Raw genomic sequence first — 120,220 nt, 5'->3', positions numbered from 1 at the left:
TTTCTTTCTCTAATAGATACTAATTTGTATTTTCATAATTCTTTTTATGTAACGCACTAGTTCATATCTGCATTTCCATAATTCCTTGTATGTAACCCACTGGTTTATAGTTGCATTTCCATAAAACCTTTTACGTAACACATTGATTAATGTTTGTATCTTCTTCATATTTATTTGTTATAAGGACATGTGACAATTCACTTGTCAAATAAGTTATAAAGAAAAATTACATCAATACATAGACAGTTAGTGCATGAAACAAGAGCTATCGATGTGTGGGCATGTGAAACAAAGATTGCTAACACCCTAAGTAGCTTTGATACCATATTAAAAGAAGAGAAAATTGATCTATCAAATTTGAAACTTTGAGACTATATTATAAGAAAATAAAATCTTAATTTATCGAACCTAAAACTTTGCTATCATGTTACCAAAAAATATTTATCTATCAAATCTGAAACTCTGATACCATATTATAAGAATAAAAATCTTATATTATAAAAAATTATATATATTATAAACAAATTTAAATTATATATGTTACAAATATATATATGTATATATAAGAACACGCATCGACCAAGCCTTATGATTTTACCTTAATAAATATGAGAGCTTTTTTCCATTTTCAAAGTAATACTACTCACTTTCAAATAACACTCCCCTACAATAACTTCATACACCATGACTCACTCAATCAACTTTATTTTTATGCTCCTTTTTCTAATCTTGTTATTCATAGTTTTAGCTTATCTTTATTGCAATAATATCACTGAGATACTTTATCCATGTTCTAGTTACTAGTCACACACCACAAACACCTCACATTTGGAATGTTGCAATGCTGAGGTAAATATCAGTCAAACTGATAATAAACATTAACTTTATATATGTAGTAGCTTTTCTTTTGTATTAATAAAAATAAGTTGTTATCATATTGTAAACCGATTGGCTCAAACTGTCACCAAATATGGTGATAATAATTATCAGATATACATTTCCATATCTGGGGTAGTATCAAAACAAATTGTTCAAAGTATTAATTTCTTCTTTAATTTTTATTTATTTTTTATTTATATTTATTTTATTCTTAAACGTCATTAATTTAAGGGTTTTTTTCTGATAGGGCTATTGACAATGACCATACTTGATTTTTGAGAGTTTGTAACAGTAACTTTGTGTTTAGGTAACAAGAGGGCTAATATTATTATTTAGTTTGATATTTAATAATTTTTTTAGAATTTTGTGGTATTAATTTATAATAAGATCAATAAGAGCTGCCTATGTGTGAGGCATATAAAATAATACACGGAGCATATGAAACAAGGATTGTCAACACCCTAAATGGCTATGATACCATTTAAAAAAAGAGAAAATTTTGATCTATTACTCTAAAACTTTGATACTATATTACAAAAAAAGAAATTCTTAATCTATCAAATCTAAAACTCTGATATCATGTTATGAAAAAATATTTATCTATTAAACTCGAAACTCTAATACCATGTTACAAGAAAAGTAAATCTTGATTCATTAAACCTAAAACTTTGATACCTGTCGTAACGTGCGGGTCCGGGAACCCGACCGCCAGACGTGAAATGTGAAAACTCACTAAAAAATTAAACTAGGAGTCGCCACCAATCCTTTTTTTTTTACTAGGTGCGATTGGCCACCTATTGACTCGATTCTAATCGATGCGAACTTAAATTCATTTTAAGCCCACCGAAAAGAACCTTAAACCGGTCTACAATTTTCTGGATCTAGGTTCGGGAGTACGGTTACGCCCGGGGAAGGATTAGCACCCCTCGGACGCCCGTTCCATGAACGGTACCATTTTTAGATTATCCTATTGGGCTTTAATTTTTAATTTCACTAGATTTCCTTAATTATTATTTTTATTTTATCTCCTATTTAACCTAAAACAGAATGCAAATGAGTGGCGAGATGAAATGCATGGCGTGAGATAAAAATGCCGGACAAATAACCTTTTATCGAGGATACTTTCCGAATCCGCCCATCATACTGGTGGGACTCGGGATATTCTCTCACCTAGAGAATTATTCGAAAAACTCGCCTTCGCAAATTCGACGAATAATTCCCATCTTCGGGGTCATCGTACATTTTCTTTCTAAAATAATATTTTGTGCATAATGGACCTAATTCGGGTAAAAGCCTTTTATTAAAGATGGTTCTCGAGCCCTCCCATCATACTGGTGGGACCCGAGGACATCTTTTCACCTAAGAAACTTTTCGAGAAATACCCGCCTTCGCAGGATCCCCGAAAGATCCCATCATCGGGGCTTAAACTCGAAAACAAAAAATATTAATATGCAATGATATGTATGATGCGATATGTATATGCTATGCTAATACAATTATTTAATTTTTATTATCATTAATATTTTTTATTATCATATTTATTTCTTATTATTACTATTTTTTTTATCTTTATTTTTACATTTTTTTGTTCTAAGTTCTTATGTTTTCCATTTATACTTAGACAAATTGCTTATAATTCTATATTATTTTAGTAAGCAAAAATTATATATTTTTATTATACTATTTTTTATTTTATATATATTTTTTTACATTTTTATTATTTACACATTTTCATAAGCAATCTTTTATTCAAACCTAATGCCTAAGATCTTACTTCATATGTATACTATTATTATTTTATTTTTTTTATCTTTATCTTCACATTTTTTAGTTTATGCCACTTAATACTCAATACTTAATTTTAGATTAGTTATTTTTATTATTTATTTATTTATTTAATGTCATGTATATTATATTTCCGTAAATTAATTATTTATCATATGTTTGAATTGTTATTACTTTATTATTATTTATTACTTATTATTTATTTTTATCAAGTAATTTTATCAAGTAATTTTTTGTATAATCAAGCTCTTTATTTACTAAGGATTTCGGAATCTTGAAATCGAGGCCCTCCCATCATACTGGTGGAGCCTTGATTCGGATCCCGAGCCTAGGGAACATAAACTCGGGATTGCGACTTCTCGCATCTCGATCGATTATCCCATCATCGGCTATTATTTTATTAATCATATATATTTTCAAAAGAGTTAACTTTCTAATATTGATTCTCATACCTATTTTATTATTTTAATGCTTAATCTAATAATTTTTAATTTCTTAATTTAATCTTTTAGCCTACCATTTGTTTCATTCGTTTATATTTATATTTTATTATTGTTGTTTTGTTATTTACCTATTTTTTATACATATTTTTTATTTTAATGATTCTAATTTTTTTACTCATTATTATTTTTATATTTTTAATTTATATTATCATATTATTATACTATGTCCCCATTATTTTACTAACAAAAGACTACATTAAGAAAATCATCATAACTAACACCAACAAAAGCCCAATATTTAAAACTTACCCAAGATTCAAGCCCGACTTAGCCCAATACGCATCAGTCCGGCAGAAAGCCCGTGAGCATGCCCCAAGTATTCAGCCTTCCTGAGCCAAAACGCAGTCGTTTTGAATGTCTTTGAGCTGCCCAATCGTATTCCCCAAAACGACACCGTTTAGCTTTAAACTCTAATTATAAAAGCACTTTTTCTTTCTTTTCTTCCCATTTCTTCCCTTCACTTTCTCTCTCTACCCACAAACTCTCTAACTTCTCTCTACACTCTTCCACCGCTGGATTTCTCTTTCTCCCGCCGGCGAACTCCCCTTGGCCGCCGATCAGGTGCTGCTGCTCTCCTTCCTGTGCCGTGTACGGTGGAGCGACGGTCAAGCTTCCTCGACCGCCGATCTGTTGGAGGACCCACGCCGACGAACTCTTCCTGCCGGCGAACCCCCTTGGCGTCGATCGGGTACTGCTGCTCTCCTTCCTGTGCCGTGTACGGTGGAGCGACGGTCAAGCTTCCTCTACCGCCGATCTGTTGGAGAACCCCCGCCGACGAACTCTTCCTTAGCTCCGCTCTATCCGATTTCCAGATCTCCGCCGGCCAACCCAACAGTCAACGCTTTCCCGAATCGGCAACGTCTCTCCTACGCCGGTCGGTTGTCTCCTCCTAAGCACCGCTCCATCCGATCTCCAGATCTCCTATCACCGGTGGTCAAGATCTCTCATGCGCCGGTCGGTGATTGGTGAACCCAAAAGCCTCAGCTCCCACTAAATCGGATCTCTCTCTCTTTCCTTTTTTCTGCTTTTTGTTTTCACCGGCGGTGGGCCTAAAATCCCAGGCTTCCTCTCATTTCTTCTGCATATGTGTGGTCTTTTTTGTGTTTTTTTGCTAGAGAACTTAGGGATTCTCTTGTTGTGATTTCTTGGCTGCCAGGATTTTTTGTTGCAGGTTCCTCCCCCTCGAAATGCTACAGTGCCCCCTCTCCTTTTATACTCGATTCTCGGGTTCTGGAGGGGGCACGCCCCATTGCCTTGTCCCTGGGCACCCAGGGGCAAGTTCCACTAACCTGCCAGACGCGAATTCTTCGCGTCTGGCAGGTGAGAGAGGTGCCTGGCAGGGTGCGTCCGCACCCTGCCAGTCGTACCTCTCTCCTTTCTTTTTTCATCATTTTTCATTTATTCATTTCATCATTTTTTTTTGTTCATTATATTTTTAATTTTTACTTGTTTATAATTTAGTGTCTACAATACCATGTGCCCATTTAACCCGACTTATTTTTAGCTTATTTATTGCTTAAAAGCAGAAGCTGAGTCAAATAGGATTTTGTGAAAAGCTCTTAAAAAATAACTTGTTTTTAAAAAATAAAATATAAAAAAAAGAGCTTCAAAAAAGTTCCAATTAGGAGCTTTCTTTTTAAAAGAAAAAAAAAAACACGTCAATTTATTACGAGAGCTATTTTTTCCCAAAAAGATCCTCTCTCAAAAAAATACTATCTCTCCCTATCGATCTCCCTCTCCTTCCTCCCTTTCTGCAAATCATCATTTTAGATTTTTTTTGTTCTTACAAAAATTAAGAAAAAAGAAGATCCAAAATTCAAAATTGCATTCAGGTGTTATTTCTTCTTTTTCTTTCTATTTTGTTTTTTGTTTTATTTTCTATCATTTTTTTGGACTTTAAAAACTCTCTTTATTAGTTGATATTTCTCAATTTATTGTTTGATATGACAATTATATGATGTTTATTTATTCTTAACTTCTTTATGATGTATATAATATTTGATTATTATGATTGAAATAATTAATCAAATAGGTCAATAGTTGTGAGATAAATTGGATGAAAATTGAGATAATATTTGCTAATTATGGTTGTTAAGATAATATTGTTCATGGAGGTGAACTTTGTTGGTAAGGATATGAATAGCTAAACGTAATTTTCCTAAATTATTGCTTCCACTTTATACTTCTCTTCTTCTTTTTTGGGATCTCCTTTATTGTTAGGGTTAAGGGTTCTAGTACTCGACTCCTTACTTTCTTTCATCTCTTTGTTTATGATTTATTATTAATTATAAACTTTATGTTATATAAAATTTTTTTATATTTTCAAAAATTTATTTTAAATAGATAAAAAATAAAGTTAATTTTTTTATTTTTAATAAAGAAATTAGTGATTAATAAAAAATTATTTATTAAATACCCTTTATGATAATTTTAATTAAAATTAGAGTTTATATAAATTGTTTTGCCAAACAATTTATTTATAAAACAGAGCTTATAAAAAGTAAATTTACTAAACAACTTTAGCTTAATTTTAAAAGCTATTATTTTTCATAAGAGTTTTATAATAACTTTTAAGTTAAAAAAAAAAAAGGCCAAACATGCTCCATGTAATAAGAAGAGAAATCTTGTATTATGAAAAATTATATATATATATATATATATATATATATTATAAACAAATCTAAATTGTATATGTTACAAATATATATATATGTTAACTTTAAAATAATTATAGTTTTGATTATGAAAAAATTATTATAATTTGCTTGAATTTTATTTGAGTAATTATTGAAAAGATTTAAGTCTTATACGTTTGTTCTTACATATTTATAAGCTTGTCTATCTTAGTTGTGTGAATTCTTGAAAGTATTAAACTCTTTTACATATTTATTTCATTAATATCTATAAGCTTGCATAACTTAATTGTATGAATGCTTATGATTCTTCTAATACTTATTCTTAAGATGTTAAAGTTGCAAGATAGGTTCACAAGTAATAGAGTTTATTCAAAATAATTAGTGCCTGTTTAGCTTAATTTATTTTTAGCTTACTACTTTTTAAAAGTAGAAGTTGAGTGAAACATTATTTTGTAAGAAGTTCTTAAAAAAAATAACTTTTTTTTAAAAATTAATTTTTTAAAAAAAAAAAGAGCTTAAAAAAAAACTCCAAATAAGAACTTTCTCTTTTTTTTAAAAAAACAAAAAAACACGTCAACCTTTTAGAAGAGTTATTTTTTCCAAAAAGATCCTCTCTCAAAAAATACCTCCTCCCTCTCTTCTTATTGATCTCCCTATTCTCTTCCTTTTTCTACAAATCATCCTTTTCAGTTTTTTTTTATTTTATAAAAATTAAGAGAAAAGAAAACCCAAAATTGAAAACTGTATTCAGATATTATTTCTTTTTTTTTTCTTTTTATTTTGTTTTTAATTTTATTTTTTATCTTTTTTTTATTTGAAAACTCTTTTTACTGTTTGATATTTCTTAATTTATTACTGATAATTATGTGATGTTTATTTGTTCTTAGTTTCTTTCTGGTAATATAATATTTGTTGATTATGATTGAAATAATTAGTCAAATAGGTCAATGGTTGTTGAGATAAATTAGATGAAAATTAAAAAGTTAATATTTGTACACATTTGTGGTAACTCAGTTTTAAAGAAAATTTTCTTTTAGGTATAACAATATGCTGCACTACAAGAAAATTGAATTAGACTTTAATTCCCTTGGCAACAAAGAATTGCAGAATCTCTTAACTTCTTAGCAGTGAATGCCACATTTGAGCTAATAGTGCCCAACATATGATGGGGTACTCCTTGACAAAATAAATAACCCACTAAAAATGGAAAAAAAAAATATAAAAACCAAAACCTTTTTGTTCATAAAAGGGAACACCACCTTGGGTTCTCTTCTTTGTATGCAACATCAATTTTGTTCAACTCTAAAGGTCATAAATTTCAAGCCAAAATAACAACAAATATTTTTTTATATTCTTCTTTTATCTTTCAACAATTCATAATATTATAGAAGAAATTATATTTTTTTTCACACTCATCTTTTTTTATTTAATTTAATTTTTTCTCTAGATTTATTAAATACCCTTTATAGTAATTTTAATTAAAATTAAAGTTTATATAAGTTGTTTTGCTAAACAGTTTATCTGTAAAGAGAGGTTATAAAAAATAAATTTACCAAACAGCTTTAACTTAAATTTAAAATCTATTACTTTTATAAGAGCTTTATAATAACTTTTAAGTTAAAAGACAAGCCAGGCCAAACATGCTCTTAATCTACATAACACCAAACTTGTTTCAAATCAAGAAATTAAATCATCATTCAATACTTGATCACAAGGAAGATATGGTCGAAGCTACATGATAAAATCATAAGAAATTTTGAAAAAATAAACAATTATATATATTGTAAACAAATCTAAATTGTTGGCTAATCTTGTGAGTGACATTGATAATGTTATGTTATGTGCAGTTCCAACATTAGAAGAGGTTAAAGAAGCTGTGTTTGCTATAGATAAAAATAGCGTAGTTGGACTTGATGGCTTTTCATCCTTTTTTTACCAACATTGTTGGCACATCATCGAGGAAGATCTTCTATTAACAATGGTGGAATTTTTTCAGGGAGCAAAATTGCCAAGGGTGCTAACTTTTACTGCAATAATTCTACTACCTAAGAATCCTAGTGCTTCCCAATGGAATGAATTCAAACCAATAAGTTTATGTATTATTCTTAACAAGATAGTTATTAAATTGTTGGCTAAATGTGTTGCTACAATTCTGCCTTCTATTATTACTGAGAATCAAAGTGGGTTTGTTGGTAGCCGACTTATCAATGACAATATTTTACTAGCATGGGAATTAATTAGAAAAATCAATCAAAAACCAAGATGAGGTAATGTAGTGCTTAAACTCGATATGATGAAAGCATATGATCGTTTGAATTGGGATTTTTTGTTTCTCATGATGCGACAATTTGGTTTTAGTGATCAATGGATAAATATGATTCAGAGGTGCATTTTTGCTTGCTAGTTTTCCTTATTGATAAATGGCATATCTATGAGGTATTTTAAATCGAAAAAAGGATTAAGGTAGGGTGAATCGATTTCTCCCCTTTTATTTATTTTAGCAGCAAAATATTTATCAAGAGGTTTAAATATCTTGTTCTCTAAATTTCCATCATTACACTATTATTCTGGTTGTTCAGTGAATGTTAGCCACTTAGCATTTGCAAACGATGTGCTAATATGTCACGACCCGGAACTCTCATCGAGCTCGTGACAACCGTCGCGACGTCCCGATAGGCACTCATTACCTCGAATGATGATCGAAACCCCGTAAGGCTTAGCATCAGCTTCTGCATCTCCTCAGTGAGCGACAGTTATTAAATCTCACATTTTCAAAAAATCATAAGTTATTTCCAAATCAAAACAATAAAATATTACTTTCTGGCTCATAGGGGCATTTTCGTCATTTTTCTTCGAAAATATTGAAACTCGCCAAAAACATGGTGTAAAAGCTAAATATATTCATACATACTTTAAATCAAATAACTGAAAAATAAAATTACTTTTATAGTAACACGTGGGCCCCCAACTGACCAAGAAGATGTAGGGCTACGAACCCTTATTTTCTAGAATGCAACTTCGAGATTAATTCTCGTCTTAATCAACTATCAACAAATTGTCCTCAGCCTGAAAAATGAATAGGAAGAGGGGTGAGATTATGATTACATAATCCCAGTGAGTAAACAATTACCATCAAAAGCATCTAAAGCCGAGTAGATGGAGACAATATAAAAATGTTATATCTCAATAATGTTCATAACACAAAATTCGTTTCAATCTATACCAAACAATTTCTTTTCATCAAAATTTTCTGTCTTATGAATTCTTAAACTTGGCCCCTGCCAGAATCATTCTCGCGAGTATCTTTGTCAAGGTATCCCACTGAGACCGCCAAGGCTGTTCAATGACCCATACCCATAAACATGTTTTCACATTTGACATACAGTCGTTCCTTGGCGTTGGCTGAGTCTCACTCTCACGTGGTGGCCTGAACGTGAGGTGCACTCAAATCATACCTCAAGAGATACTTCACCCAACATCTCCCCCCGAAGGTAAGTATATAATTGAGTTACCGTGCTCCTCTCATAGGCAGTCCACGGAAACCTCCACCACTGCAGTGATCGTGAGGTGCATTCAAATCTTACCTCAAGAGATACTTCATCCAACATCTCTCCCCGGAGGTAAATATATAATTGGGTTACCGTGCCCCTCTCATAGGCAGTCCACGGAAACCCCCACCACTGCAGTGACCGTTTAATATACCACCAGACCCATAAAATTTCCAGTAGCATAATATGGCGAATAAAATTTAATCCAGTCTACCGAGACCAATCCAAAACTATTCATATATTTCATGCCAACCCCAAAAATTTAGCCATCATGCTACCATAGTGTCATAAGCCACAATTTTAATAACATATAAAATCATAAATTTCAACACATTCTCCATATACTCAATTTTCTCAAAACAATATTTGATTTCAAAATCAATATAAATCTCATTTTTATTAAAAAACATTTTAATTGGAAAACATAATATTTTATAATTTAAACTCACCATTCAATAAAAGCATCAAACAAGTATAATTACTCTAGATATTTAAAACGATAAATTGTCCACTCACAGTTCTAGGAGTCGATATACTCCTAACCCCAATCTTCAAGCACAATCTCTGTACTTTTACCAGTGTAATTTGCTCACCACCTATGCACAATGTACAATACATAATTCACCACATTAATGCTTGACCATTATAAAATCAATTCAGGCTCGGTGTATATGCATGATATGACATGTAACTTATCCGACTACAGCTTAAATGCGGTGTTGACCTAATTCGACCTATTATCTCCAATTTAACTCCAAATCAATTCTTCTCACTTTCTACACTCCAATTATACTTAAATTACCTTAGTGACTGTGAATGAGATTCAATTTATCAGTCCCGATAGTAAATTACGAAAATACCCCTAATGGGTAAAAATTCTTATTTTTGCTCCGAAAATTTTCATTATTTTTCTAGGCTCATAATTCATCATTATTCATCATAATTCCTCAAATAAACATCAAGATCATCAGCTAATATTTCCTTAGAAATTCGGCCAATAATGGTACACTAACTCCGTGATTTTTCCTACTTAATTTTCTCTCCATAATTCATTAATTTCTACACCAAAAACTATTATTTCTTAATCAAATCACCTAGAATAACATCCCATTCTTCCTCTTTATTCACTTAGAGAATTCGGCTATTGATGGGTTCCAAACCTTTGGTGGTTTTCTTCACTTGTTTTCATGCTACACATCATTAATTACCTAAAAACACTAACATACCTAAAAATCAAACCAATCCAAGATCATTCCCTCTCCATACCCATTTTGACCAGCCATGAATTCATCATGAAAACATGTAATTTAACCATGGAAATTAAGGGAAAATGCATGGGTAAGGTAAATCACTAGCAAAATCAAAGAAATTTTACCTTTGCTTGATCAAATCCTTGAATTCCAACACTTTCTCTTTGATTTTTTCCACCTAGGGTTTGTTTTGTCTTGGTTTCTCTTCTCTTCTGGTTTGGCTGATCACTATGGGAGAAATGGGCTGATTTTTTACCTTTTTATAAATAAATAATAAAATAATAAAAACATGACACATGGCATTTCCTTATTGGTTCAAATTTTAAATATTTAACTTTTAATTCTTTAATTCTCCACCACACATTTCTCATGTTTATCCATTTCCATGATGAATAAAATCCCTTAGTCTGGACAAATGTCGAGGTGAAAATTTACCGATTTGGCCTCGGAGTGGCAAAATTACCATTTCGCCCCTATACTCAAAATTATACCGAAATTAAAATTTTTCACTTCTAAACTTCAAATCATACTCCAATAAGTCAAATGGGATAAAAAAAAAATCTTTTCTAAAAATTTTCATTTTGTGCCCAAGTGACAAATGATCATTTTCCCCTTTGATAGTGAAAATTTCGGTTTGACTTCAAATTGATTCTCGAACTCCGAATTACCATTTTGAGTCATCCCTGAACTGTGACACTCTTAATTTCACCTTAAAATTCCTATTTGAACTAGTTGAGGCTTAATTGACTTAATGGTACCATTAGGGGCAATATCGTCTTTTAACGAGTCCTCGAACTTTCTAAATATGCAAACATTCTATTGAGCATGTAAATGACGTCGTAATTATTTTATAGAACAGGGTTTGACATAATATTTACTAATGGTAGTAAATTGGCCCTATAGAGAATTCTTCAATTTTTACAAGAGTATGAAATAGCGTTAGGGCAACGAGTTAAACACCATAAGAGTTGTTTTATCACGCATCGTAGAATTGCAAACACTAGAAGGCAGATAATCACTTAAGCTATAAACTTCACACATTCATGCCTTTTGATTACTTACTTGGGAGCTCTATTGTGTAAAGGGCATAAAAAGGTATTATTGTTTGATACTCTTGTTACAAAGATACGTGATAAAATCGCAGGTTGGGAGAATAAAGTATTATCTTCAAGGGGTCGGATAACTCTCTTAAAAAGTGTTTTTTCTTCTTCAAGTACTAAAGCCACCGGTGTGTGTAATTAAGAAACTTGAAAGGCTGTTTAATAAGTTTTTATAGGGAAGATCAACGGATGCTAAACGAGTTCATTGTGCATCATGGCAAAAAGTCACGTTTCCTTGCATGGAATGAGGTTTCGACATCCGACGATTGATGGATGTGGTTGAGGCTTTTTCTTTAAAGTTGTGTAGATTTAAAACTTGTAATAGCCTTTGGTCAAAGTTTATGAAGGCTAAATATTGTGCCAAATTCCTATACTTGTGTAGCCAAATATTTATGATTCTCAAGCTTGGAAAAGAATGCTAAGTGGTTGCCATGTTGTGGAACAGAACATAAGGTGGCGAACCAGAAAATGTGACATTTTCTTCTGGCATGACTATTGGGTGGGTGATCACTTTCTGGTAACATTCTTCCCTTCTTATATTAATTCAATGAAGTAAATGAATTCTATGTTAATGATGGGTGGAATGTTGAGGAATTAAAGAATGTGTTACCAGAGGATTTGGTGCAAGATATTTTGGAAATCCCTTTTGATGCTTGTGAAAAGGATATTGCGTATTAGGCTTCTACACCAAACGGTGAATTCTCTACAAAAACTGCATGCGAATTAAATCGACAATAGCATTCATATAATCCTCTTAGTAAGTTTATATGACACAAATATATTCCTCTCTTTATTTCATTTTTCTTGTGGAAAATGCTAAATAATTGAATACCAGTGGAGTTAATGATGAAAAATAAAGGTATTCAATTAACTGCTAAATGCATTTGCTGTAATTCAGAGGAATCTCTCATGCATGTGCTCTAGGATAATCCAATGGCTAAACAGGTTTGGAATTATTTTACAAAATTATTTTAAATCTACATTATTCATCCTTAAAATATTATTCAAATTATCTAGGCATGGGTCTATTTAGGGGATTATGTTAAACAAGGCCACATTTGGGTTTTACTACTATTATTTATTTGTTGGTTTTTGTGAGTGGAACATAATGATGCAAAACATAGAGGCCTTAGTATGTAGCCTAATAAAATAATTTGGAAAATTATGAAACTTTTGTTCCAGTTATTTCAACGTAAGCTTTTGGAGAGATGGCAGTGGAAGGTTGATGATATTCAAATAGCTAATATAGTGGGAATAAAGTTTCAACATGAGCATTCTGTGGTTCCAAAAATAATTTATTGGCATAAACCATTGATAGGTGAGTTCAAATTAAATGTTGATAGTAATTTAAAGAATAACTCTCATAATGCAGATGGTGGGGGTGTATTAAGAGATAATACAGGTATGCTTATTTTTTTGTTTTTCTGAAAACCTTAGTGCCAATAGTTCCTTAAAAGTGAAAATCGACCTTACATAAGGGCCTAATCTTATGTCAACTATCTAATATTACTAAAGTTTGGATTGAGATGGATGCATTGGTAGTGATACAAATTATTCAAGAAGGATGTAAGAGGTCTCATGATATACACTACTTATTAGCATCTATTAAACAATGTTTGTAGCAATTATCTTAAAGAATTACGCATATTCATCGTGAAGGTAATCAGGTTGAAGATTATTTATCTAATCGCGGCTACTCACATGCAAATTTGCAAGTTTTAACTCAAGCACAGGGTAAATTACAAGGTATGTTACGATTAGATAAACTTAATTTACCATATGTTCAGTTCAAATGAATGTAAGGGAGTATCACTCCTAATTTATTATTATTGTTTTTTTATAGATTTTTGTAAACCATTGCTATTACTCATTCTTTGCATGTATGAAAATGCATGGCAAGTAATACCTTGGGTAAGGTTTATTCTTGATATTTCTTGCAAAACTGGAGGTAAGGTGTTACATCTCCCTTCTTATGTAATTTATTTTATTAATTGATAAAATTTTGACAAGGTAGTTGGGCTCTACGAGAATTTTTAGTATAAAAAAAATCTAAATTATATATATTACAAATATATATTTATACACAAGTCACTATCAGTTAGGAACACTTTTCAACCAAGCCTTTTCATTTTATCTCTATAAATATAAAAACTTTTTTTTTTCATTTTCAAAGCAATACTATTTATTTTCAAAAAACACTCCTTTGCAATAATTTCATCCACCATGATTAACTCAATCAACTTTCTCTCTATACTCCTTATAATCTTTGTTACTCATGGCTTTAACTTATTTTGATTGCGGTGATATCATCGTAATAATTTACACATGTTCTGGCTACCTATAGAGCACCACAGATACTCCACTTTTGAAGTGTTTTAATGTTGCAGTAAATATCAACCAAACTAATAAAGAAGATGAAGTTTATATATGTAGCTTTCTTCTGTATTAACAAAATGGGACAATATCATACTACAAATCGATTAGCTCAAACTGCTACCAAATGTGGTTATAATAATTGTGAAATATGCATTCATATTTTTAGGAGCAATATTGAGACAAATTGTTTAAGGTGTTAGTCTTTTCTTTAATTTCTTTTTATTTTCAATTATAAATATATTAATATTAAAAGTCATTAATTTGATTTTTTTTTTCTAATAAAGTTGTTAACAACTGTTTTATTTTATTTTTTGGAGTTGGTGTAATGGTAACTTTATATTTTGGCACTGGGGGAGCTGATATTATCTTGTAATTTGATTTTTAATGTTTCTTTTAAATACTTGTGATACTATTTTATGGGATTGACAGGAGTTGTCGTTGTGTGGGATATGTGAAACAACACATGGGCTAGTGAAATAAGAATTGCAAACACATTGGATGGCTCTCATATAATATTAGTAAAATAGAGTTTTGATTTATCAAATCTGAAACTCTAATACCATATTACAAGAAAATAAAATCTTAATCTACTAAACTTTAAGCTTTAATATTTATGTTACGAAAAAATATTGATTTGTCAAAACTGAAACTCTGATACTTTATTAAAAAAAAAAAATCTTGATCCATCGAACTTGAAACTCTTATATCATTTTATAAGAAGAGAAATCTTGTATTATAAAAAATTATTTATATTATAAACAAATCTAAATTATAAATATTATATATATATATATATATATATATATATATATATATATATATATATATATGTAAGCTACCATCAGTTAAGAACACATATCAACCAAGCCTTTTCATTTTAACTTTATAACTATAAGAACTTTTTTTTCATTTTCAAAACAATACTACTCACCTTCAAATAATACTACTTTACAATAACTTCATACATCATGATGTACTCAATCAAATTTCTCTTTGTGCTCATTCTTTTAATTTTGTTACCCATGGCTTTGGTATATTTTGATTGCAATAATGTTATTGAGATGCTTTACTCGTGTTTTGGTTATTTGTGACGCACCACAAATACTTTACTTTTAGAGTGTTGTAATATTGCGTTAAATATCAAACAAACTGACAAAGAAAATCAAGTTTATATATGTAACTGATTTTCTTCTGTATTAACAAAAATGGGTCGTTCTAATGCCGTAAACCAATTGGCACAAACTACTACCAAATGTGGTGATAAAATTGTTAGATATGCATTTCCATCTTTAGAGGTAGTATTTAGACTAATTGCTTAAGTTCTTAGTTTCTTCTCTACATTTTTTTACTTTTCATTTATGTCTATTTTAATATTAAAAGTCATTAATTTAAGGTTTTTTTTATAAGACTGTTAATAACTGTTATTCTTTCTTTTTTTTGAGTTGGTGCTACGGTAACTTTGTGTTTGGATAGTAAATGAGTTGATATTATTATGTAGTTTAATATTTAATATTTCTTTTGGGTATTTATAGTGTTATTTTATGGGATTGAAAAGAGCTATCTATGTGTAAAGCATATGAAACAAACATGAGCATGTGAAATAAGGATTGCCAACACCTTAGATGTTATGATCCCATATTAGAAAAAAATAAAATTTTGATCCATAAAATTAGAAACTCTAATATCATATTACAAGAAAAGAAAATTTTAATCCATTGAACCTTAGGCTCTGATATTATGTTACGAAAAAATACTGATCTATGAAACCCGAAACTCTGATATTATGTTACAAGAAGAGAAAATCTTGATCCATCAAAGTTGAATTCCTAATACCATGTCATAAGAAAATAAATTTTGTATTGTGAAAAATTATATATATTATAAAAAAATATAAATTGTGTATGTTACAAATATATATATATATATATATATATATATATGTGTGTGTGTGTGTGTGTGTGTGTGTTAGCTTTAAAATGATTATAGTTTTGATTATGACAAAACAATCATAATTTGCTTGAATATTATTTGGGTAATTCTTGCAATGATTTAACTCTCATACATTTGTTCTTATATATTTACAAGCTTGTCTACTTTAGTTGTGTGAATTCTTGAAGTCATTAAACTCTTTCACACATTCACTTCATTAGTATATACAAGTTTGCATAACTTAGTTATATGAGTATTTATTATCCCTCTGAGAATTATCCTTAAGATGTTGAAGTTGCAAAATAGGTTAACAAGTGGTAGAGTTTATTCAAAATGATTGATTCACACAGCACCAAGCTTGTTTTAAGTTAAGAACCTTAGTCACCACTTGATATTTGATCACAAGAAAGATATGATTGAAGCTAAATGATTAAATCACAAGAAATTTTGATGAAACAAAGCTCCAACTGATATTAGAGCAAAGCAAGTCGATCTTATAGCAGAATGGGCGACAAAACTTGAAAAGACATAGCCATAGTCGATCCCATAAAGGCTATAGTCGAACTTAAGGTAGTGAGCAAGTGAAATCTGATTTTTGAGGAGCCATAGTCAATCCTCAAAGAAAAGTAGTCGATCCTCAACGCCAAAACTTCAAAGTTACGCACTCTCAGTAAGTGGTTCGGGTAGAAGACATATGTATTCGACTATAGAAGCTCTAATTTGAATATTTAAAGAAACATAGTCGATCCCAAGAGCCTTGTAGTCGATCCTAAAGTTTCTGCAATGGCTAGATTTGTTGTAAATTTGTGTCTTATAATTAAATTCTGGTTTAACTCATCTCCAATGACTACATGACCTCTTCAATTATGTAAAAGACACTTTAAGAGCATTTAAAAGTATGGAAGAAAAAAAAAAAGCCAAACTCTTGAAAATCAAAGTCTTGAAAAGAAAAAAGAGAAACAAAAAGCAAACCATGCATTTCTTGAGTTGAATTTTTGCTTTCACTCCTATCATTGTACCCATTGTTTTAGACATTCTTCCTTTATTGAACCCACTCAACAAAATCTATTTTTTAAAGGCATTCTTGTTATTTTTTGTAAAGATTCTAACTTAGTCTTGAAAGTTAATGCAAAGTTTATACTTGCTTCAATCAAAAGGCAAATTATGGGTTGTGCTTGCTCTTATTTAAAAGATAATTTTTGGTTCTGCTTGATCTAGATAAAAAGCATTTGTAAGGGTCGTGGTTGCTTCCATAAAAAGCTATATAATGATTTAATGCTTAATCCTATTAAAAAACACATGTCCTTTAGTGGACATTCTTGTGACTTACTTATGGAGCTAACACACTCCTAACAATATATATACAAGCCACTATTAGTTAGGAACACGTATCAGCCAAACCTTTTCATTTTACCTTTATAAATATGAAAGTTTGTTTTTATTTTTAAAGCAATACTACTTATCTTCAAATAACACTCTTATTAAATAACTTCATACAGCATGATTGGCTCAATCAACTTTCTGTTTGTGTTTTTTCTAATCCTGTTACTAATGCCTTTAGCTTATCTTGACTACGATGATGTCACTAAGATGCTTTACTCGTGTTTTGGCTACCTATCGCGCACTACAAACACTCCACCTTTGGAGTGTTGTAATGCCACAGTAAATATCAATCAAATTGACAAAGAAAATCAAGGTTATATGTGTAGCTGTTTTTTTTTGTATTGACAAAAATAGGCCATTATCATGCTATAAACCGATTAGGTCAAACTGCCATCAAATATGGTTATAATAATTGTGAGATATGTATTCTCATTTTTATAAGTAATATTAAGACAAATTATTCAAGGAATTAGTTTCTTCTCTAATTTATTTTTATTTTTCATTTACTTATATTTTAATCATAAAAGTCATTTATTTGAGACTTTTTTTTTTTCAAAAAAAGCTATTGACAACTATCACACTTGATTTTTGGGCGTTGGTGCAAAGGTAGCTTAGTGTTTGGGCAGCAGGAAAGCTGAAAATATTATGTAGTTTGATGTTTAAGGTTTGTTTTGGGTTTTTGTGGTGTTATTTTATGAAATCGACAGGAATTGTCAATGTGTGGGACATGTGAAATAATACATAAGCTTGTGACACAAGGATTGCTAACATCCTAGATGGCTTTGATACCATATTTGAAAAAGAGAAAATTTTAATCTATCAAATTCCAAACTCTAGTATTATATTAGAAAAGAAAAAAACCTTAACTTATAGAACCTAAAGCTCAGATATCATGTTACGAAAAATATTTGACCTATCAAACTCGAAACTTTGATACCATGTTAAAAGAAGAAAAAATTTTGATCCATCAAACCTAGAACTCTAATACCATGTTATAAGAAAAGAAACCTTGTATTATGAAAAATTATTTATATTATAAACAAATCTAAACTTGTATGTTACAAATATGTACATATATACAAGCCACCATCGATTAAGAACATGTATCAACCAAGCCTTTTCATTTTACACTACAAAAAAAAAACTTTTTTCAATACAATTTTTCATTGGAAAAAGTTAAAATTTCATTGAAAATGTCATTTTCTAACAAATTTCCAACAAAAAAATTTATTGAAAATTTCGTCGATAAAAGTATTGTTGGAAATACTTTCCATTGAAAATCTATCAAAAATTTTCAACAGAAAATTTCATCAGAAAAAATGCATAATTCGTCGACTATACCGTGACAATTTCATTGGAAATTTCTAATGAAAATTCCTTTACTAATTTTTGATGGAATATTCTGTCGGTAATACCTTTTCAACCAAAATTACCAATTAAAATTTCGATAATTAATTATCAATTGGCATCCATAATTGGCATTCAAAATTTATAAGAGAAACACGCTTTAAAAACTAAATTTAAAGTCAAGTTCATATAATTAAAAATCGTTATAAATACACAATATATAAAAATGTCAAACACATATGAATATAAAGCTAAATGTGCTATTATATGCACATACTAAAAAGTATCCAAGTCTAACAACGAAAAAGAGATATCATATCATGAAATGTTGCATTCTTACTTGTCAAGATTTGAGCTTAAAGTACTTACATTTTCTTGTTTCAAAAGCGTATTACTCACGATAATTGTTTCCATATGTACAATATATTCACTCGTGCTTTTCGTTATTACATTCTTAATTTCTTTATGTATTTTCCCATGTATTTCTTCATGTATTTTCCCATGTATTTCTTCATGTATCTTACTCAAGTTTTTGGATAGATTTTTCACTTTTTCTTTAAATGCAATTGTGAGACTTGCAGCATTTGAGTTGATAGGGTCACGCATTGACTCAGATGTTGTGGCATTACTGTGTATGTCACTAAGTAGAGTTGTAATAGGCACTCGAGTACCAAACCTATACACGTGAGTGTGTGTAGTCTTCAGCCCTCCAATTACTTCAGTCGAAGCATGCGAATCGAATTCTAGCTGTCAAATTACAAGAAGTCTCAACCAAGGTTGTCAATGTGGTCATGATGAATGCTTTAGTTTCCCTATTGAAATAGTGCACTTTATACTAATTGAAAGCATCATTGAAAAAAAAAGTTAAGAACAGAAAACAAGGAACCTAGTCATGTTTTTCCTTTTCCAAAGTTTGATACACAAAGCATATCTTCAAACTATACATGCCTTTTTTATGCAATATAATTCTGCAGCCTCTTTAAGCTTATTTATAGTTACAAAATTATTTACAAAATGTAAAATAAAAATAAAAATACTAAAAAAAATGTTAATTGTCCATCAATGAACATTGATTAATATAATTAATTACTAGTATAACTTTTATTTTTGGCTTTATTAATAAATAACATAAGACCAATCAAATATAGGATTATACCCCACAAGATGAAATCAAATATACAAGTGGCAGAAAAAGTAAAAAAGTATGATCAAAACAAAGATATCTTTTTAATGTCTTTTGGTAAATGAGGCAATTCTAACATTCCACAATACAAATAAGGCACAATCTGTCTGCAACCATCTTCCTAATTTTTCCCAATTATTCACCTTACATATAAACCATTATAAACTTATATTGCAAAGCTCCAAGCAAAAACTATAATTTGCCCGGAACTAATGTTTTCTAGATGAGATGATCATTCGTCCTATGATCCTGACTCCCAAAGAAATAAAAGTGACAAAGACAAATAAAACATTAGAATAAATAATTGAAGCATTGTATACAAACAAACACATAAGTCTAGCTGTTTAGCTGCATTACATCATTAAATATTACAAATAACAGTTACAATCCCATAACATCAAAGTAAGACTATGAAATCTGAAGCAAACAAAATAAAAAGCTCACAAGTTAATTAAAATCACAAACATATCACACATACACAATAGTAGCGTGAAATGATAAGGCCAAAGTGACATCTGCTTTCCAACTCATTAGCATCGTGCTATCAGTCATGTTAATTGTCTTTTTAATATTTTATCCTATCCATTATTAATTTGGTAGTTTCCGGACAGATTGTTGAAGTAAGATACTTTATGGTTTGTTCATTACTATATATTATCTGATTAAATGGTATATTGTTTATCTATTTCCTAGTGCAACAAGGATACATATGTAGTTAGTTCTAAAGTAAGATACTATGATTAAATTTGATTATATTCTGTAAGATTTGGATCCACAAATTGTTAATCTGTTGAGTCAAATGCAGCGCACTTCTAGCATCTTTTTTATTTTTGAAAGTTGAAATAGTTCATTCATATAAGTAATTTTTACTTAGAAAATGACAGCAGTAGAGACTTACATAATTGTAGCTAGCTACTGTCATACCCTCGCTTTACAAAAAAATAGCAATAAGCCACCTCTTGTGCACTATACAACTACATAAACTACAGCCTTACCTACAGACTTAAAACATCTATTAATCTTAGAAAAAATTAAGGGACAAGGTAGCAGAAATCGTCCAAACATCACCACAATCTTAGATGAAGTAAGAATAACAACCATGCATCATTTATTAAACTCAAATAGATCAAACCTTGAACATGATAAAAGAAAAGCCTAAGCAAATTACTCCAACCTTCATTGGCCACTGACTTTTAATTTTTAAGTCTTTGAAAGTAATACTTTGACCATTCACCAAATCTTTCACAAAGAATCCTAAGAAATCAGGCAGCAAAGGAACAAAAATAAAAAGAGAAAAAGAAAAAGTAAAAACCTTAGTTTCAACCGGCATAAGAAGTAAAAGGAACTACAAAGCTTCAGCCGACACAATTGTCTGTCTTAGTTTCAACCTTTATCTGGTCATATCACGAGAAGGGGCAACAAGTGGTAAAGGTTTGACTAATTTGAGCAAAAGAGGAAAATTTTGGTAAAGTGATTGATAAGCCACACACATGAGTTAGGAGTTAGGGATTAGTGTTTAAGTTTTATTTTGATTTACTTTTTGATTATATTGGTAACTATTAAAAATAATTTTAACATGTGGTAGACTTGGTAAAAGTCTTGGGTATTTTTCATCCACACACAAGTTTGAGTCTCTATAGTCTCTATATCAACAAAAATTTAAATAATTTGTATTTTATTAATAAATAAATAATTATTATTAATAAATAAACTTTAATATATTTATATTAAACTTATTATGTAATGAATAATTAATAATAATAATAATAATAATAATAGTATCTTTAGATATTCATAAAATATTAGACATTAATGTATAATGTAACTTATTTATTATTATTAAATTATAAACAAAACTAATATTTTGTTATTTATTTATAATATACTATTTATTAATTATTAACTAAATTTATCATTTTCTAAAATATTAATTACTTACTTATAATAAGTATAAGTAATTTTTTTGGAAAAGTATGCAATTTTATTGCTTGATACGTACCAAACTCAAAATAACTTTGGATTTTATGAATTACATATAAAAATAAAAACACGAAATAGCCCCAAAGCACTAAAAAGAAATCCAATTTAAGGATATTGGGTATCTAATAATAACTCCCCATCCTAGAATACAATTAAAAGATTATAAAACCATCTTTGATTTACAATCACCAATTATCACTAATGCAGCTAGACCATAGCAACTTTCAATCCACGATTTTTGTCTATTACCAGAAGTTAACCATTGACACCCCATAGCCATTTAAAGTATTTCCCTATTACCTGTATCCAATTCAATCATAAACATCAATGATCCACTCGACCTAAGACTATTTTCTAATTAAACCAAAGAGTCCTAATCAGGACTTTACTCAAGATAATTAAACTCAACCCAAAATTTAATATGTACAGTCTTTATTCATCACTAATCACAAATATGTTAATTTAATATAATATATATTTATATGCATTACTTTGTTATATATATATGTTATAAAAACCAAAATGTTATAAAAACTATGGTAATAATTACTAATAAAGTTATTAAAATGAAATTATATAAATGTAATCATATAAATAAAGTTAATAAAATTACTAATAAAGGTAATAATTAGTATTTGTGTTGGTTGATATCTATATTGTCATAATTCTTTTTGTATCACTCGGGTTCATATATGTGTTTCCTTCTTATTTATGCATTGTTTAAAACTTTTTTTATACTTGATTTTAAGTCAACTAATGTTTTCATGCTTAATTCATCTACAATGAAATATAGAGTAAAAAGTTAGGTAAATCTCACGAAATAGCTCAAATTTAATCACATGGTTTTTTTTAAATAAATCACATGGCAAAAGCATGGCTTAATGTCTATTATCGTATAAGTTTGACTGTCATCGTTCACAAGTTTTTTTTATATATTACATAATTTATATATATAATCAGATTTAGGGTATAGCACTATTTATATAATTGAGTTTAGATATCATATATCTAAAGGGTGATACTCATACTTTACTCAAACTCAATATAGGTAATAAAATTCCCACCGGAACCTATCTCAGATCTAAATATAAAATATATGAACTCTATATAATTGAATTGAGTACTTTTGAATATTCAGATAAAGCATACCCATTGACATCCCTATCCCACAAACAATTATTGTTTAGAATAGGCTAGTTTGTATTTCCTTCCCTTAAAGGCATTAATATGTATTTTCATAATTTATTCTGTAACACACTAGCACGCATTTGTATTTTCATAATTCCTTTTGTAACGTATTGATTTATATTAGTATTTTCTTAATTCCTTTTGTAGCACAGCAGTTTATATTTGTATTTCCTTCTTATTTACATATTGTCTACATTTTTTGTACTTGATTTTAGGTCTATTCGTGTTTCCGTGCATAATTCATATATAATGAAATAGAGAATAAAAAGTTAAGCAAATCACATTCATTAATAGCTCAATTTTCATCACATGTTAATTTCTTTTTTCTTTTGAAATAAATCACGTGGTAAATATTTGACTTAAAAAAGGATTTTTTTTTACTGTGATTATTAATAGGTCATGATAATTTAATGAAACAAGTAAATGACATTTTAAAGGTAAAAATAAAAAATTGAATCTTCTGCATTTATTGTAGGAGATTTTAGTCACGCGAGGGAAATCCACAGTAGAAAAGGAGGAGCCTTTTTTTCCAGTCAAAACAGTGAGAATAATTTCAAAAATTGTACAAAACATGATTAATTAAATAATTATTAATTAATTAAAAAATAATTAATTAAGATACGCAGGTAAGGAAGGAAGCTAAATTAATGGGCAGAGGGGAAATTGTTTGTGCGCGAACAAAGGGACAGTGGAGAGGAGCTGTAGGGATTTCACGGGCACGCGCTGGATCACGGCTTCCTCTTTTCTCTCGATTTCCCCGTTTGTTTAAAATAATTTGTAGAAAATAAATAAATAAAAAATAATTTATTTATATTTATGTGAGGGAGTGTTTGCTTTCGGACATATATCAAGAGAGAGAAAGGAAGAAGGAAAAAAACAAAAACAAAAGGAAAAACCTAGAGAGAGAGTGTGTGTGTGTGTGCGCGTGTAAGAAAAAGAACAGAAAAAGAGGCAGCCATAGCCAAAAGAGGTCGTGTCGGCTTCGACCAAACATTGACGCACACAAACTCATTGAACACTGTTCGCTGCTGCTTCTTCTTCTTTTTTAATAATTTCTTTGACGTATTTTTTTCGATCTGTTTTTGGTTTTTCAAAGCCCTAATTTTCCTTTCTTCGGATCCTTCAGATTGAACACAGGAGAGGAGACTCCAAGGGGGTAAAGCCTTTTTTTCTTCTCCCTTTGAATTAATATTTCTTTTTGGATGTTTGGTTGGTCAGAAAATGGAAGAAAAGAGGGGGGAAATGCTGATGTTCTATCGCACTTCATCACTGACTAGTGAGGACTATTAGTTTTGTTTAGTGTTCCCTTAAAAAAAAATTTAGACGATTTTTTGATGTTATATTTCTATCAGATCCCAATTCATTCTCATTTCTTTTAAATCTATTTTCATTCTATTCTCTCTTTGTCACGTATATGATAAGCATGTGCAAATATTGCAGAAGATTTCTGTTATTGCAGAATTGGGGGTTGGGGGTGGGGGAGGGGTTAATCCCATTTTCGGTTTTCAATTCTTATTGTTCTTTAGAGTTCAAAAAGTTGGGTTTCTTTTTATAGTAAAGAACAATCGGATCATCTCGTTCAAATTAACTGAAATTCATCCGTATCATTTTTGTTTTGGTTTGTGAGTTTTGAGACATTTTACTTTTTGGGCTTCATTTAAGGCGTAAAGCAGAGTAGACTGACACATAGGTAGTAATTAGTAATTAAGGCTTTTGATCAGCTTTTTTGAAAGATCAGAACAGACAATAAAGTAAGAGTTAATGCAATCTTAATTAATGGCTTTACTCTTTGCAGGTGTGGAAATTAATATTTCTTGATTTATTTATTTTATATACTCCATGTTGTCTCCTTTTGTTACAACCATTGTTCTATCACAGGGTTTCCATAGATTGATTGCTTTCTGCTGATTTCTTTTTGGTGGTGTTTCTATGGCTTTTGCGGCTCCATCTGCTGAACAACAAGCAGGTTTATGACTTTTTTTTTTTCCCTGAAACTTAATACAGAATTTGATCTGAGTGAATGTTTATGACATGGTATACATATTTTTACATGTCTCAAATATTGACAGAAAATTCAAAATGGTTGATGGTTAACCTTGATCGTAGTTTTTATATAAAAAATTTATGATAAGGAGGGATTGAGCTAATTTCAACTGTAATATTGATATTTGCATAAGATTGTACACATTACTTTAAGTTTAAAAGAGATTCTCCACTATGTTTCGAGCTGAACTTTTGTTCCACCAGCCTAGCTGATTTATTTCTTGGTATTACAGAACACAATGGTGGCTTAAATTTATTTTTCTTCTTTGTCATCTTTGTTTAGGTATCAAAGATGGTCCTCTGTACCGAGAATTATGGCATGCCTGTGCTGGACCTCTTGTCACACTTCCTCGTGAAGGGGAGCGTGTTTATTACTTCCCACAAGGTCACATGGAACAGGTATGTTTACAGTAAACTTGTGGATCTAGTAACTTTTTAAATTGGTTCTATTTCATAAGTTAAAAAGTTATCTGCTTTGACTTGTGCTTGATAAAACCTTGGTTGGATGGGTTCATAAATCCTTGCCATTTTTTATTATTTTGAATTGCCTGGTGTCAATATTGTTTTTTATGCCAGTTAGCATTTAGTACTCACAAGCATGATTCTAGGTTCTTGGTTATTTATGGAGAAGAAATTATCTGGTATGAATTTTTGAATTTTGGTTTGATTCTTTCTATTTTTGGTGAAGCACTAATAGTAAGATGTGCAAGGGAAGAAATGGATGAGCCTTATTAACTTGTACTGTCTAAACATCTTTCAGGATTGCCATCAATTTAATGTGAGCAATGAACTTCAAAAGTTTATAGACAGATACCTCGATGCATAGATTGTGGAATAATTTATTACTGTTATCTATGTATTTATACAAATGTTTGTATACCACGCAATTTGCTTGCAATATCTCCATTTGAATGTCAGTTGCCTGATGTTTACAGTCAAGTTGGTGTTCCTATACCTTTGGAATATTAATTAGAATGCATGTGGTCAATTGAGTTTTCTGATAAAACTCCATAGCATCTATTGAAGATTTCTGTTCCTAATTATTCATCAAGTTTTGTATGTAGGTCTATAATTTTACTTCACACTATGTTCCTTCTATTCTCTGGTAGTGCTTCTAATTTTTGTTTCTTTTTATTCTCTATTTACAGCTTGAGGCATCAATGCATCAGGGGTTAGAACACCAAATGCCATCGTTTAATTTGCCATCTAAAATACTTTGCAAAGTGGCTTCTGTTCAGCGTAAGGTAATTTATTCACACTTATTGGTTTTACTTTCTTCTGAGCTTTACTGCTTTGTTTCCTTGTGCTAAATGACTTTTACCTTCAAGAGCAGGCTGAACCTGATACGGATGAAGTTTATGCACAATTAACTCTGGTACCTGAAGTTGATGTGAGCTCTCTCCCTCTCCTTGTCTATCAATCTCTCACTCATTTCATCATAAACATGTCGCTGTGGAAAGCTACATTTAGTTTCTGCAATCTATTGTCAGAATTACTTTGAATGATTTGTATATGTATCTTTCTGTATGTTTGGGCTGCCCTCACTTCTTTTTGCTCTCCAATATGGTCCAGCAAAGTGAGGTTACGAGCTCAGATCCCCCACTTCCTGAACCTGAAAGGTGCATAGTCCATTCATTTTGCAAAACTCTTACTGCTTCTGACACTAGCACCCATGGTGGATTCTCGGTTTTGCGTCGGCATGCAGATGATTGTCTGCCCCCACTGGTTAGCTTTGACACATTGATTGCATTTTTTTCATCTTGAGATACTACAAATGTTAAGAGTTTTTCTGAAATTTTTATGCAATTCCTTCCTTTCCCAGGATATGACCCAGCAGCCACCTTGGCAGGAATTGGTTGCAACTGATCTGCATGGCAATGAGTGGCATTTTCGGCATATTTTTCGAGGTTATATAGCGTTACTTTTTTGGTTGATGTTTTACTAAGTTGCCTTATTGAGAGCTGGAAATTTTCAAGTATGTAGGCTGAAAGCTTAGTCAAAGTTGTTTTGTATTCTATGCCATCTGCTTACTGGACACCTCTCTTTTATGGTGCTCAGCACATGTAAATTTTTAATATTTGAATTTTGATAAACTTTTATGTATGCAGAGTTAAAGGCAAATATGTTCCAAGCATCTTATGACCTTGAATCAAGTAGCTTGAAAATTATATAGGTCTTAGTTTGTTGGAATTAGGGAAGAGCCTTTTAGGCACTTGTTGATTGCAGTGCAAGTGTCATGGAGTTGGAATCAGTAGCTGTGTGGGGACAATTGGCTCTTTCTGTGGGATAAACTTATTGGCTACTTTGGACTTTTAAGTTTTAAATAAAAAGAGAAACTTTAAGTATCTATCTGTTACAGTATCATGCTCCATCACATATTCTTTTCAAATGATTAAGTTAATATTAGTTTCATAATGAATTGTTATCTGTCAGGAATCATGAAATTGATGTTTGTAGAAACTGGAAGAATTGACTCATTTTTTTGGTATAATCCCTTTATAAAACTATGGGCTTTGAAAGGTGAATCATCATGCTTTCGAGGATCTAGCTTCTGTTTCTGTTCAGAATGTATTCACTGTTTTTGCACTGTTAACATCATTCAAAACTACCTGTTGCGTTCATTATACCTACGTTTGCAATGTCTCCTCTAATTTACTGGTACTCATTTAAAATTGAAAAAATTTATTATTGTTTTTAGTTTTATCTTTTAAGTCATCTAGACTTCTCTGATGTTGTACTAGTGGTGATTTGATAATAATATTGTTTCTTGCTTCTTGGTTCATTAGCATTTAAATTTATTTGCAGGGCAACCGAGGCGCCACTTACTCACTACTGGGTGGAGTGTCTTTGTTAGTTCCAAAAAATTAGTGGCCGGTGATGCATTTATATTCCTGAGGCAAGATCTATCTTTTTGACAAAATAGATATTCTCTTTTGTTAATTTTATATAATCTACTGACCTATCTATTCATAACTGCCTCTCTTTCCAGGGGGACAAATGGGGAGCTGCGTGTTGGTGTGAGGAGGCTTATGAGACAACAGACCAACATGCCATCTTCTGTTATATCTAGTCACAGCATGCATCTTGGGGTGCTTGCCACTGCATCCCATGCCATTGCTACAGGAAGTATGTTTTCTGTCTTCTACAAGCCAAGGTTTGTATTTCATCCTGCAGAGCCAGCCAACTGTAACCCTACATCATCATCTGTCTTTTTCAATGTCCTTAGCCATTTTTGTTGTTGTTATTATCATCATTATAGTAGTTATTTTATTTTATTTACTAATTAATTACAAATTAGAAATTGTATCTTGCAGTTTTTGAGTTGATGCATATGCTCACATTTATTTTTTTTGTTTCATGTTTGATCTTGAATTTAATTTTTTGTGGATTGAAGCTATATGCATCTTGATCTCTTCTGAGGTCATAATTTATTCTTCTGTTAGCTTGTATTAAGCATATTATCCTTAAGGGTGAGGTGCATTAGACTAAATATCTCCTCAGACACAAATGAAATAGAGGATTTGGTTAAACACTTTAGAAGGTGATATTGATAATTGTGATATTATATATACAATGGAGTAGAATATGGTATTATATGCCTGTACATTTGTTTCTTTTTCCTTTTTCTTCTTATTTTGTGGCATTTTCAGTGGAGTTCGATGCTTAAGATCTGTTTTTATTGCCCTGATCATATAAAGATGAGTAACGCTTGTGTTTTGTGTATATTTGTTCTAATGAGCATTATATTTATCAGAACAAGCCGGTCTGAGTTCATTGTGAGTGTAAACAAATATCTTGAAGCTCGTAGCCATAAGCTATCCGTTGGGATGAGGTTCAAAATGAGATTTGAGGGTGAAGAGGTTCCTGAAAGAAGGTATTCATCTGACTGCATTGTTTTTCTTTGGATTAAGAATTGGTAGTGCTTGTTAACCAGCCATCATTTGTGCCTGCAGGTTCAGTGGCACAATTATTGGTGTTGGGGATAATAAATCATCTGGATGGGCTGATTCTGAGTGGAGATCTCTAAAGGTTACCCAATTTCTCATGTCATGTCTTATTTGTTCTGCATTGAGACGAAACACATTTTGGGATATCTGCCTTGTGAAACTCTTATTACAATTTTGGCTATTTCCAGGTTCAATGGGATGAACCTTCATCAATCCTGCGCCCTGATAGGGTGTCTCCATGGGAGCTGGAGCCACTTGTTGTGACTAATACCTCTTCAAACTCACAACCTGCACAAAGGAACAAGCGGGCTCGACCACCTGTTCTACCTACACCATCTTCAGATCTTTCTTCACTTGGTACAATTGTTTACTTGTCAGTACCTGCATTAAATTCTTGCTTTGGATTTTAATTGAACACTCTATGTGATAGGTATGTGGAAATCACCAGTTGAATCTCCTGCTTTCTCATATTGTGATTCACAACGTGGACATTCATCACCTAAATTCTCCTCTACTGCAAAGCCTAACTCTGTGGGCTTTAGTGGGAATGGTTCAGTTGCTGCAGTTTCTAGCAACTCCATGTATTGGTCTAACAGAGTGGAGAGTGTTACAGAATCTTTTGCACCAGTTGTTAACAAAGAATCTTGTGAAAGAAAGCCGGGCCCTGGGAATGGCTGCAGGCTGTTTGGTATTCAACTTGACAATGTGAACATGGAAGAAAATTCCCCTGTGGCTACAGTTTCTGGGACTGTAGTGGATGACCGGCTTGTTCCATCAGTAGATGCTGACTCTGACCAGCTCTCTGATCCATCAAATCTTAATCGATCTGATCGTCCTTATGTAAGTTGTGATCCTGAGAAGTCATGCCTGAGATCTCCTCAGGAGTCACAGAGCAAGCAAATTCGGAGCTGCACTAAGGTCATCCAATCTCATTCCTTTGCTTTAATTTGCTGAGAAGAAAATACCTTTTTTAAGACTAGAATCCCCTGGAAAGATTGGAAGTTCTTTTGTTGTCTGATTTATGTAAAGCTGTAGCTTTTTGTCAAGATCTATTTGCATTTTAGTCTAAAATTTTGTCTTCATGCTGGAGAAACACTGTAGAGAACCTTCCAAAAAGGATTGATTTTACATTCTAGTAAACCTCTTTTGTGTATTTATGCAGCATTTAAATGTACAGAGGTACTTCAGTAGATATATTTTCTCTCTAACTTTCTATAAAAGGATACCGGGTGTCTGTTACAAACATATTATTGTTGTATTTAAGTGAGCTTGCCTTTTTCAGGTTCACATGCAAGGTATGGTGGTTGGAAGGGCCGTTGATTTGACACGATTTGACTGTTATGAGGACTTGCTAAGGAAGCTGGAGGAGTTGTTTGACATTAAAGGTCAGCTCTGTGGGTCTGCTAGGAATTGGCAGGTTGTCTATACTGATGATGAAGATGACATGATGATGGTTGGGGATGATCCTTGGAAGTAAGTTCAGCCTTCCTATTTCCCTTACTGGTTCTATATTCTTGGTGCAGGATATTACTAAATCCTATACTTACATTCTTGTTTGATTCGTAGGATCCATCTATTAAAATGTTTCATATAGGTCTACTGGTTAATTTGTTATTTTGATTATATGTACATTTTTGTCTTATTAAATGATGGGCGATATAAATGGAAAAAGGACTTAAATTACACCAAGGCTGAGAAAGGTATAATATGTTAAGAAATAAACTTCACTAACTTTTTTTTTTTAACAATTTATCAGAAAAAATTCTATTGTTTTTTTGATTAGTGAAATTAACTTCGTGGAAATTTTGAAAATATATAATTGAGATTTTATGGTACAGTGTGAATCTGAGCTCATTGGTGGTTCTGCTACTTATTCCATTTGTTTCTGTGAACTTCCATTGCAGTGAGTTTTGCAGCATGGTGAGGAAAATTTTTATCTATACATCAGAGGAAGTTAAAAAGCTATCACCCAAGATAAAACTTCCAGTCAATGATGATAGCAAACCAGCCAAGCCTGGTGTTGACACAGTTGTCAACACTGACGACCGGTCTTCAGTTGTTAGTCCTGGGTGCTAATGTACCCAGGCTTTTATGTGCTGCAGGAAAGCAACGATAGAAGAGGCTGAGAGAAAAGAATGTAGTGCTCAACATTGTCTATATCTGCATTACCTTAATGATATCGCCATTGATGGCAATGCCGAAATGGCTTGCTACAGCATCCGCATCTGCGAGTCTGCTGTTCTGGCAGCAAATTCATCTGGAAAGAGTGAGATGTGCCTCAATGATAGGGTTTAGATCTCATATAATTAGATTTTTCTGCACTTTAAAAAATTTTTGTGAAGCAAAATCTAATAGCGATTGTTCATTTGGTTTTTAAGCAGGCTTAAAAGTTTCTCTCCTCCCATTGCTCAATTGAAAGTTGCCCTTTTGCTTTTCCTTTTTTTTTTTTTTTTGCCTTCTGTCAATTTATTTTTGTTATATAATATACAACATGGCACACTTGTCCTTTGTACATAAATATATATAGCTTTGCAATCTTTTGGTACTTGCAGATTTGGATATGTTTCTTCTAGTTTTCTGTATATATATATTTTTTGGGTTATTCCCCATCAGTTTTAATTTCCAGGCTGCTCATGTTTCGTTTTTCTCACATGAAAGCATCATCTTGTTCGTAACTGCTTCAAGGTAAAGTTGGTTGTTTGTCATAGCTGGATCTATTCCATTGCTTAAACAGATTTGGTTTATTTTCATTTTGTTCTTGTTGGGTAAAACAGTTGGTTGTGGTTATTGGGAAAATGACCAGGACTTGGTTGTCAGTTGATTAGTGTGTATTTTTCTCACTTGCTTGTTAATATTATATGATTTAGTATTTCCACAGTGAAGCTATAATCAAACAGGATGAACTTTAATCACTTGGTTTGCTGGGCCAGTGTATGTTAAAGCTGGTGTCACGGTTTTCTCAGTCAGTGTATGTTAATACTCTCTTTGGACTTGATGGGGTGTGTAGCATCCATGTTTATAAGCTTTTCAAGATTTTCCAATCTCATGCCGTTCGTAGAAGCGTTTGGGGTGACATTGTTTCCCGCCTGATTTGATGCTTGCCTCCTTCTGGTGCTTGACGTCGGCAGGATCTAAGTTGGGTTTATTTTAGTTTGACACAAAATCATTATCTTGTTATAAGTTTTTCAAAATCAATTTATTTAGTCATTGAGAATGAAGTACCTTATTTCTTTTTACTCCATGTGGAATTGAAGTACTTATTTCTTTTGAATCTTGACAGGACACTGAGTGATTCTAGCAATGCTCATGTTGATATATTTGTGTCCTGTTTGTTCACATCCTTGACTTTGTGGTGGGTGAAGTGGCATTGTGGCAACGGCCATGAAATTTGAAACACTAGAAAAAAGTGTATAAGAATCCGCTGCTGGGAAGCGCTTTTTCCTTTTGAATCATGTACGACTATTTACATATATTCCCACATTTACCAACAAAAGCGGCTGAGCTAGCTCACTTCTCAGTCTCCATTAAACCATGAAAATGTCCAAAGCTCTGAAGAAGCTCAAGTTCTGGTCACGCAAGACGAGAAAAAGAAAGTCCCTCGGCCTTGAGCCGTCATATCCTGATTCCTCCCATTGTCATTGCTGTTACTCGTGCGCCTCAACGCAGCCATCAGCGCCACCGTTGCCATCATGGCTGCAAGCAGAGCTGACCCAAGATGCCATTCATACGGCGGATCATGCTGAGCCATTCCCAGTCCCAGAATTGTCATATCCAACTCTGTTTCAGTACCCGACACAAGAAGATACTGTATCAGAAACAGAAAGCCATCGTAGTCCCATTGGCCCAGCTCCATCCTATCAGCAATACTTGGTTCCGAATCCCGTCTATGGCCTGCCTGTGGTGCAGCAGGCAGGTAGAAGAGAGAGATCGGCTGGGTTTTTGGGGTGTGTTATTGATTTTGGCGTCGATCTAATCCGATGCTTCTGTCCATGTTTCCGCATCAGAGAAGAAGTTTGCAGACAATTGTGAAACCGTCAATCTAACAAGCGTTTGTATAGCCGAAGATGATATGTGTGCTTTGTAATCCCATCTTTGCTGCTTCATTTTCATACAATAAGATACATACTATTTTCTCTTTATTCATGAAATATAAATTACCAATTTTGAATTTAAAAAAATTTAAATAAGTTCTTATGAATGTGTATGCTCCAAGCAAATCATCATGCGGCGAAAACATCACAGATGTCTAGTAGGTGTCGGGTGGAGAGCGGGGATCTAATTTGAATTTAGATAAATTTGTAAAAGATAATCATGAAATTAAAAATATTTAACTATTCCTTAACGAGACAAAGAATAATTTTTCATTGGAAAACAAAAATCGATATTTCAATTAATTTTTTGAATCAAACATGAAATAGTCATTTCATTCAAAATCAATTCTAAAATATATTATGTGTTTTAGATTAAAAATATGAATTTGTTATATGTTTTTTAAATTAAAAATATGAGTTCATGATATACGAGATCCAATAATTTGAATATTTTAATTTGATTATTAGATTATTTTTAAAATTCGGGTTCAATTCGAATCGAAACTAAATTTCAAACTTATTTAGGGCAAGAGGAGAAAACTTTTATACTGTTTAAAAGAATTTAAATAAATTTTTATAAATATATATTTATCGAAATTCATCTTGTGGTGAAAGTTAAGCTAATAGCGTTGATCACCGGAGATGGAAAAGCAAACTATGATGGATGCCTAATAGGTGTTGGGTGGAAAGCGGCAATTTAACTTGAAATTCGATAAATTTATAAAGAATAATTAAGAAATTAAAAATTTATAAAAAAATAATTATTTTGTACGATAGATGTTTCGTTAAAAAATAATTATTTTTACAAAATGTTTTAAATTGTTAGTTCACATATTCAAAGAATAATTTTTCGTCAAAAATTATTATTTCAATTAATCTTTTGAATCTAAGATATTACGTCCTTTAAAATAAAAATGTGAACACGTTACATGATCTTTGCATTAGAAATGTAAGCCCCATTACACATGTGGCAGAATAACCCGAACCTTTCGACCCCGATCGGATAGGTTATTTACAAAATTCGGGTTCGGTTCGGGTTGGTGTGAAGTCTTAAAAGGGCGGGGAGAGGAAACCCGGGCCCAATTCGCGATCATCTTCTTTAACTAGACAAAAAGGCTGGCCTTTACTCAAATCCTTGTTCCTTCTCTCCCCTGAATCTGATTAAATAAAAAAAAAAAAATCCAGCGTTTCTTTACTTCTTTGGGTTCCTTCCTATTACTATCAACTGAACCCATAAATCCTTCCGGCCTCCTCTTCCTGCTTTGATTTGATAGCTTGTTGCAGCCATGGAAACTGGTAAAGAAGAAGAGACACACGTCTTTCTGGATCCTGCTTCTCGGCCAACAAAAGGGAAAAGGTTACAACTTCAACCTAAGATGAAATAGTATAATTTTGATTTAATTTTCTTATTTTTGTTATTTTTTGTTAAAATAAAAAAAAATTCTGGAAATATTTGAACGCTATTTGTTATTGCCAGGATGACAAAGTTGCTGGACGAGGAAGCTGAAGAAGACGAGTTGTTTTGGAATCAAGAGGCTTTCAAAGAGGTAAGCTTACACTTCTTTTTCTTCTTCATAAGCACTGGTACGAGTAAACATACTCATTATTTTCATAGATGATGGGTACATGACGTGTTGAAATTATGAGTGGATTCGTGTCCCTTAAGTTCCTGTAAAGCCCTAAACCCTAATTGTTTATTCTATTTCTAACACCAATTTTTGGAGTGACTAGGAATTAATATCAGTGCTTCTTGGAGTTTAGTTTTTATGGAGTTATAATTTTGGAAGATATGATATGTTACATACATTTACCGTTATTTCTGTTTGTGGGCCTCTTCTCTTCAGGAAGACAATGATGCCAATTACGAAGAAGAACTGGAGGTTGCTGATGTGTTTGATAGCGATTTTGATGAAGATGTGTGTATTGCTCTCATCTTTACTTTTGTTTTAATCCGTATTCAATTAAACCTCACTCATTTCCTCTGTTGAAATTTGACTCCCTTCTACGGACTATGGGTGCTAGGAACCTGAGCCAGATGATGAAGCAGAAAATGAAACGGAGGAAAGGTTTTGCTTCTTTTACCCCCCAACTCATTCATATTTACATCTCCATTTCATAGCAATTGTTATTTATATTAAATTTTGTTTTCAGGGTTCGTACGAAGAAGCGTTTAATTTTTCCTGGAAAGCCTTCTATGAAGAAAAAGAAGAAAAAGAAAGTCCTTTCGAAGTTAGATGGTGATCCCAAGGATGAAAAGTCGACTCAAAAGCCTACCTCTCCACAACATCATGATGCCCCTGATGATGCAGAAGGTGAGAGAATCATTAGGAAATCTACAAGAACTTCAGTCATTGTTAGGCAAGCTGAGCGAGATGCAATACGTGCTGCTTTGCAAGCAACAATGAAGGCAAGTTCGATTATTGTATCTGTATTCCTTGTTCTTTTCTAGGGACATATATCTAGCATACATTGGTAGTCATCTCAAAAACGTAAAAAGAAAATGGATCATTGTATTAGTCAGTGCATATATCTTTTCTAGCAGCTATATATTATGCTTTTCTTTATTTTGATGAGATTGGTTCAAACTAAAGCAAAATAATCTGACCCATGTTTTCTTATTGGACTGTTCTGGTATTATCCTTCTAATATTTGTTCTTGACACTACTCTTTTTCTGGAAGCTTTATTTAGTTGTGACTGATGAGAGAATTAGGATGATGTTGGAGAGGTGTGGGGCATGGTTGTCTCAAAGCCCCATAGTATTTCATACATTAGCCATGTATAATTGATGTCTTTGTACAAGTAAATGGCTTTCCTTCCCCAGTGTAGAGGACAAGATAAGTAAATGTACCCACTAATGTGATTTGATATCCTTAGCATTGAGAGTTCACACTAGATAACAGTTTATGTAGTAGATGTGATTTTTTTAACCAATATGGTGTTGATTTTGATTTCTTAGGGGTGAATTTAAGTTTAGATTAGTATATGCAGTAACGGTGTTATAGTTTAAATTTAGATTAGTATATGTAGAATTGCCTAATAAAGATTTCAAGGTCATAATATCATCCTATACTTTGTGCATGCATCTGAGTGCGGGCTCCGTCATTGAACATTGAGATGCATAAATGGTTACAGTCACTTGCTTTAACTTTTTTCATTGTGAAGTTTGCTATTTCTTTGAGACTATGATGTAGTTAGAAAGCAACAAGAACATCGTTACTATTATTTTCTAAAACTTGCATGGACCATTGGTTGAAACTCATGAATTATATATATATATATATATAACGTATTTTATAAATGCGTGATCAAATTCATTAAAAAAGGTCATGAGAGCATTCCATTAATAGTTGTCGGGGATGTCCTCATGATCCCCACTAACTTGTATGAATGAATTTGGCCATAATTACTGCGGTTGCTCCATGACTACTGCTTGATTCACTTTCAGCTTCTTAACACTATTATACATATCACGTGTTTTGTGATATAAATTTCATGTGATTATACAATATGGATACACACACACGCACATTATGTGATTATATAATTTGGAATTATGGAGTGAAATGCAGTTATCCAATGTGATTATGTTTTTAACATACCTTTTTATAATCAGCCAGTAAAAAGGAAAAAAGAAGGTGAAGAAAAGAGGATCACTCAAGAAGAGATGCTTCTGGAAGCAGCACAAACAGGTTAAGGATGGAAATTTCCCTCTGAGTTTAGATTTCTGAGCTTCTTCTTATTTGATTTTAACTTGAATTTAGGTATTTTAATTTTGCAGAAATTATGAACTTAAGGAATTTAGAGCGTGTGTTGGCAAGAGAGGAAGAAGTTAAGAAAAGAGCAATAATCCACAAGCCTGTATATAGCGGTCCACAGATTAAATATGTGTCAAAAGATGGCAAGAGTCCCTTAATAGCTATTGATTTTAGTTCTCAAATGCAAGAAAAATTGAATATATGATTGTTGATTATATGGGGTTTGTTAACTAAATTGATTTATGCTAATTTATGCAATCATTTTCAGGTTGTTCATATCTAGAATTTAGTAAAGGATCGTCATTTCAGTCAGAGCTCTCAACCACATTGCCCCCATGTAAGTTCCATGTGGTCATGAGTTAATGTTAACAAAATTGCTGATGTGGACTCTTCATTTTCTTTCTTATCATTCATATCTCTGAAGAATTTTTGGTGGGTTCTTGCCTCTGTTGGCTTTATTTTCCTCTGCTTTTTGGGTCTATTAATAATAAATCCCTCTGATGACTTAATTGCAGAAATCATGAGCCTCAGAAATCTGATTTTTGGTGCTAAAGAACTTTGCTGATCTAGATTTCAATTTCCCTCTGTTGGCTTTATTTCTTTTGGCTTTCTCTTATTTTATTTTTCCTGGCTGTTATTTTAACACAATCATTCAGTAATGCAACCTGTTGAAGTTGAAAAATCTTTAACCCCTGCATTTTCTGGAACTAGTTGTAGGTGCATTAGTTTAGATATCTACTGCTACTACAAGTTCAGCTATTTTTGCTTGTACTAGATCTAGGATCAATAGGGTTTGCATGGGGATTGAAATTAAGCATCTCTCTGTTTTAGTCTTCAGTTGCCATTCCACCATTTGAGGTAATCTAATGTTACTGCAAGGGGAAAATGAGGTGCTTTGGGATATCAGCTAATGGTTGTAGAATTTGTATTCTCATAATAAAAGTCTTTTCTATTAAATGCTATGGGTGGCTTTTGTTACCAAGGGGATTAATAACATTAAAGTTGGTTTGTCACTAAATTTTTGTAATGGTCCACAAATGCTATGTTAATTACAATTAAATTATCTAACACTCTCGGCTTATAGAAATGAACTTTTCAATAGATTTTCTTGATAAAGCAGAAGTGGAAATCCAAATTGATATTAATTAAAATACTTATCATGCTTTGAAGAACTAAAACTAATAGGGGCTTTACCTGGTCTTTTTGTTTAATGATAATTTTTTATTTGCTCCATGAATATGTTTTTGATTTATTTATTTTATTTATCTTTGTATCCAGACCCAGAAAAGGCCATTTGTGCTGTTACTGGATTGCCTGCCAAGTAAGAGCTTGTTTTCATAATGGTTATTTCTTGATCTTCCATTTTATAGTCTGGCTGCCGACTAAATTGTTATCTGCAGCATTTGGAACTAAATGATGATTTCTAAGCAGTTGTACTTGGAGCATATTAAAATTTTCTTTGAGCGAAGTGTTTTTCATAAATTTGTTTTTCTAAGTTTCTAAAGAATTAATTAGAGCTGGTGAAGTTCTTTTCACCTTAACTTTTATCTTTCTTTAGTCTGATGTTGACATTAGGCTCTTCCGTTTAAGATGCCATGCTAACAATCATTGATCAATCAGTTTTCAATAGCCCCTAAATGTATTGAACAAACGTCATGACGTTGGGAAATACAAAAGTTAATTCCATGAGTTAGAGATAGGCTTCTCTTGAGTTGGGATAATAAATCATGTTTTTAATTTGATACAAATGTTAGTTTAATGGTACTTCACATTTTAAGAGATATCAATTTGGCTAAGTCCATCCAACCTTATTTGTTTGAATTGTCGTTTGATATTTTAGGTACCGTGATCCAAAGACAGGGCTATCTTATGCAACCAAGGAAGCCTTTAAAATTATTCGAGAACGGTGTGGCTCACTTCAGTTTTATCAGTGTCAATTCCTTAAGTTTATCATGTATTTATATTTAGGTTCAATTCTCCCCTATCAAGCAGTTGTGTAATTCTTCAGCAATTTCAGATATGCTACCCCCCTCCCCCAGTTTCTGAACCAAAAAAAAAGAAAGAAAATAGAGAGGGGGCTAATCTTGATTTCTTTGCTGAGTTTTCTTTGGTTGCTTTTGTAGTTTTGAAAATGAACATAGAAGTGCCCCAAAGGAAATGGACATGGGGGTCTTGTTTGATTCCCTTTCTGGTAAAGGTTTAATGCCCAGGCAGAGGAGATCGCAAATTTCCAATAGAAGTCAAACATCACGGTTCCAATACTTGGGGCATTTCCATAGAACCCCAACTGATGACGATGAAGAATCTGATTAGTGGATATGGTAATTTCCTAAAATTTTCTCAGATAGAGATTGTGTTTGTTTCAGGAAGTGTGTCTTCGTAGGGCTTATCTATTATATCCATTGCAAAGCCTCCGTTTTGGATACCTTGCAAACTAGATCAGTTTCCCATTTTTCTTTATAAAGTGATAGAAGGAAAAGAAAAAGTATATTGATTGAATTCCTTGAACTGACTCCATAATTGTTTCCACCATCACAGAGCAACTATCTCTATGGTAGTAACTGCTAGCTACTGTGTGATTCATTTTATAACTGGGTGATGCGAAATCAAGGACAACGGGATATGTTCCTGGGAAGACTTTATGTTGTTACAGCCACTCGCAACAGCTAGCTACAGTGTGATTCGATTTAGACTTGGAGTTCTTCCATGGGAACATGGTTTCAAGGTTTGAGCTCTCTGTCTAAATGCTCACATTGATTGTTTTTGTGATACTTGTCCATTTCATTGTTACAAGGATTATTTTCCTATGCAGTAGGGATTATACATTTGGGCAGGTTTAGATCTTTGCAATGTGGCTGTTTAACTGTAAATGAGACCTATGGCTAAACTATAGATGCTGGAAAGTTTTTAAACTTTCCCTCTGGCATATAGAATAAGAATCATTGTTCAAACTGTATATATTATTTGCCATTGAAACATATTTCAAGCTGTATTGTTACTGTTGGAACAATCTACACAAGAGTGTTCCACAATTATGATCTATAGATTCTTTTTGAGCCATTTAAATGTGTGAATAGAAGCTCTATGAATATCAACACTGCAAAACTAAAACCAAAGAAATAGTTGACTACACAGCTCCTTACTCTCTCTTGCAACCACTCATTAAGATTATTGTGAATTGGATTTAGTGATCTGGAAGATCATTGGTGTATGAATGGAAGGAGTATTAGGTTAAAGAAGGAGAATAATCTCCAAAAAATAAGTCATTGAGAGTAATTGAGTTTCTAGGGAAACTTTGCTGATTGTGGAGTAGATCAACTGGCCCATGCCACAGTTACTCAAAGTGGGAAGTAATATGAGAAGAAAAGGAGGTTATAGTTAGAATCATGGCAGAACGGGTAAAGTTGATGAACCAAAAAGGGAAGAAGAAAGAGAAAAAAAAAATGCTTCAATTAGGAGAAGCTGCAAGAAGGGTTGTGCAAGCATAATGTAGATGGTCGGGTGCTGGAAACCAATAGCCGCAGGAATGCAGGATTGGAATATTAGGACAATAATGCTAAGTGGATGATTGAATTATTGAACAGCTTGGGCAATTGCAGTGTTTGACCTGGAGTGATGAGGTATGCATTTTGGCATCTTGATTAGGTGAGCAGCAGCAGAGTTGAAGTTGAATCCGACTTTGCTACAGCTATCCAGAAGGTGAGAAAATGACTGCAGAGATCCACTGTCATTACAACATAGTCATTTCCATAAGAGAATTACTTGGCAATGGATGAACTCGGAGACTGAAGCATTTGTAATATAGTCTGAAGAACTTTTGTGCAGATTGACTTGCCAATTGGAGCTTCCCCCAACCCAAACTCTAATCAATACAAACTAGAAGTGTAACACAAGCTTAAATTTAATAGTATAATTTCTTTTTATCCTTTAAATATTAATATGATTAAAATTAATCAGTATAACCCAAAGTATTACTCTATCAGTAACTTTCATATTTATCTTTTAAATACTAATTTTAAAATTTTTTAATTTTTATTTTTATATATTTTAATAGTGTGTAGATATTATACCTCCACGATACATTAGATAATCTAGAATGTATTAGTAATAAGGATGTAGAGTTCTAAAGATCGGCGCCTCTGCAATGGCACGTGAGGGCCCATCAGAAACGATCGTACTTTTAACGCCTCCTCCAGCGAATCACAATGAACGAAGTTCCATCAGAACGTGAAGCCATGCCTTCGTTCTGCGCTAATTTGCATGCATTTAATTACCATGTTCTTCGCTCGGTTTCTTTTCCTTTCCCCAATCTAATCTGACCAGTCTGCACGGAATCTAATTTGCATGAAACAAAGAAGCATGGGAAATGAAGGGGAAGACAACCCAAGAAAGCAAGTGCTTTCAATGCCCCATCGCAACCATTACAAGCTCAAGATGCTTGTGCTTGTCATTGTTACAAACCTTCTCTCTGTCTACATCTTCACTGGCCCTTTCAGCTTATCAACGCACTCCAACCACCTCCCTCATCTCCTCCTTCAGGACTCCACGTCTCTGTTACAAGAGGTCAACTCTACCAAGGCCCAACTCCTTGCCAGTTACTCTCTCATTGCTGAGTTACACCACAAGATCAACTCCACCAACTTGCTTGTGCAGGCCCTGCGTCGAGAAACCAAGTGAAGCTATGAAGTTCATTGATGATTTCGGCAGCATTGCTGCTATGTCTGATGAACTCAGGCTTGCGATTCTCCCTCAGAAGGTTCCATTAGGGTACCCCCCAAGGATGGGATCCGATTAGATCTATCCGCCTGTTGGAGCAGGCTGCTTGAGGTTTCTAGAGGAGCTGGCTCAATACATGACGTATGACTTCGGTGGGGAATGCCCGGTAGATGATGTTTTGCCTCAAAAGCTTATGGTCAAAGGGTGTGAACCACTCCCTCGCCGGTGATGCCATCCCAAATCCGCAGTTGGTTATGTGGAGCCAACACCATTTCCAGATAGCCTGTGGGCAATTCCGCCTGATTCCAGCATAATTTGGGATCCCTACACCTGCAAAAGCTACCAGTGCCTGATTAACCGCAACAAGTTTCCAGGGCACTTTGACTGCAAGGACTGCTTCGACTTGCAGGGCAGAGAAAAAAGAAGGTGGCTCTACGACAGAGGACTAGATTATTGAATCGATCAAGTTCTGCAAACAAAGCCTCCTCGGACTATCAGAATTGGGCTTGACATTGGAGGTGGGAGTGGCACTTTTGCTGCAAGGATGAGGGAGAGGAACATCACCATCATCACTAGCTCAATGAATCTTGATGGCCCCTTCAATAGTTTTATTGCGTCCAGGGGCTTGATCCCGATCCATGTTAGTGTTTCGCAGAGGCTTCCATTCTTTGACAACACACTGGATATTGTGCATTCAATGCATGTTTTGAGCAACTGGATCCCTGATGCCATGCTTGAGCTCACCTTGTATGACATTTACAGAGTGTTGAGGCCAGGGGGCCTCTTCTGGCTTGACCATTTCTTCTGCCAGGGCTCACAGCTGAACCAAACCTATGTTCCAATGCTAGGTCGAATTGGATTTAAGAAACTAAGGTGGAATTCGGGGAAGAAACTTGATCGTGGAGTCGACAAGAATGAGTGGTACTTCTCTGCTCTGTTGGAAAAACCAAAGACCTGAGAAAGCTTTTTCTTTCCTTTTCTTTCTTGCCAATCACACCAAGTTTCCAATGACTTTTTCCCTGGGGAAATTGGAACAATAAATTACGGACAATATCCAATAATATACGAAGGTTTCACTGGAAAATTGTGAAGTATCTCTGTAAAAACACAGTCCCAAATTCCCAATGCCCAAGTCCCAACATGCTTCGTATTTTTTTGATAGATTTCATCAATGGGAATTAGGCGATTGGCCAAATTTTTATAATAATATGCTAAAGCATTTAACACCTTTGCAATCAGTTCTTCTATTATCCTTTTCCATATGAAGAATTCATTCGATTTACAGTTTCTTCATAATATGCAACAACCAAGAAAAAAGATCTCTTTATATTTTTTATATGCCGACAGTAAATATATATTATTACAGTGTCTGATCATGTCATTATTTGGCTCAGGAAAATTGTCAGAAATCAGACCAGCTTGTGGAAAACCATTTGATTATCATAGCAATTTCGTGATGGCTTATTGTGGAGGATTTGATAATTTCCCAATTCCCACTCATTTCTTCAGTTTGATGCATTGCAGTCAAGCTTTTGTAGTAATTTCTTGAATGATCAGTTCTTAAGAAGAGGCTCCTTCTTGTCTTCCCATTCTGTCCAACTGCTTCCTTGCTGTCTCCGTCTGAAATTTTAGCAGTGTCATCAAGCTTCATGTACCTTTTATCAGTTCTATATATATATATAGATTTGAGGTTTTTCACCCAAACATAATCACAATTAATACAAAAAAATTAACCTTGCTTATACAAATTAGTATCCCATTACGATTTTTTGAAAATTAATAATCGTCCAAATGTTGTATCTTTATGTCTATGCTACCATGTCTGTTTGGAACTACAAGTTTTCACTCATTAATTATGAGCATGCTTTTGTTGTATCTTTATTTATGTTACAGAAGCTTGATAATGGCCTCTGCTATTTGAGTTTCTAGGTCCCCCATTTCATGTCAGATGTTCATTGAAGATACCAAATTTCTAAATTTTGTGGGTGCTAGGCTAGCTTGTACGTTTTCCATTTATTTGCATGGCCTTATCGGAAATTGACATGAGAAAGAACTAGTGCAACATCCGTACTAAATTCAAATGTCACGTATCTCACATTAATAACAGACGGAATAAATTTTGAGTTTATAAATAAGAATCTTTTGAATTAAAAATATGAGCTTATAACAAGAAATATCAAAGAAGGCCCAACTTTTCACTCACGGGAGACCTCTAATGTCAAATACCAAGTCATAGGTAAACTCAGACCAAGGCCTTGCACGACTAAATTGGCCTAACAAATAATAACATTCCTTCATCTAACATAATGTCTTTTGGTTGGAAACATGAATCCTTAACGCAAGGACCAACTTTCGCTCTTGCGTCTTGGTCTTTGCCTAGCTATTGCCTACAAGGAAAAATGACAGGTAGAAAATTTAAGGAATAAAAATGGCCTGGCCCCATTGTTGCGTCTTCACTCCAAAGCGAATGGACCGGTGAGAAGGATCTCAGGCTTTATCACATGCTTTTGTGCTTGTTGTTTTTGATCGAGAAATGATATATCTCAATCAAATTTTAGTGTCTCTATAAGTAAAGAGGCAGATGTGTCATGGCAATTTAAAGCAGCACTGCAAAGTGGAAGAAGTAGTTAACTATACTTTAAATGCAACAGTCCCACCTTCCTGGTGAACTATTTGTGTTTGAAGTTAGAATATTGTCCCAAGAGTATCAGGATTCCCACATGTAATTCATTTCCCAAGTCGAATGAACTAATTTTGCTTTCCTGCAAAACCATATTTAGAAAGTGATAGTCTGACTACCAAGCAGAGGGAAACTCCAATGTTATCAAAAGAATTTGCCATAAAGGAAGAATGGAAGGAAAAGGAGTAAGCTTTGCCTGTTCTTGCTCCTTTACTCCAAAGCTAATCAAGAAGCAGCAGCAGATATTTTTCTTGACAACTTCAAATCTTTGGGGCTCAAATCTTTTTGTTTTCCTTGTATAGAACTCATTGCATTCCTTGTTGGTTCTTCCTTCATGATTATTATTTATCATGTTATCTGAATTTAACATTAGAAATCTTTCAAAATCAATCCTTTTTCTCCCTTCTAATATCCAGCCTCAGTTAATGTGCAGTGTGACAACTTTTTGAGGCAAAGATTATCCACATCTGACAGGGCATGATGCAATTCTATAATCTTGCAAGGATTATTGTCTGGCCACTTGCAATCAAGCAACCTGAGCTGTTTTATTCCTTCCGTCTAGACACAGACTATAATTCACATAAATCTGGCACTAACCAAATACCACAAGTCCGGCCAATATGAGTTATACTGAATCTTTCAAGGCTCAAGTACACTTTAATTTATAAGCGCCACTGTGCATATATAATACATTATTGAAGTAATATTTAAGCCTTTCTTAGGAGTCTTGCCCTCCAAAGTCCAACTCAAACCTAACTTTCAATGATTCTGGTATAATTACTTTATATCATTTCCTAATGGTCTTGGTTTTTTTAGTATTTGTTTCCCTATTCTTGCAACCTCACAAGGAAAAAAGATTCTTAGGTGACCAAAGTAAACTTGTTCATTGATCAATCTCTTGCATGTAGAACAGGCTACACATATATGATTAAAAAGTTTGAATTGATAGGCCTGCTGGTCCCATGCCAGAAAGATCATTCATTTCTCATTAATTACTATTGAACTTAAAGGTGAGATCGATTGGCTTTTGTGGTCCCAATCCTCAGAAAAGAGAGACAGAACATGGAATAGCTGCTTTAACAAAGCCTTCAATCTCCATTCCTAACCCCCCCAAGGCTCTTCCCCCACTTTTCCTCACTTTCTATGTACAATTTGCAAAGAACCAATTCTCTAACAAGGACAACAAAGTGAAAGATGCAAACCGACAGTGTGAGGATAAGATCAAATTTTATTGTCCAACAAAGAAGAGAAAGCCCTTTGATTCTAGCTACTGTATAATCTTTCATCATATGGACTTACTCAAGGAATCCCCATCTCAATTCAGCATTGAAACTGGACTTTTCTGCCACCAATGTTAGTCAAAAGTTTCCCATTTTGTTGTGAAGACAACTGACTGTTCAGAGTGCCTTTGTGTTTGCTGCAGCATAGGCATTTGCGCTATTAAACTCTTCTGCTTCTCTTGTGTTTGCTCCTTTTGTGTTGCTATAGGCCCTTTCCCTATTGAATGCTCATGTTGCTTCACTGGGATTTTGTCTCCTTTGCTTCTTGGCATTGTGTTCTGCAACTTCATGGCATCAAGAGTTTCAACCTGCTTTTGCAATTTCCTTTCCTTCAAGAAAGATCAAAAGAAAAAGTTATTAATGGAACTGAAACAAATAAAGTTTCAAAGGTAATAAGCTAATCACAAATGCCAACATACTAGCATTGTCTTTTGGGATTTCAAGTCTCCAATGACAGCCAGTTCATCCAATTTAACTAAACTTGTCATCAAGAGTCCAGTTAAATGATCCACATCCATCTGCTGAACTTTGCTGCCTCTAGCAACTGTTGTCTCCAAAGCTTTAACCTAACCAGTTGCAATGAAAGAACAATGTTCATAACAAAATCTCTATCAATATATCACAGAAAAATTGTGGTAAAAGAAGTGGAAAACAGGCAGACGATGTTTCAGAGAGAATTACCTGCTCAGCATAGTTGTCTACTTCCAAGCCAATTTGCAATAAAGATTTGGAAGACTTTTCCATCTTAGCAATTTTTAGCATCTCAAGACACCTTCTCTCTTTGCTTGCAATGTCTTCAACCAACACCATTTTTGATCCATCTTTCACTCTTGCAACATCTAAAAATGCCTTTGAATCTCTCTCCTTTTTTCTGTATATCAGCTTCTGATCCAAGGGATGCAATCCAGTATGATCTGCCAGCATCTTCTTCAATTCCCCTACAAACCAAAAACAAATCAATACCCTATACTCTTTCACTGCAAAACCTGAACATTCAAAGTCATTTAGGTATAACAAAGAAAAGGGTTCAAAGAATTCCAATTACCAAAGCTTGCTTGAGAACTAACACGAATTTCATGATACGTAGAGCCATGTTTCACTCTGACTCTAATGGTGGGAATTGGAACAGAACTCTGATTGGAACTCGAATTCCGCTTCTGAACCAACATTCCTCCTGGCGTAACTTCCCACTCCTTAGGATTCACACTGCCTTCACTGGCACCGCCAACAGGTTTCTTGTCAGGCATTGAACACACCCCTTTAACCTTTGAATTCATCATCAAACCATGCAAGCTCGTAAGACAATAAAAGTACTGCTTGTGCAGTAAATGCCAAAAAACCAAACTGGAGATATTTCTTAGTCTTCCCTTGACTTAGAGGCAGCCAGAAAGAGAAGCAAGAACATTAGATCTCCTCAGACTGTTGCTTCCAACAGGAAAGGTTTAGGCTTTGACTTGGTCATTTTACAAGCAAACAACTGCATGTAAATGATCATAAAGAAAAAAAAAAAAAGAAGGCTATTTTCTCCTCAAAGAAGCAATGAGGAGAGAAGGGAAACAAAAGGGTAGAGAAGAGAAAAGGAGAGGAAAATTAATGGCCAACCAAGGAAGAATGTTAGCAGAACAATCTAACTATATAAAGAAACAAAATAAAAATCCTGTGTGCTTGGAGATTAGCTCAAGTTAAGAGGAGACAAACAAGGAAACGTTGGCTTTTCATACATTTCTTACGTTTCCAAACATTTATTTGCATACCAAATTCATAGATTCTTCCCCTTTATGTATTCCATTTTTCTCTTTCCATTTTACTTTCATTTACATTAAGAGTTTATGAGGAATGCAATGCATTTAGAGTCATTTAATTCTTTGTTTTATTTTGGATGAAAATGAATATTTCATAAGAGAAATTATTCGGTAAATTACTCCCATCACGTCAATTATAATCTTACATAATAATAAAATGTTATGGTTGCTTGTATAAATTCATTTTTCATTTACGATTTTACATATTTATTGTTTCAGCATAAGAGAAATACTTTATGATTATTATAAAAAATTTATTTTGAAAAACATAGAATAGAATAGATGCATTCTTTTTATACAATACTTTTCTCACGTAAATCATTTTAGTAAAAAATAAATAGGTTTTGAGCTTATAAGTAAAAACATTCTTCTATTTCGATACATTTTTTAAATTAAAAATATGGATTCGTGACAAATTTACGATGCTATAAAAACCGATACAAGTCATACCTTCTTGTTCTTTTTGGTAACATAAGTTTGTTGTGGGATTGATCTTTTTGGTCTTCATTCTTGTTCTTAATGACCTTTCTTGTTTTGGATATGTAAACAGCAACCAACAATTTGGTGTTAATTTGAGTTTGGAGGTAGAACCTGAGACAGGAATCTATCTAATAATTTTCCTACACAATTATTGAACCTTAAATTAAAAATATTCTTAAAAATTTAATACAAGTATCAAAATAAATACTATCCTATCTGTTAGCTAATCAGTGAATTTTTTTTTTATTGATTCATGTCATATAATAAGTTTATAATCTTTTCACATGAAGGAAAATATTGAGATGATTGATTAAATTTAAGTTGAAATTTAATGAAAATGGATAAAGAAGAAAATAGGAAAATCAAATGGGAGGCCAAGGGTGGTGTCCCTTTAAACTGGAAAGCAACAAATCTTGAAAAGGAGAAGATGGCAATAGGCCAGCTCTAGCCCAAAAGAATATCTGCAGCCAGTTGGCATCTGTCTGTTTGCCTCATGGTTGCTGAAAAGACACTCATTTCAATTCAATATGATATGATCCAATCAATTTAATAGTGTCGTAAGTTGAACTGTTGTTGAGTCATTCTTGCATTTTTATTTCTTTTGGGGAAATTTATCTAGGAACAGTTAAATTGAAGAAGTAATACTACCCATTTTCTTTCTTTGGATTTGAATTAAAGCAAAGGCAGTGATTGAGTTCTATGAACTGGGTTGTATTAAAAATGTCTACAAGAGGCAAATTTTAAGGGCAAAAATAAATAATGCGTCAAGTGTTTCGAAAGAAAAAAATAAAATAATTCAATTTCATAGACAAATTGAAAACACTTTAAAAAATTTATAAACGTGAACGTTACGTAATAAAATCTCAAAAAATAATAATAATTTTGTGACAAAGTGATAAAAAGTCAATTCAAATTCTATTCCAATGTGTCAAATACTTTGGCAGGTGAATGATGTTCCAAATATTTTGACAAGTGAATGTAACCAATGCGACTCAAAGACAAAAGTGTTACAGATTCAAGTGAAAGAGATATTATGAAATCTCATATTGTACAAACAAAAAAGAGTTTTAAACTTATAAATACAAACATTGCACACTCTATCAAATTAAATTCTTCGGAAAAGAGTAATAATTTCGTGACAACTACTCATGTGGTGAGACTAACTTCCTAGGAAGAGAATAAAATAATTCAATTTCATAGACAAATTGAAGAAATTTCAAAAAATTTATAAACATGAACGTTATGTGATAAAATCTCAAAAGTAAATAAATACGAAATAAATCATAAATTTATTAAATGTGAATGTTGTAAACATTATTATGTTAATTTTTTTAAAAAATATAATAATAATTTCATAACAAAATGATACAAAATCAATTCGAATTCAATTCCGATATACCAAATACTTTGGCAGGTGAATGTAACCAACGTGACTCGAAGACAAAAGTGTTACGATTCAAGCGAAAGAGATATTATGAAATCTCATATTGTACAAACAAAAAAGAGTTTTAAACTTATAAATAAAAACATTGCAGACTCTATCAAATTAATTTTTTCGAAAAGCATAAGAATTTCGTGACAACTACTCATGTGGTGAGATTAACTTTCTAGAAAGAGAATAATGGCACTATCAATTAAAATGACTCGCTAAAGTCAAAATGTAACATTCCCGGTATGATTTTGCCATTGAGATGCTAGCTGGAACAGAATTCCAGAGGTTGGAATAATAAAAAGGTTGACCATTATGACACGTGATCAATTTGACAGCCTACAATTCTCTCATCTGCTCATCCACATCCAGCCTGCCTTGTTGTTACTTTTTGACTAACCGGTTCTTCGGCTTTTCAGGTAAGACCAGAACCTTTGCCAATGGTACTTGGAAAGTAACAGCAATGGCAATGCCAGCCCAAAGCCAAAAGCAAAGCTGGGAATAATCACACCACACGCAAGGAACATGGGGGAAAACAAAAAACTTCCAAACTGTCTCCAATGCTAACACCATCTAGTTGTGGGAATAAAGCAGCAGAAAAAAAAAAAAAATGATGAACAGGAATCAATCTGCCATCAGCATAAAATTAACATTGCAAGACTTCAGAAATGGTTGTTCCATATCATGTTTAAATAAGATTAAAACTTGCTAAAAAATTCCAGGGTGGTAAGAGCATCACAAATCATCCTAACCAGAGAAACCAGTGCTCTTCGTCACTCCAGAAAGAAGAATATACGGCTTTAGCCTCACTGCTCTTTACGAGCTTTAGATCTGGCAGGCTTTGCGGGTATAATGTAACCAAGAAGAATCAATGCTATGGGAAGGATGGTTCCGATATAGTACACACTACTGTATGAGGCAAGTGTCTCATGCATGCTTAATACCTGTACCATACAAGAAGAAAAGCATATTAAAAACTATAATATTATGGAAAATGATATATTTATTCATCCCTCTTGCTCATCCCGCACCATCCATCCATCAGTGACGTGGCCGACTGAAGGATGGCTTGATTGGGTGCATATATCATCACCCTAAAATTATAGAATTTCTGCTTCAAGTAGCTGATGGTTTAAACTCAGAGAGAGACAGACAGACAGACAGAGACTAACCATAAAACCAACAGCGGAGTAGTTCAGAACCAAGAGTGTGTAAGCAAAGTTCATGAAGACAAATGCTTTTTTCACAAGAGCCATATTAGTAGCTTGCTCCCATCGGTAAATAACTGTTCAGAAAGAAAGTGGAAGAGATAAACAAACATAAATGCTAATAATAGATCCCAAAAGCAATAAGGATTCTCAAATCAGTACCTCTTGAACCAGCAATCATCAAAGCTGACTGAACAAAGAATATGATGTACCCAGGATACAATCCCTATAACAAATGAGAAAACGCGTGAACAAAAGAAAATTGAACTGATGAGAGAAGTGCCAGGGAAATTTTGGGTGAATTCTGTCAATCATAATTTTATAAATTTGTTTTGTACCAAAATGAAAAAAGATGACAAGTATTGTGAACATCATAAAACTTTTTCAGTAAAGTAAAATGACTCACATGCCAAACAGCACTGACAGTCTGTGTGGCCAGCAACTGGAAAAACCCAGGTTTCCTCCCCTTCGTAATAAGTCTCTCATAAACATCTGCACCAACAGAGTATAAGTTTCATTTTCACTCAAGATATCTTATTTTTTAATCCTGTGTGTGCTATAATGTTGCCACAGAAATTAATGAGATCGTTGATGCTAAAAAATGTAAAATAACTGTTGTTGCTTTAAAACATCAGAAAGCCATACCATATTGTAATCAAATGTATATAAACTTCATATTGAACTGACCTATCTTCTTCTTACATGTGTTGACTTATTACACATAAAATAGAACTTTTGAAGGAGATTTTGACAAATATAAAAAAAAGGCTGCCAGTGGACTGCATCAAGAACCCTCAAAACAAAAAAAAAATTACAATTTCAAGCCAGAGGATCAACCAAAGACAGGTTCAGAAGCCAATTCCAAAAGTTGTAAGATTTTAAGCAATATATTCATAAATATACCAACATCATTTTTAAGCAAACCTAACAAACGAAAAACAGAAAAAAAATAGAGAATGAAAGACTCACAATGACGAAGCCAGGTGCTGACTTGTATGTTCCACACAAGTGGTAACACAACAGAACTCTTTGCCAGCTCAACCCCTAGGATGTCAACATTCTTTGCACGATCCCACTTCGGTTTCGGTGGTGAAGATTCTGTCCATCCACTGAAACCAAGGCCAGAGATAATAATAGAGGCCTCCGAAATTGACCAGATGAAATAATATTTCCAACGTGCTGTAAAGCCAGACATATACTGGTAACTCAACTTCCTCCATAATCCCCATTCTTGGTATATGGGTTCAGTAAAACGTGTCAAGGGATGATACGGTACAAGGTACAGATAAAATGCCATGCAAATAGAAGCTTGGACAAGTGCTCGGAAAGTCGCCCCATAAGGTGATGGAGATCTTTTATCTGAATGAGCCCATATCTTGAAAGGGAAAAAGAGTAACAAGATTATTAAAGTTGCTGCATACCAGTAACTTCAGAGTAGAAAAGGCATGCAGGTGAACAAACAACATAAGAAACCTACCCCCTTCCCTTCAGTCCAATCAAGGTAGTCCTTCATCTCGTAAACTGGACCAGCAAAGTGACTGCCACAGCAGAGGCAGTACCCAAAATACTCAATCAATGAAGGCAACTTAATCAACCGATTTTTCTTCTGAGCCTCACGTAACCCTTCCTCTTTCAACAACCCATCATTGTAATTTATTGCACATGAAATGACTTTCAGTGTCAAGACCATCAAGGCTCCTAAATATCGGAAGATAGTGCTCCACAATTAACTGACATGTGTAAAGTGCTAAAGAAGAATTCTTGAGCACTCATGAGAAAGCTACAGAAAATCTTTGAATAATAGCGTGCATATATGCAAATGCAATTAAAACAATTGAATGTCAAGGTGCGAACAAATTTGATATTATGACACAAATAGCAATAAACTACAGGTTGATGTTCATCACAACCAAAGGCAGCAATATGAAGATTAACCTAATTTATCCATATCACTGAAGCATAGCAGATCTAAAAATCATTTAAAATTTAAACTCTTGTAATCAAATTTTGAAGAAGAACTTCTCAAATGCGAAGGAGAAATTCCAAACATGCTTACCAGTCGCATCAATGCCTCCTTCTTTCCATGCATCCCCGCTCATGTAATATACATGGCTACAAACGTATAGGAATAGTCAAGAATTCTGAAATAACAAAGCATTATTTACAAGTACTGAATTATCATGCATGCATCAAAAAGGACTTTTAGACAAACTTCAACAGACAATTGAATAAGCAATACTCTTATCCCAGATTTTCAGCATCTTATAATCTTAGATGGTAAAGGAATAATGTATGTACATGCATCTACTAAAGTATTCAAAAAGACAAACATGCAATCTTGTCAGTCAATTTGGCGTGAAGACCCAACAGGTCAAAGGCAAAAGCGTTGGGTGCAAGATTTCCAAATTGCCAATAGATTTCACCAATTTTTATCGAGATTAAATTAAATTTCACAAACATCAGATTATCATATTAACTCTCATCCATTCATAATTTTTCTCATTCATACAAACGGAACGTACTCTCTAACATAAAACACCCTTCCTGAACTTTTTGTTTTGACTTTCTTTCCTAAGAAGAAAGTATCAGTTGGCTTCCAAGGCAGGCATTTCAATTAAATTGAAACAGAATCCTAATAAAGCAGGACCACACTAAATCGAACTTTTTTCATCTGCTAAGTCCAACATTACATTTCCATTCTTTATCAAACTTTCCATATTTGATTACTAGAATAGAAATAATTCAACTTCTAGAATTAAAAACCCAACATTTAAAACAAAATGCTGATCTTCCTTAAGGACAACCACGAAAACATGACATGTAAAACAAATCTACCAAGAAAATTTTTCCACGAAATTCGGAAAAGGGAAAATAAATTAAAAACACTTACCAGCCAATCAAATAACCAAAACCCAAGAAAAATGTGATAACCCCACACTTGGGCCGATAAAGAACCATTGCAGCATAACCCAACACCATGGGCACCAAGAAATGCAGATTCGAAGAGAACCCAAATGACAGATAGGAAAGCAACGCTCCTGAAAACGCGGAGTAAACGTGTTTAGCTAGTCGACCCGGAACAAGTCGCCATGAAAAACTCACCGGTATCGTCGCCACGAAACATAGAAGAAACCGAAGCACCGGCACCGATACCCCGATGGATGCCGCCATGGTTCCCATGTCGAGTTCCATCTTCGTTTTGGGATTTGGGACTGACCGACTCTGTTGAGTCCGCTCAGTGAGCTTGTAGCGGACGTCGATCTGTCTCTACTGTGACAACCGAGAGAAGGAAAGGAAGTTAATGACTGAATCGAAAATCGGACATGTTATGGATTTTGACATTTTCGCCTAGATTTTGCACCTCGGTATATAAGACTACGAAATTGTCCTCTTCTCGGCTTTTATCCCGTGCGGCCGTATTTAGGCACATACGCTTGATTGATTTGTACTTTTGGTTCTAGAAGGGTTTGACTTGCGCTGAACCCTAAAAGTCCAATAAGGTGATAACATTATCTGTCTGATGATTGAGTGGAGAAAATCTACAGGTAGGAAACGGCAGTGGAAACTCTCGAGGGGTACGCGCATTTAATGCGCGTGTATTCACGTCAAACACAAAAAATGGAACACTCTCGGCTTTGGTGATTGCCCTGAAATCATCGAACCAATTAAGACATTAATTCTATAATGGGGAGAATTAAAGTTTTGGATATTAAGCTAAGCTACTTTTTCTACAGTTATTTACGTACGAGTACTACATTTTATTATGATAAGATATTGATAATATTAAATATTAAAATATTTAAAATTTATATATAAATGAATTATGAAAATTCTATTTATTATATCATTTCCGTATTTATAAAAATATTCATGCGTTAGTCATATTTATGAAAATATTAATGCGTTAGTCGTGCAATGACAAACGAAATGGACACTAGTAGAAACCTGTTCTCAAAATTTTTTAAATTTCATAATCCCACAATCATTGACTAATTTTAATAATCTTAAGATTAAAATAAAACTTATTATAATAAAATTATTTATCAAATCCTATTACCCCATCGCCTTAAGACTCCGCGCGACCGACTCACTTCTTATTCGTCCCCCAAACACCACTGCCATAGTGTAAATTATCCTTCGATTTAAAATCATCAAGTTATCTTATTTGAAAATTACTATATTGTGATATTATTTTAAATAGTCTTAGGAATGTACAATATGATATACTGAGTACAGCATAAACTACACCAAAAATACATCTCTTATTTTAAAAATATATGCTATTAAAGAACATGTTATTTACAATTAATTTTTAAAATGTTTTTCCTTTATCTTATAATAAAATACTTGATCTTCAAAAATAAAATCTTGATAGACGAAATGTATCTCGATCTAATAATTCACAGAATATTCAATGGAAAATTAAGAACAAGATTAAGCCACAAATGCTAAATCAAATTGCTTCATTAAGGACTCAGGAAGTCTCAACTAATTATAAAAATATATCACATCAGCAAAATTGGGTAGTGCACTAATGCTCTCAATTCACTACAAGTTAGCTCCACCGAAAATGGCATAGAAGAAGCTTGAAGCAGAAACAAAAACTTTTCAACTGTAATATTATACAGCATAGTACATGAGTAAATATAACATTAGGGATTGTGAGCAATCATGTGTCAAGAACAGTTATAGCATCTTACTCTCTCTGCCTTCTAGGACACTTTTTGTTATAGGCTGCTGCATGCAAATACGTAGAGGGAGAAATAACTTACAAGGCAAGAAATGTTGCAGACGGCGTAACGTAGAATTCCATCCATCTTAATCTATTGTCCGAGAAAATGCCCTATGGGGCATCACTTTGCAGGTAATCTTCCCTCCCCCTGATTCACATTTGCTTTAACTCAGCTTACCGAATAAAGAGAAAATTTCCCACCAGAAATGATCATCGTCTCGATTGACCTACCTTGATCCTTGCCCAGCAACTGAACTACAAGTATAGAGATGCTGCAAATACTATGTCTCTTTTAATCTTAGAGACAGCCTCTTCGAATTTTGACTCGAGCTCTGTCTCTCCAATTGACTTGGCTGCTGAAATAAGCTGCTGAAGAACTTCTTCAAGTCTTCTGATGGCTCTGATTAAGCTGCCCTCAAAGACCTGAGTAATTTCCATAATCTCATAGAACTTGGATCCTTTTGCCCAGGCATATACAGCTTCCATAATATCTGGTCGAAATGAACTTACAAAGCTTTCCACATCAATTTGGACCTGTAAACGGACAAACACTTCCTGTAAGTCAAGTATAAGTACTCTTGCAATACAACAATGAAACCACCAGCTCAGCTGTAATCACTTATGACTGCTACAATGGCAAAATCAAAGAATGTCTCAATTCTAAGTGGACAGTATGGTGTCTGGGCTGATGGACAGAAGATATACCGTTGGGCATGTGTTGGTTCCATATCTTCTGAAAAACTGCTCCCTAAATCAAAGCTACTATGGTAGCTGTTCTGAGAAAAAGAAGAATAGTTCCTTCTGGGAACCACATTTTGTTAGTTTTTTTGTTTTTGCCTTTGCTTTCTAATCTAGTTCTGTGTACCGTACACAAAGAACAAGAAAGCCTTCTTAATTATTGTTATTGATATGGTCCTAAATTCTGGGTGAATTGGGTTTTTAGATAAAAAATACAAATTAAAAAAATTAAACATCCTAATTCAGAATCTTAAATGAGAAAATTAAACTGCAACCTTTCTTTCTGAACTGAGCTTGTTTGAGCTCAACTACCAAGTTGGACTCAGAACAACCCAGTATAAGTAGACATTTTCCTTATGACAAGAAAAGCCTGCTTCAAAACAACCCAACAATCACCCAATGGTTGTTACCCAATACCCATACAATGGAGGGCCAAGGTCCAGGGTTCAATTCTCCCTCCCATCTGGCCTTGTCCAAATATCTCAAAAGATAATGACCAAAATGTTTAAGACACCATCAGGCCTCAAATTGTTAGACTTAACTCAAAACCAGACATCTAAACTCACCTGACTTGAGTTCCAAAACCCTCCCAGGCATCTTATCTAACGTGCTTTCCAAAATCCAAAACCAAGACTACAAACATAACATGGAAACAAACAAAAAAGCATAGCAAGATGAAGTTTCTACTATACCTTGCACTCAAGTTGAACTTTGGCAATCCTCCGTGCTGTATCTTGTAGTTGTGTAAAGAGCAACTCAAGTTCTTCCCTGGGCTTTGCAGCATCTTGAAGCTTCTCCTGCCAAACAAGACAAGAGAGCAGAGACACCATTTCTTCTGCCTTTACATCCTTAAAAATCCCACTGAACATTAGCTCTGTTAGAGTCAACTCATCAGCACTACTGATCTCACAAGCAACCTTGCCCTTCAACTCAACAACATCATCACTCGTAATGTATCTGCAATCATGTCCAATATAAGAGAAAAACATATGGAGAATAGGTCTCCGTGCAACAAGCTTAAGCGATGTGAAGAATTACCCATTAATATTAAAACCGCAAAAGGATATAGTTAGCTTTAAGTTAAATAGCTTGAGCCAAGAGTAAATTTGAGTGAAAGGAGAATGTAATAGACAATTCATAACAAACTACAGGCATCATTAAGCATTTACAACCATAAATATTAAAGGAACATTTGATTGATTTATATGCTTTTAGAAGGTGAGAAAAAAACAAGGACTAGAGTGATATGCATTAGAAAAAAGTGGTTGCAAATGACAGATCCTATTCTGCGAAAAAAAAAAGAAAAGAGGATTGAGGATCTTCATTTTGATTGCAGATAAAGACTGCTGATCATCGTGTGTTCTCTAAGACTGAAAAAACAATAAAACCAGTAACTAGAGCTCCTGAGCAAAAAAAATATCAATGCTCAGCAGCTATCAAGTTATGAAACCATGACACAAGGAAAATTAGACAACAAAAGAGAAGCAATGATAGAGAAATGATTTTTTACCCTAGCCTCCTTAGAACCCGTTTCCTGGCCTTAAGCTCATCTTTAAAAGCCAATGCTGTGGAAGAACGCATTGTTTTCTTAATTGATCTGATCTTGGCTGTCAATTCTTCCTTTCCGTTCAGAACTTTAAGCTTTTGCTCAATAAGTGGGGATTTTGCAATTTCATGTTTTTCAAACAGGTTCTCTAATGCCTCCAACCTACGGACTGCCTTTTTGTATGAGTTACTTTGTATCTGAGAAATAGCAAAATAATTTGATAATTAATCCAAAGACAAAAGAATAGAAAGAACAAAGCAAAATCTTATATTTTTTTCAGAAAATATCATGAAGAAAATATTAAACATATACATTCATCTCTTCGGGTTCCAAGGGCATCCCATTAGCATATCTAGAAATAAATTCTAAAAGCTTCTTCAAGGCATTCTCGCGAGCTTCTAACGGCAGAAGATCTTTGGGTATGTTCAAGCGTGCACTACTTAGACTGATAACCTGTTCAAGGCATAAAATAACAAATTAAATTCTTCCTTTATCGGATGGAGATTAGTTTCACCAAGACCAAAAAGTAAGTTAGAAGCAAATTCCTATTAACTGCTTATACTAATACAATCAGTTGCATAGCTGGAACCAGAAAAATCCAAGTCAAGTAGAAGCCAATCTTCTAAATCCTAGTAGCAAAATTTTGCTTCACTACTTAAAGAATATCAACCTGAAAAATAATAAAAGAATGGTCCAAAGATTGTAATCAGAAATTCTAATGTAAAAACAAAACAAAACAAATAACATAGATAAATATTGTTCACCTCATTAATGATTTTTAGTTACGGTACTCTATTACAATTCTGCATATTGAATATGTTGGGGGACAGGGGGGAGAGGGTGAGGGAAGGTAATTGGTTCTGCACACACATGAAATGCAAAGGTATATGCCTATAGGCATTAAATGCTCGCATGAGTACAGAATACAGATACTCGTAAATATGTCCTGCTTTTGTTCTGTACACTCTGAATGTCTGGTGACCAATGTGCATTTTTTATATGCACATTGCATGTACCCGTGACATTTCCCTTCTGTAAGATTCCATAGTTGCTGAAGCTATCTTTACAACTGTTTTATACTTTTAGAAGAAAAACAACACAAATTTCACTATTTTAACTTATTGTGCATGCCCCCTGAACTGAGAATATGTAAATAACCAAGAAGTACGGGGAATTTACCTGAGAGAGAGGCACAGAAACAACAAGAGGTTCCCCAGGCTCTTTCAAAGGGACAATCTTAATTTTTTTCTTTCCAAGACCATCTTTGCTCACAGCACATCTTGTAAGAATATCAAGGCCATAGCTTGCATCTTCTGGTCTTCTACTGGCATCATCTGCATCAAGAATTTGACATATTTGCAATTAATTTAACTCAAAATGTTAAGGCACTGTTTGACAATTACAAGGGATCAACTTGTGTTCTCACCTTCAACAACACTTTTTACTCTATGGAAGTCCATTAAAACACCCCAGGTAACTTGGTCCTCAATGGAGAAAGATGGAGACTTTTCATCATCAATGCATTGTATACATACTGGCCTGCCAGATTTCATATAGGGTAAGCAATACTTTGGAGAAAACACGATATCACGAACATCATTTTTCAAACTTTTGTATTGCCGAATCAGATTGTAATAATTCTTCAAACTATCTTCTTCTTCAATTATCATGGAATCCCTCTCTTCTTCCAGAGCCTTTATTTGTTTCTGCAAATTATAATATCTTGCATCAGATTAATTGAGAAAAGCTCTAAAAATAGTTAAATAGCTTAAAAATCTTAGGCATTTTTGGTTTGCATTAGAGAAGAGTTCATAATTATCAAGAAATCAGATTTTTCATTTAGTAGAAATGTACACTTAAAAGAATATCCAAAAAAACACAGAAATGTATGATCTTTCTTCTTAGGTCCCATCACTTTTTTTTTTTTTGGTTATACACAAAGTACACACTAGCACCAACACAGTGCTCCTTTTCTATAGCTCCAGAGGTGGAATATTTCACCATCTGCCTTTTTGCTCCTCTAGATTTCTAGCCCCTTTCCACTCCAACCGTGGAGAAACTTTAAAAGTAAATGCCTTTTGAGGACCAGAGAATGCTAGCCACTTGAACTGGATAGCAATTCAACACAATTTGTTGGCTTAAACACTAACAATTACATTTTGTCTCCAAGAATAACAGATACCTTATATTTTTACTCTCTGCTATTGATTACCAATAATGTAAATAATATTAAAATCAGTTTCAATATTCAAAAACCGGATAACCATAATCAAGAGATCAACATAAAATTAAACAATTCTGGAATCTAATAACAACTGACCTCAAGGTCAGGAATTGCACGATCGGCTTGAAACTGATAGAACGAATTACGAAGCATACTTTCAGGATCAGCGTCTTCACAGCACAATTGATTCAATAGCATATTGTAGCTTAGGTGGAAGGCACTGAAATGAAATGGAAAAGCACCAGTTAAATCCTTAATTATTTTTCGTGTGGATGGAAATTCATAATTCTTTGATTATGGAATTTTAACTTCTCCACTACAGCATCCTTTAAATCAAGTTTTAAACAGTCAGTCCTTGTCCAGTGATGTTAACACCCTAGCTTATTAGCAGTTAACCATCATCCTAATTCACAACAAAAAGATATAGTTGCTATCAAGAAGTATGTCCAACTAGATATCAGCTACCGGCAACTACAACCATCTAAACGTTACCTCAAAATGATTGTGCCCCTAAAAGAGAATGTTTTCCCCCTTTTACAAGTTAAGAACCCCAGAACAAAGGATTGATTATGCAAATTTTGTTGTCAGTAGGTGTTACACATAACACTACAGTAGTTCTGTTATGTTAAAATAAAGCAAGAAAAGCTGAGATCCTTCACTTTTAATAGTGCAAAAAATAAAATGTTTGTTCCCCTTTCGATTTTCTATCTCTCCCAACTTTTTTATTGCTTCCCTTTTCCATCTCTCCTACTAAACAAGGCCCAGGAACTGGAATCTTTAATCATGGCCCCAGAACCTTTCATGGTCTGATTTGGTGTAAACAAATCAGTCCCTCCCAAAGTTCCTTTTCGAATGGAAAAGAAAAAAGATCTGCAGATAAGACATCATTATAAACTAACAAGTATCATGAATGAATGTTCTGCAGCATGAAACCCGTAAAACCGCATTATTGGAAATACACCATTAATCCAAGTATCATCAAATCAAGAGAACCGCCTTTTACTAAGTTAAGCATTTTGCATCAGGTAAAGCAAACATACCTGTTCAAACTATCAGCATTTCCCTTGAGCATTGTTTTAGCAGTAGATGGTTCCATCCTTTCATCCACCATAAGAATGCATATTCCGCGTGCATCAATACCTCGACGACCAGCACGGCCACTCATTTGTATGTACTCTCCACTAGATATCCATCTAAACTTGTCCCCATCAAATTTACGAACATTTGTAAACACAACAGTTTTAGCAGGCATGTTTAACCCAATACTGAAGGTCTCTGTGGCAAACAAACACTGAAGAAATATGTTTCAATCTTTGTACTTCTGGTAAAAGAAAGAATCAAAAGGAATAGCCAAAAAAAATGGAAAACAATTTTTTTTTCTACAGTCAAACACGCAATATTTTGTTCTGAGATGCTTAACATAATACAGAACCAATATAAATCGACCTAAAATTATATAGTACTCAGAAAGTTCATAGAAGTCTCGGGCTCACAATATTTATTTAAATCAGTCTGTTCAAAAATAAGTGATCAAATTGAAGGTCACATAACAGAGGGCAAAAAGGTGGTCAGGCATTCACATACTTTCCACAGACGTAAAGCTTGTGTGTGCACATATGCATGACCAGATATACAAAAAAGAAACTTACTTAAGCATTTGCCAAAGACAAATTCAAGAAACAAAATATACCAGGTTAAAAAGAGTGAGAAGTTTCAGACTATCAAATCATATGACACAAAAACACTTCAGACACTCAAATGAACAACTGGGTGAAAATCATGAAACAAGAATAGTATAGTAAATAACAGCAAAACTTATTGGAAAATAGACTTCAAAATGTGAGCAAGGAACACATACAACCTAGCTGGCAGACTAATAGTTAACCATTCAATTTGATAATTGAAGATTCCACAACTGTAGGCAAATTTAGTACTTAATTATAGATAATATTATAGCCAATCTTAAACCTTAAATATATCACTAGCTTAAAGAATTAAAAATTGAGTTTGTACTCCAAACCTTAATCAGCCCTTCCTGAAATAATATCTCAATCACTTCCTTTAGAATGGGAAGCAAGCCGGAATGATGCACACCTATTCCCCGTTTCAAAAGGGGTAACATGTTTGATACCTGTAAGAGGATATGACAAACGGCATAATAAAAAGCTCAGTGAAACAAAAGAACAAGTCATAAGATACTCAGAATAAAAGTCAATCATAGATCTCAATGTCGAAACACATTCATAAAATATTAGGAGCAACTGAAGGCTCCATTTGATACAGTTTTAATTTTCTAGTTTTGTTTCTGAGTGTTCCATCTTTTGTTTTTTTTTTTTAAATGACGAAAACAAGTATTTAGTATCAACATTTAAAAAATAAACATATAAATCAAAACCAAAAAAAAATTTCAAATTGTTTCCATTACTTTGGAAGTGCCTAGACAAAAAATAGTATATAAAGAATATTGAAAACTTAAAATTCGAGAAATAGGAAATGTTACCAAAAAAACCCCAAAAACAACAGCTTAAATCACAGTTGACTACATTCTCAAAAAAAAAAAGAAATCACAGTTGACTAAATGTTCACAACTTAAAGGATGTATGGCCAGAAGTAACTAATAAAGGACACAAGATCCTGATTGACAGGACTAACTCTCCACTTGTTGACCAGGTAATCATCATAAAATTAGAGTTCTACAAACAGACATACACATGCATCTGCATGCATACATGTGCATACAAGTATAAGTTCACATTCATACACTTATCAAGCATTTGGAAGAAGAGGAACAACAACTTGCCTGAGGTAACTTCTTATCATCATCGGAAAGCATATCCATGGCACTCCAAAAGATTGTTTCTATGTTTCCTTTCTCATCATCATCATTTAAATCCATCTTTGCCATCTACAGTTAAAAACATAAACAAAGAACAGGATGCTCACATATTTTGGATAAAGTAAAAAAAAAAAAAAAAAGACAGAATAAGTGGTGCATTTGCCTAAAGAATTTAAACATATTTAAAAAAAAAAAAATCAGTACATTTGTACAAGGACAAGAAAATGAAAGGAGGAAATGAACCTTCACAAACTCTTATTGGTGAAGCAACAACCACTCGGCCAAACTTGAATTGGTAGTAATCCAAAAACTATGACAGCATACATCTAATACTAACTTGCCAGCATTACATTATCCATAGCATAATGCTGACCAGCAATTCTTTTTAAAACATACCATAAAGAAGGCAACCAATAGTTAGGCATCTTTTGGTTTGTAAGAGGAAACAAGACATGCCATCCATCCATGTCTTCCTTATCCCACACCAATAATATACATATAAAAAGAAAAAAAATAGGGTTTTACCGTCAACCCCCCCCCCCCTTCAGACCAAAAAACAAAAAAAGAAAACAAAACCCACCTGCATTGCAAGAAATTCACATTCCCTTTTGCTAAAGCTGAAAATTATCACAGGGTCATACTGTCGCTGAATGATCATTTTCACCAACTTGAAGATGTCACTTTGTTCACTAACTTTTCCCATCACTAACCCCTTCTGTGATTTACCATTATCTCTTTTCTTGTTACTTTCACTTGTAGGAACTAGAGCATTTAAAGCTTTCTGAAAGCTATCCTCACGAAATTTTCCTTTCTCATCTACCACCAAAAATAGACCATCACCTCCAGCAGGGAAAATATAATGCTGAAGAGGTGTTGGTCGATAATCAGTGTAAACAATGTGGCATGGTTGCTTGTGAACCTGCAATCATAGAACCAAAATAAGCAGACATATTTTTACAATTAAACAAGCTACAAAATAATGGTTTATAGAAGCACCTAGCAATATAATCTAATGTGCTTGATTCTGAAAATAACCTACTCGGACAAATGTGCATAATGTCATCAGGATTCATAACCATTTTCTATGCACAAAATCCATTCACAAGAATCAGCAGCAGGGACCATCAGGATTAGGGTTGGTATTTTACATAGGAAAGCTTTAAAGGAAAAGAAAACGCAAAGTTATTATGCTATTTGATATCTTTGATTCTCTTTTTATTTCTTTTTTGAAGCATTAACATCGAAGAATTTTATTTATTTTTCAATACAATTCTCTTGGTTGTTCAAGAAGGGTCTAGCTCCCTCTATACTTTTTTGTCCATTACTTTCCAATACACATTTAATCACCATTTACAAGTATAATTTTCACAATACATAGGCGGATCCTTCACATGCTTTGCAACTAGAAGAATTCATGCAGCATGGTTCTTAAATTTGTGTCCTACACCATGCCATATTTCACCCAAATCACAACAAATTGCAAAATAATTTCAAAAAGAACAGGTTTAAAAAAATAACCCCAAAAAAAGTCCAATGTTGTCAAAATGTTAAAGCTCCTCTTAATGGACTAAAGCAAACACACCAGTCTTTATCTCTATGCTGGCAGGTCCTAGCCACTTCAATATCAAAATAGTATAATCAAGGTTGTACTGACAGGAAGACTAAAAATGCTAAGGTAGTGGCTTCACAGGCAATTAACATGAATTATGCTGTAATAATCAGATTTAAACTCAAGCACTTGAGTTGGACTGATGTATGTAGTTTTAATTTTTAATGTTCTCCTCTTTGTAGCTCCTCAAAGAAAACCTTCCTACTATCAATTTGTGGAGGACAAAAATACCAAACTATAAAATCAAGCTTTCACATGTTGCATATATAGCCTACTAAGACTAATGAAGTTATGCTGGTTAATAAGCATTCATTAATTATTTTCAACTTGAAAGTTGGTGAATATATTCAAGCAAGGATTAATCACCTTTGCCACCCAATCAGCAAATTCCTTTGCATTAGGCACAGTTGCTGAAAGAAATACAAACCGAGAGTTCTTTGGTGCCATAACAATACTCTCTTCCCACACAACACCTCTTTCACGATCACGCATGTAGTGCACTTCATCAAAAACAATCCATGCCACCTCCCGAACAACCTCCGACCCTTTATACTGCATACTACGCCAGATTTCGGTGGTCATCACCTGCAATCAAACAACCCTCTCAGTGGGAAGATTAAGAAATCAAATAATAATAACAAAAAAAAAGATAGAACATCAAACAAATACCAAGTAAAATACCAACCAAGCAAGAAGCATTAGGGTCAATTGTAACGTCTCCAGTCATCAAACCGACATCGGAAAACTCTTCTTTAAACTCTCTATACTTTTGGTTGCTGAGAGCCTTAATAGGTGAAGTATATATAACCCGCTGGTTATTCCGCAAAGACATAGCAATTGCATACAACGCTACTACAGTTTTCCCGGCTGATGTATGCGCTGACACCTGTTTTAAAATTAGAATTTCGATTTCTCTACTTTCTGGGATTTATATAATTCCAAATGAAGAGAAAGAAAGAAAAAGAAAAAGAACGTTTACCATGACAGATTGGCCATTATCGAGGCACTTGATAGCTTCAGACTGAAAAGGGTCGAGAGTAAAAGGAAATTCCTTGGCGGGTTTAGAGTCAGCTGGAACTGTAGAGGAAGTTGAAGGAACATAACCATCTGGGTATGAAACTTCATGTACACACCCCACGGCTTCGTCCGCCATGACTGAGCCATCTCCCTTGTGTTGTTTCTGCGGCAGAGACTCCGAGGATGCCTCCTCTCCTTCCGACTTCCTCTTCAACGACCCCATTAATTAGTCTCCACGATACGTTTGGCCAAACGGGAAAAAGAGCGGCGGCAACCAGGGGAAAAGGAGAAATACTTGAAGAAAGAACAAGAAGCCGTCCACTTAGAAAAGATCTAATTACGAAAAGACCCCAAAATATTAAATATTTATACTAACTAACCTCGCAGTTTTTTTTTTAAATTTTTACATACTACCTAAGTTCCAATTAGAATTTGATTAAAAAAAATTAATAATTTGAATCTGTATAATATGGATTTGAAACAATTCAAATTCGAAATCAACTGAATATCAAAATAATTGATTATAATAAAACCTAAATGTAAATAATTTGAACTCATTTAAATTTTAACAAATTATATTTTAAAAATTAATAATTTAAATCTAAAATGATCCAAACTTAAATCATTTTTGTCTAATTTAAAATTACTTGAATTCAAAACTAAGCAAATTGAAAAATTACTTAATTTTCCTTTTCAACTCAAAGTGAGTCAATCCAAACCCGACTCAACCCACATAAAGTGGTAATTTATTATCTTAGGGGTTAGATGATATCCGATATTTGTATCAAATTGTAAATTTATCGATTCCTATAATATAAAGAAAGATATGAAAATATTAATATTAAAATGATTAAGAAAATAGTAAAAATTACAAAAATTATAATCAATCTTATAACAAACTTGCCTACATCTCTTATAATTATAATTTTTTCCACGTGACACTCTATAATTTATTCTTTTCTCAATTAATCTCTATTCATAAGTTCAATTAAATGACATCATTAATTTCATCTAATAAAATTACAAAAATACATTTAATTATGAACAATTATACTAGGTTTTAATATAAAAATATTTTGATAATTTTATTACAAATATATATATACGTATATATTATCATCACTGTAACGTGATATTACGTTAATTTTAACGAAATATTTTAGTAACAAGACCAAAATAAAATCATTTAAAAAATTAAAAACCCAAATGAAACATTCAAGGGTTGAGACTAAAATGAAACCCCCAAAAAAATGTTTACTATTTTGATCATGTTTAATAAATCATTAAATTAAAATAAAAAATTCAATTTCAAAGCATTTTATAATTCATTTTAAAAACCACTTAAATAAAAGATTTTTAATAAAAAAAATGTCAAAAATGTAATATTAAGAAAAATTTTGCCATTTAACTAAATTAACCTTATAATCTTTTCCTTTGTAATTTTTTACTTTTCCTTTTTAACTTTCACTAATGTAAAATACTGAGGAAAAAAATCAATAAAACATCTATTTAGTGTTTAATTTTCAGTAAAATACCAAATTTCCATAGTCATTTGGTTTATCCCCCTTTGCTACTCCTATGCCTAGTCCTTTTCTTGGTCTGAGCAGGGGAATTTTCTGTGTCTTCATAGTCTCTGTTCTTGAAGCTCCTATTGTCAGCCAAGTATTCCAATGATTCACTCTGGTGTTTTGAATGTTCCTTTGCATGACAATGGTGTGTAACTTCATCAGCATCTCTAGCTGCATCAATGTCCCTCTCTGAATAACCTTCATCAGAACTTGTATCAAGAGTTCTCTCTCTGTATTGATCCCATTTTAAACTTCTGTGTCTGTCTGATCTTCCATCTAAGATTTTTGCTTTTTTTCTTTCATTTTTCTTGCCCCTTTTGCTGTGTGAGTAACCTCCATCAGAACTGGTATAATGTATTTGCTCACTGTTTTCATCCCATTTTAAACTTCTTTGTCTGCCTGATCTTCCATCCAAAGTTTTTGCTCGTTTTCTGTCATTTTTCTTGCCCATTTTACTGTCAGAGTAACTTCCATCAGAACTGGTATCATGGATTTTCTCACTATTTTCATCACATTTTAAACTTCTCTGTCTGTCTGATCTTCCATCCAAAGTTTTTGCTTGTTTTCTGTCATTTTTCTTGCCCCTTTTACTGTCTGAGTAACCTCCATAAGAACTGGTATCATGGATTTCCTCACTGTTTTGATCCCATGTTAAACTTCTCTGTCTGTCTGATCTTCCTCCATCTAAAACTTTTGCTTGTTTTCTGTCATTTTCCTCGCCCCTTTTGCTGTCTGAGTAACCTCCATCAGAACTGGTAGTATGGATTTTCTCACTGTTTTCATCCCATTTTAAACCTCTCTGCCTGTCTGATCTTCCATCCAAAGTTTTTGCTTGTTTTCTGTCATTTTTCTTGCCCCTTTTGCTGTCTGAGTAACCTCCATCAGAACTGGTATCATGGATTTCCTCACTGTTTTGATCCCATGTTAAACTTCTCTGTCTGTCTGATCTTCCATCTAAAGTTTTGGCTCGTTTTCTGTCAATTTTCTTGCCCCTTTTGCTGTCTGAGTAACCTCCATCAGAACTGGTATCATGGTTTTTCTCTCTGTTTTGATCCCATTTTAAACTTTTGCTCTCTCTATATGATCTTCCATCTAAACTTTTTGTTTGCTTTCTATCATTATTCTTGCCCCTTTGACTATGACTACTCTCTTCAACATCATCTTCGATGCAAGGGCTTCTATCAGCACCACCAATCAAACGATTCATCTCCCTGGATTTTGATCTTCTTGAGCGGTGCCTACCATGTAAATTAGAAAATAATGAGACATTGAACAAACCCTACCAAATGTAGGACAATGGACTTCAATTTTAAACCTAAAGGAGTAAAATTGTAACAGACAAACAAATCTAAAATCCAAACATTCTACCCCCATTAACATGTAAGCAATTTTTATTAGAAACAGACAACATCAACACGAAGCATAGGGCAACATGATAAAACCAAAAGTCACACTTATTACTACAATTAAAATTGCGTACCTGTCAGCATCTGATTTTATCACCCGGCTACGGTTCCTTGCCTGCCCTGAATGCTCTTGCTTTATCTGTTTCTCAAAACCAGCTTCATCCGAATATCCAAATAAAGCACCCATCTTTTTCACCCAATATCTTGGGGGTGGTTTGTCCCAATCTGCCCATTCATAGTCTCCACCAGGGTTGCGGAAACAGTGTATAAAATTGCAGGCAGTTCCATGAGAACACGTCTGTTAATATGAGATGAAACAGATCATCATTTAGAAAGAACACTATCTTTTGGAATTAGCATCAATAAGAAAACACAAGATAATTTTGCTGGTCCTTTTTCTTTTTCTCTTTTGCAATATCTCAATCCAACAAATCACGCACAGAGGAAAACAATGAAAGCCAATGAAGAACTTAATCTCACTACTGTTGCATGAAACGAGGAAGCTAAAAGTACCTTGAGTCTTGACTTCATAAATTCCCCACAAATGGCAACCTTCCATCTGGTAAGGTTGACAAACTCACATTTTACCTATCATGAAACCACAAGAATTTAAGAAACCAGAAAGCAAAAATAGGCCCATGGATATGGTAATTGGTTTTATATTCTTAAGGGCTAGCCATGCATATCTGCATCTCAGGACAAGAATGTAGTGACCATTCATAATAGCTCTCACAAACAAATGCGATTGCAGGCAAATATTTCATTTGTGGTCAATAAAATACTGCATAAGAGTAAGGATACCCATATCACTTTTTGTTCATTTGGTTTAAAAGATTGTTCCATGTTCCATATATGCAAGAAAATGGTAATAAAACTATTCTAAAACAACAAATATCTATCAAATGCCAGCATTAAAGTAATTCCACCAATTATGGAAAATATAAGGCTAAAATACAAAAAAAAAGTCCTATACTTAATTAAATTTATCACAACCCGAGACTAAACCAAAATTTTCAGTTTTCACATGTTTCAGTATTTCCCTGTGGCAATGGCATTTAATTAAATCATAGAGGGAAAGAATTACCTGTTTGCCAGCAAAGTATCGCCCATTGATAGAGTGATAAGCAAGGACGGCTGATTCTAACATCTTATAATGTACATACACATTTCCCCTCAAGTGGAATGCACCATTTTTACACACCTGACCAAGACATCACAAATGATAATCTAAAAAACTGAAAGTAAAAAAGTCCAGTCACCAAACATAGAGAAGAGAACAACTAACATGCCTACACAATTTCAATCGTCCTGAGAACTGACTAAAGGTTATGTTAATTTTGAGTAGAAAAAGAAAGGGAAAACATTTGTCAATTTTGGTTATATTTTGACTGTACTTATTAAACAAAATCCATCATAAAATATCCAATAAAATAATGATCAAAAAAGAAAAGCAAGTTGCAGAATGCTTCAATTTATAGGTCAGCTTGAAAGCAAGTTATAGACATCATTAGCTGGGCAGGAAGAGCAGTTTGCAACCTTGAAATTCACAATTTCCCCAAATTTTAAGAACTCTGTATGCACATCTTCATAAAATTCTTCATAACACCGTTCAACCTCTTCATCCGTATACTGAACAATAAGGACAACAAATCAACCAATAATTTTGAGAGATATCTTCAAGTAATAAGATAAAAAGAAGATAGATAACATATAAATCATATATATACAAAATTCAATCTATTAATTTTCTGCATTCATCTACAAGTCATTCTTCATGGATGACCACCATGAGACCAATTAGATTTTACAAGGATAAAGAAATGGAATAAAATGGTGAGATAACTATGCTTAATATTTAAATAAGGAATGGTGAACTAACTGTATAAAATCCTTGTATAAGCATGCAATATATCTATATGTGTGTGTATGTGACAACACATAAACACATCTATCTGCATATAGCACATGGTTACTATGGTTTGTGTACCTCCTGACAACTAGTTCACTAAGGATAATATATATATATATATATGAAATATTTCAATAAGTAATTTAATTAGAGAGTAAAACCTTAGCCAGGTTAGCATTTGGTTTTCAAAAATATATAAAGCTTTTCTTTTGAAAATTTGTGAGCAAAAAACCAGTAATGTTTAATCTTTTAGACCAAATTCATTCAAAAAAACTAAGCTACTCTCTTTCGCTTGTTTGAATTACTTTTTTCAATTTGTAAATTCAAGATATAAAGATAATTCTTTGTGCCAATTCCTTGCATGCTTAAATATGTATTGTTTCCCTTAGATTTTCTTACAACATTCAAGTTTCAAAAGTTTTTGAAACCAAGCTACTTAGTAAGAGATAAGAATCTAGTTCACTTAAAATATGATCCCTGCTTTATGGAAAGCTAATGTAAACAAAAGAAAGGACAAAGATAGGAGGCTTATTAGATCTTCTTAATTTATGATTTCAACCGCAATAAATTGTATATAAACAGCTACAGCTAAGTAGTATTCTATTGATTTTCCTTTTTTCTCTATTATTATTATTATTATTATTATTATTATGTACATATGGAACACTATTGCATTTGAGGCTACAAAAAACAAGGTAGCCCTCTTCCCTCTTATAACACACACCTCCCTCCCCAATATCTGAACCTAAGATCGCCAGTTGCAATCTCAAATTCACCTTGAGGACAGTAGAACTGTATTGGTAAACCAAGGTAACTTATCATTTACTGCTGTACCAATATGAGCATTGGGGTTGAGACATGAACAACTAATGTTGTCTTGATGACAAAAGCAATCTGATATATCAACAGAGGGCATTAGATAAGTTAGCAACTGCAATTGAAGCAATCGCAGACCAGCATGATGTGCAATTGCAGAATCCACCAGACTGTTAGAAAATAGCAGATTATGAAGCCTAAAATTCAGATAAATGAGGCTATTTTGATGAACCCCAAACTAAGGCATTTAGATTGTACCAAGTAGGAGCAATATAATCATATTTTTCTTCTCCTTGTGATCTAAACTAAAACAAACTGGAAAAGACAATAGCTGTGGCCAAGTCAATAACCTGACCATAGTTTCACTTTAACTGCAAAATAGAGGTCTCAAGGTCAAATTCCCCCTACACCAACTATTAGAAAAAGAAATGTTAAAAACTTTATCTAATACTAGGTGGTAGAGACAACTTCTATACACTAAAACTAAGTTCTTAATTCTCCTTTTCCTCAGAGATTTCTGAAGTAAAAGAAGTCCAACAGCATTTGTATACAATCTGATGTTGCTCTCTGTGTTCTTAGACCTGAGTAAGTGATGATAACTGCCGGAAAAACAGCTACAAATTAAAGATAACCTTGCCAGTTGAAACTACTAGTTTTCAAGAAGCAATAAACACAAGTGGAACAAATGATTGCAGTAGTGTAACCATGAAAGTTTATTCGTCATATTAACTTGAATTATATAGTATTTATGGATCACTAGAAGAAGCCAACAGGTAAAATGTCATCAAGGATAAATGTGTCTTTACCTGATAGCTAATACAGTATGAGTCCAAAATTATGGGCGTAATGATTGGTCTAAGAGTATAAGGCAAAAGACGACAGGATGAAACAGGAAAAGGAGAAAGGGGAAAAAGTAAAAAAAAAAAAAAATGCTGTAGTGTAGTTTGGGAAACAGATTCAAAATTAAAAGATAAAAAGAAAAATAAAAAGTCAAAGATAATCACTCTCATTCCAGCAAGTAGGATACAGGTTAGCTAATAGCTTTAATGTCAACCAACCAATGCCAATACCAAGAACCTCCACTGAAGTGACTCCATGCATCTCTGATTTAAGTTAAAGAAACTAATAACAATTTAAAGAAAAACTGAGTCAAAGTGCAGTTTCAAACTATGACACATCAGTAATATACTTTAAGGCATTGCAAAAAATGGCCTAGACAAAAACCTAAAAAAGATGAAGATTATATGAATTTGAAACATTGACTAATGGCATGATAAAATAAGACGATTCATGACTTTAAAAGTGGAAATCTGAAGGCACTTTTATGTACCTTCATACCTTCAGAGTTGTAAAAAACAATACAGATAATTCAGGGTTGTTGTGCAACAAACTTTGAATGTCTCCCTTTATTGGGCAAAGAACCCAATCTATGAATTGATTGCAAGTATGGCAGTAATTTGATAATGGCAGAATTTTTATCAGGATACAAGTCACAAGGATCGCATGAAGGCAGCATTTACAGACCTCAAGTCCCTCATCTTGCTCCCAAGCAAGGCCAGGACCATTATACATGTTCCTCATAAGTAGCGTGCATGATTTATCAGGGTAAAAATGAACTCTACTGCAACGCTGACCAAATCGACATGCTCCAGTCTTTAAGTGGAAAGGACAATGAGCTTTATCCTATCAAAAGTTGCAATCATGAGGTTAGAATGATGATTCCTGACTAATCCAACCTCCCCATCCCCCAAGAGAGAGAAAGATTGCATCCGTAGAACATAAGGTATGGTAGCTATCTGCATGGGAATAAAGTTTACATGAAGATCCATATTTAGCATACAAGAGTGATAAATGGTGGACCTGTTCTGTTCCAAAGTTAGGTACTTCTTTAGCTACACTCTCTAACACCTGTTGTGCTGAAGAAGCATTCAGGTAGTCAGCAAAAGCTTCAGATTGTGGAGGAAGCGGATTTGATGTAGGCCTATCAGCATCCTGTGGAACAAAATCCTTCAACATCCAGAATTGTCACTGGAAGCGGAAGAGAAAACATAGCATAAAAAAACCAAATCATGGGTGACTGTTGCAGCTTTACCTCTTCTTTACTCTTTTGATTTGCATCTTTCTTTGGAACCCTAACTTGCTTCTTCCTGACAGTGATCTCATTTCCTTCCCAGATAATTTGAGGTGACCCTTCTATATATTCCCAATCATCACTCATCTCTTCCTGCCCAATCATTCGATAATGTAAGGAAACCCATTTTATAAATAATAAACACAAAATGTCCAAATTCTTTCATGAAGAATCTGTAAGAATGTGACTATAACAAACTCCACCTAGCAGTAAACATAGAAAATTAACCCAAATAAAACACAAATTTCCTATTAGCTACAGAATACATTCACACAAACTAATTTAACTAAAGATTAAAATGTTTTCCTTTCTTTTTTACTTTCGTTCCCCTTTTCCTGCACTTTCTCAGAGAAACCAAACACCACAGAAAACAATCAAAAAAATAAAAAGAAGAAGCCGAATAAAGAAACCTGTTCTCCGTTGGCATCCTCCTTTAGATCCTTCCTTTTCTCCTCCTCCTCCTCCTTTTCCTCCTCTTCTTGAGCTTTCCTCTTCATCTCCATAGCCTCGATCCACACTCTCTCCCTCTCCTCGAACTCCTTCAACGCTATCTCTCTCCTCTTTCTCTCCTCCTCTTCCTCTCTCTGAATCCTCATCTGCTCCTCAGGGTCGTTGAGCCTTGCCTCTTCCGCCTCCCTCTCCTTCTCCGCTGCCTCCTTCCTCACCTGCTTCCTCTTCATCTTCTTCATTTGTTTCCTCTTCTCCTTCCTGCTTTTCTCCATCTGATGATTCTCTCTTTCCCCTCCTCCTTCCTCTTCTTTTAGAGCTGTTTCGGCTTCACCCATTGTTAAGTTTACCAGAGTTCCTTACGTCCTCTTCTGTTCGTTGATGTTTGTAGGGGAGTGCTGCCTGCGTTGGGCTCAGTATGCTCATTTAAGCTTATTTAATTTAACTTTATTATTAAATATAAAAATTATTTTTAACTATAAATATTTTAATTAAAATTTATAAAAAATAATTTTATTAATACAATAATATTTCACCATATTTACTCATTTATTCTAAACGTTCTTAAATTATTTCTTCTTTCTTTTTTCAAATGCTTAATTTTCTTTTTTTATATATTTTAAATCATTTTTTCATGATCAATTTAAAATGTTAAAACTTTAATATCAACTTAATTAAAATTATATTTTTAACAATTTCTTGAAAAAAAATGACATACAAAATTTTAACATTAATAACAAACAATCATATTAATAATATAATGATCAAATTAAGAGTTATAATTATAGATATATCGTCAATTGATTTTTTTTAAGTTAAAAAAATACGAATAATTTTTTTCTTTAATGATAAATTTATGTGAATATTCAAATTTATTTCCATGACTTATATTTTAAGTCAGAATACAACTATTTTTTTTATAAGAATGGTGAAAGTCATATCACTTGTAATTATTTTCAATTCAATCTACACAATATTTATATATAAATATATAAATAAATAATAGAAAATAAAACAAAATACAAACTGAGGTTGAACATTTTCAAGAAATTCCACAACTAAAAACACAATATATGATAAAAAAATTTCATAATAAGATTTAATATAATTATTAATGTTATATTATATACAAAATATATTACGTGATAAGATAAGATATTAACAAAAAATTATATATATTGATATCATATTTGATTAATTATAAAAAAAATACACAATATGTATGATGAATGCATCTATTACAATACAATATAATACATTTTGACAAGATTGATGTTGGTTTTATACTATCCAATTATTTAAATTTCTTTTTTAATTTTCGATTGAAACATGAAACAAAAAATTAGATCTTCAGAACTATTAAAAAAAGCTTCAAGATTTAGAGTTTAAACAAAACTTTTTTGACATGAGAAATGTATGTTTTATTTAAAAATATATATTATTAAAGAGAATTTGAATTAAAAAGTAACTAATTCAGTGTCACAATCTAAGAGTTCAGATTAATTTAGGCCCAACAAATAAGTCAAATAACCCAAACAAACCAGCAGGTCAAATACCCCAACAGACCAATCCAAATGGCCAACCCATGACATTGGGGTAGAAATGTCCACAAACCCCTAAGAATGTCTAAATTAATTTAAACTCTTGGATTTACTAATGTATATCTAGATATAAATGTAGATTTACTATATTATATTAGTAGTTAGATTTAATTTGAATATTATCTCTTCAAATTAAATTTTTTATCTTATCATATCTTATCTCTATCATGTAATTTAATCTTATTTAACTAAAAGGGGCCATCAGTAGGAGTGTGCAGCGGTCGGCTACAATCGGGCAACCAATAGCAATCGTCAATTGCAATAGCCACCGTTGGTTGTTTTGATCGGCCTCATTGGTCAATTGGCTCGGCCGTCAAGGGGGACTCTTTCCCCCCCAAACTGACCGATTAACAGATCGGGAAGTACTTTTTTTATGGGGGAAACACAATATTACCCTTCATTAAACCCACCCTCCTCCCCCTTCTAACGCAGCAGCACATCTGTTGGCTGCTGCTATTCTTTCTCCCGACCCCCCTAATTTTCCTTTCCCTTTTCGCCTCTCCCTCTCATACTAAACCCTAAACCAACAACCACCAACCAAGTTGGTTCTCTTCCATTCTTCAACTGGTGCTTCAACTACCAATCGGTTGCTAACAAACATCCTTCATAGCCCATGGATCCATTATTATTAATCATCTGTTTTTGTGTTTCTTTTTCTATTTGAATCCTTCACAGCCCAAGTCAACCCCAAGTCACACCATAAAAACCGATCTGAAACTGATCGAACCGAAGCCTCTTAAAATCGATCGAAATTGACTTTTGATACAATGTGGTTCGATCGGTTAAAAGAGATTAATTTTTTGGTCTGTTTTACAAAAAAATCGAACCAAAAAATGACCGAATCGACTTTTGCTCTCTTCTATCCATCAGTCTATAAATAAGCCTTTGCTCCTTATTTGTAACACACATCAGAGAAATAACAAATTATATCATTGCTCTAAATAACTCTCTATTTTCTTCTTTTATTTAAGGTTTTAACAAGTGGTATTAGAGCAAATCTGAATTTTTACATCATGCAGACCCCGAATCTTCATTGATGTGAAAGTTTAAGACTGTATGAGTTTTGAGCTTGAATTTAAGTTCTAGTTCGTGACAAGTGGTATTAAAACATATCCAAATCTTCACATCATGCAGACTCGAATCTTTACTTATGTGGACTTTCATGAGAGATACAAAGGTCGAGGTAGATTCGGACTAATATAAATGTCTATTTCTTTTATGCTTTAAAAAAAATGTTTCTTTCTTTTACAGATAAAAGAGCTAGTGCAACAAGAGCGTTATAAATTTGGGAAAGGTAAAATATCACAGATCCCACGTAAAATAATTGGGTGGGGTAAACTGTTGCAAATCCCACATTAGTAAAATTGGATGAGCTAGAATGTTATGGATCTTACATTAGTAAAATTGGATGAAGTAGAATATTATGGATCTCACATCAGTAAGAAATGAGGTAAATCTACCACCATACATGCCTTTTGGGTTGGAAATGTGGGCTTTTATTGGGCTTAAATTCCGACTTGTAACATTTAGGTCGTATATTTTTAATTTTTTAATAAATATAATATTTTTAGATTTTTATATATATATTATTTATAATTAATTTTAATCTTTTATTATATTTTAGGGTATTTGATATTCAAAAATAAAATACATAATGTTTTAAAAAACTTTTTAAAATTGTTTAAGAAAATTAAAATAAGGTTTATTTTTTATTACATTCTATTAAATTTTTTACTTTTATTTTGAATTAAATAGATCCGAAGTTGATTAATTGTCCGAATTGAAAGTGGTGGCACCACCCGTCACTTTTTAATTTGCCACCATCCCTTACTTTTTAATTTATTTTTATTATTATATATAAAACAAATTTTGATCGTATGGTTATTTTTTAATCACTTCTCATATAAAATCTTAAATCGACCACGGTAGTCAAATGCCATGTCATGTTTCATTTTATATCCACATAACATTAACATGACGTTAACCATGTTTAGACCATGCAATTTGTGTTTTCGTATCTTAAATGTGTCAGACATAATTAGACACGAAACATGTTAAGGTTAAACACAAATAATATTCGTGTCTTAAATCTGAAACACATACATATATACGTTTAATAACTGTATAACACAACATGATGCTTGACACGTTTACATCATTGATAACATGTTTAACACAATTAAATAAAAATATTTACAATTAAATATAATTTTATTATTTGAATTTAAAATCAATAATTATAAAAATACTTATAACAAAACAAAATAATAATAACATCAAATATAATAAAATTTAACATAAATAACATACATAAAATTCATTATCATGCAATATGATAAAATCCCTCATTAACATTTAATCTTAAAATACTAATAATATTTAAAATCATTCATAATTTTCATTCATAATTAAATACATATCATTAACCGTATTATCAATCATGAACAATTTCAAATCAGAATTATTTAAGTAAGGCTAAAATAGTCTTTGATTATTAATTTTTAATAAATTCAAAACGTGTCACGTATACACTATTAAATATGATAATACGATTAGAACGATAACATGATTAACATAATTAATTAAACATGTTTAAACATGTTACTCGTGTCTGATACAATTGAGACATAAAAATTTTTGTGTCTTAAGCGTATCAGACACGATTAAATATAAAACGCGTTAAAATTAAATTCAAACTTGTTTAACCCTGTGTATTCTCGCATCATATCTAAAATTGTTAGGTCTAACAATGTTGACTTGGAGGGAAACAAAATTATGTAATTATGTCATTATATCGTATTAACATACTAAGTCAATGTCACGTGATATAAAATGATAAATATTTTTATCGATAATAATTAATTAATTATTAAATTTAATTCAAAATAAAATATAAAAATTTGATTAAATGTAATAAAAAAATAATTTATTTAAATTTTTTTGAATAATTTAAAAATTTTTAAAATATTATGTCAAGATATATTTAACAATTATGAAATTGATTAAATCATAATTAATTTCCTATCAATGTGACAAATATATATATATATATATATAATGACTTGGCATAAGCATAAACACAAACACAAGCAGTGTGTAAAAATGAAGGCTCTTGAAGTTGGCAAGAGATTGTCCGCATCCCTATCGTTCCTTCTCAAACCCAATGCTGCAAATCCAACTCTCGCTTCGCTTTGCCCATCTTCCCATCACTCTCTGCTTAGCTCTCCGTGGTCTGCTTCTCAAGACCGCGGCGTCAAAGTCAATGCTATCCATGTAATCTTTGTTTCCCTTTTTCATCTTCATGTTTAATCACATTCACTCGTACAACTTCTCTCTTTTCCGCTACTCCACTATACTCTTGCTTCATATTTGCATAGCTAATACATTTTTCCTTTTGGGTTTTGTTTTTGTTTACTTAACAAGTTTTTCTTTGTGAATTGTGATCACTCCTGATTGTGCTGCAGCTTCGGCCTGGCAATGTAATTGAAAAATCGGGTTAGCTTTTAACTTCATAACCCAAAATTTATTTTAAATCCTTTTGTTTTTTCCCCATGAAGTGATATACCTGTTAACTAATGCTACTTTTAATCTATGACTGCCTCAGGACGTGTCTACCAGGTACTTATTTGCACTTTGTCCCATTAAAGATGCCTTGGTTGTTGCTTGAAGATTGTTTTTAGGCTACGTAATGCTGTAGTTTGAGATTTGTTTATATAACTTGTTTGCAGGTAGTAGAATCAGAGCATAAGCAGCGAGGTAGAGGAGGTGCAATGATGCAGGTTCTCCTATGTAATCTTATGATTTATTCAGTTGTTGGGTGCTGATTAGAATCTTAGATTTTCTTTGCCTATTTTCAGAATGCACACTTGCCTTGAAATAGTGATAAAACATATGTAATGAAGGGAGAAAGTGTAAGCAAATTGCTAAAAGGCATCAAAAATTGTATAGTATCTTGAAAATAAATTTGAGAAAAATGTATTATTGGTTAACTTTTTTTTTGGTATAAAAGTTTTGCTTAATTTATTTTCTAAACATTCATAATGTCAGATTCTTCTTTTGTTTATTCTCCAAAACTCAGCTGGAGCTTCGTGATGTTGACAATGGAAACAAAGTAAGTTTACGGTTTGGCACTGAGGAGCCTGTTGAAAGTATGCGTCTTAACTTACCGGTTTGTTTAAGTTTAAGGATTTGTGGGCTATGGTTATGGTATTGCATTGAGTTTGAACAATTGATATGACTTAGGATCCGTCACTTTGTCTCGGTTAGCTTAATTATATATTATTTGTTGCAGGAGTATTTGTTGAGGAGAAGTCTTTCTCATGTTTGTACACTGAAAAGAACACTGCATTTCTGATTGAGTGAGTTTTATTTGGTTTGCCATCCATTTCCAAAACTAACTTTCTAAATATTTTGCATTTACAGTGAAAAAACAAATTTCTACAAAATCAATGAGTTTTCTTTCTTTTGTATTGCTTGTCAGGCCTGAGACATTTGACCAACTGCAAGTACCATTGGACTTATTTGGAACGTCTGCTGCATACCTAAAAGGTTGATCAACATTAAGACTGGTTTGTGTAATGGTTGTGTACTTGGTCTGCTGGAAGTAATTGTAATTCATCTTCTATACCAAGCACCTCTGTTTTCTGTTATGCCATTGCTACCTCTAGTTAACACTGTAGTTCAATTGACTCCCCCTGTTACTGTCACTTTCACCATACTTACCACAACATGCATAATGATCTTCCTGTTGCGTTAGCCACAGTATTGTGCTATCACCATCCCTGTTACAGTGCCATCAAAACAGGCAACTTGATCTACCATGCTTTTAACCTCCTTTTCTAGCTGTCATCTACTAGTGAATGCTACTTCTAGTTGGGAGCCGTGGGGCAGTTGTTTTATTCAAAGTAGCCTTTTCAAATTATACCCACTTATATTTGAAGCTGTTGTGACCTAATGGCTACCTGTCTTCTCTTCTTAGGAAAGACAACCATTTGGAGGGAATCGTTCTGCAGTTAGTTATAATAAATGAATATTGCAGTAGTATTATAGTTCTTGTATGTAGTTTTTAATGAATTGATTTCCATAAATAAAAATCAACCATTAGTTTCATGCATATCTTTATTGTTGATATATCACTATCTTTGTCTTGCTTCTTACCTTTATACGTATCATTTTTGCGATTCATTAGGTTTTCTGATGTAGGACAGCTAGGAGGTTAGGGTTTATGGCTGTTTTCAGATTTCAATACTTGAGGAAAACAGGAAAAATTGGAATAGGAGAAAGGGATAAAAAAAGGGATTCCTAAGCTTCACACCTAGAATTCCTTATGAGTCATGCCTTAGATTGATTGCATTGTACAATCACAAAGCAATAATACTGGAAATTATCTGATATTACTCTATATCTCAATAGCAAGAGTACATTGCTAATTGATATATATAGACTCCTATTGTCTCTAATGCTAAAAGAAATAGAACTCCTGTTCCGGTTAGTATTTTAACAAATACTCAAACTCCAAATAGAATACAGCAAACTTAATATAAAACAAATGCAATAGGATAAGGATTAAGGAAAACACAAACCAAGAGCCTAGATCAAAATCTGAACAAGAAAATCATGAAAATACAATTTACATGAAAAACAGAAAAATAAAATAAGAGCCAATGACTTTAACTTAAAGAAACATAACTCTATGTAGTCAAAAACAACTAAAAATGCCTACTCAAGCTCCCGTCTTAGCTTCTCATCATTGGATATGTGCTAAATTAGGGCTTGGCATTAGAACCATTCAAGCATCCTAAACACCCTTGGAGGCTGCTGCTGAAGTAATCCATCAGTTTATTCTTTTTTGGCTGGAGTGCTCCATTAGTTTCAATGACTTGATAAAAAGCTTTGAGCCTTAGTGTCCTAGAATGTTATTTAGTTTCCTTTTTTTTTTTTTTCCCTCTAAATATGTTGTGGATTTCTTTCGTGGCTCTCTGCTGCTGATGGTCAGCATTTTCTTTGATTGCAATTGCAATTTATGCTCCATGGTTGTTAGCTGTCTTGATTGAACTCCTATTGTCTTGCTAAATATTATGTCATGCATAACAGAGGAAATGAAAGTTAGATTGCAGTTATATGATGGAAGACCTTTGAGCGCATCAGTTCCAAAGCGTGTAACATGTACTATTAAGGAAACACAAGCTCCAATGAAGGGGATTACGTCCACCCCTCGGTATGTTTTCCATCTTATAAATGCTCATTATATCCTTAACTATATTGATGTCTATGTCATTTTAACCTGTTTATGCCTCAGAATATTTTCTGAGAAATGCTGCTTAATTAAATTTTTGCATGAACTTGTTCCAGTAATTTTGGTCATGATAGATATGTATTTGATAAGCTGCTGAAAAGATTACGATAAATATCCAAACAATAGCACTTGCTATACCTTCATGGGTTGTCCTGTCAACATGCATTATAAAGGACATGTATAAGTATATATTTTTTGGCGTTTGAAGTGAGAAATAGTTATATGACCCTTGCTCTAGAGTTGGGAAGTCAATAATGATTATCGTTTGGATCTCTAGAGTATCCATGATTTAATATTGCTTATATACACGTGTTCTTTTGTTTTTTGAGATGGTGAACAATGAGCACCAATTTCTGTATTTGTCCCCATGGGGACACCCCAGCGTTTAGAACCTTGGACTCCAACTTGCAGGTCTCTAGTTTGAATCTTGAGATTTATGAAATAGAAAAGGGCTGCCTCGCTTTCTGTAGCCTTAGGCCCAATGGGTGTCCATGTGTCAAATAAAAAAAAGAAACAATTTGTGAATGTGTGACTTGTGTTATGAATGTGATTGCTTCTGATGTGCATGTGACATGTGTGTTTAAGATGAATATATATTTTGGGTTGAACTCAAGACATAAATCCAAATTCATAGTTTAGGAAGTGATTTAAAGAAGCCAAATTTGAATTTGGGCAAAATCCATTTAGGATTTTAAAAGCTTCACAATCATTTGCACCTAAAAAACTTTAGAATCCAGTCTGCTCCCTAGTTTCTTCTCATTGTAACATATCTGCTCTCTGTCCCTATCCATGTGATTTCTCTCTCTGACTTCAGTGGTCAGTTTAGATTTCTGCAATTCCCTTTCAACAATGGCACAAACAATATCTACCTCCCTCTCTCTCTCTCTCTCTCTCTCTGCCCTGATAGTAGGATACGTTAGTTTCTTTTTCTCAATCAAACTTCAGTATGATAATGTTGTTAATCATTTTCTTTGTTAATGGTTTTTTCCTAATTTTACTTCATCTTAAGAAATTAGTAAATAATTGCTTGTGGTAATTCCAAATGTTATGTCTCTGCATATTACATCATGATATATTTTGTTAAATAATGGCAATGTGCTCCGTCGAAGAATTCTACTTGCTAAATCACTTGTAGGCCTTTTGACTTGGGATTTTGTTTTTATACTTCTTCTTGCTGCAGGTATAAAAAGGCTTTGCTGGACAATGGCCTCACTGTTCAAGTAAGTTGAACATGCAATTGATTTCTATTTCTTTGAATTATCTATAAAATTTTAGCCTTAAGCATTGTACATCCTTGTGCATGTAGATTGTTATGCCTATTGGACAAAGAAATTACTAGTGGAGGGAGAGTTTTGGTGGGGGCTTATAATTTCGTTGTGCTCAACTATAATGCTTGCTAATGAATTTATGTACATTAAGTGTATGGAATCTCAAACCCACATGTTATATCATCCACATATTCTGATTTAACCAAATAGAATGGGCCAACAAACCTTCTGTCTATGGCTGGAGGCTGGGCAGGATTGGGTTGAATTACATGGACTATATACTAGAAGAATTTATTGCTTAATTGTTGATTTTGCTCATAATCATTGTTATAGGGCATCTAGTTACAAGCTTTCTTGGCATTTCTACTTATGGATTTGCTGCTCTGATGCCCTTTTATCTTTTTAGCCAATTTGAAAACATTGTGTTTTTCTTTACCTAATTTGCGACTTCCTCAGGTACCACCTTATCTCGAAACAGGTGAAGAAATAATTATCAGTACTGAAGATGATTCTTTCCTTGGCAGGTGAATTTCAATGTTCTATTTTCCCTGCAAAAAATTATGTTATGTAATTTCCTTGAATCTCTTGCTTGAGTCTCTTTGTCGGCATCCTTTGGTTGCTTTTGGAGAACCCTTGGCTATTTTTATTGAGAGAGCGAAACATGGTCTTAAAATGATTTTAGGCAGGTTTTAAGCTGAATGTACACATGGAAAAGGGTACTGTATGCCCTTTTCTGTGGCCAAGTATTCTCAACCCAGCAACAAAACATATGGGTGTTGCTGGTGGCAAAATCCACATGAAAGCAATTATTTGTGCTAAATCGGGTTGAAGAACTCTCGGCCTTGCCAGTTTTTATTCATCCCTTTGACACTAAATACTAAGAACAAATATTTATTTTGTAAACTATCGATAATGTTTAAGCTTGTAAGTGATAGTAAAAGTCAACAGTGTCCTTTCTATACTCATAAGTATAGCAGATTGATGATTTGTTAAGAATCAAGAGTACGGATGGGATAGCCGATATCCGATTATAGTAGATGCAATCTATTTATTCATGCAATATTTGTTGAATTTGGATGAGTATCCCCCATAGCCTGCAAATTAGAAATGGAATAGCTGTTTTTTAGCTGCTTGCTTTGATACCATTCATGCACCTGCTCTGAACGCTAGGGACTAATGGTTATGTTTCTTATTGATTCCACAATGGAAGTCTTTCTTTAACATCAGCTTTTCCTTCTCTTTTCAGGGCAAACAAATAGTACATTTCAGCAGGAGCTTAATAATCTAGAAGAGAATCAAGTCGGGTTACCGGCGGGTTGTTTATTTAGAAATTTTGTACTCCATTATTTGATTCAGTGATAAGTATATGTATATTTTATTTAAAAAAATATTAAAAATTTTCACAAAGAAAAAATATTAATAATTTTATCTAAAATTATCAGACTTTTATTATTTGAGTTAAATTCAAATGACAATGTATATTTCTTAAACTATCGATTATATCACTGCAGAACTAGCAGTGAACGTCTGTATATCATTGTCTAGAGTAAAAAATTGATTAGAATATTTTAATTTATTTTTGGATGAAAACGATACTGAAAAGTTAAAAATTATTATTAATTTATAAAATGATAATAAAAACAATTTTTATAATTTTAGAATAATTAAACATAATAAAATTTTTTATTAAAGTTCGTTTGAGTATATGTCTAATACTTAATAATATCATTAATAATTATAAATATTATTTGAATTATATCTAATCTCGTGCAACGCGCGGTTGAACTTCATGTCCACCGTTACTTCTAGACGCTGTTTTATATACATCAAAGGCGGTGGCAATGGCAACTGCTCTTTAATTTACATCGACGCTTTTCAAGTTTCGAAATTCAAATCCAAAGGAAGTATAACCATTTCGTTTGTTTGTTTGTGTCCTTGGAGGGGAGGAGCGAAAAAGTGAAGAATGACGACGGCGTCGTTTAGCGGGTCTAACGGAGCGGCTAAGACGGTTTTGGTAACTGGAGTGAGCAAAGGGCTGGGGAGAGCCTTAGCCCTCGAGCTTTCCAAGAGAGGCCACACGGTTATCGGGTGCTCCCGCGCCCAGGAAAAACTCAACTCCCTCCAATCGGAGCTCGCCGCCCCCGACCGTCACCTTCTCCTCAATGTCGACGTGGTTCGCCCCCTATTCGCCACTCCACTTCTGTGCTCTTTCTACAGGCTGCTCTGTTTTTTGGCTATTGAAATGATTTTTTTTTCTTTTTTCGTTTGAATTTGCAGAGGTCGAATAGCAGCGTCGAGGAGCTAGCTCGGTTAGTAATGGAAAAGAAGGTTGTTCCAGACATAATCGGTAATGCTGTTTGCTTTAGCCTTTTAGGTTTTTATTCTAGTTTCCAATTCTTGTCCCAAAAAGAAGAACGTTAGATTTGAAATTAAGCTCTGTTTAACTGCTTCTGGAACAGTTCTAGGTTACCTCATTTCTTACAAGTTAAAAACACTTGTCCTTAGTTTGACATAATTATGAGGAATTGAAGTATCTGCCTGATTAGTCGAAAATGTTTAGGCATGTCTTCAACTATACTCAATCCGAGTACATAATCATTAGCGAAGCATTGGTTTATGATTCGTTAATCAAATCATACTCTCCATAGTCACATTAATTTTGAAAAACTGCTATTAAACGAACAAAAATATAGATAGGGCAATTGTCTCGTTTTGCTTTATGTCTGTTTCTTAATCTAAAATTGGAGTGAATATAAATCAATAGCTTTAGAGCACATTTCGTGCTAAGCTGAAATCCATGTAGCTTCTGCTCTTTCAGTCTTTACTTTGCTAACATTAGGGTATTGGCAGTAAATAATGCAGGTACAATCAATAAAAACAACAGAATTTGGGAGGTACCAGCAGAAGAGTTTGATACTGTGATTGATACAAATGTTAAAGGGGTTGCAAATGTGATGCGTCACTTTATCCCTTTGATGATTCCAAAAAGGCAAGGGATTATTGTTAATATGTCTTCTGGATGGGGAAGATCTGGTGCTGCCCTGGTAAATTCAGGATTTCATCTTTTTCACATTTCGTGTATTTATTATCCTATATTAAATGCTATGATTAGCCCAAGCGAAAATTCATAGTTGTTTATCTGAAATGAAGGAACCATTGGTGAAAACAACAGAAATGAATTTATAGGCAGTTGTTTGCATTTTTTAAAGCTGAATTAAATCTTTTCCAGTAATAGTGAACCAAATTTGAAACATCCTTGTGTCTCAACAGGTTGCACCATACTGTGCATCAAAGTGGGCTATTGAGGGTTTAAGTAAAGCGGTGGCAAAGGAAATGCCTGATGGCTTTGCTGTTGTAGCACTTAGTCCAGGTGTGATAAATACTGAGATGCTTCAATCTTGCTTTGGAAGTTCAGCCTCAGGATATCAGACACCTGAAGCATGGTATGCAGAGTTTTCTTTTAAGTTTTAGTAAGAGTTATTTATATTTTTCGGTTTATGCAGTTGTGCATTTAAGTGATATCAATTTTATTATATTCCAGAATCATATAGAAAGCAGGATAAATTAAGCTAAAATATCTTGCTCTTCATGTCAAATGCATTAACAACCTGTAAATTCTAATCCATTGCAATTGTTTTTAAAATCTAGTCTCTTAATTCAATTCATTGGAAGATAAATTCCTCTAAGATTGCTATTGCAAACATTTCAAATATGCTCTCTCTAAACCTAAACATTACAAAATAGATTCTAGCGCTATTAAGAGTTGGGATATATAATGTATGCATCATGGCAGATGCAAAAGAACAATATAGTTGCGAATATCTTTGCTTTAATTCCCACTTTCAAAACTGTTTGCTTTTGTAACATAGTGAGTACTGTAGATTGCTTTAGCTTAGAAGCTTGAAAGAATTTCTAGTCAAAACAAATTACAGAGTAGGCTACCTGTGACCAGAGTTTTAAATAGGAGCCACTACGTGCCAAGAATTTGAATCCACCATTTGCAGTGCATAATTTCTATGATGAAAGGACAGTGGTCTCTTTGTGGCGTTTGCCCTATAAAGCATATTTTACCACTTGCAAAGCCTTGATTGTAACTGTTTTTGGCATAGCCTTTATTCTTTCGTTTAGCCATGCACACAACAGACTTGAACCTAGCTGGATTATTAAACCTAAAGTTTATATCAGTCCATTTAGGTTTTTATTATTTTTCAATTAGTTCTATTGTTTGGTAGAATCTCTGATGTAGAACAGATAACCCAGAATTATAACATTCAATAATAGTTTGAAAATCTCAATTGCATTAATTCAAATGTGAAGTCTTTCTCAATTCAAAATCTCAATGTCAAATGTATCAACAATCAAACCTACTCCATATTAAAATAACATAAGTATCTATAACTATACCCTTAACCCCAATGAAATGCAAAATATCAAAGATAACCCTAAATCCCAATACTTGGAAAAGGGTAAAACACTGATTGTTACAAAATAACCTAAATAATCTAAAACAGCCTACATATTTGTAAAAGTTACAACTCAAACCTGTAAAATATAAAATAAAGTCCTAGATTTACTCCCTCAACTAGCATATTCCCATCCTTCATCTTCCCTTTCCCCTGCATTAATTTAATTTAGAATTGGATTAGTGTTGCACTAGAGTGCTGTAATGATAAAGAGGATTTGGCAAGGAGATCCAAACAATACTGAGGGACTTGAAGCCAAGCAATTAGGAACACAAGATGTAAAAATAATGCTGGTAAGAGAGTGGTTTGGAGACATAAATTCAAGTAGAGGAGGATATCAGGGGAAGGGGTTAAAAAGTGGAATGGAATCTGAAATGTGGTTATGTGGGGAAATTTTAATTTGATGGAGAGAAACTGAAGGGAGAAGGTGTTATAGTATCAAAATAAGAATAAAAAATCTCAAATGGATGATTTGAGTGTTCTAGCAAGCAGTCTGCTTATCAATGGGGGACTTCCATGCATCTCATTCAATCAAAAGGAGCTACACCACTGGAACACTAAAATATAACAAGAATCCAAATTGATACTGAGCAGGACACAAACAGAGTGACATGTATTATGGAGTGGTTTGTAAGGAACTAAACCTTGACAAAATAAAAAGAGAAGTAGAGTCTTTTATTACTAATTATATTGATCTATCTGGCACATCTCTAGATTAGGGATTGAGCTTTTTTCCTGCTAACCATTTTTGGGGCCAATTCAACCTTTGACTATGATCCTTTGACTTTGGGATCTGACTGATTTTAATTGGTATCTCTATATATCAGTTTAAATCCGATAACTTTTCTTGGTAAACTATACTCAGTAATTAGTTAGCGTCATTAATTTTTGTTTAGATTATTGTCATCCTCATGAATTACTTTTATACGTCTAATAATGAGACAAAGATGTTTAATAAGTAGTTTGAATTTTGAAGGTCGCACACGTTGCAGATGAAAAGAAAGCATTAGTGTAAGAAATCACATTTTGTTTGGAAGATCTGTAAAATTAAATGAATAACAAAATTTATTTAATACAACATTATTTAGGTTTGTACGTATGTTAAAACAATCAAATTTCCTTTACAACATATCCTAGGCATAAAAGTTAATATTCTACTAAGTAGGTTGACTTTACCAGTACATTGCAAAATGCTTACATTACTTTTTCTCTTTTAACTGTCTTGTTCATGTTATTTTGCCTTATGGTTTGAGAAGTTGAAATGTTTGTCATTGGGTATCTTTTAATCAGGTCTTTTAAGGCAGCTACAATGATCCTCAATCTTACAGCAGCAGACAATGGTGCATCCCTGACTGTCTGATGAAAACACACAACAAACACTTTAGATTCGTTTCATCTCGTGGTTATGATAAGCCTTTGAACAATCAAGTCTGAAATTTCCTTGCTATGTCTGTGAAGAAATTAGATCATTATATAGCTCCACTTCTCCAAACACATTTTTCCATTAGGTAAATATCAATATCTTACATTGAAGGTGATGAAGTTTGTTTACTAACAAATTGTATGAGTTTTTTTGTTAGCCGAAATTGTAAGAGTTTATGTAAGGAACAAGGCAGTAATTTGGATCGGCTTGCTGCTGGGAATCATCTACCCAACTATTTTGCTGGTACATTAAAAATTGATGTGCATCCAACCTTGAACTTTTTAAGCTTTGAACTCTGTTACTCAAGGATTCGATAATTGTACGATACATATTTATGGCATATGGTGAACACTGAACACTGCTATTTTACTGAATCTTGTTGGTTCATTTACTTGTTTCTGTATATCTATCTGTCATAGATTCGATGCAATGGAATTGCTCTGTAGCGCTAGACACTGGGTTAGGAATGTGTTGTTCACTCGCATTCATTTCGCTGCCTTTTGCCTTTCCTAACATTTTCCTTTATAAAAGTAGGCACTAATGGGCCATAAATTCTTTTGGTCATTATTCGTTGTGGGTTTTGTAGACTTTTATTTTCTTGAGACTCCTATGCTTTGGAAGTTGGCTGGTTCTTGTCAGGCACTAAGACTTGCACTTGACAGAAGATGCACCCAGGTTTTGGTGTTAAGGAACATAAACTAGGCTTTATTATTATTAGTTTTCCTTTGGTATGCTTTTTTGATATTGGCCTTACGGCCTAATGGAACTTATGGCCTATTGATTTAGGACATCAAAATTGGACCCTTTCCTTGTGGGCAAATCGCCACTCAACTTATGTCTCTGGGCTATCTCATCCATAGCTTAAACTTTCTCTCTGTGTCATCTTTCTTGACCTTTAATCTTCCTTGGCAACCTTATTGCCTCGTTTCCACTTGATTTATCTTCCTTAGCGTGACTTTCACACCATCGGTACCACATTCCAAGCAAATTATATCCAATCTTTGAGGGATTATACCAGTTGTTAGTCTTAAGTTCACTTCCACATATTCTCGCATACTTCCCCTCTCATTCTCTTATTTCGTTGTTTGTGTCAAAGAATTCCATGGACAGCCCTAGGAAGAGAACTCAAACCAATGAGAACCGCAAGGAGAAAGGATGGAAAGGGTGATGGGAAAACCTGAGGGTACATTTCTTGTTTAAACAGCTTAAAAAACGAGAAGAAAAGTAAAGGAAATAACAGGTGGAAAAGATAAGTCAAAGGGGAAAGTGGCAAGAAAAATAGGTAAAAGATTATATTCAAATAATTGGAAAGAAGTTCTTTACCCAAATAATCCACTACTATTTGTTTAACTTATGTTTATGGCCTAGACTTTTTTATTTTCAGGATAAGTAGAGCCTTTGTTTTTGCATGGCTAGACAACATCTCAAACATTCCAGCATCAATGCAAGATTAGATCCAGGGGTCCCAACTCCCAGCTCCTTGGCCCTTAGAAATGAAGGTAAGACCTATACTAACTGCTTTCTAATACAAGAATGAAACTTTCGATAAAGGTTCTCACATCTTATACCCCAAACTTTCATCTGACATCGAACCATAAGTTAGAAATTATTAACTCCATTTTCCCAAATCAAATGAAGAAGAAGAGAACTTCACTTGAATTTATCATGAAATTATGATGGCTAGATACCCCAACTCAATCAATCTCCTAAACTTTGCAACCCCAACTCATTGTAGCCAAGCAAGAGGCAGGCAGGCACTCCTCTGGCAAAGGCCATTTTTCAGCAATATACAACAACTATAAGAAGCCTTTTTTCTCCACTGGCATGCACATACAATCATCAGAACAAACTTTGATTTATCATTATTGTCCCTTTCTCCTTAATCACAAGAATGAACTACACAGACAGGCTGGCCAAATTTTGGAACAGCAAAAGAGTCTCAATGAAAACCATACACAAACTCAAACCACCACATCAGAACATACTTTACAGAATAAGACTGACTTCCACTGAGCAGGTTAGGCTAAAACATAACATTCTCAAAAGTCCAAGCAAACAATAATAACCACAATCAAACACAGAGACAAATGCTATCTGTGGCATTTGCTCTACCTCAGTCCCATTGTTCCAATCACACAAAAGTATCTTAGAATGATGCATCATGCTGTATATGAATCGACAAAAGAGAATAATAAGCAGTGTAAGAATTATCCCAGTCCGAAAAGCATCACAATATGACTAATCACACTTTCTATGTAAAGTAATAAACCCTAAAAAAGCCAATTAAGGAACTGGAAATTGGACAATCTAAAGGTGAGAAAAAAAGGGTACTAACATATCTTTCCAGATATGGAACAACTTTACATCATCAACAAGAAAAACCTTTTGATTCCACCCAATTAACCCTGGTTTTCCATTTGCATACACAGCTATTAGAAAGAGGTAAAGACATAAGCATTGTCTTTACAAAAAATAGAGGGGCCACTGATGCACAATTTTAGCACCCCAAAAAAAGGGTATCCAAAAACAACACAAGAATTCCAAAGAATAATAAGCATGGCATCCAATCCAAGATGTGGGACTTCCCCTTTTATAATTTGCCTCCACCACCAGGGTAGATAATCATAATGAACAGACAGACAGACAGAGAGATAAGACATCCATTCCCTTTTATTTAATACAATTGATGACCATGGCAAAATCTAAACCTTCTCTTTGTATCTAACCATCATCAACAAGTCATTTCCAAAAGTTTTAACCAAAACCCATGAATTGCATTGCAACTCATTCATATAATAATAATAATAATAATAATAATAATAATAATAATAATAATAATAAGCAGATGAAAAGCATAAGAATAAGCAAACAAAACCAAAACCAGGGAAGGAAAATCATATCGGACAGTTTTCCTTTTCTTTTCTAATATTGTAAAGATTACTATCTTTTTATCATAAGAAAAAAGAGAAGAAAGAAAGAAGAAGATTGATTAATGGAAACATAAGAAAGAAAAGAAAAAGAAGAAGGAACATGCTCATTATACCAAAACTTACAGAAAAATTTTTTTTCAGAGAAAAAGAAGAAAAGAAACCAAAAAGAACAAGCAAACACTACTAAGTAGAAAGAGGAGGTGGAGGAGGCAATAACTGGTGTAGATTCTGAGCAGCATGATTCTGGCCTGGTATTCCTCTGACTACGAAAGGATGCTGCAACAACTGGGCCGCCGTCCATCTCCTGGCGGGATCCCTCTGCAAACAACAAGAGATAAAATGCCTAAACTCATAGGAAGCACTGGGCGGCGCCTCCGGCGGCTGAGACATACAAATAGCACACATAAGACTAGCCCAATCCCCTTGTCTACCAACCGCAAAAGGGAACCTCCCCAAATAGAATTCCAATATGCTGACACCCAAACTCCAAATATCCCCAGCGTATCCATCGTACCGCCCATGGTTCAAATCCGTGTTGATCCTTTCCGGACTCATGTAGGCTATAGTCCCAACCGATGAATTACATGCGTCCATGGTTTGATCCAAGATTCGGCTCACCCCAAAATCAGCGATTTTCACCCTCTTCTTGAAGTTGATTAACAGATTCGAGGGTTTTATGTCGCGGTGGACTATGTGTCGCCGGTGAAGGTAGTTGAGCCCGCTCAAGATTTGTCGGGCTAGATCTGATAAGTTGGACTCCTGAGGTATGTGGGTCCCTTCCAAAGATCCGCCGTCCATGAATTCCAAAAGAACCTGGATTTCGCCGTTGTGATCGTACATTTCGTGGCATTTGACCACGTTGGGGTGGTCCACGTCACGAAGGATCTCGATCTCCCTGCGGATCTGACGCCGAACGGACTCTTCATGGTTCCCATAGATGACCTTGAGGGCAAAAGCGCGAGACGAAGGGCGGTGGAGGACTTTGTAGACGGTGCCCCCCGTGCCGCTCCCTACCCGGTTGACCCGGTCGAGTTCCGAGAAGTTGACTTGCTGAACGGCCGTCGCGTTCGCGTTGGAGGCCGATGTAGCGGAGTTGTTGGACGGCGGAAGCGGAAGAGGGACGGCGAAAGAAGGGTCGCGTTGGGGAAGCGGTAAGGTTAGGTCGGCTCTTCTACGTGGACGACTCCTATGGGCTGATGATGACGACGATGATGAGGAGAAGTTGGAGGAAAACCCACCTGCCGGTGGTTGTGGTTGTTGATTAATCGGTCTCATATCTCCCTTCTTCTCATCCAACTTCTCTCTTTCCCCTTTCTATTTCTCTTGCTTCAATCCTCGATTCTTGATTCTGGGTTTCCTTTCTTTCTTCTTTCCTTCCTTCCTTCCTTATTCTCGGATACAGATTCTCGGGAGAGGAAGGGAAGAAGGAAGTCAATGGGAGAAAGAGTCTGTTTTGCTCTTTATTCTTCAGGGGAGAAGCAGCAAGGAAGGTTCTTGGAGGGGGAGGAGGAAGAGGAGGAGAAGGAGCAGAGGAAAATACTAAGAATACTCAAAAGAAAAAGGAACAGAGAGGTAAAGGGAGAAAGAATTGCCCCTTTGATTTGTTATAAAGCTTTGAAATTGAAGGGAGCCAGACGACAGGACAGCCAAATCTTTTTTATTTTTGTTTATTTTTTTTTTTTTTTTTTTAAAAAAAAAGGAAAACTGTAAATAAATAATAGAGAGGGAATCGAGATTATGAAAGTAAAAAACAAAAAAAAAGAAAAAAGAAAAAGGGAGGTTCACGCGCTCTGATGGAGAGTGTTCTTTACTGATCCAATGGGAGGGAAGAAAATGGGGGTTTGAGCCAATGGGCAGACATGGGGTCTCTCGTGGAATGGGAAATTTTTTCAAGGCAAAAAAATGCTTGGCCCTCCCTGCTTCTGGTTCCTGGAGTCTGGACCCATTCCCCCCATTCTTTAGCGATTGGGCAAAACTTTAAAAACAAATTTTCCCTTGGGGATGTTCTCACTTTGCATCTCTGAATTTGGGCACATGATAAAATAATTTAATAATTTAACGCTTGATGCTTTACAATGTATTATGAAATTATTGAAGTTTCATTCAAAAACTATTCGAATAACGAGTTGAATTTTTCGATACCTGATTTGAATTGTTTTAATAGTCTATTCAAGTAAAATGTGACCTACTTGAGTTTTTAGTAAATACTTTAGACAAATGAAATATCATATTTAAGTTTTGAATTTGAGATTTAATTTAAATGTCCTAATTTTCACAACAATTATTGATATTTTAACATAATTATGTTAAATTCATGACCCGGATTTTTATTATTTTTCCAAACAAAATTTGAATTAAAAGAAATCTAAAATTCGATCAATGAAGATAATTTAGGTTAAAATTTACTATTTTTTGAGCAAAGCTCGAGTACAAAGAAAAATAAAAACTAAATCGAACGGGAATTCAGCTAGCAGTACACATTGGGACTTAATTGAAATTTTAAGGGAAAATCAAAGTATTTCATTAAATAGTTATCAACATTCTTAACCCAATGGTTCCACCCCATCCAACTCTCTCAGCAACAAAATTTTACTCTATCAAATATGCCTGTGCCTGATATTACAGTCAGATACAGAGTTCACGAAAAACCCCAAAATAGCACCTTCTAAAATTAAAGTGAATTAAAAATAAAATAAAATTGGTGCATCTACAACTAAATTATATTCTAGAAGGCAACAGGGCTGAACAATACAAAATATACAGATGCCGCAGGAAACACTGTACATGTGCATTTCTAAGGTTTGTTGCACTGTATATTTTCTTTTCCCCTTTTTCATTTACAACAAGGGCTTTTGATGACAGGTTGTAGGAAAATGCACAAAAAGGAGAGAGTTTGTGTACATCTCACCTTGTTTTTAAAGAGGTTCGAGTGCTCCGCTTTTTAGTCTTTCCATCCGCGCTTGAAGCCCGGACAATGCCTTCTCGTCCATGGGAAGTATGCCGCCTTGTGCCGGATTCTCGATAGCGGGATGATCTAGTGGACGAGTCTGAGTAGAGAGTCCGAGATTTAAGCTGTCATTCACGGACATCAAAGGCCGGGTTCCGTAATCTATGTTCCCAGCAGCTGCTGCTAGTTGCATACTCTTCATCCTTTCTCTGATTGCATCCAATGTGCCACTGGTTACTGCAGTTCCAACAATAGCTTCCCTGGTAAATCCTTCTTTTAAAGTATATGAACAAGCAATAATCAAAAGGAAAGGCAACAGCAAATTACCCCCACTCATAACTCTCTCATTTCTTTGGTCTGCCAATGCATTTTCCGAGCCAAGAACTCTTGTATTTATGGCATTACCAGCCCTGTTATCTTCAGTATATGATGGTGGCAAAGTGAAATTCGTTGGGTCAGATTTTGTATTTAATGATTTAGAATCATTTGCAGAGTTTGTATGTACTGGGGAAAGAGGGGCAAATTCAGGCGATGAAGCAGTAAGAGAAGCAGGGGGAGGGGTTGACATTGGCAAACTTGAAGGAGTCCTTCCTGCTGCAGCATTCTTCTCCATCTGCAATGTAAGTAAAACGCATAAGCAAGCATAACATCTGACTAGTAAATTTTACTCTGCAAGGGTAACAATACAAACCTGAGCTAAGCCATCTCTAATATAAGTGCGGAATGCCTCACTGGCATTTTGGAGCTGAGCAAATATATCAACCTAATACAAATATAAAAAAAAAATAAGTCTCCACAGTAATCTTAGCTACATTCAAGATGAACAATAGAAACTACATTAATTACCTTGGGGTATAGCTGAGTGATGCGATAAAGCTCATAGAGACCAATAGTGCATGTTTGCTTGTCACCAATTTTCTTGAATATTGCCGCAAGTTCTTGCTGTAAGAAGACAATTGTTGAATTCAAAGGGAGAAATTAGATTTAAAGAAGGAATAATCAATTTTAATAAACATCAAGGACAATCACAACTTTAGTAATAGACAAATATCAAGTATTGAAAATAATAACAATACTTTCAACTGGGCATCTGCAGAATTTGTCGCAGGTGCTGGATTGTTGGCTCCAGAATCACCCCAATGAGTTTGACCAGGGCTAGTTGATGTCAACATTCTTGCCGCAGCCAAAGTCTGTTAAATTAAAAATATGGGGTAGTTTAAAAAAGGTGTTGTCATACACAAACTTAAGAAAGTTGGAATAGTTCATTTATTAAATTTACTACTACCTCAAGATTGAGATCAATATAGGCAAGAATAATTGGCTGAGGCTTCATGTCTATGGGCACCAAAGATAGGTGACCCTTTATTGCAGCCCCACGAAGCTTGACAAGTTCGTGTAGAACAGTTTTTACCATTCGCAATGGTTTATCATCAGCTCCAGCTCTTAAATCAGAATCATGAAGGCAGAAACATCAGAGAACAGAAATAAATTTATCAATTCAAGACCAAGATAAAAATTAACAACATTCAACACAGAGGAAACAAAAAAGAAAAATATTGAGTTTAAGACGTGCCTTCTCCGGATTTCTTCCATCCCCAATTCTTGCAAGTACACATGGATGCTTTGAAGGATGCGGTCAAGATCAACATCATAGATAGTGCTTTGAAGAACCTGAATCCCAGAGAATGCAATTGATGATATCATGAAATTAAACTAGAGAACAACCAAATTCACACATGTATAGATGAATACATGAATGCCTATAGCAGAAAATGATAGAATATTCTCCAGCATAAGCAACAATTAGAAGGAATTTTTCTTATCAGTTTAAGTGACTGTACTCTGATGATTTCATTCAGTCTCTCGATACTGATGAGTATATATAAATTTTCCCTTTGTCTTCATGACCAAGTTCTCATATTTCGTCATCAATTACTAAGTAAAAAGTTTTAGCAATCCGTCCAGGTTTAACATCAGAAAATGAATACGTAGATGACCTTCTAGTTTAACATCACACACAATGCAAATGGTCTCCTCACAAGTATATGTGTTGCATAATTGATATGACAAAACTCTTGTTTGATGGATTACTAAGTTGGTGAATGCTAGTAGTGATTGTGGCAAGAAATCTTGTTCAAAATTTTCTAGGACATCAGATTGATCCAAAAAACAAAAAAGACAGAAAGAAGGAAAACCCCGACCATTTAATTGTCGATACGCATATGGCTACATGAAGAGATATTCTTGAACAAATTAATTTGTCAACAAAAACAAGAACTCAAGGGGAAATTATGTCGCTTTTGTGGATAATGACTCAGTGGCAGCTTGAAGCATTGGCACTCTATTCATGAATTCTTTCAGACTATGAATGTTCCTAGAAGCAACGAGAATGAATATTACCTTTGTGAGTTTAATAAGACATTTGACAACCAGATCAGAGAACTTCTGATTTCTTGCAGCAAAAGTTTCATTTGATGCAGGTGAAGGCCATCTTGAGGGATCTAGAGGACGCAAGAGATTAATCAGGACAACAAAGGATGAGGTTCGATCAGCATTATCCTGCATGTACAACCATCAGTTAGAACATAAGGAGGAAGCTACATAAATTTGAGGTAAAAACATAAGCACTTTAAAGCAGTTCAACCAGAATTTTAAGCATCAAGACATTCAAAGCTTTCAGAAGTTGGCTGCCATCATCCATATGGGGAACTCTTTCATCCAAAAGCCATAGTAGCAGTTCTGTGATAAGATTGTCAAGTGTGCTTTCCTTGACTGCATGTGCAAGTCTCTTATTTTGAAATGTCTGCAAAAAGCTCAAAAGAATCAGTATTTTGCAACAAAACATCCAGTAACACCAAGTTTCTTCACCAAAACAAGAAGATAAATTAATTTAACTTACTGCTTAGAACAGAGCAATAGAAAGAACTTCTTTTATGAAGGTAGAAAAAAAAAGAAAGAAAGATAAGATAAGATCCCCCAACCACAATCAGATTCTATTAAAAGGCTAAAAAAGAAAAGTTACTAGTACTTTAGATTGTAAATTTACCTGCATAAGCGTGTTTAGGACATATTTGCAAGATCTTGACGATGCTCCGGTCAAACTGAAGTCAAATGTTTTGGCTACCTATTACATTAAGAGAGACAAAGGAAAGGAATTAACGAAGGAGGAAAAAAGTGTTACTAACAAAAGTAACCCATTTAATCCTATACATAAGGAACTGAATGGTTGAGGAAAATTAATAATCATATCACAATGAAACTACAAAGTTGGATTGCCTTATTTGCCAAGCATGAAACGAGTCTATCTGCATCCTTTACTAGTTCATCCATCAAACTGCCTTCTGGGTCATTGGTGGCCTGTGTTAACTCATGGCAGACAACTTTCATTCCTTCAACAGACTGCAAAAATGTATCTGAAGCTCAGAACATGGCTCTCATTCAACATTTGGAACACAAAATTGACTTCAAACCACTCAAAATAATGAAAAACCATGTCAAGTGTGTTTCAAAATAACATGATAGAAGAACGTAAATGTTGATTTTGAAAAACAGATCTGGCAGAGGTACAATAAGCACATGAAAGATGGTGTATAGTTAAAGGCAGGAATTTAAAATGAGATCAGTATCTCCATAACCAACCTGATTACATTGACATACCACAGATAATATATTAAAAGTAATCTTTCATAACTCAAACAAGAAAAGTGTACCAACCTACTCAAGAGACTTCATCTGATTCTAAGACTAAGGTTATGTCAAAGGCATCCTACTAATTAGAATCAGAAATATGAAAACCAATGCTTAATACTAATAAACATAAAAGAAGATCCAGGCTCTATGAAATAGCCATCAGAGACACTAATTATTCGTTAATTCATTCCCATTAAACACATTCCTTAATTATATGCCAACCATTTCAAACCTAGATTTTTCTTCATTTTGATGGAACATCTCGAGCAATGAAAATTTAATATGGAAAGGAATTATTCACAAACTCAACAAATCAATGCAACATTGTGAATTCCATTCTAAAAAACTAATGTTAGCACACATAATTTTCAAATCAAGACTTTCTCTACATCTTCTGGATAGACAACTTTGACCCTTCTTACAAATAGGGTAGACATCATATTAAGAAAGAGAAAAAAGATTAACATTAGACAAAGTTAGGAACCTGCTCAGGGGAACCAAAAGATATGATATCCAAAGCTTCATTCCAGTTTGTGGGGCCAGTGACACCACCAAGCACACGAGGCATTAAATGTCTCTCCATGTTAAGGTCAGGCTGCCCATAGTTTTTCCTGAGTTTATAAAGACATTCAAAACAATGCAAGTGAGGAGATCAACATTAGTAAATCCATCATAGTGAAACCAAAATCCATGATCATAAAGATGACACAAAAAGGTGCTAAAAATCAATAAAACCTTGCAAATATTGACCCAGAAACAGATTGTGAAACTTCACCACTCTGCTCTGCTACGTCAGGCCTGGCAAACAAAAGGATACAAGGATTAAAAGTTGAACAATTGAAGTAAGCTACAAGATCTTTAGAACATTCAGCAACTAAGAAAATATTAGGAGGGCCTATCTAGTATTTACCATGTCAGCTATAGGCACTAAAAGAATTGTCACGTAAAATGAAATGGGGGAAAGATACCTTTTACTAATCTGACAGTTTTTGCCATTAAGCTGTAGTCCGACATTAAATTGACATGACCATTTTCAATAACGTGTCGCACACAGACTAATTTGAGCATACAGCTAACTTATAGGAAAGCTTACCAAATAATTTCTCCTCAGTTCTTACAAAGATAATTCAACAGGTTCAGAATTAAAGTTGACTGTTCAAATTAATATTGACAGCCACAATACACCCATCTGCTTTTACAGAAACTATACCAGAAATTGTAGAACATGGCACCACATTACACAAGACAAAACAAAATAAGAGTATGTAAAAGTATTTTGCGGACCATCATAATGTTTTTAAGAGGATTAAACAAACGATTGACCCTAACCAACAGCACAAGACTCATAGAGCAGAAACTAGTAGACATTATACGTAAACTTTGAGAACAGAAAAAGCCTAATGTTACTCTTCTAATTTTAATCATCATATCATAAAAATAAAAGAACAAAAGCATCAAGGAGCTGTGAGGTAAATCCTCACATCAAAAGGATAGAAGAAAGATACTCACGCATTTTCCCTTACAGAACGCCTTAGAGCAGCTCTTGCTTCACCAGGCCGGCCTTCCCTCCTTTTTTCCATCTCTCGGACCTGACATATCATATTACGTTTGAAAAGGATGAAACAGAAACATATAAAAGCAAAATATGCACTGACCTTCCACTTAAATCTATCATCTAGCATGCTTTTTTGAGCATCAGTTAGCTTCCCTACATATCTCCATATGTCCTCACCTACACAGATGAAAAAGCACTTCAACAATCACATAGCAGAAGCAAGAAGCATAGGAGGAATTCTAAACTGAAATGAGTTGAATAAGCAGCACAAGAAATAACTACAAAAGAGAACTCTTAAGATTAACATGTTTTTGTGCAATACAACATTATGATAATATAGGAGTTGCATTAAATCATGGCATACCAAGAATCTTATATCCAGTAGCTAGTGTATTTAGGGCAGCTTTCCTAATTTCACCATCTCGTTCTGCTGTCAAGCTTGCAACAATTTGCAATGATTTCAATTGACCACTTATCTGTTGTTAAGAGGCAAAAAGAGTTAATTATACTATAAGAATGTATCAGCCAGAGAGAGAGTCCAATTCTCTAACCTCAGCTCCATGATGATCAATTAAGAAACCAACAAGATCGACACACTCTATCCGAGTACGGTTGTTTTTAGAACGAAGACCCTCCAAAATATAAGGGTAACTTTTTGAGGCCGAATACATTTGAACTATTTGTTTTGCCAGCTCCCGCATTTTCTCTCGAACTTTCTCAATGTTATGTCCCACCTGCAATCATACTTAGAAATCAATATATTTGTCCAACATGCAGATATCAGTCCCATATGAGAGTCTTATTTAACCAAACCAAAACTAGAAAATTCTTGAGCTTGATTGATCGAACGCTTGAAACTCAGTATGATCTCACCCAAGCTTCAGTTTTCAAAACTTGAGGTCAACACAGAGAAAAAATCTAGCTACTCACTCTGAACTAGATTTGGCTCCATTATCATGGAGATAAGAGCACAAAGAAGATTGACTTCATGTTTTGTTTATATATTTGCATATTAGATATAAAATATACTATTGGAATATAAGTCAGTCAAAAGCTCAAGTAGGTTGGCAAGCTGCTCAAGCCAAGTATTACGATACTCAAACTTGGCCAGCTCAACTTGACAGTGAAACAGTTTAGTTTTGAGTATTCCATGATTCGAGTCCAAAAAGCTCACAAACACGCTTGGCTCACTTTCGCGAATGTGCCACATGCTTCTCAAAAGAATTTAAATCACCACCAAGCAACATTCTTTGAAATGCAGATATCTACACAGATAGAAAAATTCATGTAACTGAAGATCATGAACAAGACCTTCTCTATCAAGCATGGAAGAAATATGGCAGCTTCTGACTCAGTCAAAGCATATGCCTCACCCTTCAACGATTCAAAAAGTTCTGGAAGAAACTCCAACACCTATTAAATGCAAACCAAAACATCATTATATCACAAACTGCCCATTATTTATCAACTCTACAGGAGAAATAAAGAAAATGAAGCATTAATAAAGAAAGAAAACAAAATTTACCTTCAACAGGCATGTTGTGTTAGATTTACAAAACTGCAAAACGAACCACCTCAAAAGTATGTCCAGAACTTCAATTATTTCCTTCCCAATGGAAGGGAGTGCCTGCAATTATTTTGAGAAGATTGAGATAAGAAAAGTATTCACATAACCCCAAAAATAGCTTTTAACAAGAATGTAATTATGGAAAAACCTTTTGTAACATCTCAAGACCATCAACTTGCTTCTTGAAATCTGTGCTCAATAAGCGCCTATGTAGATCCTCTCTGAAATACTTCATCATATCATTCTGCAATAGAGATGCATACCATGCATCGCTTGCGAATCAATACTAATTAATGGGAAAGCAAATCATTATAAGCAAAGGTCTACAAAAACAAACCTCAAGATCTTGGATCTGTTCAATCCGCGGCTCTTCAAACTTAAACCTTCTTACCACCATTCTCTCCCTTTCCTCCTGTGATAAAGGCCAAAGAAAACATCATAAGAATGCAGATGGTTATGCACCAAATAAGTGTGAATACTTATATACATATGCTCCAAACAAGTATCAAATTAATAAATCACCCAACCTTACCTTGTTTGAATCCTTGACGTTCAACAAAGCCTGGGACTGGACAGCTATGTCTTGAACAGACAACATGGTTTCTGGTCTCAACGCCTTTGTTGGGATGGCTCTCTTCAAAGCCACATAAAAACAAGATGATTAATAGCCTTCCAATGAAAGAGCAACAAACCCAAGCAATCAAAACCTACCGAAGTTACAGCTCTATTTCCATGCTTTGTGACACCATTGGAAGTAGACTTTACAACCTTTGCGTTGGTTTTTGATGCTAGTCCAGTAGAAACTCCTTTGGATGATTCAAGTGATTCTGAGAGATACAAAAACAGATTAGTATATAGAAAGATTGGGATTTGGGAGGGAGAGGAATGGGAGATGGAAAAAACAAGGCGAAGCAAACAAAAGCACACCTTGGAAAGACCCATAAGGTTTTATCCGCTCAAGGATAAGAGCTAAAGCTGGCCCTTGTATATCTTTAAGATTCTTTTCAATCTGATAAGATGCAATACACAAAAGCTAAGATGCTCAGGCATTACTCTAAACACAAATGAATAACAAAATCATACAGTCAAATACAACAAAAAAATTAAATTCAAACAGCAACATAATTTAGGTAGACATACTATTTCCTGTCCACTAACTCTTAAAATTTCACCAATGCATCCCTCCGCTGCTTTGCGAACATCTGATGATTTATCCTAAGATGGATTTCAGCGATGCAGATATGTTAAAAATGACTCGGAAACAAATATAGGAAGAGGAAACACGAAATATTTATCTATTCAACAAAAACTTACCATCATGGCAGTGGCAGCTGATTTGAGTAGATGCACACCATCAGAAAATTCACTAAGTCCAGACAGTTGCCTAGATGACCAATCAAAAAGATCTTTACGTCCTTCCGCCCCAAGCTTAGTGTCTATTAGTGCTGAAGTGATGTAAGGAACCTAAAACAAAAAAATTACTTTAGATACCTAACAACAAAGCTAATGAAAACTACCAGAATAAAATTAGATAAACAGTTACCATTTTATCAAAATGAACAGCAGCATTCCAAGCATCTAAAGTAGACAAAGTGCTCTCTCTCATATGCTTCTTATTGTCACCAAGGCATTTCAAAATATCAGATAGAATTCCCTGCAACGAACAAATTCATGCATGAATTCATTCTTCAAAACAATAAACATAAACAAGATCTTTTAACTAATAAATAGTGTCCACAAACCTTGCTTGCCTTCTCGACGGCTGGTCCCAATGCAGATGCAACACCACCAATGGTAGTCAAGGTGGCCATAACCAAATTTTTGTTGCTATCATATAGCCGCCCCCTAAGAGCACCAAATAGTTCTCCTGGAGTCAAATAACCCACTGATCAGAATGCTTACCAGAACAGAAAATATGCTGGAGCAGAATAAACAACAAAGATGGTCCCCAATTAGTCCAGAAAAGTTCTCAAAGCCATATCATACCAGTTCCAGTAGGTTGAATGCGCTTGTTAGCTTCTTCCAAAATTTTATTGACAGCTTCAATAGACTCCAAACGAACCTAGAATGGATAAACAACATGGTAAAACACCATAAATTCAAATTAAGGGAATGATCATGCATCAGCATGCACTACAAACACAAGAATAGAGAATGCCAACATGATCAGACATATTGATAGCAATAGTGCAGTACCTTCCAATCAGGACTTTCCAAGCTCTTTAACAGGGTAGGAGTGATCTTTCCACTAATATCTTCACGTGGCAGACCATCAAGTCCACCAACTGACAAAGATGTGGATTCCAACGCCTTGACAGTTTTCTTTGGAATGGCAGAAGTACCCTGAACAGCAATACATAAAATACAATCAGTATCTGGGTCACTTATCCTTAAACTTGGTATGTAGTAGAATTTTGAGACACACACAACATGTGTGTCCATACATACATTTTTTTACAAATTAGTAATCAAAAAATACCCAAGAGATAACAGGATAACAGCAGATAAAAGTATGGGAAAAATGAGAGAAAGAGAAATAGAAAGGATATTGCTTTACTGTCCAGAACTTATTTCATTTTTAATAATTTTTTTAAGGGTACTATGGTATTCAATGATTCAAGATTACTACGTCAGAATTTAGTTGGTCTATCAACTTAACCAATCAGTGGCTTAACACTATAGTGTACATACCTCAAATGGATTTTTTTCATATTCAGCATCGAGGGCACTAAGTAATGCAGGTTTGACATCCGTAAGAAACCCCTTGATATCTGTGAGAAAAGGAAATTTCATAGAATGTTCAATTACAAACTAAAGTCAGATAGACAATCTATACAGAACAATTCCAGGTCATCAGTCATCACCTGGACCAACAAACTTATGTAAAGCACCCAAAACCTTAATTGTAGCATTTCGGGTGGCTGCAGCACTGGACTGCAGTCCAGTATCTTTACAGAGATCAATTAGATCCTGCAATGAAATTAATATCATATAAATAAACCACGCTAACAGTTATATAAAAAATTATGAGTGACAAGAAAAAGAAATAGTTCAGATGAGTGAAAGACCTTCAATTTCAGATGTGATACACCAAAGTCGTCAACAGCCGAGACCATCCACAACAAACCCTCACTAAGAACCTTGGGATTCTTATGTTCTTTCATGATTTTATAAAGCTACAAAAGTAATTATTTAATACATTATTCAAGTGACAGCAAAACAAAACTAGAAAACAAATGTAACAGAAGAGAATAATCTCAATCTCTGCTTCGGTAAATGCTCAATCGACTGAACTGATAGCAAAATAGAACTAATGATCACAACATGCTATTTGAACTTCACTTACCCTTTCAAAAACAAATCCGGGACCTACTGACTCAGAAAAAGTGGTGAGGCACTTCATAGCATGAGCACGAGTCTTGATATCTGCCACTCTTTCACTTATACCTGTCAATTAGGCAAAATAAAAACAGGTAACCTAATGTCGGACTGAATGAGATTTAAGTTCGTCACAAGATAGAAAAAATTTAGGCACAAAAACAAGCCTACAAGCAAACTGATAGCAGAAGGACAACCACAACACATTTTGAAAGCCAGTTGTTTGAAAAACGGTATGGGGGCATGTCTCAACCTACAACTCACCAAGAAGGCAAAGCACAACACATTTCTTTGGTAATTTTGATGCAGTAGAGGCCAGATAAGTGACAATTTCAATAACTTGTTGCTGGACCTGCATTGTTCAATTTAAAAGTCTTGATATTTCCCACTATTAAGAGAAAAGGGGAGAGATATAGAGAAGTTAAAGAAGAAAAACTGCCATCTAAAACTGCATATATCTTTGATATACCTGAACATTTTTCTCATTCCAACCAGGGACAGCACAAAGTAAACGAATCAAAATCTCCACAGACTTATCAAGGTCCTGTATACCTTCAACCTGTTGTTTCAGTAAGGATATGGCTGCAATCAGAGAAGTTTGGGTACCCCAGTCAGAAAATTCAGTTGACATAAAATAACTCTAACTAGCAAAAAACCATTCCAAGACTACCAAAGAAACAATAAATGAAGCACTTAACCCATAAACTAGCTAATTTTAACTAGACCATTCGGCTCAAGAAATTATATTAGTAAAGGCCATGACTAATAACTCATGAATTAAAAATACATAAACCCAAAAAATAAAAGACAACAGTTAAGACATATATTTGGAATTTATGGGTCCTAATTTCAAGGGCTTCACGTCTTTTCCATAACTACCTCCTTTTGGATGCCATGTCTGTAATAAACCTCATAACTAACACAATAGCCTAAGAAAATCAGAAACCCAAATAAAACCTCTTGCAAAGCAGATGATAAATGAGTTTATCCTGATGGCAATTCTGAAGAAATTTAGCAGAAGCTTCTGCTGAATGAAAAGTAACATAAGAAATTCAGAATTACATGGTTGAAGATCAGATTAGCGAGTTAGACCCAAACCAACCGGAGGAACCATATTGTACCTTGTGCTGCAATATTCTCCATCCTTGTCATAGAATTTTAGATATTATTTACAAATCTTAGAGAACAACATTTTAGTCAAAGACCTAACACTCTGTACAGAACCACTGTTACTGGTAGGAAAAGATCATAACCTTCTCACTTTCAGCACTGAATTTAAAAGCAACAATGCATAAATATAAATATCATTGAACTAGTGACATGCTTAATTATTTCAAATAATTTTGAAATAAGAAAATGATAATATATTTAAAATTATTTATTCACTTAGCATACAAATATTATAATTTAAAACATAGAGTTAAGCATCTTCTATATCCAAAGATACCCAACAAAAGAAAGGAAAAAAAAAAGGGCATGATAAAGTTATAATCAAGTTAAAGAATAGAAGATATAAACTTATATTAGAATATAAAAGTTTGAAATTATTTGACAACCACAGAAATGTACTAGAAAGCAACAATTAAAATTCAAAGATAACTTGTATTATACTTTCTTATGTAAAATAGCACTATTATCACCCAAGTTTAAAGAGAGAATTAGAGGAGAAAATATAGACATTTATCTTTTGAAACTAATAATAGCAATTCTAGCTAGTAAATAATACAGCAACCTTATATGAACCCTTGTTTCCCTATTTTATTATCTAATTGAATGAATAGCAGTCCAATTGTTTTCAAAAGATTCAATTTTTTAAAGCATTCTTTTAATGTTTTAAAAGAAACTCTATAAAGAAAATTACAGCTCAATACAGTCCCGGCTAAAAAAAAATTGGATTCTTTCTCTTCTCTAGTTCAAGAAATAATAACAAAGCAAGAAAAAGAAATAAATCCATCAAGTTCAATGATTAATAGAATATGAAGGGATAGAAATCAAAGGGGAAAAAAAAACTAAAAGACATTAGTTGCCTGTATCAATATGATACAAGCACCTCTTCTAATAATGAAAATCTGAGAGTATGCTTTCAGTTATTATTTATGAGCACTCCTAATTACACATAGTAGCCGACTCTATATGTATTTAAATATAATATAAGATATAATTATATTATATATAATATATATAGATATAGATATATGATTTGCATGATTATGAATTCGCAACGTAACAACTATCTATAACCTTCGGTACATTCCATCTCATATCAAATACACCATCAAATCTATTAACTATAGACATGCAAACAGTCAAGAGGATGTTACAAACAAAAAAACCAACCTTCAAGACGTTCCTTCCATACAGCACTCTTCAATTGAGAAACAGTATCTGCCTGTATGAGGGAACCTAATCTGCTTTCAATCTCTTCAAGACTCATTTCTGCTGGCTGTAATTGTCAGACAAATTAAAAGTAAAGATATTAAGATCTTTCAAGCTATTGCAGTAATGACAATCAGAAAAAGCTTTAACAGATAAGTATACCTCAATGTCTTCAGGTGCTTCAGTCAATTTTGCTGTTTCTGGCCGCCCAGCTCCTTCTACCTTTTTATTGTTGCCTGACTTCACTGAAGCCCCTTTCTTGTTGGCAGGCTGATAAACAGTTCAAAATTTCAATTGGTGTGACACTAGAACAATTTTCAAGAAACCAAATAACTACATAATTAAAGCTTACTGCTACAGGAACAGGTCTCTTCCCACTAAGCATGCTCGCTGCTGATCTCCTAACAAATGAGCCTTCTGAAACCTGCATAGACACAATAGACTAAAACATCATAAGCTTGTGATCCATGATGGAATTTTCTCAATTCTTTAGCATGACAGACAAGACAACCAAAAAAAGAATAAGAAATAGTACTTACATAGAAGTTGGATATAAATCGTGCAAAATGCAAGTGTCAATATAAATCATCCTAATTCATAACTAATAATCTTATTAAAATAATAAACAAAATAAGCCGTATCTTCATCCTTTTGTAGTATTTTCATATCAGATCAACTTATCTATTCTGGCAGTAAGGTGTTTATTCTCATTTGATTATGGTTAACCTTTCCGGCATTTATAGAACATAGAAGTAAATAATCAAATATAAACATCATAAACTGTATCTTCAGCCTTTTGTAGTATTTTCAACTTATCGATACTGTCATTAAGGTGTTTTTCTCATCATAATTGGCTTTTCTGGCATTCTTTGTAGAATGTAAAACTGAACAATTTTCCACATGCAGATTACAAAAGGAAACATGGTAAAAGAGAACTTAAGTCACCGTATGTCAATAAAGACATCATCAAGCATTTCTTTTATTTTGTAATACAAAAAATTGTACAAAAATAACATGATCAATATGCCCAGAGATGCCTTTGTAAAGTTAACCATGTAAATATTAAGCATTTATACTTCCAATCATCCATGTGTGATCACCAAAAATCAGAAGACTCCTTTCTGACATTCATCTAACTCAACACTTTCATCTTGCTTTGTGAATATTTATAAGATCTTCTGCATATACTTCAAGGCTTACCAGCCATGCTAGATAGTATGCCACAAATAGGTTTTATCCTAACTTCTATTATAATGCTCCTAGCAAAATTGATGCTCACTAAGGTCACAGATCTAAGTAATGTCAGGAAGAATGTATCATTTAGTTACAGACAGCAAATAAATAACACTGGATAGTATCATGTGTAAAAATCATCAAGAGTGCACTCACCTCCGTAGAAGACACACCTCCACCTGAATTTTGAACAGCAGCTGAAAAATCATGATAAATTGTAAGAAACCAAGACATAATACCTGTTAAAAAGTGTTCCAAGAATTCCAACACTAAATGCAATGGTCAGCATGCACAGAAAACCTTACACACCTGAACTAGTATTAGCAGACACAGCAGCACCAGATCCAGCAATCATTTCAGAGAGCTTCTTTTTTCTAACATCATCAAGTTTCTCCAATGACCTCTCTAATGGCCTCATACCGACAGACTAAGAGAGAATAAGTATGGGACAAATTATATTGGGGTAAAATATCTGAGCTTATGGAATTGAAGAAAGGATAACACGATAAGTGAAAATATTACCTTAGCAACAGCTGCCAAAGCTGAAAAGGCTGCGTCTCTCACATCTGGGGTCCCATCATTAAGACACTGCAATCCAATTTCATAGCATGCTGATGGTTAGAGCAGTATATAAAGTGTTAAGAAGCTATAAGAGCATTAACTTATACTTAAACACTGAACATGTAAGTTTTATTTATAAGTTCTCTGAACATGTACACAATCACATAATGGAATTCTTCAAAAGGTTCTCAGCATTTCTCTTTTTTCCTTAATTCCTACTGCATTTCTTTTCTCCCAGTGGGAAAGGGAAGGGACCCAGCATGGAGACTCCGATCAATATGAAGCACAAATAGATAAAAATTGTCAGGATTAAAGTGTTCTTGCCTAGAATATGCATTATTCAAAGGAACGCTGTACTGACCTCCATACAGATTGAGACATAATCCTTATGCACCTTCAGAATAACAGCCTTATTACTTGTTTCAATACAGAATGTGACCCAGTTCAAAGTTAATGAACGCACAAGTGGAACTTTGTTTTTTGTTGCAGTTTTAACATCTGCAAGAAACATCATGTATTAAACAATTATAGCATTTACAGTCACCACCTAACCAGGGTCAGTGTAAGTAAACAATTATATTTTGAAAGCAAAATATAGTTGTAAACCGTAGTCAGAAACTGCACCATAAGACAGGGAACAAACTCAAAAAAGAGAATCAAAATGTGATTTCATAGGAAGTAGAAAAAACAATATAAGTTCTCTTTCCAGATAACAACAACTTCGAAAATTAGTGATTAGGTTAAATAGGAACTTGCCTTCCACAATGTCCGCCAGATTTAAGCATCCTGCTTTGTGCATTGCTTGAAGTGTTTGTGTGAGTGACTCGGTCAAAGCAGGTTTTTTCTCTTTCAATTTTTCCTATTCAAGAAGAAAATGTCCATACAAGAAATAACTTTATTTTAAACCCCTAATACATCCATAAATGATCAAATCTATATATGGAACAAAATAAACAATAAATCAATATCAGAGCTGGATGACCCTTAATAGCATGAACTTTTACATAAAAGTGCAACTTGTTTTCAGAGGAGAGGACTAAAGCAACTCAACTAATGCACAGACAAACATTGTACTGTCAGTTTCACCTAAAGAATTAAAATTTCACAACCAAATGACTTGATGAAAATAAAAATGAAGCAAGAGAGTAAAACGACACAAGTAAAGCAGATTTAAAGAAACAAAAAAAGGCATACTTCGAAAACAGACAAGAAGAAACACGGTATGGAGTTACATGCATTCATGAATAATTAAGTTCTATTGCACTTACAAGTAAAACTGTCAATAAAAAGCGTGAACTGCCAGCAAAATGAGTTCGCAATCCCCGTGCAAGATTCCCAACAGCTTGGATTGCTTCAACTGCAACAGCTATGTTTACATCTGTAACAAGCTGCAGGCAGAAACACAACTTGGGCAAATCGAATACCAAAAGCATAGCAGAACATAAAGGTTAAAAGTTGGAGGAGAGTTTGACATGCAGAGGTAAGACACAAAGACATAGTATGCATCCATTACTATCAACATAACCCTATACTCAAAAATGCTTCACAACCACAGGTAGCAGTCACACTAATCATCAAGTAAATAACAAAAAAAAAAAAAATTTGAATCCAGGTTCCACTTCAGAATGAGATAGAAAAAGATTAAGGAACCTCCTACACGAAGGGAAAAAGAAAAAGGATTTAGACAAAAAGTAGCGAAAATGGTAGAGCATTCATGCAGACATGATGTCATCCTCAGACAAGTAAAACATGTATGATGACACCATGATTGAATGTGATAAAAAAGATAAATAAACCTGTTATGTAGTAAAACAGGAACACAAACAAAAGGGTTTTGATTGGAATGTAGTGAAAATGGTATTATTCATGCAGACAAAACACCAAGACAGTGTTCAACCACTATTTTGACTGAATTTTGATTGAAGCAAACTGGCCTTCCCCCATTATGAGGGATTTGAAAAAATGAGAGCAGATTAATAACCTTTTTCAATGTCCGACAAACTTCTGTAAAATCACCGGGTGCTATCTTTTTAGTTGATGCAAGCTTGGTTAGTTCAGCCACAGCCTCCTTTCTTTCTGACCACTTGGTAGCTTTCTACAAGACAGAGACAAAGTTTCAATAAACAGAAGAGATAGTCAGCAGCTCAGAAATTCCAATTTGAGAATCACTAATATCAAAAGGAAGAGAAGAACTAAATACGTGGTACAGTTTGTCAAAATAATATCAGATACAGGGAGAGTACTAACCACTCCATCCCAAAATCCAGACTTCTCCAGAGGAGTTAATATATCAACAGGATCAACAAGCTCATATTCATCTATTTCCTGAGGCGCTGACAATACAGATATACAAGCCAAAGTATGAGATTAGCCTTATTAAGAAAATATAAAAAAAATGCAATCCAAAGTTCAAAATGAAATACATACTATTATCTGCAGATTCTTCAACAGGGCCAGGGCCTGCAGCTTCAGAAACAGCTTCATGTTCTGGCTCCCTGTCTTGCTCAGATCTAAAAAAGATAATGAAGAGCTTAAAATAGGACAAAAAAATTTGTAAACTAAATTACAAACTCATAAATCGTTAAAAACATGCAGATACAACTGTTGTAGGGATATGCATTAAATCAGCTGTAACAGACACAAGAACACATGAAACTTCACTACAATATTCAAATTGTGTCTCTCCAATTGAATTTTCTCATTCATTTTCATGCACATATACGACTGTGACAGATAAAATTGTAAAAAAGCACCAACAATTCAATTACTTATTTGAATATCTCAAAAGATAAATACATTTTTACCAATCCCTGGAAGTAATCTCTAAAATTTTGAAGCTGTACCAAAGTCATTCTAATATGTGAACCCTATTTTGCCACATGTTCAATATTTGAATTCTTAATATGAGCTCAAAATGGCCCCTACTAGTTGATGTTTAAGCATTATTTTTATGTCTTTTCGTCATAAGCTGCATTTTTTTTTTTTGTGTTTATGGCAACCAGAGTTAAGATTGCTTTGGCAACTTCAACAACTTAAAAGAAATGCCACATGACTCATTCAAAGTACTTTTATTCAGTTATCCTGCATTAAAGCAGTACTTCATTCTTCTTCATTTCCCTGATTTGCCCTTTGCTCCAACTGATACCACCTAAGCTCAAATACATGCTCAAAGAAATGAAAGCACAACACTTCTCTAAATACATGCATAATTACAACAAAGCACAATTTTAAACTCAAGCATATTTAGCACAGTGCAAAATTGCAGAAGGGCTTCTAAACATGGAATTTACCTTATCTTCCGTGATGGCTTGGCCGTGCCCGTTACATTCACAAGCTCAGCCTCTAGCTCTTTTTTCTTAAAAGGCAGAAAGAAAAAAAAAATTATTTCAATATAACAGGAAAAGGGCATCCGCAGAGCAGATTAAACTTAATACTATTGTACCATAGTGTCACGCATCTTCTCAAACAGTATTGACTTGACAGGATCCTTTCCAATCCAACGACAGAGCTCAAGAGTCAGTCCTTTGGAGGATGCACGGACATTTTGGTCTTGATGGTCAAAAAGTTCAGGAAGCATCTTCAGGATTCTTTTAGGAGGGACAACTTTGGCTCCAAATTCACTAATTGCAAACAGACAATAAGAAGCTGCAGAGGAACAAGTAATAGACTTAATGCATGGTTTGCATTGAGGGGATCTCATATACGAACCTTAAGGCTTGAAACATGACATCTATTGCGGGCACCACTGCTTTGGCAACTTTATTCTTTATGGCCTTCTCCATTGAATCCTATGGTTACCACAAAAACATGTAAAGGGGTCACCAGAACATCTCTCCTATACCAAATAAAACCAATTACAGAAAAAATGAGATGCATAAAGACTCGGACAACAACGCAGCTTAAAGAACCCAAAATCCAGAAATATGAAACACTTTCTCCAGGAAGACAAGGACATCTAGAAATACTTGGGCCCCGATATATGAGAGAGATAAGCATTGGGCATTGCTGTGTGCAGACCGGTCTCACAACCCCTGTACAATAAGCATAAATTTCTCTCGTTTGGCAAAAGAAACCAAACAGTTTCAAATGCCCCAACAGAAACCAAAGAAAAATAGAGATAAAGCAAAATGTAGGTAAACAGACCTTTCCATAATTACAAAAGAAGAAAAGAAGTCGTACTTGAAGCTCTAATCATGCACTGCAATATCAGAACTTGCAAATATACATAAACACTAAGATTATATCCATCACAGAGTGTCAGGCCAAAAACCTTTCCTAGTTCCTTTCAACCTTCATAGAACGATGCATATTAAGCAACTTCAGATTTGTCCAACAACAGAGTCCTAATGCCCTGCAACTTAGTTTAGAACTATAGAAAACAACCCTGTAGCCCCAACATGAGGAGAGGAAATTGCATGTTTACTTAGAGGAGAAAATGAGGAAAAGAAAAAAGGAAATGTAGCTCAAAAAGGTTAAGTCTCATTTGTATTCGATACTCCAATGAATGTCCAATAATATGTATCTTGTTTGTTACAGGTATGTTTAATTGTATCAACTCTATTGATTTGAGATAGTATTCTAAACAATTTAGATCCATTCTGTAGGAATCATCTCTAATCATATTCTATAAACTCTTTCATCAGCTTAGTTTCTTTCTATTACCTAACTGGCAAATATTTTTCTTTTCAGAGAAAAGGGGGAAGGAGAAGAAGGTGGAACATATTACTATTGAAGGTATATTAGTACAGAGCATACTAGCAATTGGGCACACGCAAATGCATACAAACCGTAATTTTATTTTCATAAAAGTAGTTATCTGATATGTACAATATTTAGAAAATATTGCATACTTTGAATAACAACAACTTAGAATAAATAATTTAAATAAAAACAACTTAGAATAGATAATAGTACTATCTATACTAATATAAGAATAAAAGAAAATATATAATAAAAATTAAAATTGAATGCCATATATGCAAAATTGGGAAAGTATAATATCATGTAAAAAGTGGTTGAGCAAACAAAATTACAACAATATAGATAATACCGATTACTAAGTCTGGTGTTACCTCTAGCTAGGTATTCTCATTATGTAAACTGAGTTTATATTCATTAGGTATTCTCAATTGATGCGTATTTCAAATTTCAAATGTTCACAAAAGTACTTTACTGCCCTTAAAAATAAAGAAAAGCCAATCAACTGTCAGGTCAAATTAGTCCAAATATACTTAAACCACATCTAGAATGTTCCATATAGGATAATTAAACTGAGGACTTCAACATTTCACTGTTCACTCTCCCATTCTTTGCTACTCTTTGTCAAGTTGCAGAGAAAATTGTAAAGCAAAAGTTGTTGCCAGTAAAAACAGATCATATAAGAAGATATGTTAATTTTTTGTCATTAACTTACTATTTTTTTCTTCCTCATCTCTGATGGAATGATTTTTTTCTAGCCAGGCACTGTTATTCCATTTTCACCTAACTTTTCACTGTGCACGTGATCAAGTTAATCCTACATTGCACTTTTTTTGCTTTTCTTTTTTTAAATATTGGTTGTTTGTTAAATCAAATCACTGATTGAGTTTTTGTTCCCTTACCAAATGGTGGCCGGTTTGCTTGTAAGTCAATCCTTCAACAGATTTGAAGATAAATCACAATTTTCAGATACATTGCCATTTCCTAATTCTTTTATTCTTAAACATGTTTGGTTGTTTACATATTTGAGAATGCTATTGACATTTTTAACTATTCTAGAATGTATGATGAGTACAATTTTAATTTTTTTGTCAATAATCTAGCATTATTTTACCTTTAATTATTGTTATGAGTTTTACGAGTTATGTCAAAAAAATAAAACTCAATAACAAATTTTTATTGAAGAACTGATTAAACTTTCAAATTTTAATTTTCAAAACCATGTTAAAAGGTAAACATGAGATAAGACAAACTTTTCCCAACTATGTTTGGTGTAGCTTAATAATGTATATTTCAATTTATTAGTTTAATAAAAAAAATTATTATCACACGCATTTGTCTGTGTCCAATTGCTAGTAGAGAGCATATGAAAGGAATAAGCAAAGCTAGATTGTTTAAGGCATTGACCTACCAGTAACCAACCCATCAGAGCTTGATCCTTCAAAGCATTCATCCAAAGAAATTACTCTAGCCAAACCACTAACTTCTTGAGAGAAAGCAATTCAGCATAAAAACCAAAGGCAAAGCAATGCAGTAGCAGATGATCGGAATCCTCACTTAAGCACTCATAGCATCTTTTGTCCAGTGGAAAGAAGGAAGCAAAGTAAATAATGGAGTTCATTTCATTTTCAAGCTTCTCTCTCTCTCATTGTTGTCGAGCAGAAACTGGAAAGCATTTGGAATGAAAGAAATCTTCCCCAGCCCCCTCAAAACAGACACAAGTCCTGATTTTTGTTTGGTTCTTTTCCTTAAAAAGCTATTTTAGCAGTCACAATAATAGAGAACTAACACGAAACGAACCTTCTACAGACTCTATATTCTATTTTACCGTACAATAGAGAGGATAATTGTCTCTTCTATTCTCTTCTCTATTTTCCAAACCATTTGCATTACTAGACTCTCACTTCAAACTCCCAACAATATCATCTGTCATCATAATGGGTCAAAAATCCAAGTGAAGCAAATGTGGCTAACCACTTACCAACAAAATACCACCAATGAAGAGCAAAATGGTCTAGACTCAAGAGAAGCAGACCCATTCAAACAGGTCTGAAGAGGCCTTAATGAAATTTACTTATGCAACCTACAAAGAAGTTCACTTACTATCCAGCAAAACACTTTACGAGCCATTTAACTCAGCACTGCATCTCATAAAATACACATTTCAATCATCTGCCTTACTAAATTTTGGCATCGTTAGACCCTCTCCTAAACCACAAATATGAAACATGCTGTAAGTCAAGATAAGTACAAAAGAAGTGAGAGTGTAAAACACATTTTACTGAGAGTTCTATTTTCATTTTCAGTTAACAACTATATAACAGAGAGTTCTAGCATGCTTAGGAAAAGGCAGAATGAGAACCCAACCTCAATCCAATAACATTTAACTCATTAAGGTTGGATTTGTTTATGCTTTTATACATTGTTGTAATATATCCAAGTCACTGTATGTAAGGCAAGAAACCTGAGCACATCTTAATCTATCCCACAGTAAATGAAGAATACCAATGCAGAGCAATGAGTCTAACAAATAAGGTATTACTCTTCTTTTCATGATATTTTCCTCCTTTTCTCTACTCCCCACTCTATCAAAATTTATCAAATATTAATTTGGATCACACAATAGCTTTAAAAGAAGTTTTTCGAAGACATTATCAAACATACCAGGAAAACATCAACAGCTTCCAATTCTACCCAGAGCATGAAGGCTGCCTGAGCCTTCTCAACTGTCTTAGGCCTACCAGTGAGACACTTCGCCACGATGGCATCGCACACTTCCTTCGCATACCTAACACCGGAACACTCAGAGATCAAAAATAGGAAGCAACCCCACAAAATGTAGATTTCAAAAAACACACCACATTTTCAGCAAAAAACAAGTTCAATAAAGAAAACGGCATCACCTTCCAGCATCAGCATCAGCCGCTTTTAAGAACGCAATCAAAGCATCCAACGCCTTCTCCTGCACCGGGGCATTCGAATCCGCCACCGTCTTTCTGAAAAACGGAGCTGTACATTTGAAAATCACAAAGATCCATCAAACAATTGAGTAATCAGATCTGCGCCGTTCACAACTAAAAAAAGAAAACCTAAGAAAATTATTTTTCAAAAATTTTAAAAAAAAAACTGACCGATTTCGCGGAGCCTCGAGTCCTTCGGATCCGTGATGGAATCGCATAGAGAAGCTAAGTCAATGTTAGCCTCGTTCCTTACTTTCCAATTCTTGTGCAACAACCGATCTTCCCATGGCAATTTCTTCGCCTCTTTCAATAATTTCTCTTCTTCAGAAGACATTTTTAATTCCTATTTCCTTCTATTAATCTAATCGATCTCCCCAAATGCAGAGCTCCAGATGTAAGAAAAAAGAGCTTCCTCTTTTTTCTTCTTGAATTTTCCTTCCTCTTCTTCTTTTTTTGAATTTTGCTTTTTGTTTCTCTGCCGAGTGCCAGTGCCGGCGAGAGAAGAAACAAAATGGTGTTTTCACTTTTTAAAAATCTAGTGCTGTGCGTAGCATATCATTATCACGAGGTTATTTGAATTGTACGTTTAAAACAACTTCTACCCCAAGCGCCATCAGGTCCTATTTTATTCCACGTCATCATTCCGGGCATCTCATAGACAGCTGCCGTTCAACTATTGGACCGTTCATAATACTCGCCCATTCAACGCGTGATATTCGCCACATCTCGCTTAGGTGTAGATGCGGGAGGGAGGTAAAAAAAAACTATTTTCTTTAAATTCAAAAATTAACGACAAAAAAACCAATACAAAAGGAGGCAACCTAAGGTTGGCTCCGGGTTTGCCAAAACCATATAATTATATTATTATATTATAAAAAATTTTAAAAATTAGGTGAAAAATATTTTTTTCGAAGGTGATTCCAACAATAAAATATTTTTTTCAATTTATTCAGACAAGGAAAAAAATATTAAATTTTTGTAATAAAATAATTTTTAAAAGAATCGAAAAATCTTAAGAGCATGTAAATAATTTAAAATAAATGACACAAAATCAGGTTTAAAACCCTTTCGAATTTAAAACAAAAAGGAAAAAAAACCTTTCGTTGGGACTAAGATTGTTTGTCTTTTTTGTAAGTTTCTTTTTCCGTTTATTTTTCGGATTTAGTTTATGTTTGATGCCGACCGTTATTTTTCAGTTCTTTGAGTTTGCTTCTTCTATTTTTTTTTTCTCGCTTATTTTTTTTTTGGTTTTTCCTTCAATTCCACGATAGTGTTTATTTTTCTCCCATTTTAAGGTTTTTTTCCCATAATAATTAAAAAGATTGATGAATTATTTAGTAAAATTTAAATAAATTTTTATTTTTTTATTGCGTTGAATCAAACTCTTGAAATTTTTTTTAATCAAAATATCACTTAACATTTTATGTTACATAAGACTAATATGACATATTAACATTTTTAATGGATGACAAGTAGCATAATGATAATGGCATGTGGTATTTTTACTCTTTATACCAATGTCATGTTAATATTATATGGATATAAAATAATAATTAATAATAATTAATTAACTGTTGATTTTAAAAAGTCTATTTAATCAAATTTTCAAAATATAAGTAAAAGGGTTTTATTGAACACAATGAAAAAATAAAGGTAAAATACCCCAACCTTTTAAGTTTTAATCAAAATTTCAAACAGATTTATTAGTTTCCAAAATAAACACTTTTACCCTAAAAATATAAACACCATTAGCAAATATTAAAAAAAATTAAAATGTCATTTCTTTCTTTATTAATTTTAAAAATTATTATTATATTTTAAAAAAAATTTTAAAAAAAGAGCACAGATCGATGCTCCCCAACACCCCATGAAAGGGGAGCACCGATCAGGGAAAGGAGCACCAAATCGATTTTTTTATCTGATGAGGTTTTTTTAATTAATAAAATTATATAATAGTAATTTTAAAAATTAATAAAGGATAAAATTATCTTTTTACACTTGTCACGTCATCAAATTAACGAAAACACTGATGTTTGACTAATAGCTGAACCTAAGTGTCTAGCGAAAAAAATTTTTTGGGCTAAATATCTATTTTAAAAGCTAATGAACCTTTATATAATTTCAATCAAAACTTAGAGAGTAAGAGTATTTTACTTAAAAAATAAAGACTTATTTAAATTTTTTTAATAATTTATATATTTTTTTCAAGTATTATGTAATTTTTTAATAGTGTTTAGTGTGTAGTGATCACCGTAAAATTTATGAACTTTTTTATAAACTTGACAATTCATGTTTTCATATCTTAAATATATTAAATACAATTAAATACGAAACACGTTAAGGTTAAACATGAATGCTACATAAATAATATTTGTGTCTTCACTCTAAAATATGTATATGTATATGTTTAATAACCGTGTAACACGACACAAATAATACATTTATTAAACGTGTCAATATACAACACAACACAATTAATAATAAAAATAACACATTTAGCACGATTTAATAAAAATACTTATAATTAAATATAATTTTATTATTTAAATTTAATATCAATAATTATAAAAATAATTATAACCCAACAAAATAATAATAACATCAAATATAACAAAAAAAAAATTCAAAATTAGGGTTTAGGCATGACATAATTATATTTTTATCTTTATAAATTTTGAAAAACTTATTAAAATAATTATTTAAAATTATTTAAGCAAAGCAAAAATAGTCTTTAACTATTAGTTTTTAACAAGTTGATAAATGTGTCATGTATATATGTTTAAATACGATAAGATGATTAAAATCGTTTATACATTTAAATACAATAATACGATTAATTAAACATATTTTAAACATATTACTCATATTTAACATGTTAGGATAAGAAAATTTTCGAGTTTTAAATATATCCAAATAATTAGACACTAAATATGTTAAGATTAAACCCAAACTTATTTAACCATGTGTCGTGTCCAAAATTACTAAGTCTACTTTTTCACTACATTTGCTAAAAAATTGGTGATTTTACACTAATTCGAGAAAATTATATTTATATTTAATTACATTAACCTTATATTTTTTTATTATTTATTTTTCATTTTAACTTTTAAAATAAAAACAACAAAACATCTATTTATTATTTAGTTTTTATTAGAATTAGAACATGTAATGATTTTTGCAATAAAGATTCACTACTTAATTTTTTTTAGAACTAAAAATTTAATTTGTTTAGTGCTGAATTTTTTTAATTTTATCAAACAAACCTTACTCTCTCAAAAAAAAAATTGTAACCAATTCAAATGACAGTACATATTTCTCCCCACATTTTTTGTCTTTGGTTATGCACATAGTTTTTGTTTTGATAGCAAATTCATTATTATTTTGATTAATTAAATTCATTATTCCATTCAAAGATTAAAAGTTAGTTTATCAAAAATAAATTTATATGACATAATACTTAAAAAAAATTGTTAAACTATCAAAAAAAATTTAAAAGTCTTTATTCTCTTATTACTTTCAATGAAGTACATTATCATCTAGTATGATATGGTATCATGCCAGATCAGCATCATGTAGCATAAGAACTTATGACCAATAAAACATGGTTAATGAAAATTAATCATAAAATAAAAATATAAGAACTTAATTTAATATTATAAAATAATAAGAATTTATTTAAATTTTATGAATAATTCAAGAGGCTTTTTAGGTATTATGCTATATATATTTTTCATATTTGTTTATTGATTTAATTAATCATAACTTGTCAATTTATTA

The 120,220-nt window shown here is 33.5% G+C and overlaps 11 protein-coding genes and 2 pseudogenes across 18 annotated transcripts; 7 read left to right on the top strand and 6 right to left on the bottom strand.

The window, feature by feature from the left end:
- The first annotated feature begins 23,916 nt into the window (after positions 1-23,916).
- Positions 23,917-31,638, top strand: ARF1 (auxin response factor 1). The gene is made up of 15 exons (XM_088807056.1): positions 23,917-24,243; positions 24,966-25,053; positions 25,414-25,529; positions 26,279-26,374; positions 26,464-26,520; positions 26,703-26,855; positions 26,953-27,037; positions 27,936-28,026; positions 28,120-28,284; positions 28,885-29,004; positions 29,084-29,159; positions 29,266-29,434; positions 29,508-29,995; positions 30,360-30,550; positions 30,982-31,638. The coding sequence occupies exons 2-15, from the start codon at positions 25,017-25,019 to the stop codon at positions 31,151-31,153; spliced, it is 2,016 nt and encodes a 671-aa protein (XP_088663182.1). The 5' UTR covers positions 23,917-24,243; positions 24,966-25,016; the 3' UTR covers positions 31,154-31,638.
- Positions 31,639-31,783: 145 nt separating this feature from the next.
- On the top strand, positions 31,784-33,216 carry LOC18595207 (homeobox protein). Its single transcript, XM_018122742.2, has one exon. The coding sequence runs from the start codon at positions 32,609-32,611 to the stop codon at positions 33,104-33,106; it is 498 nt and encodes a 165-aa protein (XP_017978231.1). The 5' UTR covers positions 31,784-32,608; the 3' UTR covers positions 33,107-33,216.
- A 1,023-nt stretch (positions 33,217-34,239) lies between these two features.
- Positions 34,240-39,984, top strand: SWC2 (DNA binding protein SWC2). Of its 3 annotated transcripts, none has more exons than XR_001928571.2 (12): positions 34,240-34,525; positions 34,646-34,715; positions 35,013-35,084; positions 35,191-35,234; positions 35,320-35,575; positions 36,783-36,858; positions 36,948-37,067; positions 37,193-37,261; positions 38,203-38,245; positions 38,765-38,892; positions 39,048-39,245; positions 39,463-39,984. XR_001928571.2 is itself a non-coding variant. In XM_007023051.3 (12 exons), exons 1-11 carry the CDS (start codon positions 34,455-34,457, stop codon positions 39,235-39,237), a joined length of 1,077 nt encoding a protein of 358 aa, XP_007023113.1. In that variant the 5' UTR covers positions 34,243-34,454; the 3' UTR covers positions 39,238-39,245; positions 39,463-39,984. The 3 variants fall into 3 exon arrangements, 2 of the variants coding, with proteins under 2 accessions (XP_007023113.1, XP_007023115.1); XM_007023051.3 differs by having other exon boundaries at positions 34,243-34,525; positions 38,765-38,830; XM_007023053.3 differs by lacking the exon at positions 36,948-37,067 and having other exon boundaries at positions 34,243-34,525; positions 38,765-38,830.
- Positions 39,985-41,160: 1,176 nt separating this feature from the next.
- LOC148761961 (uncharacterized) lies at positions 41,161-42,116 on the top strand (annotated as a pseudogene).
- Positions 41,726-42,857, top strand: LOC18595205 (putative methyltransferase At1g29790 pseudogene; annotated as a pseudogene).
- Positions 42,858-45,283: 2,426 nt separating this feature from the next.
- On the bottom strand, positions 45,284-47,229 carry LOC18595204 (BAG family molecular chaperone regulator 1-like). The gene is made up of 4 exons (XM_007023049.3): positions 46,646-47,229; positions 46,282-46,538; positions 46,020-46,166; positions 45,284-45,929 (listed from the first exon to the last, which is right to left on the bottom strand). The coding sequence occupies exons 1-4, from the start codon at positions 46,878-46,880 to the stop codon at positions 45,675-45,677; spliced, it is 894 nt and encodes a 297-aa protein (XP_007023111.2). The 5' UTR covers positions 46,881-47,229; the 3' UTR covers positions 45,284-45,674.
- Positions 47,230-49,913: 2,684 nt separating this feature from the next.
- On the bottom strand, positions 49,914-53,886 carry LOC18595203 (lysophospholipid acyltransferase 1-like). Of its 2 annotated transcripts, XM_088807496.1 has the most exons (9): positions 53,622-53,885; positions 53,410-53,557; positions 52,576-52,631; positions 51,997-52,217; positions 51,489-51,894; positions 50,926-51,011; positions 50,682-50,745; positions 50,484-50,596; positions 49,914-50,255 (listed from the first exon to the last, which is right to left on the bottom strand). In XM_088807496.1, the coding sequence occupies exons 1-9, from the start codon at positions 53,641-53,643 to the stop codon at positions 50,118-50,120; spliced, it is 1,254 nt and encodes a 417-aa protein (XP_088663622.1). In that variant the 5' UTR covers positions 53,644-53,885; the 3' UTR covers positions 49,914-50,117. The 2 variants fall into 2 exon arrangements, with proteins under 2 accessions (XP_088663622.1, XP_007023106.1); XM_007023044.3 differs by having other exon boundaries at positions 53,410-53,886.
- A 1,067-nt stretch (positions 53,887-54,953) lies between these two features.
- On the bottom strand, positions 54,954-65,552 carry MTR4 (RNA helicase, ATP-dependent, SK12/DOB1 protein). 2 transcript variants are annotated; one of them, XM_018123733.2, is made up of 15 exons: positions 65,184-65,552; positions 64,890-65,090; positions 64,571-64,789; positions 63,176-63,514; positions 62,560-62,664; positions 61,780-61,890; positions 60,800-61,050; positions 59,856-59,979; positions 58,962-59,241; positions 58,715-58,869; positions 57,848-57,988; positions 57,500-57,732; positions 56,682-56,946; positions 55,483-55,785; positions 54,954-55,399 (listed from the first exon to the last, which is right to left on the bottom strand). In XM_018123733.2, the coding sequence occupies exons 1-14, from the start codon at positions 65,442-65,444 to the stop codon at positions 55,507-55,509; spliced, it is 2,964 nt and encodes a 987-aa protein (XP_017979222.1). In that variant the 5' UTR covers positions 65,445-65,552; the 3' UTR covers positions 54,954-55,399; positions 55,483-55,506. The 2 variants fall into 2 exon arrangements, with proteins under 2 accessions (XP_017979222.1, XP_017979221.1); XM_018123732.2 differs by having other exon boundaries at positions 54,954-55,785.
- Positions 65,553-66,694: 1,142 nt separating this feature from the next.
- Positions 66,695-73,920, bottom strand: LOC18595201 (Zinc finger C-x8-C-x5-C-x3-H type family protein). Of its 2 annotated transcripts, none has more exons than XM_007023041.3 (9): positions 73,462-73,920; positions 73,013-73,144; positions 72,781-72,927; positions 72,445-72,603; positions 69,732-69,824; positions 69,280-69,396; positions 68,709-68,783; positions 68,270-68,493; positions 66,695-68,027 (listed from the first exon to the last, which is right to left on the bottom strand). In XM_007023041.3, exons 1-9 carry the CDS (start codon positions 73,834-73,836, stop codon positions 66,779-66,781), a joined length of 2,571 nt encoding a protein of 856 aa, XP_007023103.3. In that variant the 5' UTR covers positions 73,837-73,920; the 3' UTR covers positions 66,695-66,778. The 2 variants fall into 2 exon arrangements, with proteins under 2 accessions (XP_007023103.3, XP_007023104.3); XM_007023042.3 differs by having other exon boundaries at positions 72,781-72,912.
- A 4,262-nt stretch (positions 73,921-78,182) lies between these two features.
- Positions 78,183-84,114, top strand: LOC18595200 (elongation factor P (EF-P) family protein). The gene is made up of 11 exons (XM_007023039.3): positions 78,183-78,372; positions 78,564-78,594; positions 78,704-78,717; positions 78,828-78,878; positions 79,178-79,247; positions 79,391-79,457; positions 79,580-79,647; positions 81,193-81,316; positions 82,575-82,614; positions 83,119-83,186; positions 83,909-84,114. The coding sequence occupies exons 1-11, from the start codon at positions 78,202-78,204 to the stop codon at positions 83,919-83,921; spliced, it is 717 nt and encodes a 238-aa protein (XP_007023101.2). The 5' UTR covers positions 78,183-78,201; the 3' UTR covers positions 83,922-84,114.
- Positions 84,115-84,333: 219 nt separating this feature from the next.
- On the top strand, positions 84,334-88,922 carry LOC18595199 (NAD(P)-binding Rossmann-fold superfamily protein). 2 transcript variants are annotated; one of them, XR_016026948.1, is made up of 6 exons: positions 84,334-84,835; positions 84,940-85,009; positions 85,513-85,706; positions 85,933-86,105; positions 88,416-88,633; positions 88,706-88,922. XR_016026948.1 is itself a non-coding variant. In XM_007023037.3 (5 exons), the coding sequence occupies exons 1-5, from the start codon at positions 84,626-84,628 to the stop codon at positions 88,483-88,485; spliced, it is 717 nt and encodes a 238-aa protein (XP_007023099.1). In that variant the 5' UTR covers positions 84,335-84,625; the 3' UTR covers positions 88,486-88,922. The 2 variants fall into 2 exon arrangements, 1 of the variants encoding a protein (XP_007023099.1); XM_007023037.3 differs by having other exon boundaries at positions 84,335-84,835; positions 88,416-88,922.
- Positions 88,923-91,556: 2,634 nt separating this feature from the next.
- LOC18595198 (mitogen-activated protein kinase kinase 5) lies at positions 91,557-93,069 on the bottom strand. Its single transcript, XM_007023036.3, has one exon. It carries the CDS (start codon positions 92,751-92,753, stop codon positions 91,662-91,664), a length of 1,092 nt encoding a protein of 363 aa, XP_007023098.1. The 5' UTR covers positions 92,754-93,069; the 3' UTR covers positions 91,557-91,661.
- A 900-nt stretch (positions 93,070-93,969) lies between these two features.
- MOR1 (ARM repeat superfamily protein) lies at positions 93,970-116,984 on the bottom strand. Of its 2 annotated transcripts, none has more exons than XM_018123441.2 (54): positions 116,615-116,984; positions 116,387-116,492; positions 116,148-116,271; positions 112,494-112,573; positions 112,228-112,405; positions 112,076-112,140; positions 111,213-111,295; positions 111,033-111,118; positions 110,767-110,880; positions 110,054-110,173; positions 109,542-109,644; positions 109,147-109,283; positions 108,747-108,812; positions 108,534-108,651; positions 108,381-108,421; positions 107,344-107,415; positions 107,154-107,261; positions 106,953-107,058; positions 105,085-105,197; positions 104,880-104,967; positions 104,584-104,684; positions 104,306-104,413; positions 104,102-104,207; positions 103,929-104,008; positions 103,434-103,580; positions 103,224-103,299; positions 102,980-103,104; positions 102,781-102,891; positions 102,552-102,701; positions 102,378-102,452; positions 102,165-102,246; positions 101,949-102,064; positions 101,770-101,871; positions 101,575-101,649; positions 101,386-101,481; positions 101,196-101,297; positions 100,982-101,083; positions 100,222-100,404; positions 100,035-100,146; positions 99,771-99,847; positions 99,625-99,704; positions 98,851-98,913; positions 98,600-98,726; positions 97,702-97,824; positions 97,472-97,549; positions 97,070-97,228; positions 96,826-96,984; positions 95,999-96,096; positions 95,708-95,867; positions 95,502-95,615; positions 95,272-95,367; positions 95,117-95,188; positions 94,753-95,038; positions 93,970-94,662 (listed from the first exon to the last, which is right to left on the bottom strand). In XM_018123441.2, exons 1-54 carry the CDS (start codon positions 116,775-116,777, stop codon positions 94,394-94,396), a joined length of 6,081 nt encoding a protein of 2,026 aa, XP_017978930.1. In that variant the 5' UTR covers positions 116,778-116,984; the 3' UTR covers positions 93,970-94,393. The 2 variants fall into 2 exon arrangements, with proteins under 2 accessions (XP_017978930.1, XP_007023097.2); XM_007023035.3 differs by having other exon boundaries at positions 95,711-95,867.
- Positions 116,985-120,220: the final 3,236 nt, after the last annotated feature.

The sequence above is a fragment of the Theobroma cacao genome, chromosome 6 (assembly GCF_053813885.1).
Source record: "Theobroma cacao isolate CCN51 chromosome 6, ASM5381388v1, whole genome shotgun sequence".
Lineage (NCBI taxonomy): Eukaryota > Viridiplantae > Streptophyta > Magnoliopsida > Malvales > Malvaceae > Theobroma > Theobroma cacao.
The sequence above is the reverse complement of the archived record's forward strand: the minus strand, read 5'-3'. Positions and strand labels throughout refer to the sequence as shown.

Excerpts from the sequence above, each read along its gene's own strand:
- SWC2 (XM_007023051.3), top strand. The coding sequence starts at position 34,455 with ATGGAAACTGGTAAAGAAGAAGAGACACACGTCTTTCTGGATCCTGCT. Across the intron at positions 37,068-37,192 it reads TAAATATGTGTCAAAAGATG|GTTGTTCATATCTAGAATTT; the intron begins GCAAGAGTCCCT and ends AATCATTTTCAG. Across the intron at positions 37,262-38,202 it reads CTCAACCACATTGCCCCCAT|ACCCAGAAAAGGCCATTTGT; the intron begins GTAAGTTCCATG and ends CTTTGTATCCAG.
- LOC18595203 (XM_007023044.3), bottom strand. The coding sequence starts at position 53,711 with ATGGAACTCGACATGGGAACCATGGCGGCATCCATCGGGGTATCGGTG. Across the intron at positions 52,218-52,575 it reads AGGAGGCATTGATGCGACTG|GAGCCTTGATGGTCTTGACA; the intron begins GTAAGCATGTTT and ends TCCGATATTTAG. Across the intron at positions 51,895-51,996 it reads ATTGGACTGAAGGGAAGGGG|ATATGGGCTCATTCAGATAA; the intron begins GTAGGTTTCTTA and ends TTCCCTTTCAAG.
- LOC18595198 (XM_007023036.3), bottom strand. The coding sequence starts at position 92,753 with ATGAGACCGATTAATCAACAACCACAACCACCGGCAGGTGGGTTTTCC.
- LOC18595200 (XM_007023039.3), top strand. The coding sequence starts at position 78,202 with ATGAAGGCTCTTGAAGTTGGCAAGAGATTGTCCGCATCCCTATCGTTC. Across the intron at positions 79,248-79,390 it reads CACTGAGGAGCCTGTTGAAA|GAGTATTTGTTGAGGAGAAG; the intron begins GTATGCGTCTTA and ends TATTTGTTGCAG. Across the intron at positions 81,317-82,574 it reads GGGATTACGTCCACCCCTCG|GTATAAAAAGGCTTTGCTGG; the intron begins GTATGTTTTCCA and ends TTCTTGCTGCAG.
- LOC18595201 (XM_007023041.3), bottom strand. The coding sequence starts at position 73,836 with ATGGGTGAAGCCGAAACAGCTCTAAAAGAAGAGGAAGGAGGAGGGGAA. Across the intron at positions 69,397-69,731 it reads GGGAAATTGTGAATTTCAAG|GTGTGTAAAAATGGTGCATT; the intron begins GTTGCAAACTGC and ends TGTCTTGGTCAG. Across the intron at positions 68,028-68,269 it reads ATAAAATCAGATGCTGACAG|GCACCGCTCAAGAAGATCAA; the intron begins GTACGCAATTTT and ends TTTACATGGTAG.
- MOR1 (XM_018123441.2), bottom strand. The coding sequence starts at position 116,777 with ATGTCTTCTGAAGAAGAGAAATTATTGAAAGAGGCGAAGAAATTGCCA. Across the intron at positions 109,645-110,053 it reads TTTTATTGACAGTTTTACTT|GAAAAATTGAAAGAGAAAAA; the intron begins GTAAGTGCAATA and ends CTTCTTGAATAG. Across the intron at positions 103,105-103,223 it reads CATTCAACCTACTGGAACTG|GAGAACTATTTGGTGCTCTT; the intron begins GTATGATATGGC and ends ATTTGACTCCAG.
- LOC18595207 (XM_018122742.2), top strand. The coding sequence starts at position 32,609 with ATGAAAATGTCCAAAGCTCTGAAGAAGCTCAAGTTCTGGTCACGCAAG.
- LOC18595204 (XM_007023049.3), bottom strand. The coding sequence starts at position 46,880 with ATGATGAATTCAAAGGTTAAAGGGGTGTGTTCAATGCCTGACAAGAAA. Across the intron at positions 46,167-46,281 it reads TAGACAACTATGCTGAGCAG|GTTAAAGCTTTGGAGACAAC; the intron begins GTAATTCTCTCT and ends GCAACTGGTTAG. Across the intron at positions 45,930-46,019 it reads AATCCCAAAAGACAATGCTA|GAAAGGAAATTGCAAAAGCA; the intron begins GTATGTTGGCAT and ends TCTTTCTTGAAG.
- ARF1 (XM_088807056.1), top strand. The coding sequence starts at position 25,017 with ATGGCTTTTGCGGCTCCATCTGCTGAACAACAAGCAG. Across the intron at positions 29,160-29,265 it reads CTGAGTGGAGATCTCTAAAG|GTTCAATGGGATGAACCTTC; the intron begins GTTACCCAATTT and ends GGCTATTTCCAG. Across the intron at positions 29,996-30,359 it reads AAATTCGGAGCTGCACTAAG|GTTCACATGCAAGGTATGGT; the intron begins GTCATCCAATCT and ends TGCCTTTTTCAG.
- LOC18595199 (XM_007023037.3), top strand. The coding sequence starts at position 84,626 with ATGACGACGGCGTCGTTTAGCGGGTCTAACGGAGCGGCTAAGACGGTT. Across the intron at positions 84,836-84,939 it reads TTCTCCTCAATGTCGACGTG|AGGTCGAATAGCAGCGTCGA; the intron begins GTTCGCCCCCTA and ends TTGAATTTGCAG. Across the intron at positions 85,010-85,512 it reads GGTTGTTCCAGACATAATCG|TAAATAATGCAGGTACAATC; the intron begins GTAATGCTGTTT and ends GGGTATTGGCAG.
- MTR4 (XM_018123732.2), bottom strand. The coding sequence starts at position 65,444 with ATGGGGTCGTTGAAGAGGAAGTCGGAAGGAGAGGAGGCATCCTCGGAG. Across the intron at positions 59,980-60,799 it reads AATGCTGATAGTTTGAACAG|TGCCTTCCACCTAAGCTACA; the intron begins GTATGTTTGCTT and ends ATTTCATTTCAG. Across the intron at positions 57,989-58,714 it reads TTTCTGTGCCTCTCTCTCAG|GTTATCAGTCTAAGTAGTGC; the intron begins GTAAATTCCCCG and ends TGCCTTGAACAG.